This window comes from Odontesthes bonariensis, chromosome 13, assembly GCF_027942865.1.
Source record: "Odontesthes bonariensis isolate fOdoBon6 chromosome 13, fOdoBon6.hap1, whole genome shotgun sequence".
In the NCBI taxonomy this organism is placed as follows: Eukaryota; Metazoa; Chordata; class Actinopteri; order Atheriniformes; family Atherinopsidae; genus Odontesthes; species Odontesthes bonariensis.
Window position 1 is genome coordinate 34,961,656 of NC_134518.1, and position 144,179 is coordinate 35,105,834.

General features: G+C 41.7%; 1 protein-coding gene across 2 annotated transcripts; it reads left to right on the top strand.

Annotated features, from left to right (window-relative positions):
- Positions 1-4,214: 4,214 nt before the first annotated feature.
- Positions 4,215-94,887, top strand: pcgf3 (polycomb group ring finger 3). Of its 2 annotated transcripts, XM_075481992.1 has the most exons (10): positions 4,215-4,355; positions 40,600-40,709; positions 53,833-53,950; positions 61,137-61,233; positions 68,265-68,320; positions 69,198-69,305; positions 80,951-81,039; positions 86,410-86,547; positions 90,259-90,339; positions 91,545-94,887. In XM_075481992.1, the coding sequence occupies exons 2-10, from the start codon at positions 40,695-40,697 to the stop codon at positions 91,590-91,592; spliced, it is 750 nt and encodes a 249-aa protein (XP_075338107.1). In that variant the 5' UTR covers positions 4,215-4,355; positions 40,600-40,694; the 3' UTR covers positions 91,593-94,887. The 2 variants fall into 2 exon arrangements, with proteins under 2 accessions (XP_075338107.1, XP_075338108.1); XM_075481993.1 differs by lacking the exons at positions 4,215-4,355; positions 40,600-40,709 and adding an exon at positions 49,213-49,276.
- Positions 94,888-144,179: the final 49,292 nt, after the last annotated feature.

A 144,179-nucleotide genomic window follows, 5' to 3' on the forward strand; every position in this document is an offset into this window, starting at 1 on the left:
TTTGAAGTTGGATATAAGTGTCATCCCAAACCTTTCAACTCTAACTTTATTGAAAACTGTAGCGTGAAGATTTATCATCTAATTTGTAGCATAAAGGATCCAGAGAGTTAAAAATAAGCTGCTAAAAAGGCATTAATATTCGGTAAACTGGGCTACATACTGTAAGTACATGTTAGAAAGTTTACTGAGACTCAGAAACAGAAGTTTACATCCAAGATGAGTTCTTATCAGTTTAATAAATAAAGTTTGATCCTGTACAAACTGCTTTTAATTCATTTAGAGTTCAGATTTTGAGGAAAAGTTTCACCACGTGTTCTTTGGGGATCCCACACATTAGCATTACCTGTTTCACATTTATATCTAACCATAAAGAATGAACTTAAAGAAATAAATCCGGCCATAAAACATGTCCACGTATATCCGCAGTAATGTTGCGTTTGAGCCTCTCAGACGTCCAAACTTTGATCTTTTATTACGTCTCTCTTAACCTCAGATGCTTGCTTCAAACATCTGATTTCTATTCGAATGATTAAAACCTCATTTCACCATATTTCCCCGTTTTATTTAGCTGCTTTTTGCTAACTTTGTGCAGACAATAAATATGACATCATTCACAGATATTTGTGTCTGCTTCGGTAAAGTTCAAACTTTTTTTTGTCCTTTTCAGCCAGTTGAGTTTGTCAATAAATGTTTAAAGTTTTTGTGGAAACTTGAACTTTTTCCACCAATCTGTGGAGATTCTCTCCGGACTTGTTTTTATTGGATGTTTTTATCATTTAAATCATAAAATGGAGACATTTGATCCTCAGTAAACTCTTTCTCTCTCTCATTTCCCTGGAAGGAACAACCCTTAAAAGTCTCCATTTATAAAGTACTTGATATAATGACCTTATTAATCGTTAATGCATAATTCATTATTAGTTTTATAGATCAATTATAATCCCATCATAACAGACAACTTTCTGGTTGCCACGTTGTGCACATCCTCCTCCAGTGAGACGCATTTAGACAAAAGCAGCAAAATCTCTCAACCAAACTTAATTTATTGATTGTTCAGTGACATTTACAACCATTGAAACTATTAAAACACATTTTCCATCGTGCACAGAGTTCAACAAGTGTAAAATCATCCAAAACCTAAAATATCAGGAATGCCGAGGGAAAAAAAGAAGCATTAAAGGTTTAGTGTAAAAAATACACTTAAAAAGTTGGCAAACAATGGATATATGTGGGGAGTTTCCTGCTTTCTTACCAGTATAAAAATGTTCTTGTGACGTCATTAAAAGGCAAATTTCCAACGAGCATTTAGAAAAAGTTTCAGGTCGTGGCAATAATAAAGGTTTCTGCTAGGGCTGGGCGAGTTAACTCGTTATTATTTAACGCAGATAAATATTTTATCGCACATTAACCCAGGTTTTATTGTTATTTATTTGATTTTTTGGGGGCTTTTGTGCCTTTAATGGAAAGTTCAGAGAGACAGGAAGCAGGGGGTAGAGAGAGGGGGAACAACAGGCAGCACAGGGCCGTCCGATGTGGGACTGGAACCGGGGCCAGCTGCAGCGAGGACTATAGCCTCTGTACATGGGGCGCCTGCTCAACCCACTACGCCACGGACCACCCCTGTTTTATTATTTATTTTATTATTGTAAAAGTCTGTTGCTCTCAGGCTTTTATTCTGTAAAGTTCTGTTGCTCACAGGCTTTTATTTTGTAAAAGTCTGTTGCTGTGGAACAGGAAAAGAAAGTAATCGGCGGATCCACCAAACCTGGAGAAGGGTACGGAACTTTTACTCGGCCATTTTCATGTTAAAGTTCTTCCAGACGGCGGAGTCGACAGAACCAAAGTCATCTGTAAACACTGCCAAGTTGAATTGTCTTCTCAGCGTAGTAGTTCCAGTTTGAAATATCACTTAAAGGCAAAACACACAACTGATAGCAGCAAGTCATTCAAGGAAACAGACAGTGGAGCGAGGCTTCTACATAAAAACTACAGAAAGATGCTGATGTTAAAAGTGTGTTTGCACAACAAATGTTATGGCACTTTCATTCATATGGCAGCACATTTAAAATAAAACTAAATGCTAAAAGCTATACACTACTTTTGGATTCATTTTGGGATTTTGCGTACAAATGCGATTAATCGTGATTAATCAGGGAAATCATGTGATTAATTAGATTAAAATGTTTAATCGTTGCCCAGCCCTACTTTCTGCTCATCATCATCAGGAAAGCAGAGACATGTGGTACAGAAAGTCCAGAGGAAGTCTCATAATAACGGTTATTCTCATTAATCATTTAAAACTGCGGCTGGATTAATGTCCCCACGTGTCCAGAGAAAAGTTAATGGCATTAATCACAGCTAACCGGGGCGGCGTGGATGATCCCAACCCAACAGCTGAAACCGTGTTTCGCTGTTAAATGAGCAGAGAAACAACTGGCAGCAGGTCTTTTACTAACTTAAGGTCGTAATTCAAAGAAAGAATCAGAAAAAGGCAGTTTGGATATATTCATTTGAGCTCTGGGGGATGAGTAATGAAGGCTTTTCATATCTAAATAAGCTGATTTGATGAAGAAAATAATTAAATTCTGTATCATCTGTCGATGACAATACATGCCAGCTTCAGTCTCTCGGTGTTAACTAATCATATTCATGCCTGTTGTTCAGTTGGCAGGTTCTTTAACACTCAGGCTAAGTAAATATTTTTCTTGAGAAACCTCGATATATTGACACTTTCTTCAAATCCAGGCTAAAAACCTACTTATTTAGGATTGCTTTTAATACCCAATCGTATGATGACACTTTTATTTTATTCGATTTTGTTGCATTTGATTACTTTCACTGTTCTTTTATTGTTTTTATTTGTTTTAACTTATTATTCTCTTTATTTATTACCTACTGTAAAGCACTTTGGTTACATCGTAATGATTGTTAGTAAAGCGCTGTATAAAAAAAGCACATTTACATTTACTTTAAACTAGATTTAAGCCTCAGTAAATCCCAAATTACCATTTATATTATTAATAAACGTGACGATGAATTGGAAATATATAAAACAATCCAGGAAAAGTTAAAATATAGAAAATGTTCTCAATAATATCGACCATTTGCTCAAAAAAAGGGAGCCATCGTTCGTGCTCCAGCTGTGAAAATGTCTGTTATCTGTTGTATGCTCCTAACATCTGGAACAGTCTTCAGGAAGATGTGAGACAGGCCTCTACTCTGACCATGTTTAAATCCAGGCTGAAAACAGTTCTGTTTAGCTGTGCATATGACACCTGAAAGTATTTTATCCAAGACATTTTTATACAAAAAGGAGAAGAGAAAATAAGAACATGTCATAAAATGAAAAGGAAGTACATTAGCAAGTAGTAAATAAGGTAATCACCAAGATCAAATAAACAGAAAACAATAATGAAATCCATGAAAATAATCAACAACTTAAACTTAATCTGAAATCATGTAAATAATATAAATAAACCCACCCACCCACCCACCCCCCTACCTCAGGGACATGGTCGAAAAACACAATACAGCTTCAGTGACCTTTAACACATTCTTAAGTTTCATAGAATGAGAATTCAACACCTGAAAGTATTTTATCTGCACTCTTCACTTTTAAATTAATTAATTAATGATTATTTTTAATGTTTTTTTTCATTTTTAATTAATTTTTTTAATTTATTATTATTATTTTTTAATTTATTTATTTTTTAATTACTTTTTAATGATTTTATTGCCTTTATGTAGCTGTGAAGCACTTTGAATTACCTTGTGCACAAATTGTGCTCTCTAAATAAAATTGCCTTGTTGTGTAATAAAGTTTTTTTTAATTAATTAATTAATGATTATTTTTAATAGGTTTTTAAATGTATTATTTTTATTTATTATGATTATTATTATTATTATTATTATTATTATTATTTCTTTTTAATGATTTTATTGCCTTCTTGTGATTTTATGTAGCTGTGAAGCACTTTGAATTGCCTTGTGTATAAATAAAATTGCCTTGTTGTGTAATAAAGTTTTTTTTTTAATTAATTAATTAATTACAGATGATGATGCCTTTATGGGTGTTTCCGAATCAAATTGTGGAACCAAATGAATCATTAATGACACACAGCAGATTAATAAAAAAAAAATAAAAAATGAGTTGCCCTCGTTCACCCCGTCCCCCTCCTCCACCGACGCGGCTCCCACTCCTCCGCTCTGCGCATGCGCCACCGCTTTCTACAGGAGCACACAGTTTCGGCCTGTTCCGCTCCCACTCGGTCATTTTCGCCTCTTTGTTTTACCGATAGTGGATTTTAACTCGGATTCAACCCAACATCCAGCGGACGGCGCGGCTCCCAAACAAGGTTAGTTCGCCCCGCTTACACTCGTGTGCGCGTCCCCGTCCTCGGCGGCTCTGTCACCGGGCTACGGAACCGGTCCGCTCCCCCCCTTCCTCCTCATTTTTCAGCCAGTCTCTTTCCGCCTGGTGCTACGGTGCATGCTGTACGTGTTGTTGAATGTGTCTGTGTGGTGGTGTATGGCGGCGCCGGGCCCTGCAGTTGCACACCGGGGATGTTGGAGGGGTTTTTAGGGGGAAAAGTGTGCCGTAAAAGGCGGCTCCGAGGCCGGCCGGGATGCACACGGTTCTGGCTGTCTCGTCATGTGCAGACGCTGTTGTTCCTCTCCGCCAAACACCCGTTCTTCTTCTTCTTCTTCCCCCCATTGAGGTGGAATGTTCTTGAAAAGCTCCTGCTCCACCATTAGGCTAACCTCTTCCTCCTGCCGTCCAAAGTTCAGCGTGTGCGTGTGCGTGTGGAGGAGCTTCGGGGGGTTAAGGATTGAATCGAGACGCAAAGTTGGTGCGTATTTCTGCTGTTCTGGGTGGATGTCGCCCCACGCCAGGCTGCCGCTGCTGCGGTGACATTGTGGGGAGAGAGGCGTGCAGAGAGCAGCCAACAAGTCTGTGCAGTTTGCAGATAAAATATCTCCTTTTTCTGTGTGATGGACTGAATTTGGGCTCTAATTTCCAGGATTTCCGCAACTTTTCCACGCAGTTTGCAACCCAAAACACGCTGTGGGTGATCCGCAGGTCAAAAGAGGAGGACTGACAAGGTTGAAAGTGGGAGACAGATTTAGCCTGTCCCATGATGAGTTTTAATCCTGATGCATATGCCTGCAAGAAACCTATAAACATGAGAGCCTCCTGTCACATATAAACTTTGAATGAGGTCTCTGTGACGTTGTAAGGCTGAGTTACGTTAACTCCAAAATAAGGCAGTTTTTGGCATTTGAGGCAAAAGTGCCTTCTTTTTTCTCTCCTTATGACCATGAGTTTTAATCCTGATGCATATGCCTGCAAGAAACCTATAAACATGAGAGACTCCTGTCACATATAAACTTTGAATGAGGTTTCTGTGATGTCGTATGGCTTTATGAGGCCTCCAAAACAGGGCATTTTTTTGGCATTTTTGGTTCGTTAAGTGCTTTTCAATCGATTTTCCCATTTTCCCAGATAAAATATCTCCTTTTCTTGTGTGATGGACTGAATTTGGGCTCTAATTTCCAGGATTTCCGCAACTTTTCCACGCAGTTTGCAACCCAAAACACGCTGTGGGTGATCAGCAGGTCGAAAGAGAGGAGTGACAAGGTTGAAAGTGGGACAGATTTAGCCTCAAGTCCCATTATGAATTTTAATCTTGATGCATATGCCTGGAAGAAACCTATAAACATGAGAGACTCCTGTCACATATAAACTTTGAATGAGGTCTCTGTGATGTCGTATGGCTGAGTTATGAGGCCTCCAAAACAGGGCATTTTTGGTTCGTTAAGTGCTTTTCAATCCATTTTCCCAGATAAAATATCTCATTTTCTGTATGATGGACTAAATTCTCGGGCTCTAATTTCTAGGATTTCCGCAACTTTTCCCACGCAGCCTGTGGAAAACACGCTGTGGGTGATCCGCAGGAGTGACGAGGTTGAAAGTGGGACAGATTTAGCCTCAAGTCCACCAAAGAGTGTGAATGCTTACACTCTTTTTTTAAATTTTTTTATTATTTACAGCTTTAAATCTGTGACGTGGGAAGTGTTTTATTCCCAAATCTGGAGCTCAGTGTTCATCGATCGCTCTTTACTACTTCAGTAATCCAAATAAATGTTTCCATTTCTTAAAATCCACGTTTCTCCGGTGAGTGTCTCTTTCTCTGAGAGTTGAAATCTCCCCAGAAAGTGTGAATCTTTGTGTTTTTTCTGCATTCTGGTTCACATATTTCCATTTTATTGAGAGAAAAGGAGCTCTTTAAGGGTTGAGGTTCAGGCAGAAATCATCCCGGTGGGTGTTAGACGTCCTCAGACTCGGACCTTCCTGTATGATGCAAAAAGTTGTTAACCACATCCTGTTTCTGCTGTATGGCGTCAGGAAACACCCTGCAGAAGTATACCAAATCCATCTCCAGCTGACACTTGGGGAGTTGGGGATCAAACTAGCAACCCTCTGATAATGGACAGCCACTTTGGAGCTTTTTAAATGTGCTTTTTTCACAGCTTTCTCTTCAAAAAGTGCCGCGCTGCCATGGAAACGGCATTCAATAACACCTCAAAGGTCTCCTGATTTCACTCATAATTGTCACGTTGATCTGATATTTGCAAAGATGTGGATAAAAAATGGCCCGACGGCCTTTTTCTACATTTCAGCCCATCGGTTCTACTTTTCCATCATTCTTGACCCAAATCTGAAGATTTTTCCCTCTCAAGCAACTTTGAGTTGGAAGTTTTGGTCCATGCTGTGTCGACTTACTGTTCACACTCCGTCTCATGAAGCCGTGCTTAAGGTCTCATGCTGAATGAACGGCTTCTCAGAGGTTTTTTTTAAAAATAAAGGAGTCGAAATGGAGGCAGGAGGTCCTGTGTTGCTCCTAAATGAAGATGTGCTGCGAACAACTCGATGCTGTAACGAGCATTTAGAGGCAGTGTGAACAGACTTTTTTTGGACTTTTAAGCTTTTTTCTTTCTTTCTTTCTTTCTTTCTTTCTTTCTTTCTTTCTTTCTTTCTTTCTTTCTTTCTTTCTTTCTTTCTTTCTTTCTTTCTTTCTTTCTTTCTTTCTTTCTTTCTTTCTTTCTTTCTTTCTTTCTTTCTTTCTCTCTCTTCTCTTTTCCTTACCCTTTCCCTTTCCTTCCTTTCCTTCTCTTTGCTTTCCTTTCCTTTCTTTCTTTCCTTCTCTTTCCTTTCCTTTCTTTTTGTTTCCTTTCCTTCTCTTTCCTTTCCTTTCTTTCCTTTCCTTTCCTTTCCTTTCTTTCCTTTCCTTTCTTTCCTTCTCTTTTCCTTTCCTTTCCTTTCTTTTTGTTTCCTTTCCTTCTCTTTCCTTTCCTTTCCTTTCTTTTTGTTTCCTTTCCTTCTCTTTCCTTTCCTTTCCTTTTTGTTTCCTTTCCTTTCCTTTCTTTCCTTCTCTTTTCCTTACCCTTTCCTTTTGTTTCCTTTCCTTTCTTTCCTTCTCTTTTCCTTACCCTTTCCTTTTGTTTCCTTTCCTTTCTTTCCTTCTCTTTTCCTTTCCTTTCCTTTCTTTTTGTTTCCTTTCCTTCTCTTTCCTTTCCTTTCCTTTTTGTTTCCTTTCCTTTCTTTCCTTCTCTTTTCCTTACCCTTTCCTTTCTTTCCTTTCCTTTTGTTTCCTTTCCTTTCCTTCTCTTTTCCTTTCTTTCTTTCCTTCTCTTTTCCTTACCCTTTTCTTTCTTTCCTTTCCTTTCTTTTTGTTTCCTTTCCTTTCCTTCTCTTTCCTTTCCTTTCCTTTCCTTTCCTTCTCTTTTCCTTTCCTTTCCTTTCCTTTCCTTTCCTTCTCTTTTCCTTTCCTTTCCTTTCCTTTCCTTTCCTTCTCTTTTCCTTTCCTTCTCTTTTCCTTTCCTTTTCTTTTGTTTCCTTTCTTTTCTTTTCCTTTCCTTCTCTGAACCTGCGCTGTGTGAACAGACTTTTTTTTGGGACTTTTAGCCCAAAGTCGAGTCCTTCTCAGCTCCGGCGCTGACCTGCAGAAATCTTTTGATCCGTAAATCCCAGAATCGATGCTGCGTGCTGACAGAATCTGACCCCCCGCCGGAGCTGTTGGAAGCACTCGACTCGCGTGTCGCCTTCTGATGAATTAATGAGCGATTATGAAAGCGAACACGCCGCGTGTGCCAGTGTTTTCTCTGCTTTTTCGGCGCTCCGTCGGCCTCGAATCTGCAACTCGCTGCTGCACAAAGCCGGCGTTTGAACAGCCGCTCGCCGTCACATCATCAGAGAGGAGAGGGATGTGACGCTGGCAGAGCTTTAATGATCCTCTCGCCTTTTCCTTCTCGGGAAAGTTTTATCGCCGCAGCACCAGAATCAGATTCTGTGGAGCCTCGGATGAAGGAGAACGGGTTGCTCACAATCTCAGCCTTTAATTCCAGCCTTTAATTCATCTTAAATGGACTTCTTTGTGGTTGTTTCTTGATGCTGCTCTTTGACAGCTCTGCGGTCCCCACGTGATACGACCCGCTCTCTGAGCATCAACTTTCCCGAGTCGGGTCTGTGCAAACTTTCAATCAATCAATCAATCTTTATTTATACAGCGCATTTCATACCACAGGCAACTCAGTGCTTTACATAAAGACATACAGAAAAAATACAACACAGAAATACAGGTAAATTTAGCTAAATTTAGCTAACAGTAAGATTGGTATAACTATAACAGAGCAAAAGTAAATTTAGCTAACAGTAAGATCGATATAACTGTAACAGAGCAAATGTAAATTTAGCTAATAGTAGGATTGGTGTAACTATAACAGAGCAAAAGTAAAGTTAGCTAACAGTAAGATTGGTATAACTATAACAGAGCAAAAGTAAAGTTAGCTAACAGTAGGATTGGTATAACTATAACAGAGCAAAGGTAAAGTTAGCTAACAGTAAGATTGGTATAACTGTAACAGAGCAAAAGTAAAGTTAGCTAGCAGTAGGATTGGTTTAACTGTAACAGAGCAAAAGTAAAGTTAGCTAACAGTAAGATTGGTATAACTGTAACAGAGCAAAAGTAAAGTTAGCTAGCAGTAGGATTGGTTTAACTGTAACAGAGCAAAAGTAAAGTTAGCTAACAGTAAGATTGGTATAACTGTAACAGAGCAAAAGTAAAGTTAGCTAGCAGTAGGATTGGTTTAACTGTAACAGAGCAAAAGTAAATTTAGCTAACAGTAAGATTGGTATAACTGTAACAGAGCAAAAGTAAAGTTAGCTAACAGTAAGATTGGTATAACTATAACAGAGCAAAAGTAAAGTTAGCTAACAGTAAGATTGGTATAACTGTAACAGAGCAAAAGTAAAGTTAGCTAACAGTAAGATTGGTATAACTATAACAAAGCAAAAGTAAAGTTAGCTAACAGTAAGATTGGTATAACTGTAACAGCAAAAGTAAAGTTAGCTAACAGTAAGATTGGTATAACTATAACAGAGCAAAAGTAAAGTTAGCTAACAGTAAGATTGGTATAACTGTAACAGCAAAAGTAAAGTTAGCTAACAGTAAGATTGGTATAACTATAACAGAGCAAAAGTAAAGTTAGCTAACAGTAAGATTGGTATAACTATAACAGAGCAAAAGTAAAGTTAGCTAACAGTAAGATTGGTATAACTGTAACAGAGCAAAAGTAAATTTAGCTAACAGTAAGATTGGTATAACTGTAACAGAGCAAAAGTAAAGTTAGCTAACAGTAAGATTGATATAACTATAACAGGTAATTTGAGTAAACTAACAAAAGCTAACAAACATGGATAAACTTTCCTCTAAGAGGGAGCATTTAAAAAGCCGTTCAATGGTCTATAAATTAAAGGGGACTTGGGTAAAAAAACTTTCATCTGAGAGGAAATATTAAGGTTTATACAGTGATAATAGGTCTTAATAAACCATTTTAATATAACTAAGTTTTCCTCTTAGTGAAGCGTTAATAAGATAAGGGTAGGATGAGAGAGGAAATAACACATTGGGGGAGAGGAGGAGCAAAACCTCAGCACAGAGAAGCAAAACATTCACATCAAGCATTGGGACCAATGGAAACTTTGCAGGGAAACCCCAGAAAACTAACATCTGATCATTAGGAACGGAATATAACTGACTCAGAGAACCCCATCTTTACCTTTTTTACCCCCAAAAACACACGTTTTCCTCTTTAAACGATACGAATGGTTCCACATGATATCGATACGGTACGACTCGGGGTTCAGTGAAAACTAAGCATTTTTCTGATAAATAAAAAAAACATCCTAATACAAAAGAAGGACGTCTGCAGGCATCGGATCTTTATTGTTATAAAATGGAGCATTACACTGATGTACAAACTACATAAAAAAGGCTGGTTCTAAGGTTTTGGAATGGCCATTCGATTAAAATACGTTCGGGATGGTATTTTGTGACGTTTGTCCAGCGTCCGAACCATTTTCTGAATGCTTTCTTTTGCAATGTGGTACGTTACAGCATCTGTAATGTCTTTGTGCCTGTTGGACATCGACTCCTAGCTACGGAAGCCCATAGCGGCCGTGGTACGTATAAGCTTTTTTTTTTTTATGGTTTTCTCGAGATAACGAGTTAATTTACCGATGGTGTTCGAGGCCACTTTTTCTCCCCAGTCTGCCCCTGTTTATATGTGTTTATATGTGTTTCTGGCAAAGGTGTAGCCATCTTTACCCCCCTTTCATTGAAAAGGTGAATAAAGTAGCCTATGACTCAAACATGGAATGTTTAGCGTTTGTGTAACAATTCTGCTGTGAAAATGCACAAACTGGGGAGAAAAAGTGGCCTCGAAAACCATCGGTAAATTAACTCGTTATCGCGAGAAAACCATCAAAAAAAAGTTTATACGTACCACGGCCGCTCTGGGCTTCCGTACATAACGTTTGTTGTCTTACCTCATCACAATTTTTGCCAATTTAATGGAGAATTACTTGTTTTTTTGCCACTAAATCCTTTAAATGTTCTGCACCGGCCTCATGTTTCTCTTTGTAATTTCCCCTCTGTGAATGTAGTCCGTACTGAATTTGCGATATTAATATCTTGAATGTTCATTTCTAGATATTGATACGATAACGATATAGTGCAGCCCTAATCTCAATTATCTTTTTCAATGTTCCAGCAGGATTTCTGCATGTTGATCATTAGGCAGTGAATCTAACTGACTCAGAGAACCCCATCTTGACCTTTTTTACTCCCAAAAACCTGCACGTTTGCCTCTTTAAACGATAGGAATGGTCCCATATGGCGCTCTGATTAAAAACCGTCAGCCCTGCACGACGGGCCGACAGGATGTGGCCTCTTAGGGCTCAACACTGCTTCTTAATGAGAAAACTCAATAGAAACGGAGGCACCAGAAGATGCGTTTGTCTCTTTTCTTGGACAGGAAATGAAATCAGGCAGCTCCTTAAACGAGCCGCTAAGCATCTGTGGACAACAACGCTCCGTCTGCAGAGCCGCTGGGAAATCATCGGCCCGACTTCTGTGGATGAGAAGTAGATTTTGTACGCAAAATCTAAAAATTAATCCAAAAGTAGTGTATAGACTTTAGCCTTTAGTTTTATTTTAAATGTGCTGCCATATGAATGAAAGTGCCATAACATTTGTTGTGCAAACACACTTTTAACATCAGCATCTTTCTGTAGTTTTTATGTAGAAGCCTCGCTCCACTGTCTGTTTCCTTGAATGACTTGCTGCTATCAGTTGTGTGTTTTGCCTTTTAAAGGAGTGGTTCGGCGTAAAATGATAATTTGAGCATCACATGGTCATGCCACATAATTTATATGGGTGATGAGCCTTTCTCCGAAAGCCCCCCCAGAAGAATGCTTTACCGAAAAGGCGCATGGCTTTGGAGGTATGTTTGAAGTGTTTGAAGAGAGAGAAACACGTATAAGTTTGTCAGTCTCATCATGAATTGACTTCTGTAAAACTGATCGCAACACCGCGCATCTTTGCCAGCAAGCAGGCACTCTATTTGGGAGGCATACAGACAGTGTTACAGTAAATATAACCTACTACAGGAGATAAATACCTCCAGTACGCGACCGAGCAGAAGCGCCCACTGACGCTTGCTCCGCACATCTCTGTTGTTCCTCCCGTTCCCGCAACTCCTCGTCTGTATAATCGGGCTCAAACAAGTATGGTCGCCTTCTGCCATATTTGCGTCTCAGCCTCCCTTTGATAACTTGAAGCAGTAGGCCTACATCCGGGTCAGACTAGGAGTTGGAACTACCGGTGATGCCTCAAAAAACACAAGCCAGTGAAAGGCTGTGTGGTCCGATGAACTTCTCTGTGCCTCGGTTTGCTCGACAAGGCCTTTGTTATGACACAGCTGAAGTATGTAGCGCTTTTGAGCTTGTTTATGGCGGAAAAACAACCGATTTCTTATATTTTCATATTGGCCCCGTACAGTTGCTTTGGCTGCGTTTCTAACAAAACACTTCAAAATAGCCAACTTCGGAATGCCGCGGTCTTTCGGAGAAAGGCTCATCACCCATATAAATTATGTGGCATGACCATGTGATGCTCGAATTATCATTTTACGCCGAACCATTCCTTTAAGTGATATTTTAGACTGGAACTACTACGCTGAGAAGACAATTCAACTTGGCAGTGTTTACAGATGACTTTGGTTCTGTCGACTCCGCCGTCTGGAAGAACTTTAAAATGAAAATGGCCGAGTAAAAGTTCCGTACCCTTCTCCATGTTTGGTGGATCCGCCGAATACTTTCTTTTCCTGTTCCACAGCAGACAGCAGCAGACTTTTACAAAATAAAAGCCTGTGAGCAACAGACTTTTACAGAATAAAAGCCTGTGAGCAATAATAAAATAATTTTTTTTTTTTTTTTTAAAAACCTGCGTTGATGCGCGATAAAATATTTATCAGCGTTAAATAATTTAGCGTTAAAATAATTAACGAGTTAACTCGCCCAGCCCTAGTAAAAATACACTTAAAAAGTTGGATATATGCTTTCTTACCAGTATAAAAATGTCCTTGTGACCTCATTAAAAGGCAAAAATGTCCAACGAGCATTCAGAAAAAGTTTCAGGTGGTGGTAATAATAAAGGTTTCTGCTCATCATCTGGTACAGAAAGTCTCTGCTCGGTGAAAAAGTTACTGATGGAAGAAGAAGAGGCTGCCTGGTAGAATTCATGAATTTTTTTGGAGGCAGCAGCTCAGCATGAATCTGTGTCTCACGGAAAGTTGGAGCAGGTTACCTCTCTTTATGAAATAACTCTCGGTTTGTTCTCTACCTGCAGCCTGTGCTTGAATTTAAATGAGTGTGGACAATAGTGCTTTTTTCATGCAGCACTATTGTTAGTCTGAACGTGTCCTGAAGGCCCGGTCACACCACCATTGACTGCCCCACCGACGGCGGGCAGTTTGGAGCCGTGAGGAGGAGGCAGAAAGCCGCTCATTTAAGCTGCCGACGGGCCGCCAACGCTCCTGACTGTTCAGGGAACTGAAAGTCCAGCTTTCTCTTTTATTTAAAGAATGTGAAGTGCTGCAACAAAATGGCAGAAGGGCCAAATGTCCGAAACTAAAAGGAGTTTTCAGAGGCCAGATGTTACAATGATGCTTCTTCTTCTTCCCTTTTGGCCCCGTTTGGAGCTGCTAACCTGGCATCCCTCAGCGGGGTCACATGGCACTGAAAGGATCAGATTATTGGCTTAATTACAATAAGATTGAGTTATTAAGTGCATGTAGACACCTTAATCTGACAAGAAATTGGGTCGAATCGAGTTAATGAATTTTGCATTTAAAGCATTTACCTGATACAGACTGTTTTTTTTTTTTTTTTTTTTTAATCAATTCACCTCAGAGGCAGATAACTTTAAAGTTCGTGTTTGAGTCGTAAAATTAAATTATAGGCTGAAAAACAGCTCCATCGGGTCGAACTAATTACTGTGATTCATCGCAGTGTTTGGGCAGTAATGTCTTATTAATAAGCATTTCCTGTTTTAGTTTCTAAAAACACTTCACAGAAGCCGTTATCCGTCTTTGTTGATAGAAACCAGAGCAGCCGGCTGGTTGAAGGGTTGTTGTGGCCGGACTGGTTTCAGTGGGAGGCAGCAGGATGACGAACTCGCCGTGAATCACACCCACATGATGAAGAGGTCGTCAGAGGGTCATTAATCCACTTTCACTTTAACCTGCCGCTGGGCGGGCTCTGTTAGAGGAGGGACATTTACACTTTAATACTAACTGCTTTAATTATTGACAGAAATGTTAACATTTTTAAGGTTTAATGTTATTCTTTGGGAGTTTTTGGCTTATCTTGCATCATTGAGTGGGGTCACATGGCTCACCAGAGTGGTTACTGGTGTGCACTGGTAATCCATATCAAATTTCGTAGCGAAAAGTTGCTTCTGTCGTGTTTTATTTTACATTTTGTAAATCCCATTGAGTTGTATTGAAGACTGGATGTTCGTCGATAGCGGACATGTTTGTAGTTCTCTCGCACCGGAAATGCTGCTAGGTGTATTGCATTTTCTCACCACTCTGGTGAGTTGATTATTTTGAAAACGGACGTTTATGGTGCTTTTACGGACCTTTTAAGACATGCACATGACTTGCCGTTCTGAAGCAGGTTGAGAAGAATCAAAATTAGGCTAATACCGGAGACAGCAGTAAACATCAAAAAAAGCGATGAGGGGGTTCTAAAACATTACAGACGACTCAGAAAAGAGGCTTAATGTTGAAAATACAGGAATTCCCCTTTAATCTGACTAAGAACTGGATCGGATGGGATTCAGACCCCGAGATAACTGGGTTGAAAGTCACTCTAAACCTGCTTGTAGACGCTGAAGCACGTGGTGAATCAGACTTTGCGTTCTGCGCATGCTCCAGATGTTTTCCCGGGGTCGTGACCCGGAAGTCAAAGGAGACGATATTCCTGTTGTTGTCGCCGTCAGAAAGAAACAAACAACGCGATGGAGAATGCTCCGTTGGGCATCGAGTTTGTGCAACAAGCAGCTCATCACAGACCAAATGTAGAGGGACGTAGCTTCATCTTGCTCTGCGTTCTCCATCTTTCTCCAATGCCTGAGTTTGTTGTTGTTGTTGGTGGTGAAGAGGTCAACAGGAAGTGGCTGTATTAGCAACAGCTGGAATGGGTACAGCGCCACCTATCATACCGGGGTATGACGCGCTTTGTGCCTCTGATCCCATTCATTCACCGCCAGATATCCAAGGAGAATTACCCTCGCTCAGCTCAGTCTGATTGTAATTTAGCCAATAATCCGCTCCTTTCAGGGCCATGTGACCCCACTGAGTGTTGGCTTTGGGATCATCATCAGTTCTCAGAGATGCACCGATCCGTTTCTCACTTTCTGGGGTTCAGTTCTGTGTTTTAGCCTTACAGCAGAATTTAAAAAAAAGTCCCATTCAGATAAATAAACGAGGTGATGAATGAGAATCAAACACGAGCAGCGCCTGACGGTAACGGGCACTGAAGGAGAACTTCTGGCTGAACTCTGGCTGAACTCTGGCTGCAGGGTGGTGGTGTTGGTGGTGATGAAGGCGTCGTGTCAGATCAGATGAGACGTTAGGAAACTCCTCAGCTCTGCTGGAAACTTTGGCTCGTATCTATGTTCCCATCGGGCGTTTAGACTGGAAGCAGCGCGATGATCCGCTCTCATGTCCTCGTCTTTGTCTTCCCTTCAACTCTGAACCTGCTGAGATCTTATCGGCTGCCACATCTGGTTTAATTAGCCTCCCTGGAAACGTGGAGGATATTCTTCTCTGTTCTTCTGCTGAAGTCCGTCGCTCATCCTGAAAGTTTTCTACTCGTTTGTTGCAGCTTCTCTAACACAGACGAGAGTTTTTCTGTGTTTCTACGTTTAAAACTGCTCAGCCTGTCTGAGCTCCGACTTAAACAGCAACAGCATCAGATGCTGGAGACGGGATCCAGATGTGGAGCCGGTCCTGCAACTTATATGTGAATGATGTCAGTATCGGAGCCCACTTATGTTGACCAATCTCTGAAGAACAAACTGCATCTTTGCTGCTGGTCCCCCCCCCCCCCTCGATTTCTGCTGCAGTTTAACGACATAACTCCAGTTGTGAGGAGCAGAAACATGTGGAACGCTGCTTTAAAGATGCAGGGCAGGGCCTGTTGAACTGGGCAGGGAATAACTTGCATTTTAGAGAATCTGCAGCTTTCAGTTGGATAGTTTCAACTTTTTTTAACATGGCTCCCTGGTTCATATACTGCTGATTTGAGTCCTCATAGTTTTACTCATGTTCCAAACACTGGAGGCTTTCCGTGCATTATAAAGGCCGATGGTCACGTCACAATAAGAAGGAGAAATGCCTTAATCAAATCAAATCAAATCAAATTGATTTGTAGCACATTTCATGTACAGAACAGTTCAAAGTGCTTCACATAAAATAAAAGCATTGCAGCAGGGAGTGGAAGAAGCATTAAAAATACATAAAAGAATATAAAGAGAAACAAATAAAATCATTTAAATGAATTTAAAAACCAGCAACAGTCCAGATAAGTTCAAAGATATCGTGCAGATTTCATGCATAGACACATGAGAACAGAAATGTTTTTAACCTGGATTTAAAAATGTCTCCATTTGGTGAAAGTTTAACAACAAAGAAAGTCGACGCCGTCTCTTTGTCTTCGTCGGCTTCGATGCGTCTCATACAAACAGATTCATGTCGTGTGAACGGGGGGGCTCACTTTAACAGCAGGGTTCCACAGACGTATCCGTGGCAGAACTGGATTCCACTGCCACATTTTCTGGCCTTAAGATGATCAGATGCGCGGTTTCTATCTCTCAGGAATTCCTTAAAGTGAATAAAACTGCAACGTATTTCTTAATTTGAATAAGTTCAGCTGAAATTCAGGCGTTGGGGAGATGGGACGCTGACGTTTTTATTCATTTATTGATCTCAGCGGACAGAAAAATGCCCCCACTGAGCTAGAGGGATGCAACTCTGGATTATCTGAGCTATTCTAAAAGTTTCTCACGGCTTATTCTGATCACATTTCAGCTAATTTTCAAGTCATTTTCAGCTTTTACGCTGACAGCTGCCAGTAACCTGAGCAAATCTGGAACATTTCTTATGGATTGCACACAGATTCAGAGTAATTGAGCTTTATTTTCATCATGTCAAACTCAAGTTTCAAAGGAAAAAAACTGCCTTTCTCTTAAAAGAAATCCAATTCTGGCCTTAAGATGATCAGATGCACGGTTTCTTTCTCTCGGGAATTCCTTAAAGTGAATAAAACTGCAACGTATTTCTTAATTTGAATAAGTTCAGCTGAAATTCAGGCGTTGGGGAGATGGGACGCTGACGTTTTTATTCATTTATTGATCTCAGCGGACAGAAAAATGCCCCCACTGAGGCAGAGGGATGCAACCTTGGATTATCTGAGCTATTCTAAAAGTTTCTCACGGCTTATTCTGATCACATTCAGGTCCTTTCTTCACTTTCACTGGTTGCATCTGCTCTGCATCATCATCAGATGCAACCAACAGGTTGTGTGTGTGTGTGTGTTTCAGGACGGTTTCATTCGCCTTTGTGCCGACATGTGAAACAGTCGGCGGTGACAGACGCTGCGGCTGGTTTCAGATCCTGTCACCGACTTTCTCTTTAAGTCTGAAAACGAGATATTCGACAGATGCAGAGGACACAGCCTCAGACTGATCTGTTTCAGGAGGTTTGCAGAGCAATAAAGAGGAGCCGGGCGGCTTCCAGGCTCACTTGTTAGTTTAATGGAGACAGGAAGATGGTTTCCATTAGACGCTCGGACGCTGAAAGCTGTGACGTAACGTGCAGCCTGGCTGCTGCAGAGAGGAACATTAGCTGCTGCTGAGTGTTTTCTAAGTCTGTGGAAAATGTTTTCATCAGTGCACGGTGCATCAGTCGTACTGCATGGTTAGAAGGTGTGTTTTTATCCCCCCACTGGCTAGTTTAGCATTAAAAAATGCACTAAAACAGCGCTTTACCTCTGTTGTTTTGAAAATAAGCCGAGCAACTGAAAGCATCAATGTGAGTGTTTCTGATATGCAAACATTTATAAATGATGAGCAGCTTTGTTCGCCGGATAGTCGAATCTTGGATTCAGGAGGTGCAGTGTGGTTTTCGTCCTGGCCGTGGAACAGTGGACCAGCTCTATACCCTCCGCAGGGTCCTGGAGGGTGCATGGGAGTTTGCCCAACCGGTCTACATGTGTTTTGTGGACTTGGAGAAGGCGTTCGACCGTGTCCCTCGGGGACTCTTGTGGGGGGTGCTCCGGGAGTATGGAGTGCCGGACTCCTTGATATGGGCTGTTCGGTCCCTGTATGACCGGTGTCAGAGTTTGGTCCGCATTGCCGGCAGTAAGTCGGACATGTTTCCTGTGAGGGTTGGACTCCGTCAGGTCTGCCCTTTGTCACCGATTCTGTTCCTAATTTTTATGGACAGAATTTCTAGGCGCAGCCAGGGCGTCGAGGGGGTCCGGTTTGGCGACCTCAGAATCGGGTCTCTGCTCTTTGCGGACGATGTGGTTCTGTTGGCGTCCTCAGGCCGTGACCTTCAGCTCTCACTGGAGCGGTTCGCAGCCGAATGTGAAGCAGCTGGGATGAGAATCAGCGCCTCCAAATCCGAGACCATGGTCTTCGGCCGGAAAAGGGTGGAATGCCCTCTCCGGGTCGGGAATGAGATCCTTCCCCAAGTGGAGGAGTTCAAGTATCTCAGAGTCTTGTTCACGAGTGAGGGACGAATGGAGCAGGAGATTGACAGACGGATCGGTGCGGCGTCTGCAGTGATGCGGGCTCTGCACCGGCCCGTCGTGGTGAAGAAGGAGCTGAGCCAGAAGGCCAAGCTCTCGATTTACCGGTCAATCTATGTTCCTACCCTCACCTATGGTCACGAGCTGTGGGTAGTGACCGAAAGAACGAGATCGCAAATACAAGCGGCCGAAATGAGTTTCCTCCGCAGGGTGTCTGGGCTCTCCCTTAGAGATAGGGTGAGAAGCTCGGTCATCCGGGAGGGGCTCGGAGTAGAACCGCTGCTCCTCCGCATCGAGAGGAGTCAGATGAGGTGGCTCGGGCATCTGGTGAGAATACCTCCTGGACGCCTCCCCGGTGAGGTGTTCCGGGCCCGTCCCACTGGGAGGAGGCCCCGGGGAAGACCCAGGACACGTTGGAGAGACTATGTCTCTCGGCTGGCCTGGGAACGCCTCGGGGTCCCCCCAGAAGAGCTGGAGGAAGTGGCCGGGGACAGGGACGTCTGGGTTTCTCTGTCAAGCTGCTGCCCCCGCGACCCGATCCCCGGAGAAGCGGAAGATGATGGATGGATGGATGGAGCAGCTTTGTTACGTTTCTGGTGCGGAAGTGAAAAGAAATGAAATGTTTCTAATCGAAATGGAGCATTATTATTATTTTTTTTCATGTTTCTATCGTTGATGGTTGCTGGTTTTGGATCCTTTTTAGTTTTACCTCGGTCATGGTCAGAGGTGGGTAAAGTAGCCAAAAATTGTACTCAAGTAAAAGTAGAAAGTAGTCATCCAAATAATTACTTGAATGAGTAAGAGTAAAAAAGTGCTCGGTGAAAAAACTACTCAAGTACTGAGTAACTGTTGAGTAACGTCTGATTTATTTGTTAACACAAGCATTCAATCAGACAGACAAAAATACTAAATAATCATCTTTAGGCAAATTAGAGTTCATCCAATTGATAAAATGAATTAATTATTTACAAAATAGCTTAAATTAAAATAATCCAGGTAAATTCAAGAACTTCAATAAAAAATAAAAGAGACTTAGGAAATGTTTAAAACATATGTAACCCATATGTAACCTAAAAAACAAACATTCACCTATCCATGGGGGAAAAAACGAGTTTAGGAAACTTACCGCTACATGTTTCCATAAGTTAGATGTTGAGTTTCTGCTGAAATGTGCGTTTGTTTTGGTTGACACAGAAGACACATAATGTAGCTGCTGTTTCTCACTCTTTGTAAGGTAAACATGCTTTCAGTATGAGGCCTCGTCTGCGTCTTCATTTCCCACCGTTGGTTCTGACATTTTTCATCTGTTTCTTTGTTTGTTTGCTACGACTGCTAATGCTAAAGCTAACCCGTCCCGCCGCTGAGATTGAGTATGGTCACGTGACCAGACTGCACGGCTGCGTCTGATTGGTGGAACACAGTCAGGTGGTAGAGCCTTTGGCGGAAGTCTCTCTCTCTGTCAGAATAAAACATTAAAATGAGGCGTACGCGGGGGGATAAAAATAATGAGGCGTAGAATACCAAAGAGGTAAGAAGAAAAGTAACCAGCTCATTGTAGCCTAATGTAGCGGAGTAAGAGGACAGCTTCTGCTGCACACATCTACTCAAGGAAAAGTAAAAAGTATAGAGATTTAAAACTACTCCTAGAAGTATAATTATTTCAAAAACTTACTCGAGTAAATGTAACTCGTTACTACCCTGCTGCGGGAATAAGGAGCAGCTGGTTTCAGGCGTTCAACCAGGGATGCTGGGCCCGCAGCTCAGCCCACAGGAGGTTTGTTTTTGCAGCACGAGCCACTCCACCTGTTGTTTCTCCAGAGGAGGTTGGCCTGTCTCTGTTTGCTGTACCCGCTCAGGCTGCAGAATTTCTCCTGAAAACAGAAAACCAATTGAATTCTCAGAGGAAACCTGCCTGTTTTTTGGCATTTCAGGCTAATTTCAAGTCATTTTCAGCTTCTACGGTGACAGCTGCCAGTAACCTGAGCAAATTGGGAACATTTTTTATGGATCGCACACAGATTCAGAGTAAACGCAGCTTTATTTTCATCATGTCGAACTTTCAAAGGAGAAACTGCCTCTTTCTCTTAAAAGAAATCCAATTATTTTGCACAGTTCACATATCTGCGAGCACAGATTGCGAAACACAATACATGCACGCCCCATCTGTGCGCTTCCAGATTGGGCCTGAGTTCTGAATCTGAGGGGGCTGTTTATAACTGACTCTTCAGATTTCCACACGGCTGTTTTTCTGTGCTGACCGGAGGTGAGCTCTGCAGTGCACGGCTGTCTGTGGAAGGCGTCAAACACCGCTGAGCGCGGCGCTGGCTGCAGATTCAGTGCGGTGGAACTGGACTTCCTGACTTGTGACTGGACTGATCGGTCACGACCTGCAGCAGAAAGCAGCGTCCGTACGAGTCGACTCGAGTTTCAGAGCAGCTTTCTGACCAGTTGACCATCATGTAGCCCCGTCTTCAGGTGGATGAACCCGACGTCGCCCGGCCAAAGTGTTCTGGGAGCAAAAACATTGCCCGTGTCTTATGCTGTGAACCAAAATGAAAATGTATTGTTGCTGAACAGGCTTTGCTTTCATAGTTCCTGTTTTTGTGCTTTTTATGAGCCAGTCTGTGGCACATGGACCCAGAACTTTAAGCCAGTCGAGTTCAGTTGCAGCTATAATGATTTGCTGATCCGCACCACGTCTCCACTGTTTCCTTGTGTGGTTTTATAATTAGGGCTGGGCAACGATTAAAATGTTTAATCTAATTAATCACATGATTTCCCTGATTAATCACGATTAATCGCATTTGTACGCAGAATCCAAAAATGAATCCAAAAGTAGCGTATAGCTTTTAGCATTTAGCTTTATTTTAAATGTGCTGCCATATGAATGAAAGTGCCATAACATTTGTTGTGCAAACACACTTTTAACATCAGCATCTTTCTGTAGTTTTTATGTAGAAGCCTCGCTCTACTGTCTGTTTCCTTGAATGACTTGCTGCTATCAGTTGTGTGTTTTGCCTTTAAGTGATATTTTAGACTGGAACTACTACGCTGAGAAGACAATTCAACTTGGCAGTGTTTACAGATGACTTTGGTTCTGTCGACTCCGCCGTCTGGAAGAACTTTAAAATGAAAATGGCCGAGTAAAAGTTCCGTACCCTTCTCCATGTTTGGTGGATCCGCCGATTACTTTCTTTTCCTGTTCCACAGCAGACAGCAACAGACTTTTACAAAATAAAAGCCTGAGAGCAGCAGACTTTTACAAAATAAAAGCCTGTGATCAACAGACTTTTACAAAATAAAATAAATGATAAAACAGGGGTGGTCCGTGACGTAGTGGGTTGAGCAGGCGCCCCATGTACAGAGGCTATAGTCCTCGTTGCAGCTGGCCCCGGTTCCAGTCCCGTATCAGACGGCCCTGTGCTGCGTGTCGTTCCCCCTCTCTCTGCCCCCTGCTTCCTGTCTCTCTGAACTTTCCTATCCATTAAAGGCACAAAAGATAATTAAAGAATAAAAAAATGCGCGATAAAATATTTATCGTCGTTAAATAATGAATGAATTAACGCGATAATAACGAGTTAACTCGCCCAGCCCTATTTATCATTTCCTTTTCTTCTAAACTGCACACATGCCTTATAGCTGGTCAGCTTTCTCTTAGTGGTCCGTCAGCCATTTGGTAAAACATGGCCGGGGGTCGGTGACGGTCCGTAACAGAGCGATGAGTGAGTGACGCCCCCGCTGAGCGTCTCTGTCAGTTTAATGACCCCAGAAAGCTTTTTGTTAATGAACATCGGTTGGGCCAAACGAGGAACTAATTACCTTCTTGCCTTGTACATTGGCTGAGCTCGTACAGTAAGTGTGTAATAACTGTCATCCCGTGTCTGTGTGTGACTCGGCCTGAGGCCTGTGGCCCACACTTTGTGGTTAAAACTGAGAAAAGCACCACAACGCCGCGCTGCTACCAGCCCGTTAGCCTGCAAACCCCACGTAATGGCTCATTGGCTGCAGAAAGCCTCTTCTCCACCGCAGACTCTCCGCCTGGTGAATTGAAATGTTTTGCTTTTAGAAATGGAAACAGGAACTTTAATGTTTGTTTGGTCTGAGTTTGGTGCTGTGATTCTCCGGCCTTTTCCTGTGAGAACTGCAGCCGGCCTGCCAAAACACACACCTCTCACACAAGGAGCTAATCAGGATTTAGCTCCCAAAGCAGGGCGGTTTCTATGAAAGTCATACTGTGATTAATAGATGAGTAATCAGTCATAGTTTGGAGAGTTTATGAACTAAAGAATTACGATTTCGAGCTAAACACACAGCCATAAGGCTTTTTAACAGTGACTGCTGAGTTCTTCTCAAATTGATTGATTTTTTTTTTTATTTATTTTTTTTATTTTTTATTTATTTGTTTATTTAGTCTATTATTATTATTATTATTATAATTAGTTAGTAGCACTATTTTTTTTTTTACTAGAATTAGTATTATTATTGTTGTTGTTATTATACAATCATTGTAAATATTTCTAATTTTTTTGAGCTACTTGACTAATTTGAAATTTCCCCCATTGGGGGATGAATAAAGTATTTTTCTATTCTATTTCTAAACAAAAAGGATTTTTGTGGCCTTAATCGTTTGGATTTGAACTCTTTGTCAGACTTGGATTTATGATTTGAGAATTTGTTTTTACATGACCGCCCTATTCTCCTCCCCCGCCCATAACCTGAAGCAGAGTGATCTGTCCTGAAGTCTCAGAGGTTAGTCGCGTCCAATCCTCCCGACAGCAGCGTCTCTGGCGTCTTTATCACCGATGCTATGCGGCCTGGGGGCTTTTAAGAGGCGCCCCTTTGACCTGAAGGGCTTTGTTGGAGCTGGATGTGTGGTTTTTATCAGGCGGCCGGTGTCAGACGGACCGTGAGCCAGTTTAAGTGCTCAGGAGCAAAGGCCAAATCTCTCAGAAAAACATCTACATTTCCATGTTAGATTTTCTGTAGAATTCAGTTAATAAATCGGGTGAACTGAAGGTGATCGGCTCGTTGTTCAAACACTCCATTCTGGCTGAAGACTGCTGAAGGAGCTACATAATCCCACGTTATATGATAGATTACAAATAAATATGGACGCTGCTGCAAATGCTTTTAATTAATCTGCAAGAAATGATGAAATGCAGTGACAGGCTGCAACAAAACGACGGTTATGTAGGAGTTTTCAGCACACATGTGATGCAGGGCGTCCGATTATTTTGTGGCTTTGCTCAAGTAAAAGTAAAAAGTAGTCATCCAAATAATTACTTGAGTAAGAGTAAAAAAGTGCTCGGTGAAAAAACTACTCAAGTACTGAGTAACTGTTGAGTAACGTCTGATTTATTTGTTAACACAAGCATTCAATCAGACAGACAAACATACTAAATAATCATCTTTAGGCCAATTAGAGTTCATCCAATTGATAAAATAAATTAAAATGAATGAATTAATTACAAAATAGCTTAAATTAAAATAATCCAGGTAAATTCAAGAACTTCCATAAAAAACAAAAGAGCCTTAGGAAATGTTTAAAACATCTGTAACCCATATGTAACCTAAAAAACAAACATTCACCTATCCATGGGGGAAAAACGAGTTTAGGAAACTTAGCGCTACATGTTTCCTCAAGTTAGATGTTGAGTTTCTGCTGAAATGTGCGTTTGTTTTGGTTGACACAGAAGACACATAATGTAGCTGCTGTTTCTCACTCTTTGTAAGGTAAACATGCTTTCAGTATGAGGCCTCGTCTGCGTCTTCATTTCCCACCGTTGGTTCTGACATTTTTCATCCGTTTCTTTGTTTGTTTGCTACGACTGCTAATGCTAAAGCTAACCCGTCCCGCCGCTGAGATCGAGTATGGTCACGTGACCAGACTGCATGGCTGCGTCTGATTGGTGGAACACAGTCAGGTGGTAGAGCCTTTGGCGGAAGTCTCTCTCTCTGTCAGAATAAAACATTAAAATGAGGCGTACGCGGGGGGATAAAAATAATGAGGCGTAGAATACCAAAGAGGTAAGAAGAAAAGTAACCAGCTCATTGTAGCCTAATGTAGCGGAGTAAGAGGACAGTTTCTGCTGCACACATCTACTCAAGGAAAAGGAAAAAGTATAGAGATTTAAAACTACTCCTAGAAGTGTAATGTTTTCAAAAACTTACTCGAGTAAATGTAACTCGTTACTACCCACGCTCCTCCGATGGTACGTTAAAACAAAGGTGGGGTCACGCTTTCTTTTTTGCTTTTATGGTTTAATTTTGCGGGTTAAAAGGTGAGGTCGACCCTGAGCTGCAGCCCTGCTTTAAAAAAGCATTTACAAAACTTATTGAACGGTTGCACATTGGCATCATCGTGATCCTGACCTTTTTATTTCCCGTCCTCGCTTCTGTAAAACATCCAGACATCTTTAGGGAATAAAACGCTGTGTTCAGAGGGTATGGCTTAAAGCGTCCGAGGCGATCGATCCAAGCTTTGGCCGGCAGATTTATTAATCCCCACAGCAGCGATGGAAACAGCACAAGCACAGAGGATGTCTGTGAAGTGCTGCTGCTGAGCTGCAAACTGCACTTGAGTGATTTTTGTTTCTTTTATCTGTCATTTGAGTCCAGCAGAAAAGAAAAGTGGAAGATAATTACAATGCTTCAGGCTGAAAGCATTTCCATGCCGGCTAACTGGAGAAGAATGTTTATTCTTTACACAGTTTACTGATCCACAGCCCTGCCCCTCATTTCTTCAGATATTTATGAGAATATCTGCTCTGACTGAGCTCCTTTCTCCTCCAACACAGCCTGAGCTGAAGGTCCAGATGCATCTCTCAGCTCCTGTGTCAGGTCTTTGCTGGATGTTTTCCTCTTTCTTAAGGACATCACTTTCAGATGCTGTTCATCTGCTGGAGATAGTTCTTTAGGCCTGACACTTCTTCTTCTGTCCTCCACTTGTCCAGTTTCCTCAAATGTTTTAAGGACACGCTGCACACCATGCTGAGATATGCCAAGTTTTCAGCTGACAGCTCTTTGGGAATCACCTTGTTGCTGCAGAAATCCTGTTTTCTGTCTGTCACACTGTGTTATCTTTGCTGTTTTTCACACATGCAGCTAAAGAAATGGGAACAAATCTTAATTCCAGTCTAAAACCCACAAAGAGCTTCTAGATTATTCATTTCTGGTGGCATAAAGCAGTTTAATCATTTCATTTATATTAATTATTACATAATTAGTCATTAAATTATATCTTATATTCCTTTTTTAAGCTTTAAATTGAATCTTATTTACTTTTTCTTGTTGTTGAATAACATATAATTCTTATTATTGTCTGTTTTTTCCTACTTTTCTACTTTTAGACCTGATAACATTCATTATTTTGGGATTAGGATTTTGTTAAAACTGAATTTCTTATATTAATTTGACTGTTTTGGTAACTGAAAGCAGTTTTTAACGTAAATGTACAAGAAAGTTGAAACTATGAAGCTGTTTTTAATAGATTCAGCTAAAGAAATGGGAACAAATGATGTGTCTATGGGAACAAAGTGCCTAAAGATCCAGTTTAAAACGGCTTCTTTGCTAAGTTGGACACAACACTGGTTCATCCCTTGAGTTAGGAGCCTTTTTCCTGCCTGAATGATGAGTTAAGTGGCTGAACAAACAAAGAAAAAACACTTTTCTCTGAAAAGAGGTTCAGGAACTGGACTGAAAATGAGTGAAAAAGCAGAAAATGTCCAATAAAAAACTCTGAAAGACCTTCAGAAAGGCTGGACAACTGTTGCTCAGACCTCTTTAAAGATGACAGGAAATATCACCTGAACGTATAACAGTTTAAACTATTTTTTTAATAAAAATACATGAATAAATTGGTCTTGTTGTTTCTTTCAGGCCCCTTTAATCTTTTATGCGACACAGTTTATCATCACTGATGGTTTCTGCTCTTTCTGACTCGTGGAATCCTTCCACAGAAGCTTCAACATGAAGCTGGAATCTAAGCTGAGGGACAGATATATTGATGAATCACCTCTTTCCTCGTCATCATCTCTTTATCGATGATCCATTTGCTCATCCGTTGATGACACTGAGTCAGCGTGAGTTATTTGCTGGTACTGCAGGAGCTGGAGGCCTCCTTTCTGTTAATAAACAAATTAGAATTCAATGCATGACCAAGAAAAACTAACGTTCGTGCAACGGATGACAAAATTAGGACTAGACAACAAATTTTTTTAATCTAATTAATCACATGATTTCCCACGATTTATCGCATTTGTACGTAGAATCCAAAATTGAATCCAAAAGTAGCGTATAGCTTTTAGCATTTAGCTTTATTTTAAATGTGCTGCCATATGAATGAAAGTGCCATAACATTTGTTGTGCAAACACACTTTTAACATCAGCATCTTTCTGTAGTTTTTATGTAGAAGCCTCGCTCCACTGTCTGTTTCCTTGAATGACTTGCTGCTATCAGTTGTGTGTTTTGCCTTTAAGTGATATTTTAGACTGGAACTACTACGCTGAGAAGACAATTCAACTTGGCAGTGTTTACAGATGACTTTGGTTCTGTCCACTCCGCCGTCTGGAAGAACTTTAACATGAAAATGGCCGAGTAAAAGTTCCGTACCCTTCTCCATGTTTGGTGGATCCGACGATTACTTTCTTTTCCGGTTCCGCAGCAGACAGCAACAGACTTTTACAAAATAAAAGCCTGTGAGCAACAGACTCTTACAAAATAAAAGCCTGTGAGCAACAGACTTTTACAAAGTAAAAGCCTGTCAGCAACAGACTTTTACAATAATAAATAAATAATAAAACAGGGGTGGTTTGTGGCGTAGTGGGTTGAGCAGGCGCCCCATGTACAGAGGCTATAGTCCTCGCTGCAGCTGGCCCGTGTCGAGTCCCGCATCTGATGGCACTGTGCTGCGTGTTGTTCCCCCTCTCTCTGCCCCCTGCTTCCTTTCTCTCTGAACTCTCCTATCCATTAAAGGCACAAAAGCCCCCCAAAAAGTTTTTTAATGAAAAATTAGTAAATAAAACCTGCGTTAATGCGCGATAAAATATGTATCGGCGTTAAATTAACGAGTTAACTCGCCCAACCTTAGACGAAATATGTGAAGCTTTATTGGAAATAAAGGTTCCATCTTCTTTCTGATTATCCCCAGAGGGCAGAGACTCGTAGGGGTTCCTCCTCTGTGGCACGCCGTTAATCCTCCGGTGGGAATAAAGCGCCGGCCGGTCCTGAGGACGATCGCCCGGGCCTAGAAGGTCGGGATGTTTTCATCCCGCAGACGGCTGGTTCACAGACGGAGTTTCTGTCGTTTCTCTGAGAGCACGCTGACATCCGCTCAACACAAAAGGCTCAACAGGTCGATCAAGCTGCTATTTCATTTCCCAAACCAGTTGTGGGACGCGGCGGATTTTCCTGTGCTGAGAGGGTAAAACGTTATCTGACACATCGTTTTGAGGGAAAACCGAGCCGCCTGGAGGCTTTTATTGATTATCCTCTGGAGGCCGAGGCATTTTTTTTTACAGCTGCTTTGCTCATTATTCTCGAGTTTTCTCCCTTTCTGCTGCAGTCGGCGCTCTTTTTAAGAACCGAGTGTCTTCATCAGAGTTAATTATTTGTAGTTTTATCTCAGTTTGCACACCATCGGCTGGCTGAGGGTCTAACTGCGACTGCTCGTTTGATGGATTTAGAGATTTGGGACTGTTTATCTGACGGAGAGTGAAAACAATATGTCCCAAAGCAGTGGAGTTCAGCGGGGTTATCAGTGAGCGGCTGCAGCTGCTGGGTGGGGCTGATCCGGGGCAGCGCCGCTATCATGAGCTCAGCAGAGCAATGAAGTCCACCGACCAACTTAAAGTCTTAATTACCTCCCGTGTGTGAGTGTGAAAGACCTCCACTAGTGAATGTATAGAAGGGTTTGCAGCCTCGTCGGTCATGTGATCAAACTGCCCCGCCGGCAGCCACGCGTGGCCACGAGTCTGGACTTTGATATTCTGTCTGGAACACAGTTGTCAGTCAAATACAGGCCAGCTGGCATCTTTTGGCGCAGCTCGAATGGATCCATCTTTTAACCAAAGGCAGGAGATGCTTTTAGCTTTGAACTCGCCAAGCTGCGTTTTGTGTGTTTGCTGAAGCTGCATCAGCATCCAGGGAGTCCCCGTGACGTCTGATCATATCTGCCGTGCTGCTGCTGTGCTTCATCTGTGTTTAGCAGACATTAAAGGGACAGTTCGCCTCTTTTGACATGAAGCTGTATGACATCCCATATCAGCAACATCATTTCTGAACATCTTCTTACCCCCTGCTGCGTCCTGTGAGCAGAGTTCCAGCCTCGTTTTGGTGTTGATGAAGGTAGTCCGGCTAGTTGGCTGGGGTTTAAAAAATAAAGCGTTTTGCTTCTCAAAACAATATGCGTTCAACAGAGTAATACATTTGCATCACAAAATGGTTCTCCAGGAAAAAGTCAGACCTCACAATCTCTTGGCACTATTTTCTCTCCCTTCGTATCACTGCCTGCTGCCGCCTGCCGACAGCCGCGCCTGTTACGGTGTTTGCTGCTCGGTCTGCACGGTCTGGACAGCAGGCAGTGATACGAAAGGAGAGAAAATAGGTCCAAGCAATTGTGAGGTCTGACTTTTTCCTGGAGAACCATTTTGTGATGCAAATGTATTACTCTTATGAACTCATATTGTTTTGAGAAGCAAAACGCTTTATTTTTTAAACCCCAGCCAACTAGCCGGACTACCTTCATCAACACCAAAACGAGGCTGGAACTCTGCTCACAGGACGCAGCAGGGGGTAAGAAGATGTTCAGAAATGATGTTGCTGATATGGGATGTCATACAGCTTCATGTCAAAAGAGGCGAACTATCCCTTTAGCCAAGGCAAGTTTATCTGTAGAGCATAATTCAACAACAAGGGGATTCAAAGTGCTTTACAGATACATTGAAACAATAGAAATAAAAAGCATGATTTAAATAAAATTTTAAAAAAAGAAAGAAATAAGAACAATAGATAGAATCAGAAGTTAAAATGTGAAAAAGTTTTGAAACTCAAGCTTCAGATTAAGAGCTTTAACTCTCATGTTGCATTGTAACTGCACTGTTTCTCAGACTTGTTTCCTTTTAACTTTTTAACTAACCGCTAATAAGAGCGGTATTCCAGCTGATGTTTAGGTGGCGTGCCGACTCACACACGCTCTGACGTGCACTCTGGCCTTGGCTCTGCAGCTTGAGCGTATCCGGCTGGATTTCGGCCGTTAATTCTGTCAGTTTTTGGAGGCTTTTAGCTGCTTGGACAGTTTGGACATGCTTGAATGTCGCAGGCCACCTGGACCTGCTGCCAGGGCGTGTCCTCAGCCTGTTGGAGGTTCAGTTAGTTTCTTCTTTCTTCATGGAGCGAGCAGCATAAAGAAACCGTTGCCAGAGACGGTGTCACTGCTGTATTCTTAAAGAATATCCCCTCTGGGATCGTTTGAAGCCTCACATGACTGGCGGATGTGATTGAAAACCCACACTGGTCCCCACTGTTAGTGCTTCTGTCTTCTGTAAATGTGTCTTAATGCTGTTTTAACACGGTTAAAGTGCGCAGAATGGGTTTGTGGCATTGAACGGGGTCGCTCTGACCCACTCGGGCGGTTTCTCAGGCGGCGGGGTGGAAAATAGACGCTCTACGTCATCGCTCTGGCCTCAGACGTGCAGCATGGATGTGTGGTTGATGAGTCAAGGCATTGCTTTTTTTGTTTGAGATAAGAAACCACGAGCAAACGCACTCTGGGACTGTTCAGTTTTCCAGCCTGGGTTCATTAAAGTGAAAGCTCCTCTCAGGGCTCTTCTGTTGTCCGGCCAACATGGAGGCGACAGGTGGATCCAACTGTTTGTTAGCAGTCACACAAACATCAGCCTTGCATGGGTTTTATTACTTTGGGCTCGTGAAGTTTACAGCAAAAAACATCTGAAATATCCAAATAAATAAAGCAAAGATCACAGAGAATGGATCAAAAATCCATTTAAATCAAAGCTAAGGTGTTCAATGATCTGGTATATTAAAAAATAATGCAAATAATGTTTAGAGCCAAATCAAAGTTACTCCCAGTCAGCATACAAAGGTTTTTCTCATCTCAAGAAACAAACTATAATTTAAGAGACATCTGCAAATTTACTGTACCGAAGGCCAAAAAAGAAATGAAAAGAAATGCATGTCTGTTGTTGGGGTTTCATTATGGAATGATGCTAATATAAATGTAAGAAATTGTAGAACATTTTTGGTTTTCAAAAGGATGGTTTCTAAAGCAATTTTTTTAGGGCTACAAGTATTTATAATTTGTGAAGGATTTTGTGTTTATTTATGATTTTTGCTTCATTATTCTTCTATTTTTGACTTTATTGGATGCAATTCTGTTTTTTCTCTTTTTAACTATTGTTTTTCTTCTCACTGAAAAAAATATAGGTTGATGAGTAGCTTAATTTTGTTCAACAGGACAGGCTTAAATATACGCGTTACGTTTCAGCCTGTAGGCCTTTTCAGTCAATTAAAAAATGCTATGATTGTCCTGAATAAAACAAACAAGCAAACTTCAGTGATAATAGAGTTAAATCAGATAGAATACACTTCTGTATATCCTCTTGGTTTAGTTTTACGACTTAAGAAAATGTAACTTTCGGTTGAAGACTCACGCAAATCCATCTGATGAGGACGAGGCTAACGCAGCGCCGGGTTAAGCTAACGGCCTGTTACCTGAGGAGCTGTGATGATGACATCTCTTGTGTTGTTTTTCTTCTTAAATGGCTTGTTTGCGTACTGATTGCTTCGGCTGCAGCTCTCTCATCGTTGCTCTGCAGACGTTTCACGCTGCCGGAACAAAGAACAAAACAAAGTGAGGGAACTTCTGATGAAAACAAGTCGATTTAAGTGTCTATCTCGGTCTCTGTTTGTGTGATCAGACTTGATTATATCGGCTTCTCTTGCTGACGAGCTGAACTTTCTGTGCTCGCCCCCCATATCTCGCTGCTCACTCTCATCCCCTCTCAGCTTGAAGTTGAAACGGAGTTCTCTTATCCTTGCCGAGCAGAACATTTTGTTGCATGTACGTCCTCTTTTAAAAGTCTGTTTACAGTTGAATTCAAACATTTAGGATATCGTGTTTTCTGTAGCCTTTTTGGACCCTCTGAGCACCAGTAGCTTCTGGTTTTCCTGTGTTTTGTCTGACCTGACAGGCAAATTACACCCCAGCTTCAGTAACTCCTGTGCTGGCCATCACAAGCTCGACTCAAAGCTCAATTATTCCAGTGTTGCTGGTTGTTGGCAGAGAGCGTGGCCTGCTGGCCCGCCGCGGTCTGCTTCTCTTTAGATCGCCTCTATTGTCCGACTGATTTCCCCCAGGCACCGAGTCCCGGCAGGGGGATTGAGGCCCATCAAACAGAATTAAGAGCCACAATAACTGTGTGTGTGTATTCGAGCAGGAGGGCATTTCCATTTCTGTGTGCTTTCTGTGGATTTTGGTCTGCGTCTAAGTGTGTGAGTTTTGACACGAAGCCAACGCTTCCACAACAAGCAGAGGCCTCTCCTCCTGGCTCCGTCCACCGAGGCCGGCCTTCGCTGTCCGGCGCTCCAGCTGGCAGCCGATTCATCCTGAATCCAAACACTCCAGTGCCCACAGGCGGACCAACAGGGGCTCTTTGTGATGCCAGAGTGTGTGTGTCTGTCTCCGTTTGTACTCGCCCGCCACCGAGGCAGTCGTTCAGGGAATGATTGACTGCAAATGTTGTCGATCTCGAGACTTCGCTGTATTCCTAAAGCCGTGAAAATGAATCGGCAGCTGTACAGCCGCCGTGTGGAAGCGACACTTTGTTGTAGGTGCTTACCGCTTTAACAGTGGTGAAATATGCAAAGGAGACTCAGCAGATTTCTGTGCACATTCACCACATGTGGGCTGAAGCAACATGCTCATATATTAGGGGTGGGCGAAAAAATCGATTCATGTACATATCGCGATTTTTAATGGGATGATTTTAAAAATCGTGTTTCTCCCCTGAATGGATTATTTATATATATATATATATATATATATATATATTTACCCTTGTCCTGTCCAGCATTATGGCAGCAGAATTGTAATCTGAATACCGTTTATGCTAAACACATTTGCTATGCCAAGGGAAGCTTTATCGATTATATTACATCATATCCGTGTCCAGATGAACTTCATCAATTCATTACATTAAGTTATGTTAAAACTAGCCCACATTAGTGCTGTGTGGACATTTCATTTCATTTTATAACCGTAAACTTTAAAAAATGCCTCTTTTTGTCTGAGTTGAAATAAATGTCAGCTGCTGGACTGACTGACACAGACTGATGTGCATTGTTTATGGGAACGACATTCATTCTAGAAGTGTATGATTCAACTTGTTTGTTTTTTTTTAAGGAGGAAGAAAATTGTAATTACTGATTATATCGAATTGCAATACTTGTAGAATCGCAATTATCAAGAATCGTGATACAAATCGAATCGGCACCTTAGAATCGGGATACAATCGAATCGTGACCAGAGCATATCGTCCCACCCCTAACATATATGCACATGGATTAGTCCTGATGATGCCATCTGTTAGCTCGATTCTTTCATTGGAAGCTCAAGAACAAGCCGGAGTAATCTCAAGTTAAATTAAATCTGCAGGACGAGTTCGATCTTATGTCAGGTGCAAAAATCGGGGAAAAATGGCACCAAAACGCACCTTCCATCCAAAATGGCCGCCTTCCTGTGGACGTGGGACCATGGCGGCATGAGACTTTTTTGTGCGTCTGGGCATGATGAATGTATATGTGTACCGAATTTCGTCGTCCCACGCCAAACTAATCTTATTGCAGGGACCATTTTTAAGCAAAGAATAAGAAAGAACATTCCTCTAAGTCTGCTGTGTCACATCAAACCGGAGTTACCTTTCCCATGATACTCCCAGAGACGTGCACACCTGCGGTGCTTCTTGCACGTTGCTTGTGTGTTAAATGCCATAAATAATGAGCGATTGAGCAGTGATTTCCCACCTTGGTTCCACTTCTGCGGACATCTATGCTGCTGAAATGACTGAAGAGTGTGTGCGCAGAGCCACAGTTTCTCATGAAACTAAAGGAGGTGAATGTGCAGCGAGAGGAAGTTTACAGAAAGCGTTTGGTGTAAGAAACGTTCTTCCTGTGTCACGGGCGGTAATCCACAGCTGAGGATCGCCCACTCGTGTTGTGGCCACAGCCAGCGGCGCCTGAACACATAATATTCTGTCATAATACAACTCAGCCTTTAACGATCAGGGGGGGGGGTGCACGAGTAGATCCAAATATATCACAATTAACCATTAAATCATGGAATTATTTCACAATTCTGGTTCCAAAACCGACAAAGTTGTCCTGTTGAATATGTTTTCAAGCATTTCATACAGCTGACAGCGACAGGTGACACACTTTTAATGACGTCCCACACAGGTCAGGTGTGCAGGTGGGCTGTTTTGGTTTAGAAAGCCACAACAACCCCGTTTAAAAATGGCCTAACTGGCAGCTTTTTCTTTCATAACTCGGTATTGATTTTATCCGATAAAGAAAACAGCAGCGAGCCGAAGCTGCTGCCTCTCATCCAGCGTCTCTGAACCACTCTGTTTGCTGTTTTTCTCCTGATAAATTGGCTTATTGGGAATATAACTGAGGGATTTAAATGATTTTAGGTTTGTTTTTCCGTGACTTGAGTCGCTTTTTGGATACGTCTGCTGTTGGCTCCGTCTTCTCACCAGTGGAATGAGACATCGGTGTAACTCGGGTCCAGAGATGGAGTCCAAGCAGCTGTAAGTCTGTAAATCTGTAAAAGCCGTTCATAAAACAAAGTCATATTTATTTGAAGGCGTAAAATCCTTTAACGCTGCTGTGAATATGTCATGTGATATGCCCGCCTCGCTCCTCTCAGAGGTCAAAGAGGTCGACCGACCTTTGGCTCCTGCAGAAAGTTAGACGGCCCAAACCATCGAATTTCACCCGCGCTGCTCTTTCTGCTCCGCTCAGAGGTGGCGGCACTCGGCTCTGCTTTCAGGCTCCGTGCACGAGCTCCAAAAAATGAATTTTGCATTTAAAGCATTTACCTGATACCTGATTTATTATTATTATTATTTTTAAATCTGTTCACCCCAGATGCAGATAACTTTAAAGTTCGTGTTTGAGTCGTAAAATTAAATTATAAGATGAAAAACAGCTCCATCGGGTCGAACTAATTACTGTGATTCATCGCAGTGTTTGGGCAGTAATGTCTTATTAATAAGCATTTCCTGTTCTAGTTTCTAAAAGCCGTTATCCGTCTTTGTTGATAGAAACCAGAGCAGCCGGCTGGTTGAAGGGTTGTTGTGGCCGGACTGGTTTCAGTGGGAGGCAGCAGGATGATGAACTCACCGTGAATCACACCCACATGATGAAGAGGTCGTCAGGGGGTCATTAATCCACTTTCACTTTAACCTGCCGCTGGACGGGCTCTGTTAGAGGAGGGACATTTACACTTTAATACGAACTGCTTGACTTATTGACAGAAATGTTAACATTTTTAAGGTTTAATGTTGTTTTTCGGCTTATTGTCTGACAAGAGAAGATGTGGCAGACATTTTGAATGTATTTAGATCTCCTTCTTTATCGGATCGGATAATTGGCTAAATTACAAATTGAAAAAACTGGAAGCTCTGACGTGCTGAAAAGAGACGAAGGAAGACCGACCTCTTTGCTCTCCTTCAGGTTCACCATCAGACCGTCATGAGACGGGATGAACACATCAGCAGAGAACCAAAACATGACATTAAAACAAACTATTTTTCCCAGAATGACGCCTGAAAATGTCCTCGTTCTTTATTTTCACCTTCTTTACTGTGTGGAAAACATTGTTGTTATTATTGAGGACATGAAAATAACCAAAGTCGCACTGAGAGGAGCTGTGGGACGGAATCGTAAAGGTTCAGTGGGGTCACATGGCCCTGAAAGGATCGGATTATTGGCTAAATTACAATCAGAATGAGTTATTAAGTTCATGTAGACACCTTAATCTGACTAAGAACTGGATCGGATGGGATTCAGACCCCGAGATAACTGGGTTGAAAGTCACTCTAAACCTGCTTGTAGACGCTGAAGCACGTGGTGAATCAGACTTTGCGTTCTGCGCATGCTCCAGATGTTTTCCCGGGGTCGTGACCCGGAAGTCAAAGGAGACGATATTCCTGTTGTTGTCGCCGTCAGAAAGAAACAAACAACGCGATGGAGAATGCTCCGTTGGGCATCGAGTTTGTGCAACAAGCAGCTCATCACAGAGCAAATGTAGAGGGACGTAGCTTCATCTGGCTCTGCGTTCTCCATCTTTCTCCAATGCCTGAGTTTGTTGTTGTTGTTGGTGCTGAAGAGGTCAACAGGAAGTGGCTCTATTAGCAACAGCTGGAATGGGTACAGCGCCACCTATCATACCGGGGTATGACACGCTTTGTGCCTCTGATCACATTCATTCACCGCCATATATCCAAGCAGAATTACCCTTTAATAACTCATTCTGATTGTAATTTAGCCAATTATCTGATCCCTTCAGTGAAATGTGACCCCACTGAGTGATTCAGCGCATGTTTTTTACGCCGGATGCCCCTCCTGACGCAACTAGAAACACGCTGGCCCGTGTTGCCCAGCGCTCACGCTCACACCTCGGGGACCATTTAGAGTCGCCAATCAGCCTAAAACGCATGTTTTTGGGGGGTGGGTGGCAGCCGGAGTCCATGGGAAGATCATGCAACCTCCACACAGAGAGGCTCCAGCTGGGAATCGAACCTGGAACCCTCCTGCTGTAGATGGTTCGATCCTTTAGACGGTTCATACGGTCTCTCTGCTTTGCTTTGGTCCCAGCGTTGGGTTCATCAGAAGGTTGCCTTCTGTGTCTCTGCTGCTCTCATTGCAAACATCCAAACATCCAGCTGAAACTTGTGAGGAATCATTCAGTTAAAGAAGAGAAAGTGGAAGTGGGTGAAAGCGTGGATGTAATCACGGAGGTTAATTGCACGTCTCTATCTGCAGGGCGACAGGCTCTGAGATCTGGCAAATAACGGGCCGCTCTTTAAACTTTATCAGCGGCGGATGCTGGTGGCAGACATCCGGGAAAACACACAAATTGTGAAGCATTACGGCGTTTTGATTCCTCTGAGCCTCGGCGGGAGTTTTTGTCTGGTCTTTAATGTGATTTCTGCGTAGAAACGATGCGTTCCCCTTCACAGTTTGAGCAAATAAAGCCTGGAAAAAGAGCTGCTGAATATGAGATCCGGTGAAAGTGATTGCCCTTTCCTTCCACTCGGAATGGGCGCTCATTGGCTCTGATTGCTTTTCCTGTTTACGTCCAACGTGCGCCAACGCAGGTCCATAAAGAAAAGGCCTGTAAAAGTGTGTAAAGAATTACTTCAATTCGGAGACCTTTTTACATCTCAAAAAGCTGTCGAATGTTGTTCTGGACTCTTTCTTTAGGCTCCTAACTCAAGGGATGAACCAGTGTTGTGGCGACACTTAACAAAGAAGCCGTTTTAAACTGTGACAGGCTGCGAGGAACAAAGGCAAGGCATCTTTATTTATATATATATATATATAGCGCATTTCATACTACAGGTTCTTACAACTCTATGTGCTTTACTTAAAGACAAGACATTTAAAAGAACAACATAAAGCAGCATAAAAACAAGCAATTTAAAGAGACAAAAAATAGAATAAAAATGAAAACACAGCTAAAAGCAATCAAAGAAGAGGGGGAAAAGAAAAATATAAACTCAACCATAAGCACACACCGAAAGAGAAATGTTTTTAACCTGGATTTAAAAGTGCGTACAGTTGGGGCTGATTTCAAACAAAGTGCCTAAAGATAGAAATACATCATTTGTTCCCGTTTCTTTCGTTGCATCTGTGAAAAACAGCAAAGATAACACAGTTTACGGTTTACAACAGTAATCATCACTGGACGTCTGAAGTTATTAACGCTTGAGAATTAAATTTGAAGAGATTTTTAATGAGAAAGTCGGGATCAACAGTTCTCCAGTTAGTTTCTCAAGTTTTTCTTTGGAAATCTTCTGCTTTTTTACTCATTTTCACTCCATTCCTTGTACCTGATGTGTTTTTTCTTTGTTAAGACACTTAACTCTGACCTGTGAGTCATTAAAGGATTAAAAAAGGCTCCTAACTCAAGGGATGAGCCAGTGTTGTGTCCACACAGAACAGACAACTTAGCAAAGAAGCCGTTTTAAACTGGATCTTTAGGCACTTTGTTCCCAGCAGCCTATCACAGAGACACATCATTTGTTCCCATTTCTTTAGCTGCATGTGTGAAAAACAGCTTCAGTTACCAAAAGAGTCAAATTAAAATAAGAAATTCAGTTTTAACAAAAACCTAATCCCAAAAAAATGAATGTTATCACGTCTAAAAGTAGAAAAGTAGGAACAAAACAGACAATAATAAGAATTATATGTTATTCAACATCAAGAAAAAGTAAATAAGATTCAATTTTAAGCTTAAAAAAGGAATATAAGATATAATCTAATGACTAATTATGTAAGAACTAATAAAAATTAAATGATTAAACTGTTTTATGCCACCAGAAATGAATAATCTAGAAGCTATTTGTGGGTTTTAGACTGGAATTAAGATTTGTTCCCATTTCTTTAGCTGCATGTGTGAAAAACAGCAAAGATAACACAGTGTGACAGACAGAAAACAGGATTTCTGCAGCAACAAGGTGATTCCCAAAGAGCTGTTAGCTGAAAACTTGGCATATCTCAGCATGGTGTGCAGTGTGTCCTTAAAACATTTGAGGAAACTGGACAAGTGGAGGACAGAAGAAGAAGTGTCCGGCCTAAAGAACTATCTCCAGCAGATGAACAGGATCTGAAAGTGATGTCCTTAAGAAAGAGGAAAAAATCCAGCAAAGACCTGACACAGGAGCTGAGAGATGCATCTGGAGCTTCAGCTGATCCATCTGCTGTTGGCCCAAGCCTCATCAGAAATGGGCTCCATGGAAGGGTGGCTGTCAGGAAGCCGTTCTTAAGGAAGGGAAACAGGGAGAAAAGGCTGAGCTGTGCCAAAGGACACAAGAAGTGGGCTGAAAATCAGTGGCAGCAGGTCTGATGGAGGGATGAATCCTCCCCAGAGCCCGGAGCTCAACATTACTGAAGCAGTGTGGGATCATGTTGGCAGAGAACGCAACAAAAGGCAGCCCACATCCAGAGAAGAGCTTTGGGATGTCCTTCAAGAAGCCCGGAGAACTATTCCTCATCTGTTTTTTAGATGATTCAGACACGTTTTAAGATGGCAACGTGACTTTTCTTTAAATATTTGGGTATATTTGGCTTCTTTTGTGCTTTTTATCAAATAAAAGAAGAGATTAAAAAACATAAATAATAATCGCTTTGACTGGAGCCACAACTGTAAAGCATTGCATCACGGCGTCATGTCGAACATCTGCCTGAACATCTGCGTGAGGCTGATCAGCGTCCGACGGTGTGTCCTCAGCGGCCCTCTAACGGGGCTAATTTCCCGGTCTGATGGGCAGACACGAGGCGGGCTGCTACGCTGTGACTGTAGACTCTAAAGGCGGCGTTTCAATCGTGCGTGGAGGAGGATGAATGAGCGGTGGGTGTTCGCCTCACATTCCCCCTCATTGTGAGCAGAGAGGATGACTGAGTCATTGCATGAGATCCTCTGATGTGCTCCCTCTGAACGATCCGTCATTGCTCCGGTGTTTGTGCTGCCGCTCACACAGCCCGGGTGCTGTGGGGTTATGTGAGTCCCTGTTGTTTCTGGGTTGTTTGACTCTCTGAGCAGCTTCTTTTCCCTTCGGCTGTTCAGTTAAACCAAACCAAATGTAACCTTTTTAAATGAAAATCCATCCAGGCGCCCCCTGCTGTTCTAACACTTGTTTCTCTGATCCGTCACTACGAATGCAAACCTCAGAACTGGGGCTTTGTGATCAATCTGAATTGTTGTTTTGCATTTATTTAATACCTTTAGGACTGCGTCAGAGTTTTAGAGTTCATATCGAGCAGCCGGTACTTGTGTGTTCTTCCTGGAACGTGACTAACGTAACATAAGAAACTACCAGATGGGAGTAAAGGAGGTGAATTTACAGGCTGGAGCAACACAAAGTCAAACTATTCTTATCTTTCCTCATATGAAGATAAACCAAAGCTGCCTTGAACAACCTGAACTACCAAACAGAGCTAAACGAGACTAAACAATGACCAGCTTCCATCGAGGAGAAAGGAAACGACTCGATAAGGTCCCACGTCGGGATCAGTTGGCTGCGCAAACGCAACCAAAACAAGTGCATTTCATCTAAAATCCCAGCCGCCAGGCGAGCAGAGGAGCATCCTGATTGGATGCCAGGAGGCGGCTTCGGCTGAGTTGAACCAATCAGCTGTTCCAATAATCATCTTTTCTTTAACATATACCTTTTAGATAGATGGAGGCTGGTTTATTAAGGATGGTTCTGTCCACAACTTGTTCAGATCTGTGTCATTAATTATCACGTAAAGTTTATTTCATTCTGACTGAATACAGCTGGAAAAGCACCATCTTCCCTTTTCATTTTTAGTTAAAGTTGTTCCTTTAAAGCAGATTTTATGTGTTTAATGTCACTTTGTCTGGTCTGGACTGAAGGTTTGCAGACTTTATGTGAATTTAACACCTTTCATTGATTAATTTTGGTCTTGCTGATGGTCAGCTGAGCCGATCATCTCAGTTTGGCATCAGACACGAATGTTGTTGATTTCCCGTGTTCCTCATTTCAGGTAAAATAAATCTCTCAGAACGAATCTCCTGACAGTCGTGCTTATTTGCCTCTTTCTGTGTTCGCAGTCTTCGATGAGAGGCTCTCCATGATGAGCAGCTAACACTGTCGGCCGCACAACGACGGGAAGAGACGTGGCTGCTGCACCATCCACAGTCGACGCATGGCGGTATTAGGGGTAAGAGCCGCGCTGTCGGACACTTTTTCAGTAAGAATCTCAAAGAAAAGCGGAAAAAACACACAAATTCAAGCAGCTGCTTGTGAATTATAGCTAATATTATGTGAAAATGTTGAATAAATTCAGCTCGAAGGCTCAGAAACTGAAAACAACATCAGATATTATCAGATTGTCTTCTGATTAGTCTTGGTAGAAGAATTGATTCCAGTCTGAAGCTTTTATTTGAACAATTTAAAGACTCAGTGGGTTGAAAATCACTGAAAAATAGAGGCCTGAAACACTGAAACTGCCAAATAAAAAGCTAAAAACGCATAAATTGCTTCATAAATGAATGAACACGAACCAAGAAACACTAAAAAAGTAACTTCAGCCAAAGTTAGGTATAAAATGTGGCATAATTCATCATTTTTGTCTCAGTTTGTGTTGATCCTCCCTGTTACTGAGTGGCCACGAGCTCCAGTTTCAGGTCCCATTTAAAACCAAAGATGTCTCCCTAATTACCCACATCCAGGGCTCTAAATTAACTATTTTGATCACCAGCCAATGTGGCTAGTAAGTTTCTGAAGTTACCAGCCAATCAGAATTTCCACCAGCCACATATTTTTCCGTGCAAAAAAGACAGATGAGAGCCACTGAATTAATTTGATCAATTTATTAACTAAAGCTTTAAATTCATTTTACAGTGAAATTGGGAATGTATATCCAATTAAAAATAATTACAATAATTAAACTTATTTACATACAAAACTTATTCTAACATTTCATTACTCCTCAACCCTCACATAGCCTACTATTCAGGGTCACATTTTTTTTTACATAAAAAAATAACTTTAAAACTGATTTATATTCATGTGAACCCTGAATCTACAAAAATGGAAATATTTAACAACTTTCTAACCATGTTTTAGTGCAGATAATGCACAAAATTAAACACAAAACTATGTGCAGAGACTAATTATGGAATTATGGATACTGTGAAATGCTTAAACATCGTCCGAGCTCTCTGAACTGTCTTCGGATCCATCTAAATCAGTTCCATTTTTCCCTTTTCTCACAAAGTGTGGCCGGCGTGTGCGCAAACCGTCACCATGCCAGATTCAATATATTCAAAATATCCTCCTCCTCCCCTCCTTTGGCAGGCATATCTTTTCTCTTCACGGCCGGCTGTCCCAACCATCGCCACATTTTGTTAGTGTTTGCGTCTGTATTTGTACCAATAACACGCTGTCAAATAATGCTCCCCTTCTCAATGCATTAATTTACAATGATGGAGCAGAGTCACCTAAATAAAGACAGAAGTGTCCCAAATACAAAAATCAAAAGGTGAATGACACCCCATTTGTGCATGTTAAGCTAACTGCTTGTTTATACGATAAGTGTTTTATTACTTTGCTTGTCTTCCTAAAGAGAAAATAATCAGACGCAGGGTAGCAAAACATTATGGGCGTGAAATCGAAACTTAGAAAATTGGCGGGTGTTAATTTAGAGCCCTGCCCACATCATAAAGAAACAGAGTGTCTCTCAGTTCCTGATGAACAGGAACTTTAGAGAAGACGCTTTTCTGTGTGTGCTGAGGATTTTAGATCAGGTCTGAGCCTCTGAATAATGGATGCTGGCCGACTCGCCGTCTGATTGGCTGAGCATCTCTGCTGGTTATCTCACGTCTGATTGGTGGGTTCGCGGCCGTCGGCCACCTTGTTTTCACCCCACAGGAAACCTGACTTTATTTACAGACACACCGGCTGCTTCTTATCCCGTCTGTAACTGAACTCTTTTTTTATTCGCTCGGTTCTGTTATTGTCGTGATGTTTCCGAGACGCTTCCGGTCTGCCGCATCTCCTCGCTGAAGGTCTTTTTTTTTTTTATCAAAGCAGAAGTTGTTCTCGGACATTTTCTTCTAATCTTAAAGGTTATCCGTGTCGGAGAGGAGCAGAAAGTCCGTCTGTGAGCCAGTTCAGACGTTAACAGCCTCGGGAAAGTCGGCACACGTGTGTCGCTGTGACATTTATGTGCAGAAAGTCTTTCATCTTTCTTTTTATTCAGACTCCTGGAGTCCGTCCAGCTGAGTTTAGAATAAATCAACAGCCTAAAAACCAAAGCTTGTTGTCTTGGCTACAGCGATGGTGGGTTATACAGGTGTGTTAAAGGGACAGTTCGCCTCCTTTGACATGAAGCTGTATGACATCCCATATCAGCAACATCATTTATGAACATTTTCTTCTTGTGTGTTTTATGTGTTCGCAGTTTGTTTGTCTTGTAGAGATAACTTTCATATCAGCCCGCGTCCTTTAAGGAGACGGCCGGCTCGACTGCAGCTCAACATGCGTTTACACCTCAGTGACCGGCTGAGGGGACCAGGCCGTCTCCATGGTTACCCAATGATGCAACTGTTACACAAACAGCTCCACATTCCATGTTTGATTCATAGGCTACTTTATTCAGTTTTCAATGAAAGGGGGGTAAAGATGGGTAAAAACCTTTGCCAGAAATACATATAAACACATATAAACAGGGGCGGACTGGGGAGGAAAAGTGGCCTCGAAAACCATCGGTAAATTAACTCGTTATCTCGAGAAAACCATCAAAAAAAAGTTTATACGTACCACGTCCGTTCTGGGCTTCCGTACAAAACAATATGCGTTCAACAGAGTAATACATTTGCATCACAAAATGGTTCTCCAGGAAAACGTCAGACCTCACAATCTCTTGGCCCTATTTTCTCTCCCTTCGTATCACTGCCTGCTGCCGCCTGCCGACAGCCGCGCCTGTTACAGTGTTTACTGCACGGTCTGCACTTTGGTCTGCACAGCACATAAAAGGAAAGGGAAAGAAAAGGAAAGGAAATGAAAGGAAACAAAAGAAAAGGAAATGAAAGGAAACAAAAGGAAAGGAAATGAAACAAAATGAAAGGAAAGGAAATGAAAGGAAACAAAAGGAAAGGAAATGAAAGGAAACAAAAGGAAAGGAAATGAAAGGAAACAAAAGAAAAGGAAATGAAAGGAAACAAAAGGAAAGGAAATGAAACAAAATGAAAGGAAAGGAAATGAAAGGAAACAAAAGAAAAGGAAACAAAAGGAAAGGAAATGAAAGGAAACAAAAGGAAAGGAAATGAAACAAAATGAAAGGAAAGGAAATGAAAGGAAACAAAAGGAAAGGAAATGAAAGGAAACAAAAGGAAAGGAAATGAAACAAAATGAAAGGAAAGGAAATGAAAGGAAACAAAAGGAAAGGAAATGAAAGGAAAGGAAAGGAAATGAAAGGAAACAAAAGAAAAGGAAAGGAAGGAAAGAAAAGAAAAGGAAACAAAAGGAAAGGAAATGAAAGGAAAGAAAAGAAAAGGAAAGGAAGGAAAGAAAAGGAAAGGAAATGAAAGGAAAGGAAGGGAAAGAAAAGGAAAGGAAGGAAGGAAAGAAAAGGAAAGGAAGGAAAGAAAAGGAAAGGAAGGAAAGAAAAGGAAAGGAAACGAAATGAAAGAAAAGGAAATAAAAGGAAAGGAAATGAAACAAAAGGAAAAGGAAAGGAAACAAAAGGAAAAGGAAAGGAAACAAAAGGAAAAGGAAAGGAAACAAAAGGAAAAGAGAAGGAAAGGAAACGAAAGGAAAGGAAACAAAAGGAAAAGAGAAGGAAAGGAAACAAAAGGGAAGCAAACAAAAGGAAATGAAAGGAAAGGAAACAAAAAGGAAGGAAACAAAAGGAAAGGAAAGGAAACAAAAGGAAAAGAGAAGGGAAGGAAAGGAAAGGAAAGGAAACAAAAGGAAATGAAAGGAAACAAAAGGAAAGGAAATGAAAGGAAATGAAAGGAAAGGAAATTAAAGGAAACAAAACAAAATGAATTGAAAGGGAAGGAAACAAAAGGAAAGGAAAGGAAAGGAAAGGAAATAAAAGGGAAGGAAACAAAAGGAAACGAAAGGAAAGGAAACAAAAGGGAAGGAAACAAAAGGAAAGGAAACAAAAGGGAAGGAAACAAAAGGAAAGGAAAGGAAAGGAAAGGAAATAAAAGGGAAGGAAACAAAAGGAAATGAAAGGAAAGGAAACAAAAGGGAAGGAAACAAAAGGAAAGGAAACAAAAGAAAAGGAAACAAAAGGAAAGGAAATTAAATGAAAGGAAAGACGCCTGCCGACAGCCGCACCTGTTACGGTGTTTGCTGCTCTGTCTGCACTTCGGTCTGCACAGCAGGCAGTGATACGAAGGGAGAGAAAATAGGGCCAAGAGATTGTGAGGTCTGACTTTTTCCTGGAGAACCATTTTGTGATGCAAATGTATTACTCTTTTGAACGCATATTGTTTTGAGAAGCAAGACACTTTATTTTATAAACCCCAGCCAACTAGCCGGACTACCTTCATCAGCACCAAAACGAGGCTGGAACTCTGCTCACAGGACGCAGCAGGGGGTAAGAAGATGTTCAGAAATGATGTTGCTGATATGGGATGTTACACAGCTTCATGTCAAAAGAGGCGAACTGTCCCTTTAAGCCAAGCTGTTTTCTGTGGCTCTGCTTTGGCTACAGAGGTTCCTCTGAGGTCACACTTGGTCTGCTGCAGCCCCGGTTACACTCCTCCTGATTAAAGGGATTCCTGTAGGCGACCACGAAAGGACGGGCGGATGTAGCATCATCATTTAGCACTTAATGTTTCATAAAACAGGAAAACAGATCAGTTATGGGACGTATTTAGCTCTGTGGGATCTTTGCAGCCTCGGGCACTCCTAGATCTTTATTGGCTGATTGATTTAAATTAGTTGGGTTTATATTTGCTTTAAAAGCAAATCTTTTTATCTTTGGAAAAGCTGTAAAAAAAAAAGAAAAGAAATGTGACTCAGACACTGGTCTGAGGCGAATAAACTCGGCTGTGTTGCTCTGGGATATTGTATCATAAACCTAAAGATGCCAACCAGACACTTGAGTTTATTGACTGGAAACAGCTGGCGAGTCTCGTTATTTTAATTCTCCAGATTGTCTTCTTAAAAACAAGCAAGCTTCTGATTGTTTTTGTGAATGAGGGGAAGTCTGTGTATTCGTTCCATTCACCTTTTTCTTATTCAGTTCTGAAAATGTGAATCAAACAATGGAAACCTGGCTAATGTGGCCAGCTCTTCCTCTTTTAATCAGAAGCTTGCTGGTCCCATCTCCCAACTCCCCCAGTCCACATGTCAAAGTATCCTCGGGCAGGAAACTGAAACTCTCACAGCTGCCCTTCTTTTCACAGGCGTAAGTCACCTTGAATAAAAGCGTCTAACTAATTTAATGAGATGGAATCGAGATGCTCGTCAGGATGAGATATATCTGCAGGTTCCGTGTTGGAGGAGGGAGACGAGAAGCTGCGAAACAAAGGGAAATAAGAGGCCTCTAATGCATCCTGGCAGGCAAAACTCAGGGCAAAGCTGCTGACTGCCACAGCTTATGAAGCTTTTGGTCTCAAATGAATGTTAAGACCGTATTAGCTTTTTTTTTTTTTTTTTTTTTTTTTTTTTTTTTTTTTTTTATATGAGCGAGGGAAAACGGAGGGAAGTGATTACAGAGATATAAAGAAGTCACCTGAGCTGCGAGTTCAAAGCCAGCGAAGATGAGGCCCTGCCTTTGTGCACGTGTGAGGAGAAGATGCTTTTCACACCGGCTGTGTTCGAAACCGCATACTACATACTACATACTGCATACTACATACTGCATACTGCATACTGCATACTACATACTACATACTGCATACTACATACTACATGCTACATACTGCATACTGCATACTGCATACTGCATAATACATACTACATGCTACATACTGCATACTGCATACTACATGCTACATACTGCATACTACATACTACATGCTACATACTGCATACTACATACTGCATACTGCATACTACATACTACATACTGCATACTGCATACTACATACTACATGCTACATACTGCATACTGCATGTTACATATTGCATACTGCATACTACATACTGCATACTACATGCTACATACTGCATACTGCATACTACATGCTACATACTGCATACTACATGCTACATACTGCATACTGCATACTGCATACTACATGCTACATACTGCATACTACATGCTACATACTACATACTGCATACTACATACTACATACTGCATACTACGTGCTACATACTACATACTGCATACTATATACTGCATACTACATACTGCATACTGCATACTACATACTGCATACTACATACTGCATACTACATGCTACATACTGCATACTACATACTGCATACTACGTGCTACATACTGCATACTACATACTGCATACTACATGCTACATACTGCATACTACATGCTACATACTGCATACTGCATACTATATACTGCATACTACATGCTACATACTACATACTACATGCTACATACTGCATACTGCATACTACATGCTACATACTACATACTTCATACTGCATACTACATACTACATACTACATGCTACATACTGCATACTACATGCTACATACTGCATACTGCATACTACATGCTACATACTACATACTGCATACTACATGCTACATACTGCATACTACATACTGCATACTACATGCTACATACTGCATACTGCATACTACATGCTACATACTGCATACTACATACTGCATACTGCATACTACATGCTACATACTGCATACTGCATACTGCATACTACATGCTACATACTGCATACTGCATGTTACATATTGCATACTGCATACTACATACTGCATACTACATGCTACATACTGCATACTGCATACTACATGCTACATACTGCATACTACATGCTACATACTGCATACTGCATACTGCATACTACATGCTACATACTGCATACTACATGCTACATACTACATACTGCATATGGCATACTCATCGATGAGACGGTATGCAGAGCGTTTACCCACAATGCATTTCGCTCCTGCCCGAGCCAAAATCAGCCGGCCTGAAGCTGATTTCCCTTAAGCTCTAAACTCTGTAAACTTTAGCAACATTTGAAACATTTTCAGGCGAGAAAGTAGTCGTTTAGATCCCCAACGTGTTGAAAACCTGACAAAATACCGGCTGTTTACAATTTTGTTCCCACGAATTCGGCGCTACTAAAGCTAGCCGCAGTGAGCAACGCACTTCCTGTTATTTTCACAAAATAAAACACCCGTTGCCTTTTATCATAGGGAAAGCCATTACCATACAATTGGTGCTTTTGTTTTGAAAACAGGAAGTGAACCTACTAGGGCTGTCGCGGTGAGGGAATTCCCACCGCGGTGACTCATAGCCGCTCAACAGCGCGGTATGCGGTGATATCGCATTTTTGTTCATTAGGCTATTTTCCACGACACGTAATGTTAGATGAAAATCGAGCGCATAATCCGTCTTTTTTCCCCAGCGATTCTGACATTTCACTTTGCTTTGCCTGTCATTTACTCGCTCACAGACCAAGATAGCGGAGATCAAGCAGCGCATACCCCAGGTCTGCAACATTGTTGCAGACCTGCGCAAGTTTCGTTTAGTAATGACGGAGAAAAACGAAGCAGATCAGTGCAGCAGTTGAGCTCACGTGTCCGGGATACAGTTTTTTTTAAACAGACTGCCCGCCGTCCAACCAACCCAAAGCTGAACTTTAACTGTTTCCGCGAAGTTGTTAGAGCTGGCACGGCACATTTTTTAAATGTTTTTTTTATATATATAAATAGTTTCACCTACACAGTTTTGTTGAAATGATCAGGTATTTCCCAACAGCAAATGTGCACACCAAGCTGTGGTTCTGTGGAAGCTAGTTTATTGTTGATGTTAGACGGTCGCATTTACAACATTAAACATGGATAATATGGGAAGATTCAAAGCCATAAAGTGTCCGGACTAGGCAGAGGAGTAAAGCCGAGATAAAGGTAGGCCACTGCATTTTATTTTAACTTCTATTGCTTCGACACTGAGTAGGCATATTCTTGTAATATCAGCTGCTGAGGGAGAATGAGATCAAAACGAGTAGCATGCAGACGTGTGTGCGTGTGCGGTGCCTATATGCAAAGATGACGACAGAAACGCGGCACCTCGCTGTGTTAATGTGTTTCTCCTGCCTTGCGGGGAATATACAATGCATCATTATTACTGTGCTGGCTTAAGAAGAGTATCAGTTCTGTCAGTCGCTTTGTATCTACTGTGCAGTCTTAAAAACTCTTTTAGTTTCTCGAGTTGTTCTGCGCGTGCAAGGGGGCGTGCGGTGGTGGCGGTGGCCTGGACACGCACCGCGGAGGTCCTCTCAGCACCGCGGTGATTGCATTTTGCGGTTATTGCGACAGCCCTAGAACCTACCCTCGTTGTAGCTAGCTTGAAACTGCCGCTTTGACAGGAAATGACGATCGGCGACGTCACGTTACGTTGCATCTTGGGTAGTTTGAGTATGAGTAGTAACCTCATGATGCATACCCAACATTTCGGCCAATCTAGTATGCATCCTGGAACTTCTCGCTTACTAACTCAAAAAGTTAGTATGAGTAGTAGGAGAAGTATGCGGTTTCGAACACAGCCACCCTCTGGATTTGATCTGATGGACACGGTGGGCGTCCACACAGACGGGCGGAGTTTCTGTGAGTGAAACCGCGGTTAGTCACTAACCGAGCTGCGTTTTCCATCCCGTGAGTCAGCGGCTGCGCTCCGTGTCGCAGCCTGTTGCTCCTGATTCTCTGACTGTGTTGCTACACGTCCAACTAAAGACTCGGTGTTGATCTTGCTTCACTGCGGTTACAGATTCATAATGCGATGAATGACTCACTATGTTTTTGCTGATGTTATCTCAGATTTAAAGTCGACGCCTCATCTGGTCCAGATAAACATAATATCTTGTTAGAAGGAGAATCTGGAGCTGGGCTCCAGCCCAAGCCTCCACCCCTCCCCCACCACACCTGAATTTGATTAAGTGGGCACGGAAAATAGATGGTTGGAGAATATGATATGAATTTGAGCACGTATCTGTTGAATTTTACTGATTATGGAGGCATTCCTGACTCTCTGGCTCTGCCATGGAGGCTTGGTGCCAGTTTTGGCACATGCTGGAGCCTTGAAATGTGCAGTTGATTTGGAGGGATGTGCAAATAAAAATGTCTGCACTTCAGTGTGTGATGGTGGGAGCTGCCGACTCCTTTCTGCTGACCCGTGCGTTGCTCTCCTCTCGCTCTTTGCTGTGATACCAACATAACGAGGAGCTTGATCTGCTCCTCTAAGTGTGTTGCAACGATGTGAGCGCAGCACCAGTGATTAAATGGTTTCCACATCGTGCTTTGTCTCGGCAGATGCTCCCTGCACCCTCTCCGTTCCATCTCCTGCTGTGACGCACATGTGCGAACAGCAACCGGAGGAGAAATCTGCTGAACATCTCTGCTGCTCATCTGTGAAAATGGCAGTTAATGTTGAGGCTGAGTGGAAAAGGGGAAGTAACATGAAACTGGAGTGGAAGTGGAAAGTGTTATTTGTGAAAACAGCCCTGTACTCCCCACTCAAATATATATGAATGTTTCTATTCAATCTATCAGAACAAAATTTAGTTGTGAGAGCGGGTGTGCCAAGTTTTACCTCCACACATTACACACTTCTACATTATCAACTTATAAACTATAAGTACTGCCTTAAAACCTCTGAGAATTCCCACATTAGACCATTTATCACCAGTCAGATGAAACAAAATCACAATCAGTGGGGTCACATGGCTCTGAAAGGATCGGATTATTGGCTAAATTACAATAAGACTGAGTTGTTCAAGAGTAATTCTCCTTGGATATATGGCGGTGCATTGGAAAAAATGCCCCTCCAAAAATAAGTAAAAAAACAACAAATACAAGACGTTTTTGCTTGAATGGAACTAGTGAAAATTGGCTTGTCAAGATTTATTGAAATAAAATGTGATATTTAGGACTCTTGAGATAAAAGTTATCTTGAAATGAGCTTTAAAACCTCTTCAAATGTAAAAAAAAAGCTTGTTTCATGTGATATGTGACTCAAAACTATTTGTTGTCAAGACTTTTTCATTTAACAAGATATTCCAGATGTATTGTCTTCAAACAAGTCCCTATATCTGGCTGAAATAGCACTTGTTAGGCAGTTGTGTCTTATATTAAGTGTAATGAGATATTTTGACTAGAAATGAGACAAATATACTTGGTAAGACTTTGATTTTTTTTCCAATGTGAATGAATGGGATCAGAGGCACAAAGCGTGTCATACCCCGGTATGATAGGTGGCGCTGTACCCATTCCAGCTGTTGCTAATAGAGCCACTTCCTGTTGACCTCTTCACCACCAACAACAACAACAAGTTGACTTTCAACCCAGTTATCTCGGGGTCTTAATCCGATCCAATTGTTAGTCAGATTAAGGTGTCTACATGCACTTAATAACTCAGTCTGATTGTAATTTAGCCAATAATCTGATCCTTTCAGAGCCATGTGACCCCACTGAGTCAATGAGAAATTACTTTTAACGAGTGGTTGCATATTATCTGCAGTCCCTCCGAGCTCGTTATTGAGTGCATCGTTCCCCGGGTAACTCCAAATATCAGTAACTGGGACAGTTTGCAGGAGAAAATGAACAAAAAATGACTTCCTGCATCAGATAACGGATAAAAACTCATCAGAAAACGAACGGCTTATGATTTATACTACAACCAGTCAGCAGAGGGCGATGGATGCATTGTAGCTTCACCACGGCTGGTTATTATTTTGGTTTATTTGGTCTGCTGCACTAATGATGCTTTAGAACATGACCCATGTGTGCACCTGGCCGAGTTTCTCCACTTCTGCGGAGCATTGGCAGTCAGTGTGGACTCTTCAGCGTGTTTGAGCTGCTTACCCTCATGGTAAATAAACTCAAAGTGGATATGCAGATTCAGCTGGTTGTATTGGGGTAGATTTGATGGACACGAGACGCAGACGATCGAGCAAAAATTCCCTTTTGGTCCGACACTAAGAAATCTTTAAAGTAAATCTGGCTCAGAGAAGCCCAGGGGAGTCTCCTCAGGGTGTTTCTGCCTTCGGTCTCACAAAGGAAAATAGCTCATAGAAATACAGCTCGCACATTCTCTTTGAATCGCTTCTGCTTTTAAAAGTTATGCCACTAAGTCCTTCAGCAATGCACCACTTAAAACTCTCTTATTTCTGTGGTGGATCACAGACCAGAGTTCCTTTCACCTGCACATCGGTATCAGCAGTTTAGGTTTAGGCTTCTAAACGCTGTGATAAACCAGTCGGGGTTTGTGAATTCTCTGTTTTTGGCCGACCAGCTTCTCCAGCTGCTGAGCTGCCCTGAAAGCAGGAATTAAACCGGTCGTTTTCAGCAGCATCTTCTGCAGATGTTTCAGAGAGTTTCTATAAAGCGATCATTTAAAAATATATATATATATTTTTTTAACATTTTAGAGAATGCCCTCAGAGCTCAGAGTGACCCCCCCCCATCAGACGCACCACAAAACGAGCTAAACAAGTCAGAAAACCAGATAAACTTTTGAACGCATCAGAATCTAGTAACTAAGGCTATTTGGAGAAGTAAGAAGTATATTTTCCTCTAACACGGAGTATAAAGTATGGCTCTTTCCCTGTCTGCCAGCCTATGAGTGTTTTGTCTGATTGGATTACAAAGTATTACCTAATTACCACAGAGCAGCTCTTTGCCTGATCCAATCTAGCAGCAGCTTCTCCTGAGCTGCCCTGTCATCTTTCTTTAGTTTCTTTAGTCTGCCGAACACACAAAGTTTGAGGGAGACTCATTCGTGTTGAAGCTGACCCTTATGATGAGTAGGGCTGGGCGAGATAACTCGTTATTATTTAACGCCGATAAATATTTTATCGCAAACTATTATTAGTTCTTATAATTTTTGGGGGGCTTTTGTGCCTTTTAATGGATAGGAAAGTTCAGAGAGACAGGAAGCAGGGGGCAGAGAGAGGGGGAACGACACGCAGCACAGGGCCGTCCGATGCGGGACTCGAACCGGAGCCAGCTGCAGCGAGGACTGAAGCCTCTTGTAAGGCAAGGCAGGTTTATTTGCACAGCACAATTCATCTACTAGGCCATTAAAAGTGCTTTACAGATACATTAAAACAGTAGAAATAAAAAGCATGATTTAAATTTTAAACAAAAAAGAAAGAAATAAGAACAATAGATAAAATCAGATGAAATCAGTAGTTAAAATGTGATTAAGTTTTGAAACTCAAGCTTCAAGCTTACATGGGGCGCCTGCTCAACCCACTACGCCAAAAATCACCCGTTTTATTATTTGTTTTATTATTGTAAAAGTCTGTTGCTCACAGGCTTTTATTTTGTAAAAGTCTGTTGCTCACAGGCTTTTATTCTGTAAAAGTCTGTTGCCCACAGGCTTTTATTTTGTAAAAGTCTGTTGCTGTCTGCTGTGGAACCGGAAAAGAAAGTAATCGGCGGATCCACCAAACCTGGAGAAGGGTACGGAACTTTTACTCGGCCATTTTCATTTTAAAGTTCTTCCAGACGGCGGAGTCGACAGAACCAAAGTCATCTGTAAACACTGCCAAGTTGAATTGTCTTCTCAGCGTAGTAGTTCCAGTCTAAAATATCACTTAAAGGCAAAACACACAACTGATAGCAGCAAGTCATTCAAGGAAACAGACAGTGGAGCGAGGCTTCTACATAAAAACTACAGAAAGATGCTGATGTTAAAAGTGTGTTTGCACAACAAATGTTATGGCACTTTCATTCATATGGCAGCACATTTAAAATAAAGCTAAATGCTAAAAGCTATACACTACTTTTGGATTCATTTTTGGATTTTGCGTACAAATGCGATTAATCGCGATTAATCAGGGAAATCATGAGATTAATTAGATTAAACATTTTAATCGTTGCCCAGCCCTAATGATAAGTGATCAGATCGGGAAGTTGGGTCGTATTCTGAATTCTGTCATAAACCAGATGTGTTGATGTTGGCACAGATGTGAAAGCAAACACGACGCCGTCGTTCTCTCCTTGTTGGGTTTTCCGTCTCTGGGCAGGATTCTGCTGAGCATCCTTCTCAGTGGGGACCTTTGATCCATTCAGACGTTATTTGTGTTGTAATAATATCGTTTCATCTCTCAGATGATGTTTGAACGACTGACTTTTTTTTTTTTTTTTTTTTTCCTCCACAGAACCCCGACATGCTGACGAGGAAGATAAAGCTGTGTCACATCAACGCCCACATCACATGCCGCCTGTGTGAGGGCTACCTGATCGACGCCACGACCGTCACAGAGTGTTTACACACCTGTAGGTCTCTCCTCACACACTCTCCTCTCTGTGACTTACTGTGTTCTCACATTTTGAAAGTCCTTTTCACTGTTCTTTCAGCTCTTATTTCAGTTTCTTTTTTGCTGCTTTTTCTGAAAGTGAGGAGTGATACTTCTGAGCTCTTTTCGTTCACTAAATGCCTTCATGTCGCGTGTTGCACCAGCAGTGAAGCATCCGGTCCGTCTGCTGGTGGGTTGGTGCTTTAATACCCACCTCTGCAGAGGCAAAAGTAAAGTAAAGACTCAAGTAAAAGTAAAAAGTAGTCATCCAAGTAATTACTTGAGTAAGAGTAAAAAAGTGCTCGGTGAAAAAACTACTCAAGTACTGAGTAACTGTTGAGTAACGTCTGATTTATTTGTTAACACAAGCATTCAATCAGACAGACAAAAATACTAAATAATCATCTTTAGGCAAATTAGAGTTCATCCAATTATAAAATAAATTAAAATGAATGAATTAATTACAAAATAGCTTAAATTAAAATAATCCAGGTAAATTCAAGTACTTCAATAAAAAATAAAAGAGACTTAGGAAATGTTTAAAACATATGTAACCCATATGTAACCTAAAAAACAAACATTCACCTATCCATGGGGGGAAAAACGAGTTTAGGAAACTTAGCGCTACATGTTTCCTCAAGTTAGATGTTGAGTTTCTGCTGAAATGTGCGTTTGTTTTGGTTGCCACAGAAGACACATAATGTAGCTGCTGTTTCTCACTCTTTGTAAGGTAAACATGCTTTCAGTATGAGGCCTCGTCTGCGTCTTCATTTCCCACCGTTGGTTCTGACATTTTTCATCTGTTTCTTTGTTTGTTTGCTACGACTGCTAATGCTAAAGCTAACCCGTCCCGCCGCTGAGATCGAGTATGGTCACGTGACCAGACTGCACGGCTGCGTCTGATTGGTGGAACACAGTCAGGTGGTAGAGCCTTTGGCGGAAGTCTCTCTCTCTGTCAGAATAAAACATTAAAATGAGGCGTACGCGGGGGGATAAAAATAATGAGGCGTAGAATACCAAAGAGGTAAGAAGAAAAGTAACCAGCTCATTGTAGCCTAATGTAGCGGAGTAAGAGGACAGTTTCTGCTGCACACATCTACTCAAGGAAAAGTAAAAAGTATAGAGATTTAAAACTACTCCTGGAAGTATAATTATTTCAAAAACTTACTCAAGTAAATGTAACTCGTTACTACCCACCTCTGCTGTTAACTTCCAGCTCTATGTCCATAAACCTGAATCTGAAAAATAAAGGTATCAGTAAATCTTTCAATAAAACAGCCGTTTTATTTAAAAATGGGGTAATAACACAGCACCACAGAGCATGTAATCTGCATACTAATATCATAAGAGGGGAGATGATGCCGTCTCTCATTCGCTCTGTGGTGCATCATTAGCGGGGTTCAATAAAGTTTGATAACACCATCTGTTTCCTCCTGCACTCGGTCATTATAATATGTGATTAGAGCTTTGGCTGTCTCAAACCCCAAGACTCCACCGGATTAAAATCTACTTACATCTTTAGGTGTCTCTAGGAAAACGGTCGGTGCATGCAGAGTAGATAAACCTGTGTTTTTTTTTATGTCTCAGTGCTGTGAATCTTCTAGTTTCTCATTAAAAAAACATTGGAGCCAACTCTTAAAGCCACCTCATGGTCACCGTGCCCTTTGAGTTGCGCAGCTCGCAGGGTAAATTGTGCCGCCATCGCCGGTCTGTGAGGAGCCAGCTGGTCCCTCTGTGGCGAACGCAGCCGCCTCAGGAAACAGAAACATGGCAACAACACGGCCGCCTGTTTTTAAATAGAGACTGAAGGAGATTCATCACCATCCACACCTCTGTGCTGTAGCACCAACGGACACAGGCGGTTCTGGCTAGATTTACTAGCCAGGAACCCCCCCCCCTCCCAAAACAAGACTTACAACATATTGTATTAATATTATTATATTATTTGTATTATTTTATTATATATAATCTTAAATACAAAAAGGTACAAAAAGAACTGAGAAAAAAACACGATAAATAAGTAAATACAGAATATAAATATCAATCACAAATCTTTAAATAACCTCAAAATCCTAAAAAATAACCAAAGAAGCCAAAAAAAATAAAAAAAGCTACTCTATGGAGCATAAAAAAAATATTCCTGCAGTTATGATACCAACAGAGCTCAGACTGTAGCAGCTGTTTTCAGCCTGTTTACAGCTGGCAGTAACATTAACATGTTGTGTTGCAAACACAAACCAGACCAGGTTGCCTTTGGGTGAAATTAGCTGCATGACATGATGCCTCAATTCTAATTCCAGTTCAGCAAAACTAAAAATCAAACACAGTCGTGGCTAATAGCAACATGTTAGCAAGAGGCTAACAGATAGCCTATAGCCTACGCCACTGATAAAAATCTGCATCCCTTTATCTTCTGCCCGTTTCTCCTCTTCTCCTCTTCTTCTCTTTCTAAACTGGGCACCTGATGGCTTCTTTGGTCTTTCACCATGATGATGATCCATGATGACACATTATTACCTTTGCTTTTCCCATTAACGCCGTCCGTTCAGCCGTCAATCAACCAAAGTCACGTGACGTAAACACATTCACTGCAGCGCCCACTCCACTAACTTGACATGGAAATGAGCGTTACTTTAGAAAACTGGCGAGTTTTTTTTTTTTTTTTTTTTTTGAGGGTGCTCGTGTTCGAAACCGCATACTACTCCTACTACTCATACTAACTTTTTGAGTTAGTATGCCAGTTTTAGTAAGCAGAAGTTCCGGGATGCATACTAGATTCTCCGAAATGTTGGGTATGCATCATGAGGTTACTACTCATACTCAAACTACCCAAGATGCAACGTAATGTGACGTCGCCGATCGTCATTTCCTGTCAAAACGGCAGTTTCAAGCTAGCTACAACGAGGGTAGGTTCACTTCCTGTTTTCAAAACAAAAGCACCAATTGTATAGTAATGGCTTTCCCTATGATAAAAGGCAACGGGTATTTTATTTTGGGAAAATAACAGGAAGTGCGTTGCTCACTGCGGCTAGCTTTAGTAGCGCCGAATTCGTGGGAACAAAATTGTAAACAGCCGGTATTTTGTCAGGTTTTCAACACGTTGGGGATCTAAACGACTACTTTCTCACCTGAAAATGTTTCAAATGTTGCTAAAGTTTACAGAGTTTAGAGCTTAAGCGAAATCAGCTTCAGGCCGGCTGATTTCGGCTCGGGCAGGGGCGAGATGCATTGTGGGTAAACGCTCTGCATACTGTCTGATCGATGAGTATGTAGTATGCGGTTTTGAACACAGCCACACAGGGCTGAGTGTGTCTCTGCGTGCACACATATTGCATCTATGCACCAAAAACATTGAAATTGACCGTTTTACTTTCTTTTGGACCATCTCATCACGCAGTGGCCCGTTTAATTTCCACGCCTCATGAGTTCAGCCGTCCTGAAACAGCTGTAGGGACGCCGGTCACACATGCAACGGGACTGAGCCCACATGGATGTTTCCAACCCTTTGCTTTGGTTTCATGCTGTGTAAACCATGCAGACCGAAGTGCAGACCGAGCAGTAAACACCATAACAGGCGCGGCTGTCGGCAGGCGGCAGCAGGCAGTGATACGAAGGGAGAGAAAATAGGGCCAAGAGATTGTGAGGTCTGACTTTTTCCTGGAGAACCATTCTGTGATGCAAATGTATTACTCTGTTGAACGCATATTGTTTTGAGAAGCAAAACGCTTTATTTTTTAAACCCCAGCCAACTAGCCGGACTACCTTCATCAACACCAAAACGAGGCTGGAACTCTGCTCACAGGACGCAGCAGGGGGTAAGAAGATGTTCAGAAATGATGTTGCTGATATGGGATGTTATACAGCTTCATGTCAGAAGAGGCGAACTGTCCCTTTAACCCTTTGACATGACGTTTTCCACTGAGGTCAAGAAAAAGAGCTGGAGCGGGAGGTCCTGGTCCTGGTCCTGGTCCAGTGTCTGTTCTTTTAGGAAGAAATCCTAACAGTAGATGAGCCTCATCAGCCTCTAAAGTCTTGCTGGTTAGCGATCAGAAGTTCGGGTCCATCCAGAGTCACATGTTGCACCTCAGGTTTGAAAAGGTTCACAACAGGAAGAGAAGAAAAGGGAAGTCTCCTGCAGAGTCTCTCAGTTTACCAGGATTCATACTGAGAAACTGAGAAAATAATGTTCTTTAACTCTGGAAAGACTGAGCCAACCAGAGGACACCAGCAGAGTCCCGGTTCTGGTCCCATGGCGGCCTTTAGACGGGTTTCCTCGACCATACTGACCAGCAAACCCTAATTTTTACTGCAGTCCTCCCACCATGATTGGTTGGCCTTACATTCCTCGTGCATTTCAGGACTTTTGATGGCCTGTTGTGGGGAAAGGCCGGCAGAACAAACCTGGTATTAGATGTTTCAGGGTCACTGAGTCTATGAGGCCTCGGCCTGTTTGCCTCATCTGTAAACTACAGCGTCCTTTTAATGCTCACATGAGATCTGGGTGAGTCAGTCGAGGGCTCAGCCAGCAGTGTACTGACACCAAGCTGATAATTGTCCTGCAGAATCCTCTGCTCTGTGGGTTTTATCTGGAGGAGCTGAACAGGAACTGTTTATCCCCAGTGCAATGCTTCCATCTTTCTGGTTGGTTAGAAGGATCAAACCAAACGTCAGGGTGTGACGGTCTGTGGCTGGTTCTCATGGACCACACCGAAGCTTTCTGCAGCTAGCACAACCTTCTTCTTCTCATTTGTAATATCAAATCTTAGACTCAAAGCATTTAAAACCAACCCAGATGTTTCGGTACCGTGTCTCTCCACTAGAGGGAGCTGTTGCACCTCAGATGGGAGCTGTTCTGCTGTGCTGAAGCATCAGTCCAGACCTGAAGCTTTGATTCTGCTTCCCAGTTTGAGCGGGGTGGGGGGCTCCGTTGGAGAGTCGAGACAAAGAAACTCACATTACGTCACCGATGCAGCTGCTCCCGCAGACCGAGCTCCACCGCAATAAAGCTGTCAGGTGTGGATGGGTTTTATTGCACGTCAGGTGCAGTAAATTACATTTCAGGGGTGTACAACTCATGTGTCGCGCTCATGAAAGGGTCTCCGGGAGAGAGATCACATCAGTGTAATATAAAGACATTTCACAGGATCAGTATTTTCATCAGAAGTCGGTTTGGGACCCCAGACGAGCACCTGAGCATCTTAATTACTTCATTTCTCTCTCAGTGACGTTTGTTTAGAAGCGACTGGTTCTCCCAGCAGCAGGTCGACTTAAATGCTGTTTTACTTCAGCGAAGGATCTTTTTTCTATTTTAAAGCTTAAATGTTTAATGATTTAATGCCGTGAAAAGCAAATAAATCCAACCTGACATGAAGACTTGGCTTTATCTGATGGAAATATTTACGGTTTACAACATTAATCATCACTGGACTTATTAACGCTTGAGAATTAAATTTGAAGAGATTTTTAATGAGAAAGTCGTGATCAATAGTTCTCCAGTTAGTTTTTCTTCTATTTCTTTGGAAATCTTCTGCTTTTTTACTCATTTTCACTCCAGTCCTTTCACCTTTGTTCTTTGTTCAGCCACTTAACTCATCATTCAGGCAGGAAAAAGGCTCCTAACTCAAGGGATGAACCAGTGTTGTGTCCACACAGAACAGACAACTTAGCAAAGAAGCCGTTTTAAACTGGATCTTTAGGCACTTTGTTCCCAGCAGCCTGTCACAGAGACACATCATTTGTTCCCATTTCTTTAGCTGCATGTGTGAAAAACGGCTTCATAGTTTCAACTTTTTTGTACATTTACGTTAAAAACTGCTTTCAGTTACCAAAAGAGTCAAATTAATATAAGAAATTCAGTTTTAACAAAATCTTAATCCCAAAATAAGGTCTAAAAGTAGAAAAGTAGGAAAAAAACAGACAATAATAAGAATTATATGTTATTCAACATCAAGAAAAAGTAAATAAGATTCAATTTAAAGCTTAAAAAAGGAATATAAGATATAATCTAATGACTAATTATGGAACAATTCATATAAATGAAATGATTAAACTGTTTTATGCCACCAGAAATGAATAATCTAGAAGCTCTTTGTGGGTTTTAGACTGGAATTAAGATTTGTTCCCATTTCTTTAGCTGCATGTGTGAAAAACAGCAAAGATAACACAGTGTGACAGACAGAAAACAGGATTTCTGCAGCAACAAGGTGATTCCCAAAGAGCTGTTAGCTGAAAACTTGGCATATCTCAGAAACAGTCTCACAGAAAAACGTGTGATGGCTACGTTGGTCCACAAGGGAAAACGTGGTTTTTTCACAATTTGGCCCCTAAAATTATGGTTTTATTTGGCCTATTAATTTACATGTGACTATCAAGTTTCCCTCAGCTAAAAAAAGAAAATGGCCGACTGTTGACCTTTTTTTTCTGTGAAAAACACAACATTTTAAGAAAGCATCTGCATTTGTGTGCATTTCGATGGCATTTCTAGCGAGAACTATGCATAATATTTTCATAATATTCGTTCAGAGAATGTAGACGATCTTTCGTTTATTAGTTTCGCCGAAGATTTTAGTATCTCCTTGGAAAAAACGTAACAATAAAACGTTTTGTACCGTTGTTAAGGTGGTTGCTATGGAGCGATGTAAATGAATAGGCCAAATAAAACAATTTTGGGGGCCAAATTGTGACAATACCACGTTTTCCCTTGTGGACCAACGTAGCTATCACACATTTTGCTGTGAGACTGGGTTGAAAGGACACAAGAAGTGGGCTGAAAATCAGTGGCAGCAGGTCTGATGGAGGGATGAATCCTCCCCAGAGCAACATTACTGAAGCAGTGTGGGATCATGTTGGCAGAGAACGGAACAAAAGGAGTTTCTGTAAATCGCTGCACCTGTTTTCTTTTATTGGAATGAACTGAGGACGCACTGCAGAAACAGTAAAATCTGCTTTCTGTGCAGCTTTAAATATGATGAACCACAGATGATCAGGATTATCACGCAGAAGTGAGAACACAGAGCAGAGTTGTCGACTAAATGCTTCATTTTATGTTTGTGCTTTCCAGATTTCCCCCTTTGGAATAAAAGTATTTACAGTGTTTACAGTGATTGCATTAAAAACACATGTTGCGTGTTGGAAAGTAACCGTTTGTGTTTGCTGTGTGTCTGCAGTCTGCAGAAGCTGCCTCGTGAAGTATCTGGAGGAGAACAACACGTGCCCCACGTGTAGGATTGTTATTCATCAGAGCCATCCACTGCAGTACATCGGGTGAGTGAGGGGCCGCCGCAGAGCTGCGCACGCCTGCGACCGGCTGCACGCCGCCGCCGCCGCTAACAATGCATTACAAAGAGCCGACGGTTTCCGTTTAATCTCTGCCGTCCCGCAGGAAACGGCACGAGCCCGAGCCGCCGTGCGTTTCCCTAAAAGATGTAACCTGAGCATCGCTCTGTAAACAAAGCAGCGCTGACACACAGTGGAGTCACATCACAGCAGAGCCTGTAAGTGGCTGGTTTCATGGAGAGCTCAGCGAGGGCAGATTTGCATGTTAATCAAACGCTGATGTGATTTCACTGATTAGTTTAATCTGTGGTTGGAATGACGAGCAGCTCCGTGTCTGCGCCTACGCCACCGGACCTGCCGGGGCGTTTAGGGTTAAAAAGGTGGCTTTTTCTCTCCTTTATTACGGTTTTATTTTGATCTTTTTGAATTTGTCGCGACCCAAACGGCAGTGGTTATGTGAACTTGTAAAGATGGTTTACAGAAGTTTAACATGACAGAGGCCGAACAGCCTCTGAGTGGACTGAACGCGGAGCAGGGATCAGCTTTCAGCACCACCAAGCGGGTTCAACATGCTTCCCAGTTTGCCTTTGATTATTGATTTAAAGCATATTCAGAAGTGTAAGCACGTTTCTCTGTAAACAGGTTTCTCTGTAAACCGGTTTCTCTGTAAACCGGTTTCTCTGTAAACAGGTTTCTCTGTAAACAGGTTTCTCTGTAAACAGGTTTCTCTGTAAACAGGTTTCTCTGTAAACCGGTTTCTCTGTAAACAGGTTTCTCTGTAAACTCTGTAAACAGGTTTCTCTGTAAACTGGTTTCTCTGTAAACCGGTTTCTCTGTAAACTGGTTTCTCTGTAAACTGGTTTCTCTGTAAACTGGTTTCTCTGTAAACTGGTTTCTCTGTAAACTGGTTTCTCTGTAAACCGGTTTCTCTGTAAACTGGTTTCTCTTTAAACAGGTTTCTCTGTAAACTGGTTTCTCTGTAAACTGGTTTCTCTGTAAACTGGTTTCTCTTTAAACAGGTTTCTCTGTAAACAGGTTTCTCTGTAAACAGGTTTCTCTGTAAACCGGTTTCTCTTTAAACAGGTTTCTCTGTAAACCGGTTTCTCTGTAAACCGGTTTCTCTGTAAACAGGTTTCTCTGTAAACAGGTTTCTCTGTAAACTGGTTTCTCTTTAAACAGGTTTCTCTGTAAACCGGTTTCTCTTTAAACTGGTTTCTCTGTAAACTGGTTTCTCTGTAAACCGGTTTCTCTTTAAACTGGTTTCTCTGTAAACAGGTTTCTCTGTAAACAGGTTTCTCTTTAAACTGGTTTCTCTGACTTTGGAGGTGTTGGCGCCCTTGTTTTCTGTTTTCCTTTCTGTTTTGTCTTTTTTCCCCGGTGTATTTTGTCTATTTTCAAAATATTATGGTCCGCACATTACTTTTATCTGTCATATTTTACTATCTTAATCTGTTTTTACCTTTACGTGCACAGGGACTACAGGTGGGAAATGAGCAAAAGTTGCTATAAGCTGGCACACGGCATCTCTTCTCTCAAGATTAATGCTTTTGTGCATCGTCCCTGTTTTAAATAAATAAATAATAAGAAAAAAAAGATTAAACGAGTGAATTAAACACCAGATGACCAATCGCACACATGGAGCTTAATCTGGAACAAACAACCATCCTTTACTTATGTGACAGCTTTAAATGAACAGAACCTGATACAGGTTAAAGAATAAAAGCCAATGAAAGTGTGCATTGGACCATAAACAACATATTTGTGTTTATTTCCTTGTGTTCAGTTTCAGTGATGATCTTAGCTGTGTTCTGTGTGGCTCTGGCTCTGAGTTAGCTCCATGTTCGGTGCCTCAGGGCCTTTAGTTTAGCTCCTTTGGTTTAGCCTCATTAGAATCGATGCTTCTGTTTTATTCACAGGAGCACTTTGACAGTCTTCTTACTGTTATTGGTCGCTGTGTCTGGCTGGTTGAATGCTCCTCTTGTGAGGGATCGTGTTGCTGATTCCCCTCTAAGCGCTCGTGCATTAATGTCTGATTTGACACTCAAACTTCAGTGTTTCCTGCAGTTTAAGTCGTTGCCGTGTAAACTGAGACGTCTGCAGACTCGTTGTTCTGCAGGAAACGCTCCATTTCAAACACATTAGCTCTTTGCACAGCTGTCTCAGTGTTTTCAGGAAATTAGGGTTGATTGGAACCATCAACAGTGATTTGAAGGCAAAATGTCCGACAGACGACAGACGAATCCCATCTGCTCATCGGAAAGATTGATCAAAGTTGATGTTGGAGACGCACTCGGCTTGCTTTAAAGCATTTTTTAAATGTTTCGCTCAGACAAACAACATTTTTGGAGCTCGGAGGAGGAAATCAGCTGTTTACTGTGTGTGGAACAAAGCAGATCAAACAGTTTTAGGCTCCGAACAACCCGAAAGCTTCCATGCACAGTGTTGAGTTTGGTGATTTGCACCATCAGCTCTGACGTTAGGAACGCTGGCTTCCATTAGCTGCCAGAACAGCCGTGACATGGGTGCTGAGTCTTTAAAGCTTTTCTTTAGTTTCAGGCGCCAAGCCGTCGTTGGCACATCCTTATGAGTCAGGACCGCCATGAATTGGAGTTGTTTACCAAAAATAAGTAAAAAAAAACAACAAATACAAGACGTTTTTGCTTCAAATAAGCAAAAAAGTCTGCTTGAAATTTTGAAATTAGCTTAAAAACCTCTTCAAATGAAAAAAAAAGCTTGTTTCATATGAAATATGACTCAAAACAATTTGTTTTCAAGACTTTTTCACTTAACAAGATATTCCAGATGTATTGTATTAAAACAAATCCCTATATCTGGCTGAAATGGTACTTGTTAGGCAGTTGTGTCTTATATTAAGTGTAATGAGATACTCAGTGAGACAAATATACTTGGTAGGATTTAGATTTTTTCCAGTGCACCCTTACGGATACTCAGCTGGATTCAGATGTGGTAAATTTTTAATTCCGCGTCAACACAACTCTCTCTCTCTCCAGAAACCACTGTTAAAGGGATAGTTTGCCTCTTTTGACATGAAGCTGTGTAACATCCCATATCAGCAACATCATTTCTGAACATCTTCTTACCCCCTGCTGCGTCCTGTGAGCAGAGTTCCAGCCTCGTTTTGGCGTTGATGAAGGTAGTCCGGCTAGTTGGTTGGGGCTTAAAAAAAAAAATAAAGCGTCTTGCTTCTGAAAACAATATGCGTTCAACAGAGTAATACATTTGCATCACAAAATGGTTCTCCAGGAAAAAGTCAGACCTCACAATCGCTTGGCCCTATTTTCTCTCCCTTCGTATCACTGCCTGCTGCCGCCTGCTGACAGCAGTGCCTGTTGCGGTGTTTGCTGCTTGTGTAACCGTTGTCTGCGTTGTGCTGCGCTTTTAGAAGGACAGACGCTCTTTTAGCTTCAGGACTGGACTTTTATTGCCTGAATAACGATATGGAAACCGACTGGTCAGCTCGCGATCAAGCACAGTTTCATGAGAGAAAGTTAGCAAGTTTAGCTTAGCCTTCGAGCCAAGATCGCTAACAAACATTATATTAACATTACAAAATAAAAACACATTTAGTCAAATGCAATGCTGTCGCCATCTTACTGAGCACAATATATAATAATGATCCTGCTAACTGTATTATTACATTACATACAGTTTCAGTATAACGCTGTGTAACAAACCTACCAACGGCTCAATCCTCGTGTACTGGGACTGGGCCTACATCACAGCCCATATTTATGTGCTGAGGACAGCCCTGCCAACCAGTGAGCGTCCATGATACACAAATAAAGGTAAATATGATTGGCAGTCACTGTGGAAGTGGAATCAACAGCCAACCCGTTACACTCGGAAGCAGGGGACTGCTCGGTCTGCACTTCGGTCTACACAGCAGGCAGTGATACGAAGGGAGAGAAAATAGGGCCAAGAGATTGTGAGGTCTGACTTTTTCCTGGAGAACCATTTTGTGATGCAAATGTATTACTCTGTTGAACGCATATTGTTTTGAGAAGCAAAACGCTTTATTTTTTAAACCCCAGCCAACTAGCCGGACTACCTTCATCAACACCAAAACGAGGCTGGAGCTCTGCTCACAGGACGCAGCAGGGGGTAAGAAGATGTTCATAAATGATGTTGCTGATATGGGATGTCACACAGCTTCATGTCAAAAGAGGCGAACTGTCCCTTTAATGTGTGGCGGGGGGAGTATACCGGCAGGTTTTCTGTGGTTTCCAGCAGAATATGTCCCAGAGCATCACACTGCCCCCTACAGCTTGCCTTCATCCCGTCACCACGGACACGACCGTCCCCATGGCGATTCATCACCAAGCCAACATCTTCCATAGCACCGTGACTTAGTTCTGATGTTCAGTTTTGGTGTCTCGGCGCTGGATACGCGTCGGCACGAGCATCCGGAGTGGTGTGATGCCGAGATTTGAATGGAGAATCAGTCACTGCAGTTCTTATCCTGAACAGTAGGTGTCACTGCTGAGAAAGAAAACTAACGGATTTAAAAAAAAAAAAAAAGGGGAAAAGTTGTCCAGCTTAAGGAAACCAATGGATGCCTGTGCGTGCATGAGGCGACATGGGAAAGAATAAACTCCTTTTTAACAGGAAGAAACCTCCGGCAGAACCAGAACCAGGCAGGGCCCATCTGCCTGGACCTTAACTACATCTTTAAGATGTGATGGAGCTCGGTCATTAAGAACTTTATATGTGAGGAGAAGAATCTTAGATTCTATTCTGACTAACAGGGAGCCAATGAAGAGAAGCTAAAACCACAGCTTTTCTGCATCACTCTGACACAGGATGTTCCTAATTTTGACAATATAACGAAGGTAAATGAAAGCGGTTCTAGAAACCTGTTTTATAAGTGGGTCAAGAGACAGATCCTGGTAAAAAAATAACTCCTAAGTTCCTCACTGTAGTACGAGAAGCAAAGGAATACCATATTATAGAGCAACTGTAGGAGCTGCACGGTGCTCTCAGGTCACCAGAAGTCATACAAATCAAATCAAATCAAATTTATTTATATAGCACATTTCATGTACAAACAATTCAAAGTGCTTTAAAATAAAAGCATTGCAGCAGAGAGTGGAAGAAGCATTAAAATACATAAAAGAACATAAAGAGAAAATAATAAAATCATTTAAATGAATTTAATAACAAGCAACAGTCCAGATAAGTTCAAAGATATCGTGCAGGTTTCATGCATAGACACATGAGAACAGAAATGTCTTTAACCTGGATTTAAAAATGTCTCCATTTGGTGAAAGTTTAATCTCCTCTGGCAGTTTGTTCCACTTGTTTGCAGCATAACAGCTAAATGCTGCTTCTCCATGTTTAGTCTGGACTCTGGACTGGACCAGCTGACCTGAGTCCTTGGATCTCAGAGCTCTGCTGGCTTTATATTCTCTGAACAGATCACAGATGTAAACCATCAGCAGGCTTTTAAAATCTATTCTGTGACCGACTGGAAGCCAGAGTAAAGATTTTAAAGCTGCTGTGATGTGTTCAGATCTCTTAGTCCGGGTTAAAACTCCAGCAGCAGCGTTCTGGATGAGCTGCAGATGTTTAATGCTCTTTTTGGGAAGTCCAGTTAAAAGAGCGTTACAGTGATGGAGTCTGCTGGATTGAATTGATTAGGCCTGTACATATCAGCTTTACTAGAACTGCTGTATTTTTAGACGTATGTTTTTAGTTTCAACAATTTTTATTGATTTTTCACAATGAATTATCGAACAGAAATACAGACAGCAATAAAAGTTATGAAATAAAATAAGTAATAGATAAGTACATTCAGATATCTTAAGAAATATACATATACAGTATATATTTAAAAAGGATAAATAAAATAAATAAATGTGTAATAACAATAATAACAATAGTAGTAATAATAATGATAATAAGGGTAAAATAGAATAAAGTAAGATTGATTAAAAGATAAAATAAAATGAATAAGTAAATAAATAAATAAAATAAAGTAAATAATAATACTAATAATAGTTTGAAGAGGGAAAGGGGGGGTCCGTTCTCACTTCTGTATTGGTGTCTTAATCCTCATTTAACGGAGTTTGTAGATGTATGTTTTCACAGTCATTTCTTTCTTTTGCCTTTCACATGTGAAAGATGACAGAAATTTCTATTTTGTCCTATTTTTAACGCATTTATTTAAGTTCAATTGTATTTTTTTGCATCTAAAATATGTTTTTTTGCGAGGTCAGAGTCTGAATGATTCGACCTGAAGGTAGAATAAGACAAACAAAGTTGTAATTAAGCGACATATTTCAGGTAACTGTTGCAATGAGGTTGCACTACCAGCTCCGTCCAGCAGGGGTCACTGTTTCCCTGCCACGGGGGGAGCATCACTGCTGATTTTTGGCCCCCGATACAGCAGCTCCTCAGTAAACAGCTTGCTGGGTTATGTTCCTCCACAACACCGCAGCAAACCCAACACGTTGTGTCCGTCAGCCGACCGTCGAGGCTGGGTGTCAAAACGCACCGTTGTGGTGATGGCAGACCTGAGCTTCCCCCACTGTGCCGCCGTGTCACCAGCACGGGGAAAAGCTACTTAACACTCGGACTGACAACAGCATATGCTGCACAAGAGTGTCAATTGGATTTTCTTTTCTTTTTTTTTTTTGTCGTAACACATTTGACATTTTCCCGTAAATGCCGTCCTGAGATTTGCAGCTTTTTATCAAGCGAGAGAGAGAAGATGTGTCGCATAAATCTACAGGTTCCCACTTGTTCATCCAAAGACTTATTGTCTCCTTTGATACTGCTGCACCTTTAGGGTGAATAGCTACAATCTCTTAGTAAAAAAAACTCAAAGATTAGAGGAAATTCTGTAAAATAAAAACTGAAAGTTTGGGAAAACCTTCGATTTAAACCTGGAAACCACTTCAGATCAAACCTGTTCAGATGTTCATTTTCCTTTTTGTTGGATGTAATAAAAAGATTTAAAAAAAAGATAACTAATCACTTTTTTTTTTTGTTCTTTTCAGCCATGACAGAACAATGCAAGACATCGTCTACAAGCTCGTACCGGGGCTTCAAGAGGGTGAGTGTCACCATGTGTCGTCAGAGGTTAAAGCTTCACTGATGCCTGCATATAACACAACATTTTAGCAACATTTTCCTGCCGCCGGGTGGATTCAGAAGCCTTAAGATGCAGCTTTCAGTGCACAGATGTAGTCACACACACTTTAGGGAATCTTTAAAGCAGTGATACTCACTATTGTTTTCACAAGAGCCACATTGGCAGAGCAAAATCAAGGGCAGAGCCACTTTTACCACAACATACTAAAGTCTCCTTTTGCAAATATGCATTTCTACAGATAAAACATCCCACAGAAAAAGAAACAACACAGCCAATACATTTTAAATTCAGACCACATTTACCTTAATACTGGGCTGAGCAGAAGCTGGCGTGCATGTCCTTGACTTTCTTCATGTTGTATTTGTAGTTTGTTGTAATCATAGTGAGACATTCAGGATGAGCATGGTTTTTGTGCTGGTTTTTGCCCTTTTTTAATTAAAAACAGATCCATGGTGCCTGCATCTTGCGCTGGCTAAAGGAGCTAGCGTGCTCTGCTGTCAGGTGTGACGGTGGTTTAAGCGGGCTGCGTTGCCAGGTTTAACAGTTCCCCCTTTAGGAAACACCATTAAGCCTTAATTAATACTTAATACAAATACTTAATACTACAAAAAATGCAAAATTAATAAAAAAATACCTAATACTGTGCAGTATTCGCTGTGTGTTATATGAAAAAATGTTTTGTTATTGTTAGCATATAGTTATAAGCTACTATGCGAGTGCGAGCCGCCAAATAAAGCTTGAGGAGCCGCACAATGAGTATCTCTGATCTAAAGTCTGGTTTCCCGGCGGTGATCTTGAGAAAACAAAACATTTCTTTGTATTTTTTCCTCTCGTGCAGCGGAGATAAAGAAGCAGAGGGAGTTCTATCAGAAGCTGGGCATGGAGGTGCCCGGGGACATTAAAGGAGAGCTGTGCAACATGAAGACTCATCAAGACCAGCGCAATGGTACAGTCCCCCCCCGCTCCCACACACATCCCCCCTCTGCTTGTTTTTATGACCACAGATTCTGATAAAACTCTTTCTGTTGGGTATAAACTTTAATGTGTTCGGTGGATCGATCCACCCACCGACCCGTCAGGGTTTCCTTTTCCAACTCCACTTGATGGGAGCACATTTCACACACTGGGGCCACAGCGTGTCAGCGGTTGTTGTTTAGCTTCATTAAGTGATGAGTGATGAAAGTCCTCCAAAGAACCGAAGGGGGTCAGCTACAGCCCGATGTGGTTTAATGGAGAAACGATGGAGGACTCAGGCTTTTCTGACTCACCACAGGTTGTTTATCTTTTTTTCTCCATTTATTCTGAGGATTTATATTCCTGCCAGGTGACAGAGTGGTTAATACTGCCTGCATGAAGTCATAATGTCAAACACAAAGGATGAGAGCGTAAAGATCTGTATCAGCATGACGTTACGACTGCCCTGAAGCTTCGATGTTTACATCCTTTTTTACATAAAAAGCATGGATGTGTGCACAGTGTTGGCAGCAAAAGTCTCGCTATGATCGCCTGAGAGCTGGCAGCAAACGTTGTAAACGTTACCTCCACCTGTTGCTGCACAGAGGATCCCAGCTGAGACGCAGTCGCACCTTTTTGGATTCTGAAACTTGCAAAATAAATGAGTCTGTTTGGGCTCTTCGTCTTGCTGGTTGAAAAACAAAGCCGTGAGTGAGAGTCTCCTGCACACATAATCTCACAGCAACATGTAGGCGGTGCCCTACATGTGACTCCGGGTCCATACGTAGCCGCCCTGCCTGGATAAGACATTGCATTGATGAGGGTGTGGTTTCCTGCTGGAAGTACTGAGCTTATAACCCCTGTTTCACAATGTGAATCAAACACAGAACTGACCGAAACAAGAGAGAATTTGGTTATTATTTCGGTAAATTCACCTCATCGTCTGGTACCGAGCAGGCCTGCTGTCCCCTGCCGGGAGGCCAGAGTCCCCTGCCGGGAGGCCAGAGTCCCCTACTGGGAGGCCAGAGTCCCCTACTGGGAGGCCAGAGTCCCCTACTGGGAGGCCAGAGTCCCCTACTGGGAGGCCAGAGTCCCCTACTGGGAGGCCAGAGTCCCCTACTGGGAGGCCAGAGTCCCCTACTGGGAGGCCAGAGTGCCAGAGTCCCCTTCTGGGAGGCCAGAGTCCCCTTCTGGGAGGCCAGAGTCCCCTTCTGGGAGGCCAGAGTCCCCTTCTGGGAGGCCAGAGTCCCCTACTGGGAGGCCAGAGTCCCCTTCTGGGAGGCCAGAGTCCCCTTCTGGGAGGCCAGAGTCCCCTACTGGGAGGCCAGAGTCCCCTTCTGGGAGGCCAGAGTCCCCTACTGGGAGGCCAGAGTCCCCTTCTGGGAGGCCAGAGTCCCCTTCTGGGAGGCCAGAGTCCCCTTCTGGGAGGCCAGAGTCCCCTTCTGGGAGGCCAGAGTCCCCTGCCGGGAGGCCAGAGGGCCAGAGTCCCCTGCCGGGAGGCCAGAGGGCCAGAGTCCCCTGCCGGGAGGCCAGAGGGCCAGAGTCCCCTGCCGGGAGGCCAGAGGGCCAGAGTCCCCTGCCGGGAGGCCAGAGGGCCAGAGTCCCCTGCCGGGAGGCCAGAGTCCCCTTCTGGGAAGCCAGAGTCCCCTTCTGGGAAGCCAGAGTCCCCTTCTGGGAGGCCAGAGTCCCCTTCTGGGAGGCCAGAGTCCCCTACCGGGAGGCCAGAGTCCCCTACCGGGAGGCCAGAGTCCCCTACCGGGAGGCCAGAGTCCCCTACCGGGAGGCCAGAGTCCCCTTCTGGGAGGCCAGAGTCCCCTTCTGGGAGGCCAGAGTCCCCTTCCGGGAGGCCAGAGTCCCCTTCCGGGAGGCCAGAGTCCCCTTCCGGGAGGCCAGAGTCCCCTGCCGGGAGGCCAGAGTCCCCTGCCGGGAGGCCAGAGTCCCCTTCTGGGAGGCCAGAGTCCCCTGCCGGGAGGCCAGAGTCCCCTTCTGGGAGGCCAGAGTCCCCTTCTGGGAGGCCAGAGTCCCCTGCCGGGAGGCCAGAGTCCCCTTCTGGGAAGCCAGAGTCCCCTGCCGGGAGGCCAGAGTCCCCTGCCGGGAGGCCAGAGTCCCCTGCCGGGAAGCCAGAGTCCCCTGCCGGGAAGCCAGAGTCCCCTGCCGGGAAGCCAGAGTCCCCTGCCGGGAAGCCAGAGTCCCGTGCCGGGAGGCCAGAGTCCCCTTCTGGGAGGCCGCAGCCTGTGTGCTCACAGCTCGGCAGAGTTCAGGATTAAAGTGGCTGAATTGTTTGAGTGTGAATGTCACGTTCTTCTCGTTGCACTACATAAAGAATGAGACTTTAACGACTAACATTAGAAGCACAACCAAGAGTAACAGCAAGAACCCATTAAACCGTACAGATGAAGGCAGTTTAGCCAATCAGAACGAGCCTCAGGCCTGGTGTGAATGTGTGTCCAGAGGGCTGTCACGCCGGCAGGCCTAATCGCTCGCTTAATCCCTCTCTCTGATTTTGGTAATTAAGGCTCAAATGGAAGTGGAAGTCTTCTCCGGCTCCCGGGCCTCGTCGCTTTAAGTCAGTTTTATCTGAAGCGTGCAAACACACGCACCGACGCGTTTTAATGTGGAGACGCCAACAGAAATGGAAACCAGGAAAAAAACAACTATAATCAGATGTGGTTTTTAAAGTTGAGATGATTGATATGCTGCTCCAAAGCTGATAACTGGCTGGTTTCTGGTCAAATGTGTTTAAAGCAAGACTCCAGGAACAACTCTGGCCTCTGTTTTCTGTATAGATGATGATGATGATGATGATGATGATGCACAGGCTTGACAAGCACATCTGCTTTTGATGTTTTCAGACAGCCAAATGAAATCCGCTTTAAACTTGGTTATTCCAGTGAAAACACCACAAATGGTTGAGTAACAAATGAAATTAAATGTGGTAAAATGGTTTTACGGATGGTCAATCATAGCAGGAGTTTTGTTTTCTGACATTTACAGGAAGTAGCTTCTGTTTGAGGTTTGAAGGGAAAGTCGTGTCCAACACACAACAGACAACGTTTGGGTTCGAAACTAAAGAACGTGCAACACTCGGGATGTGATACTATTTCCTGTCTTCACTTTCAGCATGAAAATGGTTCTTCCATAGTATGATGATGTTCCGTAGTACAGATGATAAAGAACAGAATAGTTGGGAATTGGATGTCGGTTCCTAAGAGTAATTAATACGAAAACACCCATTTTGTGGCCACAGAATAGAGTTTAAATGCCTCTCATCATGCCTAAAGACGGCTCTTGGTAACAGGCTACATAGGCTCTAGATCAGGGGGTGTCGAACTGCTCCGTGAAAGGGCCGGTGTGGCTGCAGGTTTCTCCTGGAGGTACCGAGGTCTAAACTAAAGCTCAGAGGAGACAGAGCTTTTAGTGTTTAGCTCCCAAACTATGGGACGATCTGCCGTTACATATCAGAAGTGCCCCTTTATTTTCCACTTTTAGAACTCATCTTAAGACACATTTTGATTATTTGGCTTCTAACACATGTTGAGACTTTTGCTCTTACTTCTGTTATCGTGTTTTATTGTTTCTGTTTGTCTGTACAGCACTTTGTCGCAGCTACTGTTGTTTTAAAGTGCTTTATAAATAAAGTAGTAGTTGTAGTAGTAGAAGTTCTTAACCAGTTCAGTCTATTGAATGAAACGAATCAGCTGTGCTGCCGAACAGAAACCTGCAGCCACACCGGCCCTTTCACGGATCAGTTTGACACCCCTGCTCTAGATTCTGGATAGATGGCCAGTTGGGGCCTAATAAATCATTCCTTTCTGTCAGGACCCGGCTATGGACTGTACTTCTGTACGATGGACGAGTGCTTTTCTAGTCTCGCTGACCACTCAAAACACATTCACCCATTCACACACAATCATACAGCACGTCTTTAGGCTGATTTATGGTCGCCTACGGAGAGCCCTGTCCGTCAACAGAGACCCTCCCGGAGACGCTCTCCATTGGCCAACATTCCAGCATCATTTCCGGAATCACTTTTCCGGTTTAGCTCCTTCTCTCGGAACAACAACGCCGCCATTTTTGAAAGAGTTTACTGTGTGCCGGTCAACATTTGGTCAAAATTATTTGCATTTCAACATCAACAAGCTCCAACTCCAACAACAGTCTTTCTCTCTCGGTCGCCATCGTTCGCTGTGAGGAGTGGAACGGAGCCGGAAGGTGAACAATCAATCAGCCACTTTCACCATAGACGTCGCCAGATTGGGTCGTCTAACGTGGCGATGCCTACTGATCGGGAGGCGAACCGCCTTGGGTATCCGACATCCAGACAGAGAACTTCGAAAGGACGGAGAGTCTCTGCGTGACCACGGAGACGGATTGACGGATAGTGACGGAGAAGCATACCGAGGCCTTTAGTCGATACCTAACTAGGTGCATCGGGAGGCAACGTGGGGTTCAGTGTCTTGCCCCAAGGAGCCTTCGACTTGTGGAAGCCGGAGTCGAATCACCGGCTTTCCAGTCGGTGGAGGGGCTCCAGCTTCTATCCGATTACTTTGTGCATCGATGTAACCTGCCAATGACGAGGATTTCTATTAAAAGAAAAGCAAACCTTTTGGGTGTGAATGATGAGAATGAAGACTTGAGAGCTCTCCATCACTTTGGGAAAGAAACCGGAGGCAAAGAGAAGAGTCTGAATTGATTCCCAACCATAGTTCTGACACACCAGGCACAGCAGTGTTTCTGCAGCATGGTAGCTGCCGTTCACACGAGGAGAGGAAGCCCTTTAAGGCTGTTCATGATTACTGCAGAAACTGTGCACGAGTCTGCAAGGATTCTTCTGTTTCATGACTCCATTTTCCAAAGAATTTCAGAAACTTTTCATTCTTGGCGAGATATATACCGTTGGGGACGAAAAAAGGAACCCTCAAGGCTTCTTTACTTGGCAAAAACCGCCCTGAATTGTTGCAGCGTTTCTTAGGAGGCTCATCAACGTCTCCGTTTTCCCCTCCGGCAGATAAATGTGCTGTTAAATCCATGTGCTTGTGCAACAAAACCAACCCAAAAGGAGTAGAGCGAGGCAGTATGTGCAAAGCAAAATGCTTGCAAAATGCAGTTGTGTCAGCAGAAGCTTGTTTGTGTGACGTGCCCTGCGGCTGATGTGGGATAGCAGCAGTAAACCAAGAGTTTAAAACGCATCATCATCAGAAGTCTGAACGCATCAGAAGTTGAGTTTCAGGTTCATGTCTCACAGCTCGGCTTGCACTGCGCTGATGAAACCATGAGCAATGTCCATGTGTACGCTCTGCAACATCACAGAGCTTTAAAGATGCTTTTTGCACCTTTCTGTCTGAGAAACCCTCAGATGGTGAAGTTCGACTGGAGCTGAACTCCTTTTACACTCAACTATCGGCTTTGGTCACCCAGAAACTCTTGGAAAAAGAAGCGATCTAACCAGATCTAACCAAAATAAATCTACCTCTGTCGCACCTTTAATCGCACACGACGGATCAGCCCCCCTGAAATCCCACACAGCGAATTTAAAACTATGTACGGGCTGCTTTACGCCACAGGGAAGTAAAAGGATTTGTTTCACAATGTGGACAACAAGAAGAACCTCCTGATCACAGCTGAATTACACAGACTCGTTAAAGGGTTTCAGTGTCGAGCATCAATGGAGAATTAACATCCCGGTCCCATAATGATTTAGCAATTTCAACTAAATGAACATTATCAGTAAATGAGATGTTGGAGGGCACCCTGGATGGGTCACCAGTCCATCAAAGAGCCACACAGCCGTGCACGCTCACCCTTAGGGTCAGTGTCGAGTCGCCAGTTAAGCTGACGTGCATGTTTTTGTAGGGCATGTCCGAGTCCTTCCATCTGCTCCTCACAGCTCTGCAGGGAGCAGAGTACACAGCGAGGTACGGGTCACATCCGGACTGCCGAACGTGCAGAGCCGTGGCCATAAATGCTCCATATCAGGAGGAGACGTTTTCTTTCTATTTAGATTAGATTAGATTAGATTGTACTTTGTTCATCCCACAATAAGGAAATTCACTTGCAACAGCAGCAACAACAGACATGAACAAGAGATTAAAAAAAAGAGAAAAAGCAAGGACTAAAAAGTAAAGTGAGCTTGTATAAATAATATTGCACATTGAAATTCAAGAAATGAATAAAATATTAATAAATACAGATAAAGAAAAATCTCTATATGAGTGGTGGATTGTCATGGAAAGGCAACAACATGAAAAGTCAACATGAAACCTCTCCTTCTTGCACCGTGGGTGTAAAAATGGCTGAAGCTCCCACAGAGTGGTAGAAGGTCCTGAGGAGAGGCCTCCAGAGTCTCCTTTGCAGGTTGAGGCGCCTCTGGCCCTTCTTGTAGAGGGCTGGTGTGTGATCAGTCCAGTTTATTGTTGAGGTGAACACCCAGGAATTTGTAGTCCTCCACCATCTCGATGTCCAATCCCTGGATGTTCCCCGGTGTGAAAGTGGGGCTTTTTCCTCCTGAAGTTGACGACCATGTCCTTCGTTTTGCTGGATTTAAGCTGAAGAAGGTTCAGCTCACACCAGCTGACACAGTCCTCGATGACCGTCCTGTATTCCAGTTCCTCAGAAACGCATCCAACGATGATTCGGTTTTGACTTTGGATTCACAGCTCAAACATGTTTGATGGACAAGTGAAGGTTCACCAACAGAAACATTCACATTATCGCCGTCACTTTAACTGGATAAAACCTTCAGAGCCTCGACTCTGTTCCGTTTACTGAGCTCTGCCTCCGATGGAGCGTAACAGGCTCATTTTTCTAAATTACCTTCTTTTCTGAGCACTTAAGGCGAGAAGATTGATCGACATGATGAGTCTGCAGAGTACGCTTTTATCTTCCATGACAATGCAAACTCCCACGCTAACACACACAGTTTACTCCATCTCACTCCCGATGTACAGTAGCCTGAAAATGTCGCTGCGCACGCCTTCGGGATTTTAATGTTGCTGCGCGATCCCATAAATCATCAAACAAGACAGAAGATAATTTTCTAATCGTGTGAGAGCAGACAGAAAGAAGCAGGGCCTTTAAATCTGCAGCCATCTTCATCACCAATGCCGTCAGCTCCGACACAAACCAGGACCTGGTGTCCTGAGAGCATTCTGCATACTACATACTACATACTGCATACTACATACTGCATACTACATACTGCATACTACATACTACATACTACATACTGCATACTGCATACTACATACTACATACTACATACTGCATACTACATACTACATACTACATACTGCATACTACATACTGCATACTACATACTGCATACTGCATACTACATACTCATCGATCGGACAGTATGCAGAGCGTTTACCCACAATGCATTTTGCTCCTGCCCGAGCCGAAATCAGCCGGCCTGAAGCTGATTTCTCTTAAGCTCTAAACTCTGTAAACTTTAGCAACATTTGAAACATTTTCAGGAGAGAAAGTAGTCGTTTAGATCCCCAACGTGTTGAAAATCTGACAAAATACCGTCTATTTACGATTTTGTTCCCACGAATTCGGCGCTACTAAAGCTAGCCGCAGTGAGCTAACGCACTTCTGGTTATTTTCCCAAAATAAAATACCCGTTGCCTTTTATCATAGGGAAATCCATTACCATACAATTGGTGCTTTTGTTTTGAAAACAGGAAGTGAACCTACCCTCGTTGTAGCTAGCTTGAAACTGCCGTTTTGACAGGAAATGACGATCGGCGACGTCACGTTACGTTGCATCTTGGGTAGTTTGAGTATGAGTAGTAACCTCATGATGCATACCCAACATTTCGGAGAATCTAGTATGCATCCGGGAACTTCTCGCTTACTCAAACTCGCACACTAACTCAAAAAGTTAGTATGAGTAGTAGGAGAAGTATGCGGTTTGGAACACAGCCCATATCTCAGTAAACTGCTTTTTAATCCCTTTGCAAACATAGTAAATAAGTTTCATTGCTGCCACTGAGGATGCAGCTGCAGCACAGTTACAGTAAATATGGATCAACTGTGCAACCGTCACTGGGACTGAAGAAGAGGATGTGGAGAAGCAGAAGAAGTTAAGATACTAAAACAGAATAGTGACACTGAGCAAAGCCTCCTGAGATGCAATAAGCGAGGTTGTTGCTGGAGACGATCGCCATGGAGATGCTGGAGCGAGCTCGGTAACGCTCTGGGGAATCGGTGCCGGTTGGCCCGGTCGGACACCGAAGGGTGAAGCAGTCTCATGTGCAGCCTGAGCAGGAGGCGGCTGTTTGCACTCACATTCACTGACTCACAAACTCTGTTATTACCTGCAGCAAATCCGGAAAGAACAGGCTGATTTTCTTTTGTTTTTAAAGGTTACAGAAAAGCAATATCCAACTGTGCAGCAATTCTGTCACAGCGACACAATTTCGACTTTGATAACCAGGTTTCATATCTAAAAAAAAATCCAATACTTCAAAGCCGGAGCGTCGCAGCCAACGAGGAAAATCCATAAAGAAATGTTTGCTGTAACCGCGGCCGTCCTGATGTTGTTTCACTGAAATTTCATCAGCTGTTGGGATGTCTCACTCTGTTTATGTTCCTGAAGCGCTGAGACGGGATGCTGCTGCAAACCCAAACACTTAGACTGAGCTGTCGGTGGCCCACACCACCGCAGCTGAGGTAAATAAGAGATTAAAAGCCGTCTCAAACGGGCACAGAGCAGATCTGTGGCACAAATCGTCCAAAGAAAGGACACAAAAAGTGAAAGAAGTTAAAACTCCAGCAACCGTTCGCCTGTTTGGGATCATCGTAACGTGTAGAACAAGCAACATTTAGCAAGCGGGGAAGGTCTTTAAAGAAAGATTATATGGCCTCAAGTCAGGAGTTACATCCTAAACATGAAAACAGGCCTCAGCTGGGCAACGATTACAATGTTTAATCTAATTAATCACATGATTTCCCTGATTAATCACAATTAATCCAAAAGTAGTGTATAGCTTTTAGCATTTAGTTTTATTTTAAATGTGCTGCCATATGAATGAAAGTGCCATAACATTTGTTGTGCAAACACACTTTTAACATCAGCATCTTTCTGTAGTTTTTATGTAGAAGCCTCGCTCCACTGTCTGTTTCCTTGAATGACTTGCTGCTATCAGTTGTGTGTTTTGCCTTTAAGTGATATTTTAGACTGGAACTACTACGCTGAGAAGACAATTCAACTTGGCAGTGTTTACAGATGACTTTGGTTCTGTCGACTCCGCCGTCTGGAAGAACTTTAAAATGAAAATGGCCGAGTAAAAGTTCCGTACCCTTCTCCATGTTTGGTGGATCCGCCGATTACTTTCTTTTCCTGTTCCACAGCAGACAGCAACAGACTTTTACAAAATAAAAGCCTGTGAGCAACAGACTTTTACAATTATAAAATGAATAATAAAACCTGCGTTAATGCGTGATAAAATTATTAAATAATTAGCGAGTTAACGCGATAATAACGAGTTAACTCGCCCAGCCCTATTTATTAGTGCTAATCACTAAAAGAACGAAAGCAACAAGATGCATGGAAACAAAGCCACTGCATCAGAAACTAAATATATATTCTGTCCATCATGGATGGAGTGTAGAAATAAAGCTTTGAAGTAAAGAATCTTTTCTGACGGGAGAAGTCGGTCCCTGCTCTGTTGTTCAGAGCTCTGCTCGTTGTGTCTCACCCTGAGAAGTGTTGCAGGGGGCTGTGGGCATCGTCATACACAGAAAGTCACTGAAAGTTGCCTAAAGTCTGAGCTTTAAAGAACATTTCTACACTGCTGGAAGAGGGAAGGTTTCCTGTCGTTACTTACTGGCTTCAGAAAGTTCCAAAGTGCCTGATTCGCTCAAAACTAGTGAGTGGATGTTTAGGCTTTAGACTTGTGGTGGATACCTGCCGGTAAGGTTAAGCTTTGTGGATTATTACTGTATGAATACATGTTACCACGCACTGAACTGGCTGGAAGTTTGTGATATAAACTCTCCCGGATTAGCCGGTTCAGAGCTGCGTCGCCTACAGAAACGTCTCCCTTTGTTTTCATATCAAACATGTAAGCAAAAGTCTGTGTTTGGGATGCTTTGCACAGTGTTGAGAGGCATTTTCCACATGTTATTACCTAAAAAAAGCTGCTGCACACTGGATTCCTGCACGCTGTTAAAGCAAGCTGGTGATAATAAAGGCCACAGTTCATTAACCAAACAGAGAAGATGAATGCGGTCGACTGGGAACGTTATTCTTGCTCGACTTGGATTCAGCAGAATAACAAACAAACCCGCTCCTGACCCAAGCGGCCCCTTTGCTGGTCCACAGCGGGGCTCCGGGCCCAGAGCCAGAGGCCAGAAGGGAGCTGGTTCTAAGTTTGATTAAGCTGGATCCGAACCAGCACCGGAACCACCGATGTGGAAAAAGAGCCGTGTTGAGCAGCGAGGTGTTCGGCGTCGGCCCAAAAGCTTCGTTGTGCCGAGTGGAGAATCCCAAAAAGTGCTGTCGCACGTTTGTTTCAGCATCAGTCTGTCAACTTTCTCTGATTGTTCACTGAGAGGTTTCTGCTGGTCCTGTTGGGTTCTGAATAAAACCACCTCCTGCAGAGCTTCATTTAAAGGGCGATTACACGTCTGAGGGTGCCATAGCAACGCGCTCTTTAGAGGGCGCACCTCGTGCAAAAGCACGTTCGTAACACAGGTGGACGGAAGAAAAACATAAAGAAATGATGTTACAGGACCGAGCCTGTGCGCACGTCGGGCCACGCCCACACCGTTTAGAGTTTGAAAAAGTTTCTCCATGATTTCCCCCCCATGTCTTCAGAGTAACCTGGCCAAGTCTGAAGTCTGTAGCATTAAATCTGTGGGACAAGTTCGATCATATTCAAGGCGTGGAGAAGAAAAAGACGTTTCCAACCACCAGCAGGTGGCGCTATAGGTGGATGTCACTATGTTAATATGTACGCGTTCAGGCTGGGTCCAGCATTCACCGTATGAAGTTTGGGACAGATTGGATAATGTATGTGGGAGTTATAAGCAACTTCATTTTTTGTGGCGAGTGATGGCGAGTCATCAAACTTTGAGGCGTCCCCACGCCCTTTAAGTTTTGAAGAAGTTTCTCCATGAATCCCTCCCCCCATGTCTTAAGAGTAACCTGGCCAAGTTTGAAGTCTGTAGCATTAAATCTGTAGGACAAGTTCGATCATATGCAAGGCGTGGAATCGGGCAAAAATGGCACCAAAACGCACCTTCCATCCAAAATGGCCGCCTTCCTGTGGACGTGGGACCATGGCGGCATGAGACTTTTTTGTGCGTCTGGGCATGATGAATGAGTGTACCGAATTTCGTCATCCCACGTGAAACTAACCCCAATGCGGGGAGCATTTTTAAGCATTGTAGGGGGCGCTACAGAGTCAGTGAGCGACTCCCAAAAATATAAAGTTTAGATTCTTTCATGTCGTCGACTGGCAGGTGGCGCTCGCAAAATTTCCTGAGTTTTCGCATACCTTTTGCAAAGAATAAGAATAACTCTTTGCAGTTTCACTGCTCGGCCCCTAAATAAAGATAAAGTCTGAGAAAAGAGGCGTTCCTTCAGAATCTAAACTGCCCTTTTGTCCCTTTTTGTTTCCCAAACAGGCGATACCAAATCAGAGGAGACGACCAATAAGGAGGCAGGAGAGGAGAAACCGGAGGAGGACAACGACTATCACCGTAGTGATGAGCAGGTGAGTCTCATCTTTCCTGATCTGGCCTCAGACAGTTGGTTAAACGCCAGCTGAACGTGACTTTAAGCGACATTTTGCTGAGGACATGTTCCCCGTTGGCGGGACGGTGTGGGAGTTAGTCGGACTGTAACGGGGACGGAGACGCTGGACATTTTAAAGGTCCCCTCGTCACACCTGGAGCAACATAAACAACAATCTTTCAGCTTGTTGCCGTGGCCACAGAGATCTGTCTGCATGGCTGAGTCCTGCCACAGATATCTTGATTCCTGTAATTGAATTTGGATTGAAAAGTGCCCCCAGTGTGCTCCTCCAGGCTGTTTATTAATTACCGGCTTGTTTTGTTTTGGGGGCTTTTTTGTGGCTAACAGATCCGCACCGCTGCCATCCAACGGCACACATTTAAAATGGAAATGAGCTTCTCTTCCATTTGTGTTCTGCCTCATTTATAAAAGCCTGTGAAATAATGATTAAAACGAGGAGTGGACTTATTGTTATTGCTGGACAGACTCTGTCAGGAGCACCTCTGAAGATGTGGCTTCTGTCGAGATGAGATTCAGGACTCGTAAAAACAAGCCAGCCGATTCCAACGAGCTGCTTCTTTGCTGCCGCGTGGGAAAAGTGAACTCTGCAGCGCTGCAGAATGCACGCGGAATAGTTAATATGGCCGTCTGAATCCAGCAGTGTCAAATGTCATGGGCGGAGGTGGACTGGCGGGGGGGCGGATGACTCGTGAAACGTGGAGAAATTGCAGGATGGAGAGAGAAAATGGCTGCTGATGGCAGCAAGTCAGCAGGCGGGGTGAGGAGGGGACCCTGAAAGTAAATGTAAATGTACTTTATTTCTACAGCTCTTTACAGACAATCCTTACGATGTACCAAAGTGCTTTACAGCAGGTTATAAATAAAGAGAAGAAGAAGTAAAAACAAATAAAAACAATAAAAGAACAGTGAAAGCAATTAAATCGAATAAGATAAAATAACTAAAAAACAACTGTTGCTAATAGAGCCACTTCCTGTTGACCTCTTCACCACCAACAACAACAACAAACTCAGGCATTGGAGAAAGATGGAGAACGCAGAGCCAGATGAAGCTACGTCCCTCTACATTTGCTCTGTGATGAGCTGCTTGTTGCACAAACTCGATGCCCAACGGAGCATTCTCCATCGCGTTGTTTGTTTCTTTCTGACGGCGACAACAACAGGAATATCGTCTCCTTTGACTTCCGGGTCACGACCCCGGGAAAACATCTGGAGCATGCGCAGAACGCAAAGTCTGATTCACCACGTGCTTCAGCGTCTACAAGCAGGTTTAGAGTGACTTTCAGCCCAGTTATCTCGGGGTCTGAATCCGTTTTGTCAGATTAAGGTGTCTACATGCACTTAATAACTCAGTCTGATTGTAATTTAGCCTGTCGGCCTTCTAAGTTTCCAAACTATACTTTCTGGTGGCAACAGGTGGTTTGATTCTTGCACTTCAGACTTGATTGTTTAAAAAATATATGTAGTTTATTTCCAACAAAATCTGAACAAAACAATAACTAAAAATCTCTTACAACTTAGATCAAAAAACGAAAGTTAACTTAATCTGATTTTACAAGCTCAAAAAGTGGTCAAAAATAATCATTTTACCAAAACCTCCCGTCTTCACAGCGGACATCTGACAAACAAAAAGCTCCTCCAACACGCCCCCCCGGTGTGTTCTTAATCTGTCTAATTAATCTAAAAAGTTGCCAAAATAATCTAAACAATTTCAAATATATAAATTAATTACAGATTTTGATTCCAAACTAACTAAAGTATATTCTAACTGCCCAAAGAATACTAAATTGATAGAACTTATGATTTACAAACATAAATGGCCACAACATGGCCAATAATCCGATCCTTTTGGTGCCATGTGACCCCGCTGAGTGACACCTGGCGGGGGGTGGGGCTACACCTGGAAGCTGATGTGTTGGAGGTAGAAACCTCAGAAGAAACGGGGCACCGCATCTCTGGAAATAGGACGGTTTATCTCCAAGGAGACGAACAACAACACACAAAATGAATAAAGAACTGAAGCGTTTGGCCGTCACAGTCTGCTGATTAAACCGGGACGGCAGAGGTGAGTTAGAGGAGCTCGCCTCGTCAAACTTAAAATTTAACTTCATTAATTTAGTACGACCGGCTCCTGAGATTCAAGAGGTTCTGCAGCAGATTGAAATGTTATTTTTTCCCCTGTTCAGCTCACTTTAGGATAAATAAAAGGTTTAGAACAAAGAGGATGGCTTCCTGCAGTAAAAGACTCGCTTTGAGGAAACTTAATGGGATAAAATTCCTTCAAAAGAGCAGAGTATGCTGTGTGTTTGAAAAACAAAAGCAGGTAAAGGAGAAGATTAGGAAATTCTAAACAAAATGATGCATCTCTGAGCACAGAAATAAGACTCCAAAGCTTCTGGAGAAAGGCAGAAGAGGGATAACAGCAGGTAAAGGAGAAGATTAGGCAAAGCAAAAATCACAAGAAGGCAATAAAATCATTAAAATATAAATAAAATAAATAAAATAGATAAATAAATAAAATAAAATAAATAAAAATAATAATAATCATTAATTAATTAATTTAAAAGTGAAGAGTGCAGATAAAATACTTTATTAGGAAATTCTAAAGAAAACGATGCATCTCTGAGCACAGAAATAAGACTCCAAAGCTTCTGGAGAAAGGCAGAAGAGCGATAACAGCAGGTTCAGTCAGGGAGTAAAACAGTCCCTGGAGTCCAGATCCTTCTTCCTTCCGCCATCACTCGGATGTAAGAGTCGGCAGGCGAAGCGGCACGCATGGCCGGTCTCCAGAACGCTCCCTGCTGCCTCCTGGATGACCTTTCAGAGTAACCTTGGGATGTGACAGCTAATGACACAACAAAAGCCCCGTCCATTATCAGTGGAGCGCGAAGAGGTGGTTTCAGAGGTTAATATTTCCATCTGAGGATGGGGTCCCTTTCTTTCTCTCTGCCCACCCACCGAGCGGCGCTGGTTTCTTTATTCATTAAGTGTCTGAGTCGGTGAACGTGCAGCATTCTGCTGGGAAGCATGGATTCTGCCAATTCTATCGATCGAAGCGTTTTCCAGTACTGTGACCACAGCAGGTGTAATCATTACCAGAAGCAGCCTGAAGCTCTCCCGGTCTTCCACCGACGCTCCGTCTTTTTATTCATAGACGCACGTCCGATACAATCCGGCTCAATAAAGGGTTCAGCCCCAGAGAAGTGCGTCCTGCAGCCTCTTATAAGTCTGCTGTGCATGTAAACTTTCTCCTTACGGGGATTTCAGGGCCAAGCTGGAAGTGTTTGCTTTTGATTGACGAACCTGCAGAAGCTCACGTGCTGAGTTCTCAGGATTTAACAGCCAGCCTGAATGAAACGTGGGGATATGAACGGATGGCGTGTTCTTACTGATGGGTTAGAGCCACACACTGGAAAAAATGCCCCTCCAAAAATGAGTAAGAATCAAGAATCTTTATTGTCACTATGCAGGTATAATGAAATTTACTTCAGGAGCTCTTGGCTTTGGATACACAAAAAATATAAAAAGATATCTAAATAATATACAAGAGAATAAAAATAGTAAAAGTTAAAGTAAAAAGTAAAAAGTTACAGTGCAGTTAGAGTGAAAAAACAACAAATATAAGACGTTTTTGCTTGAAAAAAGCTAAAAAATCTGCCAGTGGAACTAGTGAAAATCGGCTTGTCAAGATTTCTTGAAATAAGATGTGATATTTGGGACTTTTGAGATAAAAGTGATCTTGAAATTAGCTTAAAAACCTCTTCAAATGTCAAAAAAAGCTTGTTTCATAAGATATGTGACTCAAAACAATTTGTTTTCAAGACTTTTTCACCTAACAAGATATTCCAGATGTATTGTCTTCAAACAAGTCCCTATATCTGGCTGAAATAGAACTTGTTAGGCAGTTGTGTCTTATATTAAGTGTAATGAGATATTTTGACTAAAAATGAGACAAATATACTTGGTAAGACTTTGATTTTTTCCAGTGCAGCTATTTGTTTTCAGCGTGTTGGAACATCTGAGGGATTCTTACAGTTTAAAGGGTTGAAAAAGAGAGAAAAGAGATCAGAATCCAGCATTTAATTGATGCGGTTCTCCAGCAGCTGGCAGTTTACTTTGGCCGTGCCCTGGATTAGTGTTACGGGCAGATTTGGAACACTAAAGACAGAAATGTTGCGTTGAATCTCTGCCAGGAAGCAGGAGAATAATGAGCCTGAAGCTTTCCCCGCCTGATGTTTTCTTTATGTGCTGCAGCACCAGGTCTGTGTGCGGAGCTGAAACGGCCTCACACTCTCATCATGTAATGAAACCGCCGTGCGGGCCACCACCGAGCAGCCGCTGAGTCCAGATCACCGGCGAGGCTTTTATTTGACATTACGAGGCTCCCGCTGGAAAGGGAATTGGTGACGATGTTGGTCTTTGCTTATTGGAGGGCAGGCTGTGCACCGGTGGGTGTTTGAGCACAGAGAGGACTTCAAAGTTTAAACAGAGACCAGGGTATTGTTGGCTCACCCTGCCTCTGAGGAGAGGAATGAAAAGGGACGCAGGGACACCCACACATCAGGAAACACAGAGCTTCTATGCTTCTGGTTTCTATCCTGACATGTGAGGGACGGTAGAGGTGATGCATTCTGGCTGCTGCGACCATCGACCGCCCAAAACCGCCCACCGTGTCCCCTCAGGGAGAAAACAACTGCACACCTTCATGAAGGTGAAACCAGTCCTGTTTTAGCTTAAAGGGACAGTTCGCCTCTTTTGACATGAAGCTGTATGACATCCCATATCAGCAGCATCATTTCTGAACATCTTCTTACCCCCTTCAAGATTTCTTGAAATAAGATGTGATATTTAGGACTTTTGAGATAAAAATGATCTTGAAATTAGCTTAAAAACCTCTTCAAATGAAAAAAAAAAAGCTTGTTTCATATGATATGTGACTCAAAACAATTTGTTTTCAAGACTTTTTCACTTAACAAGATATTCCAGATGTATTGTATTAAAACAAGTCCCTATATCTGGCTGAAATGGTACTTGTTAGGCAATCGTGTCTTATATTAAGTGTAATGAGATACTCAATGAGAAAAATATACTTGGTAAGATTTAGATTTTTTTCCAGTGTACACAGGCTTGAGTTTTTCTGAGTTTTTTTTATGTTTTAGTGACTTCAGAAATCCAAATATTTGCTCCCAAGCAAAAAAAAAGTGATATTTTTCCCAACAGAAAGTATCCTACTTTATATCTCTGCAAGTTAACGGTGATAATCATCCTCTGTGTGTGTGTGTGTGTGTGTGTGTGTGTGTGTGTGTGTGTGTGTGTGTGTGTCCTCCAACAGGTCAGCATTTGCTTGGAGTGCAACAGCAGCAAACTTCGGGGCCTAAAGCGCAAGTGGATCCGCTGTTCAGCACAAGCCACGGTCCTCCACCTAAAGAAGTTCATCGCCAAAAAGCTTAACCTGACATCGTTTAATGAGGTATATAGTATAGTATAATAGTAGGTGTACAATATGTAAACTACAATAGGTGTAGTTTTACTGCTGGAGTCGGACTGTGAGGGAATCCGTTCAGGTGGTGTGGATGAGCTTTGAGCTCCGGTCGGATTCCCCAAAGACCAGCGAGTCACGCGTCTCTGGTTTTACAACTGAAATATTCCACAAACTTTAACCAAATTTCCCCGGGTTTGTGTCAGAAAGTGTGATATCGTGGAGTGGATTAGTGGCAGCTTTGAGCTAATCTCTTAAATCTGGATCATTTGTTTGAGCACCAGCCGGGCGGTTGTGGGCCTGAAAGTTTCCCTGATTGCAGAAATCCAACACAAAGGTCAGATTATAGTATTTTCCTGCTCTGACTCACGCTCAGCCTTTGTGTTGGTTATATTTAGCGTGAAAACAAGCCCTCATGATATCTAATTTTCCATTTATTGTCTCCCCCGCCCCGTTTAGAGCAGCAGGGGGGGAAGTGGGCCGTAATTTGACAGATGGATTTTTAGATGGCTGTGAATAATCGTCGGTCGCCCTCTTGTTGTCTGTTTTTCCATTTTCTCTGTTTCTTTTTGGCTGTCACACAGATGAGTGGGCAGGCTCCATCATATCGTCAGCCTCCACAACGCGAGGCGGACGCTCTCCCCGCCAGCTATTGTTGTGCTATTTACCGCTGTGAAAAGATGCCGTTTGAAACGATTCAGCTTCCGAGCGCGGAGCCGCACAACGGCGCTTTGTGGGAGAACAACGCAGCACTTAGTCAACGCTCGTGTTTACACGGTCGCCATCGTGGTCATGCCACCCATCTGAGTGCTTCTGCAGGAAGTGCGTCCACTAATGGATCAGAAAGAGAAGAAACGCCCAAACTGACACGCTCGGATCTGAGTCAAAGAATCCTTTCGGCTTTATTTAAGTCCATTAAAACTTAAATCTGTGACTCCAGCCTTTATTTAAGTCCATAAAAACTTAAATCTGTGATCCCAGCCTTTATAAAAGTCCATAAAGACTTAAATCTGTGATCCCAGCCTTTATTTAAGTCCATAAAAACTTAAATCTGTGATCCCAGCCTTTATAAAAGTCCATAAAGACTTAAATCTGTGATCCCAGCCTTTATTTAAGTCCATAAAAACTTAAATCTGTGATCCCAGCCTTTATTTAAGTCCATAAAAACTTAAATTTGTGATTCCAGCCTTTATTTAAGTCTATAAAAACATAAATCTGTGATCCCAGCCTTTATTTAAGTCCATAAAAACTTAAATCTGTGATCCCAGCCTTTATTTAAGTCCATAAAAACTTAAATCTGTGATCCCAGCCTTTATTTAAGTCCATAAAAACTTAAATTTGTGATTCCAGCCTTTATTTAAGTCCATAAAAACATAAATCTGTGATCCCAGCCTTTATTTAAGTCCATAAAAACTTAAATTTGTGATTCCAGCCTTTATTTAAGTCCATAAAAACTTAAATTTGTGATTCCAGCCTTTATTTAAGTCTATAAAAACTTAAATCTGTGATTCCAGCCTTTATTTAAGTCCATAAAAACATAATCTGTGACTCCAGCCTTTATTTAACAAACACAAGCGGGAGAAATGCTTCTCTGCCTGTTTACTGGCCATCTTCACTGCAGAAATGAGACTTTTTAACGGTCTGGGAGCTGAGGACACTGATTGTCGCTGTTCTTCAGAGGAAACACGGCGACTGAAATCTGATGTCGGCCACATTAAAGGGAGCCATGTGAACAGGATCCCGACAGTAAATCAGATGTCTGCAGTCTGAACGTAGCCCAAGCGGTGAGCCACGATCCAGAAGGACTAAACCCTCCGAAGCTCCTTTTATGTCCGATCCTGACACCCTAACCTGCTGGTTGTTCAATCGTTCCAGGCTTTCTTTGCTCTCTTTGCTCTCTCAGATCTTTTTCTGAGTGAGATGCTGTGCGTGTACCTCTCCAGATCCATTTGATCCTCCTTATAACCTCTCAGCATCTCTTTCTTTGTTGGTGCACGTGATGCCATCGTTCAGTTTTGCAGACTTTTCATCTTTGAGTGATTAGAAATGAAGTCCTTACAGTGACTCGTTCAGTCAGGAGATCCAAACTTTGGGATCATTTATAGCCTAAAGTAAATTGGTTTCAGTGCCTTCCTTCATTATTTGAGCTGTTAAGTGTTGGAGACTGTTGTCGGCATTGAGGCCATCTGCTGCAGCGTCATCCCCCTTTATGGCTGCATGCTCACTGATGCCAGTTAGCAACATCTGCCGTCTGCTTTCAGTAAAGTATTTTGACTAGAAATGAGACAAAAATACTTGGTAAGACTTTGATTTTTTTCCAGTGTAGTGTGGGATGTCATACAAAAGAGGCGAACTATCCCTTTAAGGACGAGCGTCTCCCTTTCTTGAGAGTTAAGACACAAACTTGAGAAACGAGCCCCCACTTTAATGACTTTGAGTTCCTTGGAGCTGCTTTAGTTCCTCTCTGGATGGCAGACGTCACAGTTTCCATCTCTGTCGGTGCTGATAAACTCGCCTGGCGTCCTCTGCTGGGAGCCAGCGGGCGGCGCTGTGGCGGCGTTGCTCTCCTCTCTGCTCTGCCTCTCGGGATTGACGAGCAGATGAGAGAGACGCTGCTCAGCAGAATATCAATGTTGATTCACAGGGGGGAACCTACACTGTAAAAATCAAAGTCTTATTAAGTATATTTGTCTCATTTCTAGTCAAAATATCTCATTACACTTAATATAAGACACAACTGCCTAAAAAGTACCATTTCAGCCAGATATAGGGACTTGTTTGAAGACAATACATCTGGAATATCTTGTTAAATGAAAAAGTCTTGAAAACAAATTGTTTTGAGTCACATATCATATGAAACAAGCTTTTTTTGACATTTGAAGAGGTTTTTAAGCTAATTTCAAGATCACTTTTAACTCAAAAGTCCCAAATATCACATCTTATTTCAAGAAATCTTGACACGCCGATTTTCACTAGTTCCATTGGCAGATTTTATTGCTTATTCCAAGCAAAAACGTCTTGTATTTGTTGTTTTTTTTAACTTATTTTTGAAGGTGCATTTTTTTCCAGTGGTCTGCCATACTTTTTATTTGTGTTTTTTATGTTCACTTTGACCCTAAGAAGCAATAATCAGAGGGTCTGCTCTGCCGGAAACATGGCGGGGAAAAAATTGCGGCCATTTTGGTGTATGTACCCTTCATTATTTGATAGAAAATGTTGGAAAATTACAATTTTCCACAAATCCTCAGTGGGTTGGGTAAGCTGTCAATAGAACAGAACACATGTGGAGACAACATCCAGTTAAATTATAACTCTTAAAATACATTTCTACATGATTTTGGCTCAATTTAATGCAAAATTTAAATCACTTTTGCAAAGAAATCAGTCGTTTCTTTCATTTTTTTCCCAATATTTTCACCTTTACTTCATTGGCAATCAATTATTCCCCCAAATTATGACATCAGTCAATATGCCATTCTGTTCACCAAACAGTATACTCATTCCATAGAAGAAATGGTCATATTATCATAAGCTTCCTAAAGAAAGGGCGAGGTCAGAGGGAACAGGGCGTTTGCTTGCTTCTCACTTATGATCAGATGCAGAGCTCCAGCTCTCATCACATTATTAACCTCCCTGTGGGAATCTGAAGCTTTACTTCCTCAGATGCTGCTCACTAAAGTCGCTGCCTGCTTCTTTTCACAGCTGGACATTTTATGCAACGAGGAGATCTTGGGAAAGGACCACACTTTGAAATTTGTTGTCGTGACGAGATGGAGATTTAAGGTAAGCGCTGGTTCGAAGACAATAAAATATGCTTTTAGTCTAAATGTTGCGCTGAAAAGGTGTTTAAGGTGTGCTGCCTTCGTTCAGTCCTGATAACAACAAACATCTTTAAAAACACTTTTCTAGTGGGATGACTTGACTTTAAAGCTTTTTATCTCCTGAAAATCTAGATTCTAACCTAGTTTTCTCTGTGTGACGTCACATCAGGTTTATTTAGGGCTGTTAACTCGTTATTATCATGTTAACTTGTTAATTATTTAACGCTGATAATATTTTATCGGGCATTAACGCAGGTTTTATTATTGTAAAAGTCTGTTGAATGCATCACATTCACACAGTTACAGCAAACACCACAAAGCATGGAGGAATAAAATAAAGAGAAACTAGCAGCTAACATCACCGCTACAGGTGTGAAGCTAACAGAGCTAACCGGCGCTACTTCCTGTTTTACTCGTTTCAACATAAAAGCACGTATTTCAAAATAAATAAGAAAAAAAAAAACTCCTGCATTTACAGCCAAGTTGAATTGTCTTCTCAGCGTAGTAGTTCCAGTCTAAAATATCACTTAAAGGCAAAACACACAACTGATAGCAGCAAGTCATTCAAGGAAACAGACAGTGGAGCGAGGCTTCTACATAAAAACTACAGAAAGATGCTGATGTTAAAAGTGTGTTTGCACAACAAATGTTATGGCACTTTCATTCATATGGCAGCACATTTAAAATAAAGCTAAATGCTAAAAGCTGTACACTACTTTTGGATTCTGCGTACAAATGCGATTAATCGCGATTAATCAGGGAAATCATGTGATTAATTAGATTAAACATTTTAATCGTTGCCCAGCCCTAGGTTTATTCAACATTATGGTAACGTCATCACTAACTGTGCTGATGAGTTAAATGAGGTAAAGTTGAGCTGTGAGGGGATTATTTTGGAATTAAACTTCCTATTGTTTGAGACGTGGTTTGATCAGGTATCTGCCGTGTTTGAAGACGTGAGCTCTACCTCACCTCATGAAACAGTAAAAGGTACTGTGGGAGGAGCCTGTAAAAAGGCTCCATATTGGAAAATGAGGGAAAGAAAAACCCAATAATAATGCAGCTCGTCACGTAGCCGCTAACCGAACTGAGTGATGTCGGGCGAAGCTAACGAATAAAGGAGCTTCTGTCGGGTTCTAAGCTGTTTTTGTCTTCTGTTGCTTGCAGAAATCTCCCCTCCTGCTTCATTACAGACCCAAGATGGACCTGCTGTAGCTCCAACGGACCCAATGGTTGTTTTCTTATTATTTTCTTGGCCCGGTGGCCAGACTGTGCCGAAAACCTTTTTAATTTATGCAAAGACGATCAACCAACACCAAGCAAAACACCTGACGGTAAAAAGTCAACAAAAGCCAGCAAAAATCGACCATCTGACATGAGAAAGAAGAAAAAAAAACCAACCTGGCAGCACAGAAACTGCAACACTGGCGCGTTTTTAAGGAACTGAAACAACCATTTTTTTTTTCGTCCGCTACATCCTACATATGTGAACAAAAAAAAGAAAAAGGATAAAAACAAAAACAAATGGAGAGAAAGCATATATTTATACTTTTGTACAGAAGAGACACATGAACCAAGACACTACTGGTGCTCTGTTTACACGCAAAACAAGATGTCCGGAGTCATGTGACCGTCTTTTTCAGCTTCATGCAGACTACGCCCTCCGACAGAAGAGGAAGGTCTTTGTTTTATATATATATATATATACATATATATATATATAAAAGGTGTCTTTTCACAACACACTCGACATGTCTTTGGGAGCACAGAAAATATATGGAAAAGTTCTATAACAGGCATCAGTTTTAAGCCGTTATCGACCGTCTCTGAAACCCTTTTTATTAAGTTTTTTTCATCATTTCATTCTGTCTGATTTGCTATTGGATTCCCCGATGATTGTCAAGTTGTGAATAGGCTAATTTTCTGTGTAGTAATTTATGTTCTATATACCAATATTGTACATAAAAAAAATGTCATTACAGAGAGATTGAAGAGAGACTTTAGACTGTTAAAGAGTGGATCCCTGAAGTGCTAATCTATATGTTGGGCGATACGTGTCCGCGGCTCAGAAAAATTAGGATTTTTAAAGACAGACTCACTATCGGTATCAAAATATATAAAAGCGTCTTTATGTTGTCTGAGAAAGACACGAAACAGCTATATCAAATCTTCCTCTGTTTATGTGTATGTGGGGTCTAAATGTGTGGAACTGCTCCGGGCTTCTGGGCAGAGAAGGAAGAGACTGAACTCCTCATCTCACGGGAAACATTTAGTTTGAATAATTTCTCCTCTTTATTTTGCGTTAAAGTCAGCGAACTCTTGCCCGTAAAACGCCTGTAAGATGTAAAATATGACGCCGTTTTTGGGGCAGAGATGTGCTGGAGTTCCTCCCGCCAGTCGGTTCCTTTCACTGCAAAACTCCCAAAGCTGCAGTGGTCTCGCTCGGCTTTAAACGGCTTCGGTTTTCTCACATTTATCCAGATCCAAACACGACGAAACGCCACTGATCGATGTTTTGGGGTTTATTTCAGTTCCATCTCACTGCCAGCTTGAGATGCAGAGTTGCACAGTATTTAAGAGCATTTCTGGCGTTAATCAGATATCATTTTTATGATAAAAAAAAATCAGTATGAAATTTAGCGTTATTTTGCAGAATAGCCAGTGTTCAAGATCGACTTCTGAAGAAACTTTCCGAGTCTTTTTGAAAACAACAGAAAACACTAATTCAGGTATCGCACTGAGATTTTTGAACATTTTGATAGTGAAATTCAGAATAAAAAAAACGACCAGGGTTTTGGTCGTTTGGTGCTTATAAATGTCTGTTTCTAATCTTAAGACCTGCTGTGCTGTTCTTATAACCGGGTGACGCAGCAAAGCAACAACAAAATGTCTTAAACCTTCTACGGGACACACTCTGAACTGTCTTCAATGTTCTGGACGCTGGGTCAGACCTCAAGCAGTATTACCTCATCAGTTATTCACCCGACAGCCAGAGTCGGCCTGTGTTTGTGTGCGGGATTCTGAACAAGCCTGTAAGGACATCTGAAATAAAAACCAACCCTACCACCAATGCATTATCGCCCCCAGTTGCAACCAAAACTCCTGCTCGTTTCACTTCTTTTTGCTGATGTTAAGGCCCTGAATACGTAACGTGTGCATTGTTTTTGGTTTTTTTGGTGCCGTCATTGGTCCTTTAATGATGGAAAGTGATGGTCACAAGTGTCCCTTTGTTCAGTTTTTGAATTAAATGACAAATGGACAGTCTGATCATTCGGTATTTGGGATTTTTTTTGGCATGAAATTCTCAAACGGGCTTTGGCTTGAGATGAAATTCTTTTCAGGGTTTCATCCTCTGATGATCGTACGACTTCTGTTCATGTGCTTTGTTCCCATTTTTTTTTTCTGTCTCGTCATCCGAACTGGAACAAAATGTGATTGGACCTCTGCAAAAAAAAAAAAACACTCGCCACCATTGGAACACTTTAACTGTGGAAAAAAACGATTTGTTCTCAAAAAATGTTGAAAGAAAAAACCAAAAACAATGAGTATTGTGTTTGTTTGTGGTGGAAATCCTTGCAAATGTAACGTGAAACACTGTGAGATGTTCCGTATTTGGTGTTTTAAAGGCTCATGCTTCTCATCCGTCACGAACCTGGTGCATTTCATCTCGCTGTCCGAGACGCTGCTGAGCCTGCGCTGAGCCTGCGCTGAGGCTGCGCTGAGGCCTGCGCTGAGCCTGCGCTGAGCCTGCGCTGAGGCCTGCGCTGAGCCTGCGCTGAGGCTGCGCTGAGGCCTGCGCTGAGCCTGCGCTGAGCCTGCGCTGAGCCTGCGCTGAGGCTGCGCTGAGCCTGCGCTGAGCCTGCGCTGAGGCTGCGCTGAGGCCTGCGCTGAGCCTGCGCTGAGGCCTGCGCTGAGCCTGCAGCTTCAGCTTCAGTTTCAGTCCTCCGTGCAGCTGTTTCACAGCCACGTTCTCATCATGTCTTCGGTGTTGTTAGCTGGTTAGCTGTTAGCTGGTTCTCTGCTGCACGTCGGGCCCGTTCGTGATGAGATCTCTTTGCTGTCCATCAGCTTCTTCTTCAGGTGATTAAGCTGTGAAACGGCCAACACGGTGCTGCTGTAACTAAGACCACAAAGAGAAACTCTCATCAACATATTTCTGCATCGCGCTCGGCTCTGACTGGGCGGCTCGCTGCTGTTTAGACTCGATTCAAACTGAAGTCACATCGGTGCTGATTAGTTCCGCTTCTGTTTCTCTGAACCTTCACGTCGGTTTTTGAACCCGATTTTTTTTTTTTTTTTTTTTGCCCTCATCAGAACGAAAGTCGGTCTTTTTTTTATTATAAGTTTTTAATTCTACAGTAAACACATTTCAGCTGAGGCTGTTTCTGAGGCGTCGGGATGAATGTGACGGACCTGATGGATCATGTGTGGCGGTCTGACCGCTGCTGGTGCTTTCTATGGTGCTAAGAACTCCTCGTCTCAGACCGTCACCTTTTTCCACAGCCCCCCCCCCCCCCCCCCCACCTTTCTTCTTCTTCTTTATTGATCTGTTGGCTCTGCCCACGAGCTCAGACCGGCTCTGGAAGGCAAACTGAGTGACTTTTAAAGGAGTCCCCCAGACTGTGACGGGGAAAATAAAAGCAAAGTGGTGAGACGTTGGCTGTGCTCGCACCAATTTCATGCCTCAAATAGAAATCACACTTATTACGGGCTGCTTTGGTGAGATGTTTGCGCCTCAGTCAGATTGAGACTTGCTTCAATCTCTTACTGATAATTGACTCGGCCAGACTTTTTTTTTTTTTTTAAAAAAAGCTGATTTTTGTTTCATATCCTTCATGTTCTCTGGAGCTCTTGGGAGATCGGACTTTCTGCTGGCTTTTTACTGGGACCAACGTCAGGTTTCAGGAGGCCCAGACGGGTTTGAATCTCTTCCATCTTCTCTGGGGGGGGGGGGTTCTCCTGCTTCTCGTGGACGGTCGGTACGAGCAGACTGCAGTTTACTCTCACACCAGGATGTGAAGCTGAGGAAACTCTGGCTGCTTTGGGCCGTTCCTGAACTCTGAAACAGCACTCTCTGCTCTCTGAAATGGCAGCAGCCCTCATCTCCAGCTTCGTGGCATCTTGAAATGGTCCCTTGTGGGTTTACTCCGCTGTAACGAGCATCCACTCTGGGAGGTGGACGCTCTCTTTGTTTCCCGGCTCCCTCTGCTTCTCTGAGTTCTCTGGAAAGCAGAGTAATCTCACCGGCGGGTGTGATGAGGGTCCGTCTGAGAGCGCAGACTGAAAACACTCCAGAAAATCCAGCTTCTTGGTTCTCTAAAAGCCTCTGAGAAGCGTTGCATCGCCCCCCGTGGCGTGATTCGGAGTCTGAGCCGGTTAAATTATGGATTGTTTCACTTTTGGAGGATCCTGGCTGTTGCTTTTAGAAACTGATTCCAACTTATCTTTGAGGATGGCTCCAAAGCCACCCGATCTCATCCATAAATCTGTCCGGGTTCTTATTTATTTTGAATCAGAAGGAGACTTCTGCTGCAGTTTCTTCATTAATAACTATCGCAGAGACTTGCAGGTCCCTTTTTTTTTGCTCCGACTGTTCTCGCCACCAGACATTCTCTCTGTTTTTATCTTTTTAATCCACGTGTTTTTATGTCCAAGCATTGTTCCGTCTCTGTGTAACAAACACAAAACTTCTTAGGTCAAGTGTAAAAAAACAAACAAACTAAACGAAAAAGAAATGGTGTGAATCCGGCTTTGTATTTGTATTTGCAAGGAAAATGTGCAATATGTGGTTCTCAGATGGTTCCGGGTTTCAGCGCAGAACTCCATTATTGTTGTTTTTCTTTTTCCAGTCAGTTCCTCAGGTCGTTAAATGCCTTCAGGTCCTGAGGGTGGCCAGGAGATCTCAGAACATACACTAATGCACCCAAAATACAAACGACTGGAGCCTCGTCTCTGTTTCCTTTTTCTTTTTCCCAGGTTAACGCAGGCACTTATTCAGGTGTCCATTTCCTTGCCTCCTTTTTGTATTGTTATTTATTGCACATGTAATGAACTGGTTTCCATTTAAACACATGTAATTCAAGGAGTTTTGGGGTCTAGAATGGGGGCTGGAATTTCTTACATACAAAACTACAGGAGCTTTTGTCAAAACCTAAATGTGTATTTCATCAATAAATGCCTTTAAAAGTGTCCTGTGTTGATTTAATTTCAATTAAGATTCTTTTCTCTGTTGTTCACCCACAAATGTTCCTGTCTTTTAGCTTTTTTCGGCTCATTTCTTTGGTTTTTCCAGCAGATTTGGGAGCTGTTGGGTGAGTAAATAATCAGTTTTCTACCAAGTCTTCCCCCTAGTGGCCAAATAAAACCAGACAGAAAGTAAAAAATAGTGCAGCTTTAATCTTATCCAGCAGAACACAAAGAAATGAAGACCGTCCCTCACTCACTTTAAGAATTAAAATAACTTCCAGATTTACAAAGGTCTTTATGACTTTTACATGCAGCAGATGAATTTTCTGCTGCTTCTACAACTGCTTAATTATTAAACATAATTCTATTTACTGTTCAGGTTTCTCTTTTTTAAACAATACTTTTAGATATATAGATAAATATGAGCTCATCTGTGATGATGATATATGATTCCTGATTGTTGTGCTGTCGTGGAAGATCATTTTACAGGATAAATATGGTGTTTTCTTTCAAGGAATCACCTTGTTGCTGCAGAAATCCTGTTTTCTGTCTGTCACACTGTGTTATCTTTGCTGTTTTTCACACATGCAGCTAAAGAAATGGGAACAAATCTTAATTCCAGTCTAAAACCCACAAAGAGCTTCTAGATTATTCATTTCTGGTGGCATAAAACAGTTTAATCCCGGAATTTATATGAATTGTTCCATAATTAGTCATTAGATTATATCTTATATTCCTTTTTTAAGCTTTAAATTGAATCTTATTTACTTTTTCTTGATGTTGAATAACATAATTCTTATTATTGTCTGTTTTTTTCCTACTTTTCTACTTTTAGACGTGATAACATTAATTTTTTTGGGATTAGGATTTTTTTTTTAAACTGAATTTCTTATATTAATTTGACTCTTTTGGTAACTGAAAGCAGTTTTTAACGTAAATGTACAAAAAATTTTAAACTATGAAGCTGTTTTTCACAGATGCAGCTAAAGAAATGGGAACAAATGATGTGTCTCTGTGACAGGCTGCTGGGAACAAAGAGCCTAAAGATCCAGTTTAAAACGGCTTCTTTGCTAAGTTGGACACAACACTGGTTCATCCCTTGAGTTAGGAGCCTTTTTCCTGCCTGAATGGTTCATAAGTCAGAGTTAAGTGGCTTAACAAAGAAAAAACACGTCAGGTGACTGATGACTAGACTGAAAATGAGTGAAAAAGCAGAAGATTTCCAAAGAAAAACTTGAGAAACTAACTGGAGAATATGTTGATCACGACTTTCTCATTAAAAATCTTTCCGTTTCCGTTTCAAATTTAATTCTCAAGCGTTAATAACTATAAGGATATCACTTTCAGATGCTGTTCATCTCCTGTAGATAGTTCTTTAGGCTGCCTGGAAAAAAGCTAAATTTTCTCTTTGAGTCAGATGTGCTCTCAGGACCTTCTGTTGTTTTTTTTTTTTTACTTCTACATGGGGGGAAATCGTGTGAAGACCACTTTTAGGTACGTTAAAATGCATCAGGGAGGGGAATTAGCCATGAAATAAGCTCGTGGTACCAACAGCTCCACCAGGCAGCTTTCAGCAACAACGAGTAACATCTTTTTCAAGGATTTTTATCCCATTGGGAGACAAAAAAAACTATCAATCAAAAGACTGTTTGTCACCACCAGCGGCCTTCCAGCCTGGTGGCAGATGCTAAATGTCAGGCAGTCTGTGGCAGAGCTTCGGCTTTCCATCTGCTCACCGTACAGCTGCTTTCAGCCGGGGGCCGCGGGGGCTTCGCATGTTCGCATGCATCACGAGCAGGAAGCAAACGAGTGAAAAGCTTTTCAAAGTTTGAATTGTACACTGTAAAGAATTTCGCTGTAAAATAACAGTAAAATACTGTTATTTTACAGTGCAACTACTGTTATTTATTTTAAGGCAAGGCCATTTTATTAATAGAGCACAATTCGTACACAAGGTAATTCAAAGTGCTTTATAGCTACATAAAATCACAAGAAGGCAATAAAATCATTAAAAATAAAAATAGAAAACCCATTTAACAGTATATTACAGTTTTTTGGATTACAGTATATGACCGTAGAATAACGGTAGGTGTTGTGGTTATTTTACAGTGCAACTACTGTTATTTATCAAGCAGTATAATACTGTTTTTTGGATTACAGTACATGACGATAGGAAAACTGTTTTAGTCATTTTATAGCGCATCTACTGTAATTTATTTAACAGTATAAAAACGTATTTTGGATTACAGTATATGGCAGTAGGAGAAATACAAATAGTGTTTTATGCTGTTAAATTACAGTTATCTACTGGTATTGTTAAATGACTGATTTAACCGTTAATTTACATGCGAGGGATGAATATTCAACAGTATTTTACAATTATTGTAAAATAGAGTCGGATACTGTTGTAAATCCACCGTAAATTACATTACATTACATTACGGTCATTCTGCAGACGCTTTTAACCAAAGCGACTTACAATAAGTGTGTTCCACATCGGTAGGCAAAAGAACTTCAGGTCACAAGAAATCATAAGTGCATTTCCTTCCAAAACCAAACAGCTAAGAGCAAAACTAGTACTAGAGTAAGTGCGATAAGTCAGATACCTCAGCCTCTCACCAACTGCACACCAGTCACAGCGGGGTGGGGATGCAAACCCTGGTTCGGGTAGGGGGTAATGAAAATATAGAGGGTGCCAGTGGTGGAGGAAACAATAAGTGCGTAAGGAACTAGGACAGAGGAGGGTAGTTTTTCTTGAACAGGTGGGTTTTCAGCCTGCGGCGAAAGATGGGCAGCGACTCAGCTGTCCTGATATCAGGCGGGAGATCGTTCCACCATCGGGGTGCCAGAACAGAGAAAAGCCGTGACCGTGTCGATCGTGCGCAGGGACCCCTGAGTGACGGGGCAGCCAGGCGTCTGGTGGCCGCAGAGCGAAGTGGTCGGGCGGGGGTGTAGGGCTTGACCATAGCCTGGAGGTATGAAGGAGCTGTTCCTTCCACTGCCCTGTAGGCCAGCACCAGAGTCTGAAACTGGATGCGAGCAGCTACAGGGAGCCAGTGTAGAGAGCGGAGAAGGGGAGTGGTGTGGGAGAACTTGGGGAGGTTGAACACCAGACGAGCATCAGCTTTCTGAACCAGCTCCAGAGGTCTGATGGCAGAAGCCGGGGCGCCAGCAAGGAGGGAGTTGCAGTAGTCCAGGCAGGAGATGACAAGAGCCTGGATGAGCACCTGCGCTGCCCTGTCGGTGAGGAAGGGGCGAATCCTCCGGATGTTGTAGAGGAGGAATCGGCAGGAACGGGTCACTGATGCGATGTTTGGCGAGAACGACAGTTCGTCGTCCAGGGTCACACCCAGATTCCTCGCGGTCCGGGTTGATGTCACCACAGAGTCATCCATGGTGATGGCCAGATCACGGAACGGGCAGCCCTTCCCCGGGAGAAACACCAGCTCAGTCTTGTCCAGGTTGAGCTTAAGGTGGTGCATCGACATCCACCCCGAGATGTCTGCCAGGCACGCAGCAATGCGTGCTTCCACTTGGGTGTCAGAAGGGGGAAAAGACAGAATCAGCTGGGTGTCGTCTGCATAGCAGTGGTAGGAAAAGTTATGGGAGTGGATGACAGAACCAAGAGATGATGTGTAGAGGGAGAAAAGAAGAGGACCCAGGACCGAACCTTGGGGAACCCCGGTGGTGAGCCTACGTGGCTTCGACACAGACCCTCTCAGTGTGACCTGGTAGAAGCGATCTGTCAGGTAGGATGAGAACATGGAGAGTGCAGAGCCAGAGACACCCATTCCCTCCAGGGTAGAGAGAAGGATGTCGTGGTTCACTGTGTCAAATGCTGCAGACAGGTCCAGGAGAATCAGGACAGAGGAGAGAGAGTTAGCTCGAGCAGTTTGGAGTGACTCAGTTACTGCTAGGAGGGCCGTCTCAGTTGAGTGGCCCACCTTGAACCCGGACTGGTAGGGATCCAAGAGGTTGTTCTGGTGGAGGTAAGAGGACAGTTGTTTAAAGATAGAGCGATTCGTTACAGTGTGTGATGATCATCATCTATCAGGAGCATGTTGGGATTGTAATGATAAACTGGGAGCTGGGCAGTAAATAACTTTAATAAATGAGTCTCTACAGCCAGCTCAGCAGCTCTAAGGATGTCTGCAGCATTTACAGAGTTTACATGATAAAACCGATGGTCTTGGTCCCAGTGTTGTTTTCGTCAACGATGACGATGACGAAATCATTTCGTTGACGCCACTTTTTTTCATGACGATAACGAGACGGTGACGAGATAAACATAGCTCTCTGATGACGAAAACATGACGAGACGTGTGTGAGTTTTCGTTGACGAGACGAGAATGGACGAAAATGTTAGTGGGTGATCTGTCAGACGTTTAAAATGCATGACATTTCTGCTTATTGTGTGTGTCAATTAAAACCTAAAAAGTATCTGCTGCGGCACCTTAAGGCTCGCCACAGGGATATTTTTTCGAAGGTAAGTTACAAATGCTGTTAACATAATCGATAAATTTCATAGTAAGCTAATACATTAGTACGTTTTCCACATAATCCTGGCGCAAACGGGCCGCTAACTTCAGGCTAAGGTTAGCTTTTGTTACGCTAACGTTAATTCATTATGTGTGTGTTACTTTAGCAGCATGTTTAGCCATGTTTACATTCAGTGACGGTGTGGTTATCTCTTTGTGTGTACGTTCTGTCAGCACGTAACTTGATATGTTAAACAGGTCGAGTTACTGTTATACGTAGAGTCTGCTAGCTTTAGCCTAAAAGCCACAAGTGACGTTGAGCAGCCCTAACCAGGACCTGTGCGTTCAGTGCGCTTACAGTAAAGTTGGGACACACGCACAGTACAGAATGAAAAATCAGAAAGCTTTAGTACAGGGTCAGTTAATAAGCTATGTATTTTTGTTCTGCTTGTTTGATAGTTAAGACCATACTATTTTCTTAACACGGTAGACTATACTTATTTTTTCTCTTTTTTTTGACTAAAACTAGACTAAAACCTTTTTGAGTTTTCGTCAACTAAAACTGGACTAAAACTATCATATATAGAAGTGACTAAAATGTGACTAAAACTAATAAGCATTTTAGTCCAAAAGACTAAGACTAAGACTAAATCTAAGATGGTTGTCAAAAACAACACTGCTTGGTCCAAAGTTTTGATGTTGCATAGTGCTAAAAGGGGAAGTCAGAGGGGGAAATGAGCACCAAACCTCATGCTAACCCAGGTAGAAAAGATTATCTCTATGCTGTATTTGTGTGTTCAGGTCTGCCTGTAAGCTGGTAGAATAACGTGACAACATCTCACTGAATTATCAACCAGTTTTCAGGAGATTTGGTTGGTGTAAATGAGGGAAATTGGACATAGTTCTGGTTATCTTTGGAATCAAATGAGGTCATTTCAACGGGATATCTGCCCTCTGAACCACAACTTTGGATCGGATATCGGTACCCATATCGCAGAAAATTCGAGATCAGATTTCGGTGATTTATATTTATTTATTTTTAAAAATAATAAATAAATATATATATATATACTCGAGCCCCTCCCGGATGACCGAGCTTCTCACCCTATCTCTAAGGGAGAGCCCAGACACCCTGCGGAGGAAACTCATTTCGGCCGCTTGTATTGGCGATCTCGTTCTTTCGGTCACTACCCACAGCTCGTGACCATAGGTGAGGGTAGGAACATAGATTGACCGGTAAATCGAGAGCTTGGCCTTCTGGCTCAGCTCCTTCTTCACCACGACGGGCCGGTGCAGAGCCCGCATCACTGCAGACGCCGCACCGATCCGTCTGTCAATCTCCTGCTCCATTCGTCCCTCACTCGTGAACAAGACCGAGATACTTGAACTCCTCCACTTGGGGAAGGATCTCATTCCCGACCCGGAGAGAGCATTCCACCCTTTTCCGGCCGAAGACCATGGTCTCAGATTTGGAGGTGCTGATTCTCATCCCAGCCGCTTCACACTCGGCTGCGAACCGCTCCAGTGAGAGCTGAAGGTCACGGCCCGACGACGCCAACAGAACCAAATCGTCCGCAAAAAGCAAAAATATATATAAATTATTATTATTATTGTTTATTATACAGTAATAATGAAATAATAAATAAATATTTTTTTTAGTTTTTTCTCCCTTGTCCTGTCCAGCATTAGCATTCATCCAAGGGCCTTCTGCGCCCTCTAGTGGTGAAAAAACTTGTTAAATTGGGACGACCTCTGATTTATTCTTATTTTTGTTTAGTTTTTACCGAGCTGGAGAAGCTATTTTGTTCAGATGCTTTTGTAATGGATGTTTAGTTCCCATTTGCACTAAACTATATAAAGAGCTGATTTCTATTTATTTCAAAAGTCTACCAACCAAGCTATTGTTTTTTATCTCAATTTCACCTCCTTTATTATTTAATATTTAGTTTTACATTGGATTTTGAATCCCAAATTGGTATGAACCAGTTCCACTTGTTATATTTTTATGGTTAAGATTGTTTTACTGGTGCACAATTATTATATAAATAAGTCATTCAGTACATTTATATCCGTTTATTTGTTTTTCAAAAGTAGGAAAGAAATGTTTAAGTCAAGTCTGATGTTGCCTTGCACAAAAGAATGATCCCAGTCTTTTCCACACAATGAAACTCATAGTTTGGTAAAATATATCAGCGCTGTTTTTCTGCATCGTATCGGATGGGCCGATACTAAACCTCAGTGAAAAAAGCGGATCGGTGCATCCCAAGTTTTAGCCCAAAAAAAAGCCTGAGTTGTCTGAATGTTAATAATCTGAACTCAGTTTGAATGATTAGAGGTACATAATGCATCTGAAAGTGTGAAACTAACACCAACGGGTGGACTGAACTCGGGATGAGGAACGTCCAGCTGCCTCAAACGTCGGCTGCTTTAAACAGAAAATGAAAAAGAACAGTCGCCACACATGAGGAATTTAATCATGTGGTTCAAACTGAAAGATCATTCAAGACATTCATAGTTTCTTCTTAATGATTGAACACGCTTTAATCCTCTGTGTGCCACTGTTATACATGAAATAATTATGGGATCAGCGGCTGCTTTTTGGGCAGAAACAGTCGAGCCTTTATTGGCTGCTGCTGTTTGTGCAGAATGACTCTCAGGAGACAACAGGAAGCAACGGGTTGTTTGTTTTCTGGGGACTGTTAGATGGCAGCTATTTCAGTCCGTGTCTGTGGGCGGGGAGCTCAGATGTGTAAAATGAGAAGAGGAAAACCACATTACTGGCTCATTAACCCGGTGTGGAGTGCAGACGGAGGATCTGGTGCTTGTTTTTTTTGTTGCTGATGTTTTCCCACATGCTGCCGTTACACAGCAGGGGCAACAAGACCCTCATTCATGGCAGTTTATCAGCAGGAGACACTGAGATGGTGCTGGGATGGTGTAACGCTGCCATTTCAGACCTTTTGGGGGGGATTACGTCATAAAAATGTCCATTTGGGACTCTTAGAGTACACTTAACATTCTATGGACTTTCACTTTCTTCTCATTGATTCTTATGCAGCAGAATCAGGACATTAGTGCCTATGGAACTGGCATCTTGCACATCTGGAAAGGCTCCATCAGTGCTGAAAGGTACAAACAGGTTTGAGAGCAACATCTGCTCCCTTCTTCAGGGAAGGAAGGCCTTCATGTTTCAGCAGGACAAAGTTACACCACATCCTGCATCTATTCCAGCAGCACGGCTTCGTAGAAGAAGAGTCCGGCTGCTGGACTGATCTGCCTGCAGTCCAGATGTTTCACCACCTGAAAACATTTCAAATACATCGAAGAAGACCCAGGACTGCTGAGCAGCTGGAACCATATTCCTCTCCTAAAGGTCCAGCAGCTGGTCTCCTCAGTTCCAGATGTTTCTTAATTCTTAGTTCTTAATTAAGCCCATTTTTAGCTTTGGCATCAATGGTCCATCCCAATTTATTTCATACATCTTTCATACCAAAAAAAAAAATCTCAATAGGAGAAGGAAAAGCGGGGCAACAACTGAGATGTTTCAGGGAGTTTGGGAGCAGTGTTTTCTGTAACTGCAGATCTTTAACAAGCACAAAAAGATGTAAAACCCAGAAGCAAAGACATGAAATGAGCTCCTTTAAAGAGGAAAATGATCAACCAGCAAATGTGAAGTGATTGATCAATGTCTGGCAGGTTAATCCAAGCTTAAAAAACCCAACAAATACATAGAAATGTTCTGCACTGGAAAAAATGCCCCTCCAAAAATGAGTAAGAAAAACAACAAATAAAAAACGTTTTTGCTTGAAATAAGCAAAAAAATCTGCCAATGGAACTAGTGAAAATCGGCTTGTCCAGATTTCTTGAAATAAAATGTGATATTTAGGACTTTTGAGATAAAAGTGATCTTGAAATTAGCTTAAAAACCTCTTCAAATTTTAAAAAAAGCTTGTTTCATATGATATGTGACTCAAAACAATTTGTTTTCAAGACTTTTTCATTTAACAAGATATTCCAGATGTATTGTCTTCAAACAAGTCCCTATATCTGGCTGAAATAGTACTTGTTAGGCAGTTGTGTCTGATATCAAGTGTAATGAGATATTTTGACTAGAAATGAGACAAATATACTTGGTAAGACTTTGATTTTTTCCAGTGTGTTAAGTTAAAGTTCGACATGTTAAAGGGCCTCAGAGGTTTGAGCTTAAAAACTGAAGGAAGCAGAAGTAAAGCCAGTGTGAAGTGTGCTGCATGTCAACAGTTTCTGTCTTTAAAAGCTTTATCATTCATCCATGTTGGCAGCTGTGAGGCTGCAGCTGACCAGAGGCCACTTATCTGAGCCAGAGTGACCGATAAACAGGGTCTTTGTCCCGAGCTGCCCGGTGGATGCCAGCAGGAAGGTGGAGGGATGGCGAGCTGCATGGCTGTTCTCTGGGTTTCTGCACCCAGTTCACTTGATGTGTCCAGACAGCCATGAGTGGACTGACAGTGAGAGCAGGGCTGCGCTGCCACGCTGCTGGTTCTGCCTCCGTCCCGCTCCCTCTCGCCTCGGCTGAAGAATCAGATCCAGCTGTAAGCACACACTGAAAAAAGGGACTTTTTGGTGAAGTAAACTCTATTAGAGTAACTGTCATCATTTCTACCTTGTGTTTCTAAGATTCAATAAGAACTCGAGCTTCTTAAGTAAAATTAAACATTTTATTAACGTAATACATGAATTATGGGGGAAGAGTAAGTTTTACTTAGGTTTCCTCATACAATTTAAATGTTTAATAGTTGTATGTACATAAACCTAGAAATACTATATAAACTTTACTCTGAAAGTGTATCGTTAAAATCTACTAAGTTACTTCATAACAGCAAATACTACAGATATATAAAATTTACTTAAAATTTTGAGTAAAATGATGTTCCTGCCTATGAAAAACAAGTAGACTTTACTTCATTTGTTTAACTAAATATAACTTAAAACTCAGATGTAATTAAGTAAATGTTACTTAACATCTTCAAAACTGTTATGTTTTATGTTTTAAGTAAAATTTACTTGATATTGCAGCATTAAATATTACTTCAATCATTTGAGCTCAAATACTTACAAAGGGTTTTTTAAGTAAATCTTATGAGCTGTTTTTTTCAGCGCAGCATCCACTCACTGCAGTGTTCTGGAAAGAAATGTTTTCAGAGTTTAGTAATTACTTTCAGTTTAAACACTGAGTTGTGCAGTGTTACAGCGGTTTGCTAAAAATTCCATTCAGTCAGCGAATGGAAGCTTTGGATTTTTGTGAAGATTGTTTCAGAGATTAAAAACCTTGCAGGCGTACGGGAGTGTTGTCCTTCTGGCTTTTATAAATGTGATTTTTTTCATTTACTTCCCAATTCCAGCCCTTTTATGGCTTTGGTGTTCTTGGAGCTTCAGGTTATTACTGCTCTGTGATGCAGGGCAGAGACGCCGGGGGACAAAGAAAAGGTCAACATCTCATCAACCATGGCACACAGAAGCACAGGCGGCGGGGGGGCCCGACGTTTGGCAAGGCACCGAAATGACGAGTTGTTTTTTTAACCAAAAATGGCATAAAATTAGTTATTTAGCATAATTAATAACAACAACACAAGGATTCTGTTTCAAAATGAAAAAGGAGGACATGACGGTGTGGAATTAATTTCCAAAACTAACAAGTGTCCTGTCTGTCTGTCTAGCATTTAAGAATTATTCTTATTTCATTTTTTTTAACTTTTTTCCACAACACGAGCACATACATTACACACAGCCGCTCATCACTCGGTTTATAGGTTATATAGACTGTCCCTTTTAAAGAAGTCGGACGAAAAGGAACGAAACTGTTTCCCGAATTTTGTTTTGGGATATTCTGGCAGGATTGGCAGCTAAGGGCCTCTGTTTTTCTCTCCTGGCTCATCGTTCCTCAGAGGCGGGGCACAAGTTGCAGCTTCTCCGGTGACCGGGTTAAAGGGATAGTTCGCCTCTTTTGACATGAAGCTGTATGACATTCCATACTAGCAATATCATTTATTAAATTTGACTTACCCCCGGCTAGTTGGCTGGGGTCACAAAAATAAAGCGTTTTTCCTTTGCCTTGAAAAAAGTTCGTATCCATTTGATGCTTTTTCCAAAGTAACGCGGATGCCGGATGTTTACAGCCCATTACCTTATCTTACCCTTACCACCTTGGGCCAGGTCCGTTATGACACTGTTGTATTATCACCTGATTGTCACCAGGGGGGCTGCAGCAACAACACCCACACACACTATAAAATAGCCTATATAACTTACGCACAAATAATCTATATAATTTGCAAAATTCCCAGCAACACATTTGGGAAGGCACAGCCTACCCTAGCCTTCATTATGCACAAAAGTAAATATTTCAGCTCCATAAAGACGAAAAAAACTAATCTAACGTCTGAAAAGGGCCTTTTTGCTTCCTGGAAATGAAGAATTTAATGGTTTAATTTGCATTTATGAGGTCAAATTGTCATATAATTCATGCTTCAAAGAAAATTTAAACAGACAACTATGACAAACATCGAAGACAAGATCCTTTGGTCATTTTGCATCTATTCTGGGCCATTTGTGTTTGCAATGTGTCTCAAACATGGCAGCAAACACATTTACATGCCAACAATACAAATGTAGTCCTTTTGTAGTTTTGGAGGCGAGGTTATCTGAATTGCAATATATCCTTGAATCTTGAATCTAATAAAACCTTATTTATCCATTACCACTAACACCATATTTTATTACCGTAACCGTGCCGGGACCCCAGCAGCCGGGACCCCAGCAGCCGGGACCCCAGGCTGGCTGCTGGGGCTCTGCTCAGGAAGAGGAGGCACAGCCCTAAAGTCAGGCCCGAGGTTCCCCACCAACCTGTCCACGTTTCAAACAGATTTCCCCACTCAGCGACACACTGTTAAACATATATCCCCTTTGGCAGATGAGTAGATAATTGCTACAAGCTGTGTCTGCACATACAAAAAAAGTGCGGTGATTATTCTTTCCTTCAGCTCTGCACTCAGCACTTGTTGTATTTTTACTCTGGCACAGTAATGTGCTCACAGGCAGAAGTCATAAAGGGCCAATCATGCTCTCCATGCACGAGGAGGTGGTGATGCTGAGATGGAGCCATTCATCATCCTGCTCGCTGCGCTCTGGCCAAGCATTGCTCATTAAAGCGAAAGAAACCAAATGTATTTTAAAAAAAAACTGCACAGAAGAGGATAAGCCCTTTGATTCAATTTGTAATTTGCTCCTTCTTGTCAGAGGTGAAAGAAAAGGCTTTAATAAAGAGTGTGGGTCCTTTCTTTATGATGGCGCCTTAAATGCAGTTGTCCTGCATGAGTGGAACATGCAGAGTACAGCAGCAATTACAAGACTGCATCTCATTAGTTGTCCAACACTGGAAAAAATGCCCCTCCAAAAATAAGTAAAAAAAACAACAAATAAAAGACGTTTTTACTTGAAATAAGCAAATAAATCTGCCAATGGAACTAGTGAAAATCGGCCTCTCAAGATTTCTTGAAATAAAATGTGATATTTAGAACTTTTGAGATAAAAGTGATCTTGAAATTAGCTTAAAAACCTCTTCAAATGTAAAATAAAAAGCTTGTTTCATATGATATGTGACACAAAACAATTTGTTTTCAAGACTTTTTCATTTAACAAGATATTCCAGATGTTATGTCTTCCAACAAGTCCCTATATCTGGCTGAAATGGTGCTTGTTAGGCAGTTGTGTCTTATATTAAGTGTAATGAGATATTTTAACTAGAAATGAGACAAATATCCTTGGTAAGACTTTGATTTTTTTCAGTGAACTTCTGCAGGAATAAATCAAACCCGTGATGAAAAAAAAGCAGTTTCAGATTTAATAGTGAGGTTCCCATGTGCCCCGTCATGCCATTACTTCATTTATATATCATTGACATACCAGTCGGTGCAGTAACTAAAGTGTCTCACCGCAGTGCAGAAACCTGAGGAAATGAAGAAGTTCTCAGCCGTAGAGGCGACCCAGAGGGAAGAGGAAGCGTGTCTTCTCCACTCCGGTGAAACACGTTTGGATCTGACAGGAATGCACCTGTGGGAAGACACGGAAACAGCAGCAGAGGATGTCTGGCGTTAATGATTCTCCCCCAGAAAACTCTCGTGGTGCACCTATACAATTTGCTGCTGTTTTTTTACATTTTTTTTTTTTAATGAAGATATTTCTCTCTGGAAGATTATTGGATCAGAAATTCAGCCAAATGGGAACAGTGGTATGAATAAGGAGAATGAAATAACTTAATGTGCAGTGCAAACGTGTTGCAGCAGCTGCTGTGGCCAATGAAACTGACAGTTTAGATTAAGTTTGCCAATGTTTTTGGACCCTGGATCTCCTACAAACTCAGATCAAGTGGTATTTATTCAACATCAGAAAAACTACACATGATCTTTTTATGGTAAATATTCGGGCAGGGCAACGATTAAAATGTTTTATCTAATTAATCACATGATTTCCCTGATTAATCACGATTAATCACATTTGTACGCAGAATCCAAAAATGAATCCAAAAGTAGCGTATAGCTTTTAGCATTTAGCTTTATTTTAAATGTGCTGCCATATGAATGAAAGTGCCATAACATTTGTTGTGCAAACACACTTTTAACATCAGCATCTTTCTGTAGTTTTTATGTAGAAGCCTCGCTCCTCTGTCTGTTTCCTTGAATGACTTGCTGCTATCAGTTGTGTGTTTTGCCTTTAAGTGATATTTTAGACTGGAACTACTACGCTGAGAAGACAATTCAACTTGGCAGAGTTTACAGATGACTTTGGTTCTGTCGACTCCGCCGTCTGGAAGAACTTTAAAATGAAAATGGCCGAGTAAAAGTTCCGTACCCTTCTCCATGTTTGGTGGATCCGCCGATTACTTTCTTTTCCTGTTCCACAGCAGACAGCAGCAGACTTTTACAGAATAAAAGCCTGTGAGCAGCAGGCTATTATAATAAATAAATAATAAAACCTGCGTTAATGCACGATAAAATATTTATCGGCGTTAATTATTTAACGGGAGAGAAAATAGGGCCAAGAGATTGCGAGGTCTGACTTTTTCCTGGAGAACCATTTTGTGATGCAAATGTATTACTCTGTTGAACGCATATTGTTTTGAGAAGCAAAACGCTTTATTTTTTAAACCCCAGCCAACTAGCCGGACTACCTTCATCAACGCCAAAACGAGGCTGGAACTCTGCTCACAGGACGCAGCAGGGGGTAAGAAGATGTTCAGAAATGATGCTGCTGATATGGGATGTTACACAGCTTCATGTCAAAAGAGGCGAACTGTCCCTTTAACGTTGGACAGCTTGCACTACGTAGTGAAGTCCTTCAGAACGATAGGATTGAGATGTTTAGTTATACTTTTGGCAAAGATAGGCCAAATAGTATTCATGTATTCTGTATAATGAAAAAGTTTCCCATAATCTAACCAAACGCAGCTGTGCTTACATACAGTACAGGTAATTAATTCTTCATGTGTTTACAGGGACACAAACATCAAAAACATTCCTCATATTTGCTGCTTGGATCCATATTCACCTTGTGTTTTTCTCCAGTGAGAAACAGTCTTTGCTTTGTTTTCACCACTTCAGTCGGTGTGTGTGAGAGTGTTAAAGCAGAGCCAGCGAAGCGTATCCCTGCATTGTTTCACACCGCAGAGGTGTGCTGACCTTCTGCAAGCTAATTAGAGTTTGCAAGAGTTGAGATAATGAGAGAAACATGATGAAAATGCACGAGCATCCCATTTACAAACAAACAACGTGGATAGATGGTGCCTGCGAAACGCCAAACAACTGGAAAAGGTCAGAAGTGTCCACAGTGAGATTGATCTCCACTGCAGCCCGTCTGTCTCAGATACCTGGTAACACCTTTACCTGCGGGGCTTAATTAGCCATCGGTGAGGATTAAAAGGGGGCAGAGAGGTCAGAAATCTGGATATTTTCACTCCTAGCTTCCCCTGGAGCCGGACGATATCATCACCGGCAGCGAGCACTCATTATGGCCCAAGATGAGCTTCAGGACAGGATCTGTGACAGCTCCTATCCTTCAGGAGCGAGGGGAAAGAAAGACCCCGCTGCCATTTATTCATGTCGCAGAAGCTGCTACACTGGAAAAAACCAAAGTCTTACCAAGTATATTTGTCTCATTTCTAGTTAAAATATCTCATTACACTTAATATCAGACACAACTGCCTAACAAGTGCCATTTCAGCCAGATATAGGGACTTGTTGGAAGACAATACATCTGGAATATCTTGTTAAGTGAAAAAGTCTTTAAAACAAATTGTTTTGAGTCATTTTTCACATGAAAGAAGCTTTTTTTGACATTTGAAGAGGTTTTTAAGCTAATTTAATGATCACTTTTAACTCAAAAGTCCTAAATATCACATCTTATTTCAAGAAATCTTGACAAGCCGATTTTCACTAGTTCCATTGGCAGATTTTTTGCTCATTTCAAGCAAAAACGTCTTGTGTTTGTTGTTTTTTTGCTTATTTTTGGAGGGGCATTTTTTCCAGTGTATCCTTCAGTCTCTCTGACGTGTTTTTGATGAAGGTACGACTGAAATAGAAGAATTGTAGTTCATTTAATAAATGGGTTCCTTTCCCATCCCAGCAAGCATTCTGCAGACAGATGGAAACCCTGGATGACTTGTTTTCTGTCCGACATCAGAGGAATCTTGTTCCCACTCTTCTCTCCAGCGCTGCTTCAGCTCATTGAGGCTTGCAGCTCTGGTTTCTGCACAGCTCTCTGAAGGTCCCACCACAGCATCTCAGTCAGGCTGAGCTCTGGACTCTGACTGGACCGTTGCAACACCTTGATCTTCTCTTCCTCACACATTCTGCTGTAGATCTGCTGCTGTGTTTGGGATCGTCGTCCTGCTGATGAGCCAGTGATGTCACACAGGAAACGGTTACTTCAGGTCAGTACACTCCCACACACCGATGCTGCGTTTCTGCTCAGTTTTCTTAGATAACCGATGGTGTAATGTGTCATTTTCATTTATAGTGGCAGTCATTAGAATATGCCACATCAGTCGGTCCAGTTTCTGTGCATATTTGGTCCTGTTCAGGGTCAGAGAGAGGCCTGGACCCGGACACTCCATCACCGAGCCAAACCAGAGACGGGCAGCACAGCTGCAAACTCACTACTGCAGCCTCCAAATCATCTTCAGTCCACTTTAAGAGGTACCAAATGATCTTTTAAGGCACTGATCAGACAGATTATTTCAGTGACATAAAGGCATCCCAGATTAAATGTTTCTGGAGGCTCAATGAAAACTACAACACTGTTATAGCTGCTGTGAAAGCCTCCGAAACTGGCTGAATTACTCCTGCTTTTTCATCAGGTGGTTTCATTGTAATCATTTCTGCTGGCAGCTAAAGACACTTTCTTAAACGTATTACTCTTGGTAATGAATTCAAATTAAGTCTCAGTGCAGAAAGTTCTTTTGATTCTTTTAATTTTTCTAAAATGTACAAAAACTCAACAGCAAACCTGAGCAGATGTTTTTGCTAGTTTGTGATGAACAGAGCGTAGAAGTGTCTAATTGACCTTGGAAGTACGTCTTTCTGTCACATATCACTGTTCTGGGCTCTCTCAGAAGCTAATTTCTCCCTTTTATCATAAGATTACAGAGGGTTCAAGGCTCAGCCTGCAGGTGAGACGTGTGCCGAAGCGCATTTAAGCCTGAATATCTCATTTTTCCTAATCAGTGAGTATTTTCATGTCCTTGATGTTGATACTAAGACATGTTTCAGGTGTCACACACTGAGGTTCCAATGAGGAAGTGACTGAGGAACGTTTAAGGAAAACATCACATGCATCAGATGCAGTATTGTCCAATCAAAGCTTTTTCCCTAAAAACGCCGGCTAATATTCTTCATTTTCATCAAATTAATATTTACGTTGATTTCCTTGTAAATGAAGATGGAACTTATTCATGTTCTGGTGTTCCATGTAAAGAAAGAACAAGCTGAAGTGGAGCCCCCGCAAATTTAGCTTGTTATCAGTTCTGTATCTATCAGCAAAAGACTAGTTTCATAGCCAGAGATGTGAATGCGTAACCAAAGAAAGGCTTACTCACATCTCTTTGCTGCTAACGTTCATATAAGATGACTTCATTTGCTGTCAAGACCAAGGCCGGATTAACATTATGGGCAATTGTCCAGGGGCCCTCGACCTCTAAGGGCCCCTGGACAGTGAGGGCACAAGCAAACATATAAGCCAGAGATAATCAGATATTTACCATTTATTGTTCATGTATACAGTTGATCAGTTGTACATAATACAAAACATTTCAGTTGTGAAGATATTAACAAGTTAAAAATAAAATTAAAATGTGATGACTTTGTTTGTTTATTATTAACTATTAATTTGAATTGGTATTAATTCTCACTTCAACCTAAACCACAATTCATGTTTATAAATATTTAAATATTCTTATTTATTACCAAAATAATCTGATTTAGATATTTTATTATAAAAAGAAATATAATGAGAAAACACAAGTCAATATTAAATTTGAGTCATTGCTGGTTCGGCCCTCCAACACATTTCAGATTTTTCATGCGGCCCCCTGAAGAAATTAATTGCCCACCCCTGTGTTAAACTGTCCGCCGGAGCTGTTGCTGCACAGAATCTCTGCCCCCGGCTTCCTGTGACTGTGAGCGTGAGCTGTGACCCTCTTCCATTGGTCGGCCCGTATGAGGCGGGTCAAAGGTGACGCCAATCAACGGGTTGCGTGATGTCAAGCGTCAGTACACAATTCAAAAAATGCAAAAATGGAGAAGCTAAATGGAAACTAAAAAAGGAGAAGGACATCAGAAACACCGAACATGGAACGTATATACTGAAAATAGGTCATTTCTTCACTCCAGTAACATCTTGCACTGTAACGTGATTGTCCCTGTCTTGTCTGTGGACTTCCTCTGTGACGTCTCTATCAGTTCAATGCATTTGTGTTGGGAATAGGTGTTATTAAGTAAATATCAGATGCTTTGAAAGTAGTTGCTTATTCATTTTTTTGTGAAAATGAAGGACACTTCCTTCCCTCACTGTGTAGTGGGTCAGTTTATCCAGATTACACTGATGCTGATGTGTTTTGTTTTCATAACATCACATGTGAGTGAGTGGCCTTGATAAGAGGACATAGTGGTGCATTTGTAGTTCTATGAGCATTTGCACATCTTTACATCAAAATGCACTTGCTGACAGTCAGTTATTGAAGTACTGAGTATATTTACTGTATATTACTGTCATTTATTCTGTATTTTGCCAGATTGTGGTGATCCTGGGGCCCTTGTATATTGTTGCCCAGGTGCAGCGAAGTGTTAGTCTGGCCCTGGTCTAGACCTGTTACGTGCATTAGTCATTTAAAGCATCCCAATCTCTTTCAAAAACAGCAACTTAATCTCTTTCATTTGATCAAATATCATTAAGAATGTGACTGAGGGCTGCACGGACACCTCACCGCTGTCTGCTGTCACCGGGGATTCGATGCAAAGCGAAACTCACAAACTGCAACTCCACGATACCAGAGAAAGGTGAGAAACAAGGCTCAGTTCCTTCTTCCATTCTTCCAAGAAGCAGAAACCTGCCAGATTCCTCCCGACGTTGGACTTACACCGGAGAGCTTGGTAAATACTCTTTGATCCGGCCAGGCTGGCGCAGGTTGACTGAGATCCAAGGAGGCATTAGATGATGAAGGAATCTGAGTGAGGAGAGGCCACATTCCTGCTGAGCTCTGAGAAGGCCAGCTGATCGCACCATCTGGCCTTCCTCAACGGGGCGTGGGCTCCTTGAAAAGACACTCGGCTAATCTGCAGGGGAGAAGTGATACTTTGCTGCTGCTCAGATATAAATACGCAGAGACCTGCGCACTGTTTCTGATCTTCAGAGAAAGAATTCTGCTCTCACAACTTCTTACAAGGCGACATTAACACGTTTGTGATTGCTGCGTATCTGAAGACAGGGCTCTGAAAAAAAAACACCCTAAGAAAGTGAAAGTACAAAGTAATGATGTTAAATAAAGGTGTAGTGACCAGCAGGAGAAGCAAAACTACAGAAATAAATCAACACCCAGTTTACTTACGATGCCCTTCACCCTCACTTAACCCTTGTAGGGTATTCGGGTCAAATTGACCTGTTTAAAATTTTCAAAAGAAGATAAAAGTATAAATTTTTTCTACCTGAAACTCAACGGCCTAAGCTTATTTTCTGTGATAAACATGTACAAATCAATTTTAAATCTCTGAATAGATTAGCACCTCCGTACACTTCAGAACTACTCACAGAATATGTTCCAAATCGAGCTCTAAGATCATCAGGTGCTACTTTATTAAGTGTTCCTAGGATGAAATATAAAAAGACGGGTGAAGCTGCTTTCTGTTTTTATGCACCAAAAATCTGGAACTCTCTACCAGTCAACAGATATTACAAACTTTAAAAAGCAGCTAAAAACACATCTGTACACCCTCGCCTTCTACTAGTTTTATAGATTCTATTATTATTATTTTTACTATTTGTATATTGCATTTGTTGTTTCTCTATTTTATTGGTAAATTCATTTTTCTATTTTTAGTGCTTTGTCTTTGGTTTGTGTCTGTTTCCTCCTCGCTCTGCCCCCCCCCCAGTAACATGTTCTATTGTGATCTATTTTGTTGTTCTTGTGGTTGTTTTACTTTATTTATTTTGTATATTGATCTTATTTGTAAAGCACTTTGATCTACATTTTATGTATGAAAGGTGCAATATAAATAAATGTATTATTATTATTATTATTACAAACAAAAACATCTTTTTTAGCACACATGCTACTACACCCCACACATTTACATCCTTCATATGGTCTTCAGTTAGTTTGACCCGCATACACAGACACACAGAGACATAATGTCACATTATTATCATCAAAGCACACAGAAGCTGTTTGTTCTCACTTTCTTTTTCAGATGTTATTCCAGAACATTGTAAAAATCAAACATTTTCTCACACTATATGCTTTAAACCTGCACATCAAGGGGGTGAGACAGAGAGATAAATACCTCTAAATCACAGCTCAGTCTTCCAGCATCAGTATGACCAAAAGATTTAGCTGCCAGAGGACTTTGGAGTTCATATTTGAAGAGAGTCGGGCACATGTGGAGCGATGTGGAAGAGGAAGATGTCTCTGAGGATAATTTAGATCTGAATCTGAATGTGAATTTGAAGATGGCCTCCACTTGGAATATGCACCACAAGGAGCCCCACAGGTGGCCACTGGAAGAGCCTCACAGACATATTTGTCTAAGAATGGACAAATTGAATGGTCTTCATCCCCAGTGAGGGAGCCCCCCCCACTAACATAATACGGATGGTACCAGGGCCCACACGATTTGCAGTGACTTAAGTTCAGGAAATCAAGTTTGTTCAAGCTGATTCCTGACTCAGTTCAGAAAATTATTCTGGATATGACTCATTTTGAGGGTAAACGTGTATTTGGTGACCAGTGCAAAGAGATACACACAAGATAAGCATGATTTATGACACCCAGGTCTCCAGTACAGTGGATTTTTAACATCAATTATAACCTTATGACAAAAACAGTAGTCACTTCCATTGTTAATTGTGTTCTAGTATAGACTGATTGTATTCATTAAACATATATGTTATCTCATTTGTTAGAAATGGAGATAAAGACAATATATGTTAATGTTTTATGGAATAAAAATTTTATGTTAGCATTGTTTTTAAAGCCCCAAATATGTCCCGGGTCACTTTGACCCGAGGGACACCAGAGGGTCCCAAAAGTGAAGACCATACTAGGGTTAAACTTACAGCCTGTACGTGAAGGTGGATAAATGTGTTATAAAACGCGCCGAATGGTTCGTTTCCAGCCCTTTTTGCTCTGTTAAACTGGTTATATCACAACATTAGACGGGCAAAACAACAACAACAACAACAACAACAACACAGTCTGAGTGGCAACAAGCTGCCCCTGATTACAGAAAGCACAGGAGTTAAATGGCTGCCCTGGATTGGTTAATCAGGGCAGAAATCACATCGATATTTCACAAAGACGTTGAAGATAAACCTTCACTTTCGAACTCAATTAAAGCCAGGACCAGTAGAATGTTTTTACGGTGACTTTTTAATGGAAAAAATGCCACAAAATCGATAAAATGAATGAAAACCAGTTTGCAGAGTGAATTATGTGAGTGTACTGGCTCCATTTTCCTTTCTGCTGCTCTGCAGGTTGCTCTCCACACATTTCTTGCTTTTGTGGCGATGTTTTGATCATCGAGATGAGGAATCTCATCTCCTATTTTCAGTGTGTTGTAAAGAACACGATTATTACAGCTTTAATTTAGCATCACACGTGAAAGTCTCCTGCTATGAAGCCTGTTTGAACAGGAAAACCAAATGTTGCTATACTGGGATCCAAACCTGGGGCTTGGAATATTCAGAACAAACTCTGTCGGAGTACCTATCATGAAACTCTTTCAGATTTCAAGTGGAAAACTCTTGGAAAATGAAAAGTTTTTTTCTTTCTCTTTTGAAATAAACACTGTTTTCTGCAGTATTTGGCAGCAGACCCGTGCTACGCCACATGTGGTCATGGTTCTACGCGCCCCACGGGCAGGCCGCTCTCAGCCCATCTCACTCCCTTGTTCCCAATTAGTGTTGAGGAATACGTAAGCAGTGACTTTCAGGGCTTTTGCATGCTGTTTTCCCCTCTCTGGCTCTCGTGTGGCAGGAGACTTTAATGGGTGTACACGCAACAATTACTGCTGCGGAATCACAGAAAGTCACTTCAAATAAGCACGAATATACAACAACAAAAAGGCTTGTTCAAAGTCCATTTTAAATCCTTAATCCTTTTTTTTTGCTGCTGCTTCTCTTTGTCACGTTACTTTGTTCCCTTTATTAGTCCTTTGCTCATTTACAGTGTCGTAGTTTAGAGGCGTTTGATCACGCTACATTTTTACAATGTGAACAAAGTTAGCTTCAACACTTTGTGGAACGACACCAGGCTGAATTATCAGCTCTTTGATCGTGTAGTTTTCCACAGTCTAAGCTACATTTGGGAACGTTCTGGTCACATTCTAATCAAGCGTATATTGTATATTTTTGTACAGAAATCAAATCAAATCAAACTTTATCTATAAAGCACTTTTCATACATTAAAAATGTAGCACAAAGTGCTATACATGTTTAAAAGCAGGCAAAAATAAGTAAGAAAAACAACAAATAAAAGACGTTTTTGCTTGAAATAAGCAAAAAATCTGCCAATGGAACTAGTGAAAATCGGCTTGTCAAGATTTCTTGAAATAAGATGTGATATTTAGGACTTTTGAGATCAAAGTGATCTTGATATTAGCTTAAAAACCTCTTCAAATGAAAAAAAAGCTTGTTTCATGTGAAATATGACTCAAAACAAGATATTTTCAAGACTTTTTCACTTAAGAAGATATTCAAGATGTCTTGTCTTCAAACAAGTCCCTATATCTGGCTGAAATGGTACTTTTTAGGCAATTGTGTCTTATATCAAGTGTAATGAGATATTTTGACTAGAAATGAGACAAATATACTTTTTTTTCCAGTGCATCTCCACACCACCCTGCCCCACCCTAGCACATACACACATATATATATATATATATATATATATACACATATATATACATAAATAAATAAAAGATAGATAAAGACTAGTAGAAGACCCTTGAATAAGAAATAAACGGATAAAAATAACAGTTTTCTGTGAATTGCATGTGATTTGAGATGCTGGACTGAATTAGCTCTACGTATTGATGGAAAAATCTCCTGCTTCTGCAGGAATATCAGTGTTATATGGATTTTCTCCTGGCTGTGAATGATTTGCAGACTCCCCACAGGTCAAATTCATTCAGAGAGGAGCATGTCTCATTGTTTAGGAGCTCGTGTTGCAACTGAGGCTTTTGCAATTTGCTTTGGATTGATTTATGTGCTGAAGCTGAAGTATACCTGCTGTTTTGCCACTAGAGTTTTGATGAGATCTTCGTCTTTTGTTTAATTGTAAAGATAGTTATTTAAAGAGAAATACATTACACTCTAAGGTTAAACCTTCTAGTTTATGTGTTTCTGCTGGCTGCAAGCGCAGTAATCTGCTTGACATACAACTCAAGCATGTGCATGCCAGAATAAATGTGTATATAACAGTGTGAGAAGAAAGCATTTGGTGAACTGACTGCCTGCACCTTCAGACAATTAGCTACTTTTCGAAGAGCCAAAATAGCGCTTAATGTGCACAAGATAGAACCCATTTCCTTTCCTTCCAACTCGCTCATGTTCCATCTGTCACTGGAGAAATCAGAGCCATGAAAAGCAGATCAATTAACACAACTATCGCTGGAAGAAGCCATTCTTTGCTTCATCACCAACTGAATAATCAAGATATCTTAATTTCTGCCAGCATGAATGTGAAAAAAAGCAATCAAATATTTGAAACTTTTATCCATTTCTACAGTCATGTATCTCCTCTTTTTGTTAAATATATGCTATGCTTTGCTCGTTATTTTTGTGTCACAGTGCATTCAAAGGATCTTCTTAAAAAAGACAGAATGCCTATTTTTATTTGAATAATTCCAGTTTAGAGAGCAAAACACACTGGGGCGTGTTTTAACACAGCTTCATTTGAAGCAGTCTTATTAACAGAAACGTGCACAGTAAATGGGTTAATTAACATGTGATCTGATTGTATTTTTAAATAAATACCAGGATTTTTCAAACTTTTTTCCCTGAAATTAGCAGCAGAATCCAGTTTTTTTTCCAAATCATTTGCTTAAATAAATGCTCTGACGTCTCTGCTCCTCCCGGTTATAAACCAACAGTAGCTGCTCTCATTCACCGCTGGTTTGTGTCGCTCTGTGGTTGTTAGCTTCATGCACTTTTTTATGACACAACAACAGAGAACTGTTAGTCGATGTGGACCTCTCGTCTGATAAAGACCAGTCATAGTAGAGATGCTGAAATAACAATTAAAAGATGGAAAAAAAAGAGATATTTGTTAGGGGGTGTGAATGCAGGATCCAAAGAGAACAGATGGAACGGGTAAATGGTTTATTGACAATTTGCAATGTAACAAGACTAGATTTCTCTGAGGAGGAAAGCTCAGGTGCTTCGGCGAGAGGGAGAGATCTGGTTCTGAGAGGTAAGATGACAGTTAGTGGAGGCTCCAGATGGGTACATGTGTCTTGAACTGAATTGTGTCTTACTGACAGGTAACGTGGAGGAAACATCTCCTGTGGATTCAGTGGTCCGGTGGTAAAACAGACAAGACTGCAGGCTCCAAGGTAGGTACCAGGCAGAGGTGGGGAGAGCAGCCAAAAGTTGTACTCAAGTAAAAGTCCCGTTACTTCATAATAATATGGCTCAGGTAAAAGTAAAAAGTAGTCATCCAAATAATTACTTGAGTAAGTACTCAAGTACTGAGCAACTGTTGAGTAACGTCTGATTTATTTGTTAATACAAGCATTCAATCAGACAGACAAAAATACTAAATAATCATCTTTAGGCAAATTAGAGTTCATCCAATTGATAAAATAAAATTAAAATGAATTAATTAATTACAAAATAGCTTAAATTAAAATAATCCAGATAAATTCAAGTACTTCAATAAAAAATCAAAGAGACTTAGGAAATGTTTAAAACATATGTAACCCATATGTAACCTAAAAAACAAACATTCACCTATCCATGGGGGGAAAAACGAGTTTAGGAAACTTAGCGCTACATGTTTCCTCAAGTTAGATGTTAAGTTTCTGCTGAAATGTGCGTTTGTTTTGGTTGACACAGAAGACACATAATGTAGCTGCTGTTTCTCACTCTTTGTAAGGTAAACATGCTTTCAGTATGAGGCCTCGTCTGCGTCTTCATTTCCCACCGTTGGTTCTGACATTTTTCATCTGTTTCTTTGTTTGTTTGCTACGACTGCTAATGCTAAAGCTAACCCGTCCCGCCGCTGAGATTGAGTACGGTCACGTGACCAGACCGCACGGCTGCGTCTGATTGGTGGAACACAGTCAGGTGGTAGAGCCTTTGGCGGAAGTCTCTCTCTCTGTCACTCTCTGTCTCTCTGACACATCTACTCAAGTAAAAGTAAAAAGTATAGAGATTTAAAACTACTCCTAGAAGTATAATGTTTTCAAAAACTTACTCAAGTAAATGTAACTCGTTACTACCCACCTCTGGTGTTTCTTTCCAAAACGTCTGTAGAAACAGAACAGGAAAAAACTTTAACGAGAGTTTAAGAAAAATTAAACAATATTAACTAATATTTGGCCTCAGTAGTTTCCATGCGAGGAGAAACAACGATCCGGCTCTGAGCAGAGGAGGAACTGGAGCTTTTAAGCAGGAGCCACAGGATCAGCCATAGGTGGAAGTAATGATGATGATGAGGCCAGCACTGAAAACACAGACCAAAAACACAGACCCTGACAATATTTTACACAACCAATGAACACATGGCTTGAAAAGTTCGCCCTCTCCACCTGCTTCTGGTCCCTGAGGGAAGGCGCAGCGGCGGCCCAATACACCCATTATTCTAAGCCAAAGAGTTGTTGGCACACACACACACACTGCTGTGTCATCCTGTGGTTTTAATTATCAGTATCAGTATCCACTGTTATGTTTCCATTTTCTTGCTGCTGGTGTTGTTGTTACTGTTTTTTGAGGCCATGAGGTGTTTTCTATCAAGTCTCTGCCGATGTAGCAGCTGGTTGTCTGGTTATTCTGATACATTTATCGTTGTTGTTGATGGCGTTTCCTTCTTTTGTGTCTTTGTCTCCGGTCTCTTCTCTTTGTTCCCCCGTCAGGTTCGACATTAATGTACAATTTCAACCAAAATGATTAAATAAATAAATGTTTTGCGCGTAAGCATCAAGGGCAGCTTTATATCCATATAGCTTACCCTGGCAAAGCAAACTTTTTTGGCACAACACAGCATTCAGACAATAATTCTGCGTGTCCACGTGAGGCCATGAGGAATAAAACGGTCACTTTAACAGACCAGTTAGTCCACAGGTTCCTCTTTGCAGGAGTTGAAAGCTCCTGCAAAGGAATATGAACTTACTTTAGTCTTTATGATACAAAAAGAAAAGCTTTACAGTTGAAAAATAGATTTGTGTCAAGGGGTGGTGTAATGATAACCATAATGATAAGAAGATAAACATATTTAACAAGAACTAAAGGAGCTGGAAAATGCAAGAATATATTAAGAATACATTAAGAATACATTAATCTAGAGTCCAAAAACAGAGCAGGACAGATGTGGCAGCCACACAACTGAAACAAAGACAAGGATCTGATGCAAGTGCTGATGGGAGTAGTGACTAATGAGGGACAGGTGTGGTAATTAAACCAAATCCAGGTGTGTCGGCAGAGCAGAAACAAGACTCACTGAGAAAAACAGGGGACTTAGAAGTTAAACAAGGTTATATTAAAACAAAAGCAAATAGAATATGAATGTTTTAACGGGTGAATGTGGATGATTATCAGTGAAATATAGAAACTTGTTGCTGCCCTCCAAACTCTTAGTTTTAGTTTTCTCTTTGACCTGCAACAGAACATTTTATAACATTGTTAAATCCACTCTGCATCACAAAGACCAACATGAATCCATCCAGAAACACCTCCCGTTTAATGAGGTTTATTTCTACCTCCAGACAGAAACATGACAAACTTTTAAAATGAAATAACTCGTCCTCGTATTGGTCTATTCCCTCACAAATTGGTACAAATGTGAGTGAATATAGATGTGATAAGTTCAGAGAGTAGGTTTCTGGATTCAAATCCATAATACAGTGAGCAAAATAGCTTTTATAGGTGGCTAAATGATGAAGCGCACCAGGTTGAAAAAAAAAGTGGATTTATCTTTTAAATCGGTGTAAACAGCCTAAAGAAATGCCTAATAAACGAATGGTGTGGCTACAGGAAGCGTTTCAGGCCAAATAGATGAGCCAATCAGAGGTTCAATGTGGGAGGAAAATCCCAAAGTAGTCGACCTGTTGGTTTAAACCAATTAACAAAACCACTATGATTAACTGTAAAATCATGAAAACAGGATTCTAAGTAGTAAAACAACAGAGTTAACCAAGTCTGATGGGATGGAGATTTGATTCATTTATTCATAAAGAACAAACTAAAAAAAGCAAAGCCTGGTCCCTGTTTCCAACTTTAAAACCGAGTCAGAAAAGAACAGACTCGTGCTTTTCCTGCTGAGGACATCTTTTCTCGAGCTCTTTTCAAGAATGTGTTTGACTCAATGCGTCTCTGGGACACACTCTGTTCCTGACGCTCTCTCAAACATCTCTGAAGTATCAGACTCTACACCGACTTCCACAAACTGATGCCGTTTTTCATCCCACTGACATCCAATCATAGCGCAAAACGATCATTTAGAAAACAGTAAAACAGTTAGCTCACTAAAGGAAGAGGTAAGCTAGCAGCATAAGTGTGGAACACTTTGAGACTTTCTCAGCTTACTGAGACAAACAACCCGTCTTACTTTCGTCCCGCCTGCAGTCTGACAGCATCACCTGGCAAACCATGAACTTTAGATGTTTTCATTTATAAAACATAGGGCCGGGCGAGTTAACTCGTTATTATCGCGTTAACTCGTTAATTATTTAACGCAGATAAATATTTTATCGCGCATTAACGCAGGTTTTATTATTTATTTCCATCCATCCCTCCATCCATCATAAAAATTATTTTATAAATAATTATGATTACAATTAATTGAATTCCAATTGGCTTGAATTGGACTTTATTATTTAAGTGCCTTGAGATGACATTTGTTGTATTTGGCGCTATATAAATAAAAATGAATTGAATTGAATCTTCCGCTTCTCCGGGGATCGGGTCGGGTAAATAAAATTATTTATTTTATTTTTGTACAAGTCTGTTGCTCACAGGCTTTTATTTTGTAAAAGTCTGTTGCTCACAGGCTTTTATTTTGTAAAAGTCTGCTGCTGTCTGCTGTGGAACAGGAAAAGAAAGTAATCGGCGGATCCACCAAACATGGAGAAGGGTACAGAACTTTTACTCGGCCATTTTCATTTTAAAGTTCTTCCAGACGGCGGAGTCGACAGAACCAAAGTCATCTGTAAACACTGCCAAGTTGAATTGTCTTCTCAGCGTAGTAGTTCCAGTCTAAAATATCACTTAAAGGCAAAACACACAACTGATAGCAGCAAGTCATTCAAGGAAACAGACAGTGGAGCGAGGCTTCTACATAAAAACTACAGAAAGATGCTGATGTTAAAAGTGTGTTTGCACAACAAATGTTATGGCACTTTCATTCATATGGCAGCACATTTAAAATAAAACTAAATGCTAAAAGCTATACACTACTTTTGGATTCATTTTGGGATTCTGCGTACAAATGCGATTAATCGTGATTAATCAGGGAAATCATGAGATTAATTAGATTAAACATTTTAATCGTTGCCCAGCCCTAATAAAACAACACATCGGTGTGCTCTTGAAATCCAACATCATGAACCACATTTGATAATGTACATCAGTACATCAGAACATCCAGTAGTTTGGGTAATTTTTGTCTTTATTTATCTCCTGTTGCTTTATTATTAGAAGCTACTTAAGTCTCTTTCTGACTGTAACTGCAGAACTAAAACATGTTCTTATGCATGAAGTAAATGATGTTTCCATTACCTGTAACACGATTACTTTCCACACTTACCTTTTCTTTACAGTCAAATTGTGACACGATAAATCTCAGTTTACTGGTCCGAGTCAAACATGCAAAATATCCCAGCACTGCAACATCTGCACATCTTTAACAGTGAATGTTTTTTAGGTCAGAGCGAGTGAAATGTGATGAAAAAGATCATGAATAACCCCAAATCCTCCAAACTGCCATTTATGTTTTACTTAACCGAGCACAGGCCGTGCAGCAGCAGTGTTTTGATGTGTTGGAGTTTTATTTTAATGCGTCGAGCCTTCCAAGCGTGGGCGTTTGCTGGAGGCGGAGTAATCCTCCTTGGTCTCAGAATCCAAACAGCGCCAACATGAAAGGAAAGTGCAATTACCCGGCCTTATTCCAGATCAATTGGATGCCACCACCAATAAAAAGTAGAAATTCTGATGCAGTTTTCTTCTCTGTGTGCAAAGAGCCTCTGGAGCTTCCTCTTTGTTTCTGAAATACAAGGAAAGGTTTGTGTGGGCACAGATTTGTCTCTGAATGTGGTGTGTGTCAGTGTCCTCTTTGTGCCGAGCAGGTGAACTGCTTTAGAAATCAAGTTTAGCTCAACATCAGCTCAGGGACGCCAGCATAGATGCACCGCTTCTCTGACGTCCTGTGAGTTTACACCACGAGCACGTTCCTCGGTTTAATTCAGAATCCATTCACCGTGTCAGTGAGTTAAAGGGACAGTTCGCCTCTTTTGACATGAAGCTGTGTAACATCCCATATCAGCAACATCATTTCTGAACATCTTCTTACCCCCTGCTGCGTCCTGTGAGCAGAGTTCCAGCCTCGTTTTGGTGTTGATGAAGGTAGTCCGGCTAGTTGGCTGGGGTCCCGAAAAAAAAGCATCTTGCTTCTCAAAACAATATGCGTTCATAAGAGTAATACATTTGCATCACAAAATCATTCTCCAGGAAAAAGTCAGACCTCACAATCGCTTGGCCCTATTTTCTCTCACAGCAGGCAGTGCACACAGCACCATGCCAACACATAACTGTGTCTGCATCCATATTTCAGGCGTAAACACGACTTACAGTACATCCCACATCTGTATCAGCCTTTTTGTGTCTCATAATGCTAAAAGTAGACATTTCACATTTTACAATAAAAAATAAATAAAATAGCCCCAAAAAATAGCATCTTAGGTGTCATGATCCATGTTATTTTTGTGTTTTTCTGGTTTGTCTGTGTACACTGGAAAAAATGCCCCTCCAAAAATAAGTAAAAAAAACAACAAATAAAAGACGTTTTTGCTTGAAATAAGCAAAAAAATCTGCCAATGGAACTAGTGAAAATCGGCTTGTCAAGATTTCTTGAAATAAGATGTGATATTTGGGACTTTTGAGATAAAAGTGATCTTGAAATTAGCTTGAAAACCTCTTCAAATGTCAAAAAAAGCTTCTTTCATATGATATGTGATTCAAAACAATTTGTTTTCAAGACTTTTTCATTTAGCAAGATATTCAAGATGTATTGTCTTCAAACAAGTCCCTATATCTGGCTGAAATAGTGCTTGTTAGGCAGTTGTGTCTTATATTAAGTGTAATGAGATATTTTGACTAGAAATGAGACAAATATACTTGGTAAGACTTAGATTTTTTCCAGTGCAAAAAGGCCGCATAGAAAAAGAAAAGAAAACAAGCAAATAACACACCACAATCCTACCTATCTGGGTTTATTTAGCACCCGGTTACATCTGTTTAGTTTTCTTGTTGGCTTTCCCAGTTCCTCACCTTTCCTCAGCTCCACTCCTTCACCTGCATCCATCATCCTCAGCTGAACCCATTCACTAATCACTCTCCCCACAGTATTTAGTCTCCCAGTTCCTTTCAGTCTTTGTCAGATGCTCCATCAAACTGTCCCGTCTTACTTTCCATGGTCATCCCCAACAGTCTTTGTCTGGTTTTGTTTCTTCTTAGGTGTTTTTTTTTGGTTTGTTCAACTTTAGTTTCCATGGTATTCCAGCTTGGCTGCGATTTTCCTTTATATTCATAATAAACCCTTTAAGTTTCCTTCTGGTTCCTGTCCCCTGTCTGCACCTGGGTCCTCCTCCTGTGCCAAACCCTGACATTAGGAGCCCTGTAAATGTATTAGATATTACAGTTGAGCTTTTATTGCTCAACATTTGGAGAAGAAATGACACATTTTGAAGTGAAATGGCATAAATCTTCTCCCTGCGTGACAGTAAAAAACACGACATGGGCTTTCAGTATCTGCTGCACGGTGAATAAATGCACAGCCGGGTCCGGCTCTCTGAGATGTGCCCTGATGGTGACCCCCCACTCTGAGTGCTGCTCATTAGCACGTTTGCGTCGGTCATACCCAAAACTTTGAGCATTGTTTTTAGGAACGATGCGATGTAAAGCAGGTAAATAGATTATTAAAGCAGAAACAAGCACAACCTCCTCCTTAAACTGGAAAAGTAAAATTCTACATCAATTGTCAACCTTTCATTGACCATGTTGGGGCAGTAAGTCTGTTCCTGAATTATTTAGTTAATCATGTGAAAGTCTGCATGCGTTTCAGTATTATTTTAATGACTTCAGTAAAGGTTACCGACAGGGGAAACTGCTTTTTATGTGCTAAATCCACCGACTGTGTCTGGAAACCAAGTGTTAGCAAACAATGTTATAAGTCAGTGCTTGTTGTGATCCCTAATGCAGACATTAGTCAAATTAAAAGGAAAACCAGACAAGAACGAACTGGTAAATGACTGAGAAAACACCAGGGCGGTTGATTAGCTGAGTGATAGCAGGTGAGCTGTTTAAACTTAACCGAAGACTGAAGACGAATACAAACTCAACATAATAAGTCTAATAAAAAGGACTGAGGACTAAACCAATACATCTGGAATATCTTGTTAAGTGAAAAAGTCTTGAAAACAAATTGTTTTGAGTCACATATCATATGAAACAAGCTTTTTTTGACATTTGAAGAGGTTTTTAAGCTAATTTCAAGATCACTTTTATCTCAAAAGTCCTAAATATCACATCTTATTTCAAGAAATCTTGACAAGCCGATTTTCACTAGTTCCATTGGTAGATTTTTTTGCTTATTTCAAGCAAAAACGTCTTTTATTTGTTGTTTTTTTTACTTATTTTTGGAGGGGCATTTTTTCCAGTAACACTACACTAGAAAAAACTCCAAGTCTTACCAAGTATATTTGTCTCATTTCTAGTCAAAATATCTCATTACACTTAATATAAGACACAACTGCCTAACAAGTACTATTTCAGCCAGATATAGGGACTTGTTTGAAGACAAATACATCTGGAATATCTTGTTAAATAAAAAACGTCTTGAAAACAAATTGCTTTGAGTCACATATCATATGAAACAAGCTTTTTTTTTTACATTTGAAGATTTTTTTCATTTTTGCCCAACGTGCAGCTAGCGCAGCTCAAAGTACACGTGAGCTGTGGTTCCATTTTTAGCCCAGTTTCTGGATCATGAAACCTGCTCAGTTCCATTTTCGAACCGTCTCTCACCCGTGGAGACCTGAAGCCCCCCGATAGTCCCGTGCTGCATCCCATTTGCATGATCAAATCTGAAACTACGCGGTCTAAGAGAACAGTGTGAGAGATGGTCTCACCTTCATGGCTACATACTCTCATACAGCTTGGTGTTAAATTACCATTTTAAATTTAAAACCCATCAGGCTGCCATGTCCCTGACAGCTCATCCATTCTGGGCTGTCATCTCTCAGCTAAACATAGTACGGATCTCTGGCCCGGAGTACCCGCCTGACAGGTGATGGAGGCATTCTCTCTGTCGCTCAGTGGAAGAGAAACCCACAGAGGGAACATCTTTACACACCGCACAAGTACTCTCCACTCGATATATGTGTGTTTTGTATTTTTTTTAAAGCTAATCTATAAGCAGTTGGAAATAAAACCATGTAAAGGTTATCCAGACAGTTTCAGAAACAAGGATTTTGCAGGATTATCATCACAAACTCAGATTTTCATCTCTGCCACAAACCCACTCGACATCCGCCCACACTGGCCTGAAGTCCCACAGTCAGCAGGAGAGTTGGTTGTAAAAACCACCAAAATATTAAAGCTGCAACAATATCTCTGACAAGGGTGAGTTAAAGCACAGAGTCTTTAACTCCCCAAATATGCACATCAATCTGAGCTCATGCAGCCTGTGAATCCTTTGTGGCGGATGTTACATACAGTGGGGTCACATGGCTCTGAAAGAATCAGATTATTGGCTAATTTACAATCAGACTGAGTTATTAAGTGCATGTAGACACCTTAATCTGACTAAGAATTGGATCGGATGGGATTCAGACCCCGAGATAACTGGGTTGAAAGTCACTCTAAACCTGCTTGTAGACGCTGAAGCTCGTGGTGAATCAGACTTTGCGTTCTGCGCATGCTCCAGATGTTTTCCCGGGGTCGTGACCCGGAAGTCAAAGGAGACGATATTCCTGTTGTTGTCGCCGTCAGAAAGAAACAAACAACGCGATGGAGAATGCTCCGTTGGGCATCGCGTTTGTGCAACAAGCAGCTCATCACAGACCAAATGTAGAGGGACGTAGCTTCATCTGGCTCTGCGTTCTCCATCTTTCTCCAATGCCTGAGTTTGTTGTTGTTGTTGGTGGTGAAGAGGTCAACAGGAAGTGGCTCTATTAGCAACAGCTGGAATGGGTACAGCGCCACCTATCATACCGGGGTATGACACGCTTTGTGCCTCTGATCCCATTCATTCACCGCCAGATATCCAAGGAGAATTACCCTTAATAACTCATTCTGATTGTAATTTATCCAATTATCCGATCCTTTCAGTGCCATGTGACCCCGCTGATATTGTAACTCAGTCAGCTGAGGCCGATTGATCAGAATCAGAAAAGGTTTTATTGCCAAGTAATTTTTACATCACGAGGAATTTGGCCTGGTCTGTTTGGTGCCATAAAAACAAAAAATATAAATACAAAAAATATAAAAATATATGTACAATATATGTCAGGTGGTCAGGAGGTATGCAAGTCGTGCAAAGTTTGTTGGCTCACGTGTCCCCATGTGATGTAGTCAGAGAGGTGTCCTCCCCAAACAAGTAACAAAAAGGAGCAGAAGAACAAATCATGCCTCTAAAGGAGAAGGATTTTGTTTGTTTTAGAGCTTTACAAATTGTGAGAGGAGCTTTACTCCTCCATGAAGGCATTTTCCACCAGAGTGATGCAGAAAAGTGCCAACTTAATGAAACTAAAAAAAAATCCTCAGAAACCACAGACGGGCCTTTTACTTGGTGCTCAAACAAAACCTGAGCCCACGAGCCTTAAAGGAGAAGTTCGGTTTTTTTTTTATACCTGGACCTTATTTCTGTCAGTTTGGGTCAGTGTCGTGGCGTGGAGAATTGGACACGGATGCAGATACTTCAAAACAAAAACTTGAGTTATTGGGAACAAGAACAAAAACCGGAATACAAAACTAATACCTATGAAAAACAAAACATGACGTATCCTATGAAAACAAAAGTACAAACTTGGCTTGACTAAACATACGGTGACTGTGAGGATCTGGCGCTGGTGTGTTGGAAACATGGAAACTAAATACTGAGGGAGTGATTGGTGAGTGAGTGCAGCTGAGGGGGAAAACTGAGGTGGCATGAATGAAGGTGATGGCAGAGCAACAGAAACTGTGGGAAACATGGCAAAACTAAATACTAAACAGGAACTAATAACATGGCAAAAACCCACAGACATGACAATTTCTGGCATAGAATCTACTCACCGATAACAGTTTCGTGAAAATCGGCGTCCTTCGGAAGATATTTAGATCACTGGAGATCCGCGTATATCCATATAACGGGAGAGAACAGGGCAGAGACAATACAGCCTCTAAATAAGGCATTATCTGTCTTTATTCCACCAATACTTTAAGACCAATGAATGCATGAACGCGTATTGCACTGTTAGCTCAGAGCTGCCGTGTTGTTGTTATCCGGGGCTTATAGCAGGCTTTCTACAGCTAATTCACTCCGGTAAGAACATCCATCGTACTCAAAGTCGTCGTCCACGTCGCCAAAATCTGATAAATATTCTGTCACGTTGCACAAAAATAGCAGCAGCAAACTCTGTGTAAAGTTAGCCGACTATTTTATGCCAGAAATAATTCAATTCAATTCAGCTTTATTGTCAATTCTTCACATGTACCAGACTTACGAAGCAATCGAAATTACGTTTCCCACAAATAAAGACTTATGCTAAAAAAATTACACATAGCTAAACATTAAATAGAAGTATCTAAACATAAAATAGGCATTTAAAGTAAGTAAAGTGCATTGTAGGATGGAGGATTAAGAATGCAGTGAAATGGTGCAAAACAGTTATTAAGATCCAGGGTTTAAAAAAACAAACTTCCCCTTTAATGTGACATTTCAAATCTAAGGTGGATGTTAACCACAAAAACCATAAAGACATCATTAATTAATGGTCAGCCAGAATATATCTTACCACACATTTGTTGAAAAGTGTATTTTATGAGAAAATGCTTCAGCACATCATGTGATTGTAAGTATAATAGAAGTAGAGATTACCATGGAAGGGTTCAGCATGCATGTAATGCTCCTCAGTATTATGCAAATCATCACGTCGGGTTTTACATATTTGACACAAGACGCACACGGAGTATGTGAGCAGGATCATGTGACCGTTTGCTTATTGGAGTTTCCAAAAAAAACAAAACACGTTTAAAAGAATCCACAAGAAAACACTGCAGATCCAGTTCGGACTGACCCAGTTTGTTTCAAGTCCGGGATGCTTTGATCAAAGATTGACAATCAAAGACACGGTTTCCAGGCCACGTTTGGAGCTCCAGGGAGGCGATGCAATGATAAGGATTTATTGAAGTCACTCTGTGTGTGCTGTCAAACTCTGAAGAGTCTACCGTGAAATCGTGGCTCCCGAAGCCCTTTGTCATGAGCTCGTCATGCTGGAATACCTCCCTGTCTGCTAAGGGGTAAACAGAAAAGAGCCGGAAGGGTTTCATAATGTACGCTTCACACTGGCTGCTTATTCAGATGTGCCACCAAGTTATTATCATCTGAATGGAGTACAATCCCGTTTCCTTGGCTTGTATTCAAATGTTTCTAATAATCCAACCTTTATGTAGAAAAATGCTCTAAAATCCTTGTTTAATAAAAGAACAATTCAAAAGAAGAAGAACAAGATGAGGTGAAATCAAAGCAGAGCAACTGAATGGTGTTTACTCTGGCTAGGAGACTGAAAAGAATAAAAAAGTTCAACAATTATCTCTTCGGTTCTCAGTATTTGCCCCATTCTACATTTATTGTGTAGGTTCACTGTACAATAACGGGCGATAGTAATTAAATTGGACTGTTTCTGGCTTATAACCAGGAAATAGTGTTTCTTTGGACTGTGTTGTTAAATGGAACTGGTTTCCTTTAACCTCTTCTCCCCCTCTTTTAAAAAAAAAAAAAAAAAAAACATTCCGATTCCCACAAACTGAAGGATCTGGTTCTTTGTTTAGAAATCACAAAAGAGTCAAAGATGGAGACGCATATTGTGATCTCGCTGCTGACTTTGAAGTGGTAAATCACAACAATCTTCTATCATATCTCGAGTTGTCTGAGGGCCTTAAAGATAAAGAGCTTATATGCTTCCAGTCTTACCTGAAACAGGTAAGACTGTGTCCTCACTTAGACGTGGGATACCTCAAGGCTACGTATTGGGCCCTATTCTCTTCTCGTTGCATATATATATATGCTTCTCTTGGGGTCCATTTTTAAAAAGTATACCATAATCTACAAATCTATAATTCTATACTGACTAACAGCATCCAGGTTCTTCTGAACTGTTTTCATGGATGGAGACAAAATGTTCATATTTACTGTTGCTTTAGTGATTGTTGGTTATATTTTTTTATGCTTAAAGAGCATATCTGCCGAGAGGAAAATCCGAAACTGCTCAGAGTGCGAAAATATGAACATATCACACCAATTCTTTGCTCCCTTCACCGGCTTCCTGTCTCCGCCAGGATTGAATTGAAAGTCTCCCTCCTAACCAATCAGCACATCTATGGAAATGCAACTGCCTGATTTATGGTTGTCCGGGAAAGGCTCCGCCGCTTGCGTGCGTCGGCCAACATTCCCATCTATCTATCCGTCGAGGAGACGGAGACTCGCGGAGACCTTAAGGGTTGTGATTGGTCGGCTAACAACATCATTTCCGGAATCACTTTTCCGGTTTAGCTCCTTCCTCTCAGAACAACAACGGCGCCATTTTTGAAAGAGTTTACTGTGTGCCGGTCAACATTTGGTCAAAATGATTTGCATTTCAAAATCAACAAGCTCCAACTCCAACAACAGTCTTTCTCTCTCGGTCGCCATCGTTCACTGTGAGGAGTGGAACGGAGCCGGAAGGGGAACAATCAATCAACCACTTTCACCATAGACGTCGCCAGATTGGGTCGTTTAACGTAGCGCCGCCAACTGATCGGGAGGTTAACTGCCTTGCGTGTCCGACACCCCGACGGAGAACTTCGAAAGGTTTAACAGCCTCTGCGTGACCACGGAGTCGGATTGACGGATAGCGACGGAGAAGCATACCGAGGCCTTTACTCTACAATCCACAACACGTTAGGGCTGCAACGATTTCGATCAATGATAGAAATAGTCGACAATGAATTCCATTGACAATGAATTCCATTGACTATTGTCGCCAGACGTGTTTTTCCAACACAGTGAGACATCACACTTAATTACAATCTCTGCCGAGAGTCGCACATGGACAATAACGTACACAGTAGTGATGGGAAGTTCGGCTGTTTTCCGAGAGCCGGCTCTTTATTTAGGATCTTTTGTAGCCTATATTTCACCTTAACTTTTCAGACAAAATCATGGTTTATGTGTTAAAAACCCTTTTGGTTTAAGGGTTTTTATGAGAGATAAGATTATAATTGCGTAATTCTGCTCTTCTGATTCACTACAAAGAGCCGGCTCTCAGAGCCAATGCTTGTGCGCATGACCCATCACTAGTACACAGAAATGGCGGCGTCCAACAAATTAGATACGCGTACCAAAACTTCTAAAGTTTGGGAGCATTTTATCCTGGATACGGCGAAATAAAAAGATTATTTGCAAGGTTTGCAAAGCAGAAACCTCGGTGATGCACGAACATTTAAAGAGAAAGCACGTCGGGCAGGTGAACGAAACGGAGTCTGACTCGCCTCGGTAAGGTTCAACATTCAAGCTAATGCGTTTTGTTTTTTAAGTACATTGTACATTTTATAATGGTTATATTATAAAGGTTTATTTATTGATGGATTTATGTCTATACTGACCGAGCACTTTGCCTAATTGGTTTTAGATTTAGGACATTTTTATTTACTTTTTGTATGAATCAGCAGCAAAGTTGAATAAAAGATGCATTTTTCATTGAAGTACCCATCTTTCCTGTGTTAATTATCCTTTGCCACATAATTAAAGCAACTTCATGCTAAATTTAAAAAAAAATTAATAATTATCCAATTAGTTGACCAATCGTTTCAATAGTCAGCGACTAGTCGACTATTAAAACAGTCGTCAGTTGCAGCTCTGCAACACGTTCCTTCCGCTGCAGCTTCTCAAACCACCACCGTATCCCCTGATCCTGATTCTCTCAGGACACCACGATCCACAGACAGTTTGTTAAAAAAGGACGTAAAACATTTCTATTTAGCAGAACCTTCGGTTTTTAAGTGATTCTCCTTCAGGTATTGCTGAAGCTCACCTTGTTTTCTCTCTGTGAATCTGACTTTATTCTTTTAATCGTATCATGCTTTCATCCTTATTATTATTATTATTATTATTATTATTATTATTATCTGACTGAGTTGCTTCACCCTCACATTCAGGAAACTGTTATGAGATCACCTGCCACTCCTGCCAGAAAGTTGCATGCACACATGCTGAGGCTCCGTTGTGTTTGTGCAACACCTGCGTGTTATCGTAATAATTATATAAAAGCAAGCTCTTTATGTTGAGGGCAGTTTATGTTGAAACATGTTCCAGGTCAGGCTTGTTCCACCACCATCTTACTACAGTAACCCAGAAGGAAAAAGAAAGACCCGTTTTGTTAAAGCCACCTTAGTTTTTTTCTCCACTCTTTGAAGGAAAGATGGAGTTGAGCACCTTCAGTTGGCTGTAGTTTTCATTTCATTCCCCTTATTGTCAACACATCGTTTACACGAGATGTTTTAGGGAAAATGTTTGTCAGAAAATCCATTTAACTTTTCATCCCACCCTGCCTCCTTCTTTTGAGCCAATTTAAAAACTTTAGAAAGTAAAACACAACTGTGTCAGTAATAACACACACACACACACACACACATATATAAATGCATCCTATCTTAGTCATCATAGTCAGACATTTCTGGGAACATTTGGAGCACAACTTGGAGAGTATTCTGTTCTTAAAAGTCTAAATGACATTATCTTATGCTTGGTTTTACTGTATAATGCCGTGTCAGGCGGCTCTATGTGTTGCATTGGACGACCCGAGCAGATGTGAACGAGCTAATTGTAGTGATACGTTACATAAAATCATTCAAATGGAAAATCTGGGCCGTGCTTTACTTTTACAGCTGCCTCTGCAAGTCAAACTCATTCAGTGTGAATCGGAGAGGTTGGGGATACACGCGGAAACAAACCGAGTTCACATTAACACGTCCACATTGAGTGTAAGCCTAATACAGTTGTTGTCAGCCTGTTATTATTGAGGGCAAAGTTCAGGAAGATTTTTAATTGCATCTTCACGGCTGCATTCACTTCATTGTCGTTAACTGTCGCTGCCGACATTATTGTGAAACGGACACGAGTTTGTGAACTTTCCTTTGCAGTCAATTCGTACCAAGAAAACCAGAAACAAATACTTCTGTCTGAACATTAGCCCTTCTTTCCTTTCTTCTCCTCCATGCACAGCCTGTTGATTTCTTTATTTGGTTCCTCATAAGGTTCTCTGGAAACTCCAGCTTCCTCTCACCATCCAAAAACGTGCATGTTCGGCTAATTGAAGCGACCTTGGGGCTGGGTGTGAATGTGCAGGGTTGTATTACTTGTCTCTGCTTGGCCCTCTGATGGACTGGTGACTTGTTCAGTGTCTGACCCGCCTCTCGCCTAATGGCAGCTGGGATCTGCTCCGGCCCCCCTCGACCCTGGACTGGATTGGGCGAGTACAGAAAATGGATGGATGGATGGTTTCTCATCAAACCATGACCAGAGGCTGTCGTTGGTGCTGTTCCAAGGAAGGAAGCATGAGCTCTGATCGTGACTAATTTCTCACTAAATGATGCCCAACCCAGTCTGGAGTTAATATGTTTAATAGCTGCACTGCTACTTTCTGTGTGTCATTACATGACTGAAAACCTTACACAGACGTGGCATCACAGCATTGTCACGCAAAAATACCAAATTTCCATCCAACTCAGTATTGTCCAACAAATTTTGTACTTAAATAGGTAGTAGGTAACTTTAATAGGTAGGGATGGGAATCAAGAACTGCCTAACGATCCCGTTTATTGGTTCTGCTAACGTCTGCCGCGTTTGCGCGATGACATCATGTGCACCCTTCGTATTTTAGCTCAGAATGTTTCCAACATGGCGTCGAGGCCGAAGCGCTCCAAAGTTTGGTTATATTTCACCAAAAACGACTAAACTAGGGCCAGTTGCAACATGAAAGGGGGGAAATACCTCCAACATGCTGAAACATGTGACCACACAGCATGCAGTTACTTTGCACGAATGTAAAGTCTTTGACGCGCTGCTAAGCGATGTCGGCGACTCTCGCGGGGGAGCTTGTGGCACAGATGGAATACGCTTCCAGGTCCTGTTGATTGTAATAATGTTAGTAAGATACTGTATGAATAAATGAATAATTTCCATCTGATATTAACATCTAGTTGATGAGGACTGCAGGCTCAGAGGCTCCTGCATACCTGGAGCTCCCCCTTTCATCGAGGCAGAGAAAAGTAAAATGACAGAGGCGAAAATAGATAAAATGTTGGTGCATACTTGAAATTAAAGTGTTGAAATTAAACTGCAACCAAAGCCATTTGTACTACATATAACTGGATGAGAATCGATAAGGGATATCGATAATGGAATCAGAATGGCTAAATTCTTAACAAGTCTCATCCCTTGTAACAGGTTAGCATCACACGAATGCTTCTTTATAAAAAAACAAGCGGCCAACATGACCATCTGTGTCAGTGGAGTCTACACACAGAGCAAAACCTATTAATAAGGTCAAAGGTCACAGTCAGTTTAATCATTAAAAGCCTTATTCTAATAAAGAAATATCACAGAAATCTGTTTATTAGAGAGAAGCACATAGACAACACACATGGGATGATGCATAAAAACATAAACGGTCGGGTTTAGAAATGAAAAATACATTATATCACTCAAATGTTGGCCTACAAAATACGTTTAAAATACATTTATATAAAATACAGTATATAATATAAAATAAATATAAAATAAAATACATTTACACAAAACAACATGTGAATAGAGATGCTGCCACTGTTCTACACTCTTTGTTGTGACGTGGTGTTATGGACGAATGCAGCTGATACACATTCCTGAGTGACATTTCAGTGTGATTCAGTGAAGTACTTAATGGTGTTTCTTTTATTATAGTTTGTAATAAAAGTATTAAAGTCTTCAGCTATATATTTGTTACAGCAGTGGGTTTATTTTCATCATTTTCTCACCTCTGAAAGCTTTGATGTGACATTCCTTCTGTGCTGCTGCTGCTGCACTGAAGCAACTTCTCCATAAGAATAAAGAAAAGTGCAATTTACATTAATGGTAATTATGCATACCAAACGCCTTACATAACATTCAGCAATTCCAACGAAAAGCTCTGTGCTTTCTTCAAACTATGTATGTGGGAGTGGGTGTAGGCTGGTTGGAGCCTCAAAATCCACAGGTCAACTTATTTTCCCTTTGATTTCAAACGGTTGCTATGCAACTACATCATCGTTTGATCGTAAATAGGCTTTATTTTACTCCATCTCAGCAGTGACGACACTGAGATGACATGCAGAGCCAAAAAGCTGCTTAAACCTCATTTAAAACACAGGGAGCTTCAAATATTGTGTCATCTCCTGCTTGTTTGTTGGAGGATCCACGGTGAAAACATCTTGGGATGTCAGAAGAACCGGTCCTTAAACCAAAAAGGCTTCTACTCTAACCAGCAGCATCCTCCTACAACTCATCCTGTTCAAACTACCAAACCACTAGACTTTTAAATAGCTCTCCCTCTCCAATCCAATAAATGATGAACATTCCCATATTCTCTCCACAAATCTGAAAACTCATTTGCATATAATTAGATTAAGACCTGTGGAGGAGGCGTCTCCAGATCATTCAAAATCATATTGGACCATTTAATGAAATTTTACTTTTTCATCCGTCTTTCACTTTTCTTTCAAACCAAGAAACAAGTTGATACATAAGCCACCACCTGCCCGCCTTTAGGCAGAATGAAAGAGTCTACAGAACTCTTCCTGCTGCATGTGTGGGGCAGAAGAACCAGAGGCTCTGCAGGAAGTTGCTCCTGCAATTTAGCACCTTTCATAGAGACAAAATGTGAACGCAGCAGCCAGTGGCAGATGTGTCTGTAGATTATCTGTATTTCTCTGGATAAAACAGTGTAATTTCCCATTTTTTTGGATGCTTTTAATACCCCACAGGTGCAGATGAATGGCTCTCATTTGCCACCATCATGGTTGGCTTTTTCTCTGAGGCCTTTGAATGAGAATCTCAGCCAATTACAATCCATTTCCTGTCTTTGTGTTTGCGCCTCATACTCTGCCGCGGTTTCCTTCACTTCTGAGAGCTGAATTATTTAAATAAAAAGAATATAAGTTGCAGTCCTGCGTGAGAAGCTCTCCAGACTCACACTAAGGATTTAAGCTACAAACACAGCTGCATCATCAAGGCCTGAAGAAAAGGAATCTGCGCGTTCTGATGTATTTCGGTTCAAGATCAGTCTTCTTTTAATCATTACTTTAACAGTCAACAAGTTACTAAACAACTTTAGCTCTTTGAAATGATACTAAATACTGCCTTTATGTAGTTTTGATGGATACATTTCTTCATCAGACAAGGAGACAGTGATGCAAATATGAGTGAGGAAAATACAAGTGACTGAAGTCAGGCTGTGATGCTGATGCAGAAAACATCTGTGCTGCTGTTTCCCACGAGCAGAAAGGCCGACACGTTTTACTTTGAACCTGAACATAAACTCAGTGTTAAAGGGATAGTTCGCCTCTTTTGACATGAAGCTGTGTAACATCCCATATCAGCAACATCACTTATGAACATCTTCTTCCCCCCTGCTGCGTCCTGTGAGCAGAGTTCCAGCCTCGTTTTGGTGTTGATGAAGGTAGTCCGGCTAGTTGGCTGGGGCTTAAAAAATGTTATCCTCCAAAAACCTCTGCCATGAAAAGCAGTGGAAAAGGCCCTCTGTAGTATTTTAACCACAGCACATCACCTAAATTGAATTTAACCTTACAGAAATTGCGTGAACTTGTAGGAAAACTAAAACTTTTCTTCTTTAAACACTTTGATGCAAGACTTCAGTGGAAATGTCAGTACAAGAAAATTCTCTTCAACACAACACACTCCTCAAGCTCCTCGACAGAGCTCGTTATCTCCTCTGAAAAGTTTCACCTTCTTCTAAGGCAGCTAAAATTCTATTTTAATAGTCAAGCCAGAACAAGTGTTAAGAGCCGGCCACCGTTTCAATAGTTCCTAAAGCCCTTAGAGTGAAATGCTATGAGAGCGTTTTGTAAGTGCAGACCCGGGTGCCTTCCCTGTGTAAAGTCAGAGGATTCATCTGTGACATTTTCATCAGAATTAGGACCCAGATGGAGATGTCACACAAAAGTCTCACATGGAGATATTTCTGCACAGCAAGGATCTGAGGACACACTTTAAAACCACGACATAGAAAAACCAGGAGGGGAAAACTGACTTCCTCTTTTTCTCTTGACTCAGAGATGACCCAACGGTAAGAGTGGCTGAAAACCGATCAACACAGGTGCATGCACTTACGCCAAACCAGAGAAAACAGGCCTCTGTCTTCTTTTTAAAGGGACAGTTCGCCTCTTTGACATGAAGCTGTATGACATCCCATATCAGCAGCATCATTTCTGAACATCTTCTTACCCCCTGCTGCGTCCTGTGAGCAGAGTTCCAGCCTCGTTTTGGTGTTGATGAAGGTAGTCCGGCTAGTTGGCTGGGGTTTAAAAAATAAAGCGTTTTGCTTCTCAAAACAATATGCGTTCAACAGAGTAATACATTTGCATCACAAAATGGTTCTCCAGGAAAAAGTCAGACCTCACAATCGCTTGGCCCTATTTTCTCTCCCTTCGTATCACTGCCTGCTGTGTAGACCGAGCAGCAAACACTGTAACAGGCGCGGCTGTCGGCAGTTCAAATTTAATAAATGATGTTGCTAGTATGGGATGTCATACAGCTTCATGTCAAAAGAGGCGAACTATCCCTTTAAGTGAAGGGTCTGCAGATGAGAATCCAATCTCCATTTTCAGTGTGCAGTGAATGCAGCTCTGACAACGTTCGTCGTCACTTCAGATATTTAAATAGATGTTCTCAAGCACAGAAATAGACATTAATACTTAACGTGTTAACATTAACAGTGAAGTAATCCATCTGTAACTTCTCAGATGTGCTGACATCCACCCCGAACCCTTAACCTTCTATCAGCTTGTTTGGTTTAGTTACTAATTCCAATAATAATCTGATATTCTGTCGGTTTGTTCAGGGGCTCAGTGGTAGTCAGAGCTGGTTTATGCACTATGAAGAGAAACTAAGAGATGAGTTATGCTTTCAAGCAACATTTTTGAAGTTGCACATGAAAGGTTTATGGAAACGACACAGATCGTGAATATTTCTTCAGTTTTGTTAACATTTTCCTCTCACAAGCACTGAAAAAAACTACTCATAAGATTTACTTAAAAAACTCTTTTTAAGTATTTGCACTCAAATGATTTAAGTAATATTTAATGCTGCAATATCAAGTAAATTGTACTTACCAGAAAACATAACAGTTTTGAAGATTTTAAGTAACATTTACTTAATTACATCTAAGTTTTAAGTTATATTTAGTTAAACAAATGAAGTAAAGTCTACTTGTTTTTCATAGGCAGGAACATCATTTTACTCAAAATTTTAAGTAAATTTTATATATCTGTAGTATTTGCTGTTATGGAGTAACTTAGTAGATTTTAACGATACACTTTCAGAGTAAAGTTTATGTAGTATTTCTAGGTTTATGTACATACAACTATTAAACATTTAAATTGTAAGAGGAAACCAAAGTAAAACTTACTCTTCCCCCATAATTCATGTATTACGTTAATAAAATGTTTAATTTTACTTAAGAAGCTCGAGTTCTTACTGAATCTTAAAAATACAAGTTAGAAATTATGACAGTTACGCTAATAGAGTTTAAAGTCACTTTTTCAGTGTGAGGTGTTTGTATTCTTTTTCAGAAGCAGTGGATTTGCATGATGGAGACAGCAATGCTTTCCAAATAAATCCTGAAGCATAATTTCACACGATCGATCTGTTTCAGCAGCTAAATCCAGCTGTTGACAGAGAATTATAGTATCACAACTCACCCAAATGATATAGATTCCTCGGTTTTGAAGTGGATTAAGCGGGAATGGAAAACGGATGGATTGGATGGGTGGATGAGCTGCAGTGAGAATGTGATAAATATGCAAACTTGTTCACCCATATGTGAGAAATGCCACCAAACGATGCCGTGCTGCTACAGTAAAGCTCACTTTGTGGTTCCTCTACATAAGAAAAACGCATGTGCCATGTTCTTTTATGCACTGCTCTTATTGGGTCTCCCCTGAGCTGCCATGAGCTCCTAACAGATGAACGCTTCTTTACCTTTTCCACCCGACTCCCACAAAGTATTGAACCGACAACCGTCAGGGTGTATTTTTTTTTTTGTTTAATTGCTCAGTCGTCAGCCTCCTCGTATGTAGAGCAAACACAATTTCATGCAGACGAAGCGCTGTTTGCCGTCCTCGCTGCAATGTCTTTAGCTCCACAGGACAGCGCACTCAGCTCTCTGAGGTGCTCTGACTTTTTGTTTTCTCTGGAAATCCCAACAGGCTGCTGCTTCACTTTGTTCTGCACCTGGTGGATTAAACAGCAGCTTAATGGAGTCTCAGGTGACTCATGCTGAGTTCAGGGCTAGAAGGATGGTTCTCACACTCAGCGAGGCAGAGGCAAGATTTCTCTTAATGGATTTTTTTTCTTCTGCCTTTTTAAATCTCATCCACATACGAAGAAAAACTTAGATTTTTAAAATAATTTTGGAGGAACGATGACATCTCAGCCTACTATTGCTTTGTTCAATAGCAATGTCACTTAAATACTGGTTCCTCTACACCTGGGAAACAGCTATGTTTACAGCTACTTTTGGCCATGCTGCACCATCTTGCCCCCCCAAAAAAACAAACTACCATCACACTCAGTGGGGTCACATGGCGCTGAAAGGATCGGATTATTGGCTAAATTACAATCAGACTGAGTTATTAAGTGCATGTAGACACCTTAATCTGACTAAGAACTGGATCGGATGGGATTCAGACCCCGAGATAACTGGGTTGAAAGTCACTCTAAACCTGCTTGTAGACGCTGAAGCACGTGATGAATCAGACTTTGCGTTCTGCGCATGCTCCAGATGTTTTCCCGGGGTCGTGACCCGGAAGTCAAAGGAGACGATATTCCTGTTGTTGTCGCCGTCAGAAAGAAACAAACAACGCGATGGAGAATGCTCCGTTGGGCATCGAGTTTGTGCAACAAGCAGCTCATCACAGACCAAATGTAGAGGGACGTAGCTTCATCTGGCTCTGCGTTCTCCATCTTTCTCCAATGCCTGAGTTTGTTGTTGTTGTTGGTGGTGAAGAGGTCAACAGGAAGTGGCTCTATTAGCAACAGCTGGAATGGGTACAGCGCCACCTATCACACCGGGGTATGACACGCTTTGTGTGTCACGCCCATGGGATTTTCCCCATGTTTTTAGTTTTGTGTTTTATCACGTTTTAGGTTGTTTCAAATCTTTGGTATTTTAGTTCATGTTTAGTTAGGTTTTGCCATTGTTTTTCCCTCACTCAGTTCATTAGCTTCACTCATGTCACCTGTTTGTTCATTGTCCCCAGCTGCACACTGTCACTAATCACTCCCAGTTCCCTATTAAGTTTCCAGGCTCCCCTGTCATAGTGTGATCCTTACCTGATTTTCACCGCTTCATGCCACACTACGTCTTTTTGTCAAAGTTAAGTGTTATTCAGGGCTTGAAAACGAAATTATTTTTCAATCGTTCCGTTCCGAACGGTTCAGGCATGTTTAACGTTTTCGTTCTTGCGTTCTGCCACCAACATATCGTTCCTGACCCGGTTCGGAACGTAATATATCGTTCGTTCTTATCGTTCCGGCAGTGTTTGGCGGGCCTATCAAGTCTACGTGTGTGGACTTTACCTTAGAATATACGTACTCATTAGTATTTGCCCTTGATTTAAACCGTAGCTCTATGCCCAAAAATAATAAATCACCGGCAGCATCCAAAAACATTCAGATGGGCTAAAGCTGCGTCGACGTCACTTCCTTGATCTGGGAGCTTCGATGTAAGATGAGGGTTGATCTACTACTTTAGACAACAAAGTATATCCTATATTCTACATGAATTTTCATGTTGTAGAGTTGTGGATTTATTGTTTTGTTTTTCCTTAGTCATGTTTTTGTTCCACAGTTTAAGTTATTCTCATTGGGCTCAGACGCGCCTTTTGTTTATTTAACTTTGTTTCATGTCAATAAACCCAGTTTCTTGTCTTGCACCTGAGTCCGCATCCGTGTCCTGCCTACCCACCCGCTGTGACATTGTGCCTCTGATCCCATTCATTCACCGCCATATATCCAAGGAGAATTACCCTTGCTCAACTCATTCTTATTGTGATTTAGCCAATAATCCGATCCTTTCAGTGCCATGTGACCCCACTGAGTGATTCTGAAGTCACAGCCAAAGATAAATAAGATCACTGTTCACTGTTTACTGTTCAATGTTTTTATTTTGTATTCTGAGAAGTCTTTAAGTTGGATGTTTTTGCCTCCCACTGGCTCGAAAAGATTATTTCAGCATATCATCTGTGTTCTCTGGTGCAGCCCGTCCACATGTGCTCTGTGAAAGCCTTATTCATACTACAGTCTGCATTACTTTGTTAAAAACTGTTAAATGTCACCTACTGTCCAGCTAAATGGTTAACCAGTTACAGGAACTCATACCGGAGGAAACATGGAACGTCAAATAAATGT

Excerpts from the sequence above, each read along its gene's own strand:
- pcgf3 (XM_075481992.1), top strand. Across the intron at positions 68,321-69,197 it reads CGTACCGGGGCTTCAAGAGG|CGGAGATAAAGAAGCAGAGG; the intron begins GTGAGTGTCACC and ends CCTCTCGTGCAG. Across the intron at positions 69,306-80,950 it reads TCATCAAGACCAGCGCAATG|GCGATACCAAATCAGAGGAG; the intron begins GTACAGTCCCCC and ends TTTCCCAAACAG.